Source organism: Erpetoichthys calabaricus, chromosome 12 (assembly GCF_900747795.2).
Source record: "Erpetoichthys calabaricus chromosome 12, fErpCal1.3, whole genome shotgun sequence".
In the NCBI taxonomy this organism is placed as follows: domain Eukaryota; kingdom Metazoa; phylum Chordata; class Cladistia; order Polypteriformes; family Polypteridae; genus Erpetoichthys; species Erpetoichthys calabaricus.
Window position 1 is genome coordinate 140,359,502 of NC_041405.2, and position 112,569 is coordinate 140,472,070.

A 112,569-nucleotide genomic window follows, 5' to 3' on the forward strand; every position below is an offset into this window, starting at 1 on the left:
TTAAGGATAGAGCTGCCAGGGAAGAGGAAAAGAGGAAGGCCTAAGAGAAGGTTTATGGATGTGGTGAGTGAGGACATGCAGGTAATAGGTGTCACAGAGCAAGATGGAGAGGACAAGAAGAGATGGAAAAAGATGATCCGCTGTGGCAACCCCTAATGGGAGCAGCCAAAAGAAGAAGAAGAAGTGGACTCTACTCTGTCCATTTCCAGACAGTGTTCAGAAGTCATTAAGAAGGCTTCAGGTTATATAGCGCCTTGATGTGTGGAGTAGAAGTCCTAGGACGTTCTTCTCAAGCTTTATAACACACTGGTGAGGCCTCATCTGGAGTCCTGTGTGCAGTTTTGGTCTCCAGGCTCCAGAGAAAAGCAACAGGGCTGATTCCAGGGTTACAGGGGATGAGTTATGAGGAAAGATTACAAGAGCTGAGCCTTTACAGTTTAAGCAAAAGAAGATTAAGAGGTGACCTGACTGAAGTGTTTAAAATTAGGAAGGGAATTAGTACAGTGAATTGAGACGGTGACTTTAAAATGAGTTTATCAAGAACACGGGGACATAGTTGGAAACTTGTGAAGGGTAAATTTCACACCAAAATTTGGAAGTTTTTCTTTTCACACTGTTACGTACGGCTAGGGACCCGGGCCTGCCAGGACGCTAGCTGGATAGAAAGACCAATATAGAGAGCATGCTAGCCCCCTGAAGCACTCCCAGGTGCAGCTAAAAAGGAGCCAGAGTCTGGACAGAGAGAGATGAAGCTTACTGGAGGAGGAATGGAGGAAGAGAGAGAGAGAAAGAGAGAGAAACAAAGAAGAAGGTGAAGAAAGTGTTGTGACTTGTACTTATTGCAGCTGTGTTTGTTGTACTGTGCAGCTCTGGGGAGTGGAGGAGAAGTGCTTCCCCACTTAACAAACATGTGATGTGTGCTGGATGTGTGCCTGGTGTCTGTCTGGGTTGGGTTTTGGCAGCTGGTGTGCCCCCTGCAGGCCACAACAGAGAACGATAGACACTCAGAATAAGCGACCAAATAGTGTGGTGGACAGTAGGACTTTAGGGACTTTTAAAACTTGACTTGATGTTATTTTAGAAGAATATAGTGGACCGGACTGTTGAGCTTTGTTGGGTTGAATGTTCTGTTCTCGTCTCCATTGTTCTAATCTTCTAATGCTCTAAAATGTCAGAGTACAGGGGATAACCATTTATAAGATGTTATGATGACTTTCCTGCACAGTTTCTCATTTCCAAAGTTTTGTGAGTTTACTCCTTTTCTGACAGCCAATAACGTGCATGGTGCTGTGTGAATGCTTTCCATAATCTCGTCCATTTTTTTAGATGCATTCACATATAAAACACCTGTTGAGGTAGACATGTCAGTATGTCCAGCTGTGTCAGGTGGCCCATTATTGTTTGTCTCAGCACTACATCAGTTAACATGACATGAGCAATGATTTTCAGTTATGTGAATTGACACGGCAGGGCAAAGAGATCAGCAACAGCGTCAGCAAACCTGACGTACCCCATGACTAGAAAAGCAGTGAAGCTTTAGCAGCTTTACCAGTAAAATGTATGACTTAGGGTTATGGACTGAAGAGCCGGTTTTCCTTCTGTGTATCTTCAAACTGGATCTAAACTCTTTAAGACTGTGTCACCTTTATACAATAAATCAGTTCTTTTTCAAGTTCATAGTTATTTATATAGTTTTAATAAATGACTGTATTATAACTAATGTGAATAGCTAGATGGGGAACTTCCTTCAGGTGTTTTTCTTCTTTCATAGAGTAATATTGATTATTTATTATTCATTTTCTTTTTATAGTTACTTTTTATTATGGTAATTTCACTTTATTGTTGATTAGTTGTGCCCCGCGGCTTCACCCATGTAAGTAGTGAAACAAGACAGCGAGGAGAGCCTTGCCTGGCTCCCCACTCCTGACGTCATGCTTCCCCCTCCCCTCGGCCCGCTGCACATCTCTCAGATTCACGCAAATAAATTGGTACCGCAAGCGAACTATGATACTTAACGAGATGAGAGAAGTTGCAAAATCAACCAGAATGTTCAAGTAAATTATAGAAAAAAACCAGAGTAGTTCTCTCGTGAAAAGCAGACAGACATACAGACAGACAATAAGACAGACAGACGTTGGATTTTAGATATACAGAGATATAGTATGAGTTAGAATTTATTTTTTTAACTCAATGGTGTTGTATTATTACTAAGGTTGGGAAACAGGGGATTGCATTGGCTAAAATAAATACTTGTTTGTTGGTTATTAAGGTTTTTGTCATTTTGGGGTCCCTCTTTAAAAAAAAACAATACAGTTAGTTGCAGACCTTCCACAACACATCAACTGATGCCATTTTAGAAATATGAAAAGCTACAGAGCCACCTTAAGTCGATTTGTGTTCCATTTTTAACTACCAGAGATTGTAAAGTACTGTAAAAAAGCATTATTTAATGTAGTCTACTAATGCTTGTAACTGTTATCAATGTTATTTTTTTAACAAATCTAAAGTAAAATGCTCCAACTTTAATATCTCTTACGCAAGTCCCTGAATGCAACTGTAGAGTCCTTAAAGTGTCAGGCAAAAAAAAATTCCATTCATAATCTGTTTGAGCGAATTAGTAACTCATTCTAATGAATTATGTAATTTGTACAAACAGATTATTTTTAATTTTTTTTTCTGGTATGCAGTTTAGTGAACCAGAACCGGAAGAGTCTAGCCAGCCAGTAGTTTCTGTCTGTTCTGCGCTGTTCAGTGTCAATATTGACTGGATTTTAAACTCACCCTTCCTTCTATTAACGCTTCCACCACTGAGTCCGGAACATCACGTTCTCTGAGAAAATTCCATAAATACATTCTTGTAACTTCTCCTACATTTGAAACTCATTCCAGGACGCCTCAAAAGAACTGCTTAAACTGCGGTGGTCTTCTAACACACACACACCTTCAGTTCACTTACGGCTCACTGATGTGTATACCAAGAAAACTGTACAGGGCTGCGTAATAAAAACTGGACTGCAAGGTGGAAAAATATTAATAATCTGTTTGAATTAATTAATACAGAACACGGCTCTATATTACTGAGATAATGTTTTGCCATGTGTATATTTTCTAACTTGTTTTTTTTTTTCATTCTGTCTTGGTATGAAAAACATGAATCTCTCTTCTTCTTGAAATGTGCAAATCACACACTTCCCCTCTTTCCTTGATTGTCAGCCACCTCTCGTACACACACAGCCCACGTCAATGGTTTGATTTTGTTAGAGTGATTCACAGACAGGCCTGACCGAGTTGCTGGGGAAGTCAAACTACACGGCCGGCATTCACAGGAGTGCGATGAGACTGCCTCTGATTCGTTAAAATTATGTAATGAAGTCTACAACTGATAAGCACTGGAAAACTCATGTCATGTGACAGGGCCTTTAGGTTCACTGGCACTCCTAAATTGGCTCTCTGCAGGCGTGTGCACCAGTGGGCCAATGATGGGCTGGATTGACACAACCCAAGTCATGGAACAGTGTTCTGTTTTTGCAACTTTATCAGGCCCATACACTCCCTGGCACAGCAGCTGGGACTGGTTCCTACCTTGTGCCCATTACTGCTGGCCAGGGTTCACAAACCAGATTCTTTCAGTGTAGAGTTTGTCTGCGTGGGTTTCCTCCACGTGCTCCAGTTTTCCCCTACAGTTCAAAACACACAGGATAAGTGGATCGGTGACGCTACATTAGCCCTAGAGTGTGCGTGCATGTTAATAATAATAATAATTTATTACATTTATAAAGTGTTTTTTAAAGTACTCAAAGTGCTTTCACAGTGAGTGGGGAGCCACTTCAAGCACCAGTAATGTGCAGCATCCACCTGGATGTTGTGACGGCACCCATTTTGTGCCAGTACACTCATCACACATTAGCTGTTAGGGGTTGAAGGGGTGATAGAGATAGTTAGCCAATCAGAGACAGGGGATGATTAGGGGGCCAGAATGACCAGGCGATGGTGAGCAATTTAGCCAGGGATACACCCTGCTCTTTACAAAGTATGCCCAGGGATCTTTAATGACCACAGAGAGTCAGGACCTCGGTTTTATGTCTCATCTGAAGGGTGGTGCCATTTTTACAGCACTGTGTCCCTGTCACTGCACTGGGGCATTGGGATCCTCATTCAGACCACAGGTAAAGTGCCCCCTGCTGGCCTCACCAATACCTCTTTCAGCAGCAACCCAACATTTTTCCTGGTTGGTCTCCCATCCAAATACTGGATGGCCTGTTCTGAAGTGCATGCAGTATGGCTGCATCAGGGATTGTTCCTGCCTTGTACCCTGTGCCAGCTGGGATTGGCACCATTTCCCCACAACCCTGGTCTGTATTAAGAAGGCTTAGAAAATGGTATTGTTTCCATGGAGAACTTATGCCTGTACCCCAGGAGTCTAACTAAGCCCAGTGCAGCTGCACCATCAGAACACTGTTACCATTATGCAACAATAATTAATAACATTATCAGAAATCCTTTTGGGGTTCAGAGACCAACTCACCACAAACCCCACACAAGCACTCCGTGAACATCAGTAAAGAAATGAAAAAGTGAATTTACACATTTACAGACAAGACAAATACTTTTAAGACAACTACCCAATAACAAATACATTACTGGCACCAAGTGGGAATTTAACAAATCAGGGTGTGAGATGCAATTGCTATAGATAACCCGCTTCCCACAAATACCACAGTCTGGATTTACTGTCCTTAAAGGACGATGAAACAGCAAAAGCAAAGCCAGACGATGCCAATAATAGTAATGTTCTCTCTTACTAGTCAATAAGAACAGAACAAATACAAAAAAAGTTTGCATCTCATTTGTAACCCTGAAGAATAAAAAATCCATCTTCCAGCAGGTGACTCAAGACCATTTTAACAGCATTATAGGCCCCGGGCAAAGCAGTGCACTGGGGCCCCTACCTACCTACACAACCACTCAGCAAGTCACAACATCCATAGATTAGCCTGGGGCCCCTGGGGAACTGTCCAGCGTACCCATTAAGATGTCCCTGAGGTGGCTCCCTGCGTTAGCACTCTGTTGCTCTTCGCTTCCCCCTCTATTTCTCTCTTTCCAGATTAAGTCCCCTTTAGGCCAACAGTCCTGTCCATGCCGTGTGTCCTTCTTAAAGGCGCAGATACCCATTATGGGGCAAACCCACAGCAACCCATTTTCTCTGGTATACATTAAGGAGAGGCAAACGAACAAAAGGCCAATAGTACATGTGGCACCTGCAACAAACTGATGCCAAGATTAAGGATGGCATTTTTTTTTTTTTTTTTTTTTTTTTTTTTTTTTTTTAACTCCACAAATCAGACATGTCATCAATGACAAATGCTTCAAAGATCTGCTAGTGGGGCTGGAGGACATTACACGGGAAGCATTCAAGGACGATGTTGAGAATTTTCACGGCCACTGCATGGCACCAAGCTGGTTGAAAACAAGCATCAAGTATACAAAACCATAAAGTGCAACATGTCGCTCGAGATTAATTTTCCACATTTACACTTGGACTTTTTCCTTGCTAGTCCTGGTACTGTCAGTAATGGGCAAGTAAGAGGTTGCATGAGGACACTGAAATGATGGAAGAGCGGTATCAGGACAAGTGGATTCCGTCAATGCTGGATACTGAATTGAGAAGCGTCAGATGCGGAGTACAGACAAAAATCAGCAGCACAACATTTTTAGCTCCATTGAACTAACGCATCGCAAGGTGATGTCACACACGTGCGATTGGGAGACAGCTGAAGGGCCTAAATAATAGCAATTCCACGCCAGACCAGGGGCCGGCGGGGTGTGCTGATTGTCTCTCTCAATCTCTTGAAGACCATACACAGGAAATCCCGCAGGGTACCAGCGCCACTGATAACATCACTTTTCCAGTCCCGATGACGTAATTTCCGTTTCTGGCGTGGATGATGACGTCACTCCCAGTCCCGCTGATGATGCCACTTCCGGTTTCGCCCCAGATGACATAATTTCCTTGACTGGCCTTTAAAGCCGCCATCTTGTCTCACTAACTTGAGCTCTGTTTTGGACTCGAATCTGTGAACATCTCTGATCAATTTAACCTCATTTTGCAGCCTTTGAACAATATATGGGTGGTTGCCCCAAACCTTCATGATGTCTAAGACTCATTCTTGTGACAGTGATTAAAGACACTAAATTCAGTAACAGTTAATGTCATGCTTCTCGTAGTACTAGGGTGTTGTACTGTGTTAGTCATTATGGATGTAGTGAGAAGTCAAGCAAAATTACACCTTTTATTGGCTAACTGAACAGATTACAATATGCAGGCTTTTGAGGAAACTCAGGCCCCTCCTTCAGGCAAGATGTAATTAGGCCCGAGGTGCCTCAAAAGCTTGCATATTGTAATCTTTTGTGTTAGCCAATAAAAGACGTCATTTTTGCTTGACCTCTCATGTCGTGCTTCTCCAAATTCTTAAATGATTTAGTCATCTGAAAGCACAACTCTGTTCAGCATGAAGCTGTCTATCACAATCATTACATTTTTCAGGAAACACCATTTTGTTATCCAGCGCTGTGAGCTGCAAACTGAGCCTGAATGCACGAGCACCACCACCATGTGTGTGACTGCACCCTCTGGTGGACTAATGTGATATCACGACTTGATTTACGTTATGCACATCAATTGTGCTGAGGACTGAAAAAGTGAATGCAGCCGGCACAGCTCATGTCTTCAAAGCAGTGACAACAGCAGGGTTTGTTAATAATACCCAACATATCACAAAACCTCCACTTGCTCACTTCCATTATCTTGGATTTTATTATTGTTTGCGTTTGTCATTGTTATCTTTTTGTGGTGTGCTCTTTGAAAATGAGCCATAGATGATTGAAAGAGTAAGCATAGTGCTCGGTGCTATTTCCTCAAGGCTACATGGAGCTCAAATCTCACCCAGCTTGTTGTTATTGTGGCCAGTGTCCATTTTGAAGTTCTAGCACTGGGTTTTCTCCAGGTGCTCCCATTATCTCCCGTATCCCAAAGAATTTCAATTTATATTGATTGGTAGCCCCAAACTGGAACTCTGTGATGGACTGGCATGCTGCACAGAATTTGCTCTTGCCTGGCGCCCAATGTGGTGTGTTTATGTCCAGGCACTCGGTTATTCTGTAGTGAAATAACTTGGGTTTGCAAACTAGATGGATGCTACAAAGTAGTTTTGCTTCGGGTCTTTCTGTACTAGGACAGAAAAACAATATTTCTGGAATCCTCACAGGTGGCGCAGTGGTAGTGCTGCTGCTTTGCAGTAAGGAGACTGTGGAAGATTGTGGGTTCGCTTCCCGGTTCCTCCCTGTGTGGATAGTGCTTTGAGTACTGAGAAAAGCACTATATAAATGTAATTTATTATTATTATTAATTTTCAAAAAACTGACCTGCCATCTAGTGCTGATTCCAGTGTTAAAATTCTGTGCTCCAGAACTGGATTAATCTATGGATTATGTAAACCACTAAGAAGGATGCTGAAGGCCTTGGCAAGAAAAACCTCCAAAACTCTTCGGTGGCAGAGCTCGGGGTCGAGGCCAGTAAATCACATTGTACTTAGTGGCGCACATTCTGACATTTATGGGCCATTTGCAGTTTCATTGCCTGGTTGTTCATCTCAGGAGAGCAATATTTATAGATCACCTTTTGGAAAGCAGAGCCCAACAGCTTCTAAAGTAATCCTCATGTCATCTGGGTCAGTGTCTCTCAACCACTTTTGGGTTGTGAGATGCCACCAGTGAGTTGTCAGTTACAATCTTATATATAAATGTCTATGCATGAAAGTGTGTGTGTCTGTCTGTCTGGCCTGGAAGTGCAAGGCTACAGTATGAAGCTCAAAGAAAGCGACTCTGTCGCCAAAGTGAAACCACTGAGAAAGAGAAACTTGCTTAGCCGCTAATACACAAGCGAGACGAGCACATCGGCAAAACGAAACCTCAGAGGAGAGAGACACTTGCTTAGCCGCTGATAGACAGCAGAGGTGACCACGTTGTCAAAACGAAACCTACGAGGAGCGAGAACCTCACTTAAATCGAAACCTCTGAGGAGAGAGAAACTCGCTTAGCCGCTGATAGACAAGGGGGCCGACCATGTTGGCAAAACGATACTGCAGAGGAAAGAGAACCTTAATGCACAACTGATGTGATTGATTGATTGAAGTGCCAGAATCCATGGTTTCTAGGAGCCTGGGCATTTTACAGCACAGGTTTACACAGCTAGTTGTTTATAATGGCGGTGGGTCACAGTGGGTCCTGGCATGTTCATTTCATTGTGCTATCCAATTGTCGATTCACCAAAGCAGAGATCTGACAATCATGCTCCATTAATCAATCCCACCCCAGTTCTCACCAAGGGGAACCCCACTCCTCATATTGGGCCAAGGCTTTCGATAGCTCAAATGAAAAATACCTGGCCAAAACACAAAGTAAAATGTATTGTAAAGCAAGCATGGTGGCACAGTGGTTAGTGCTGCTGCCTCCCTGCAAGAGCAGATGTTTAGTATTGTGGGCTCCAAACCCCTTTCCTTGGGTGTTCTCCCTGTGCCTGTACGGCTGCCTCCTCCTGGGTTTCCAGTTTTCTGCTAATATGAATTACAGTTTACACATGTGACATGATTTTATTACCTGTTCAGAGCTCATTTGTGCTTTGCAGTTGATGTGATGCAGCCAAAATACGCCACAGTCCTTAGCACCATATTGGATTAAGTGGACTCAGGATGGATGGACTGAAACACTGCATTTTCTTTGAGATTTATTGAATTTATCCTTGGAATCATGTTTTTCAAGCTTAAACAATTCTTTATTTAGGTGGTGTGGAAACTGAATCTTTTAGACAAGCGTATTAAATGTAAATGCAGAAAATCTGAAGCATCACTAAAACCAGACGTTTAAGTCCTGTTGGAATGCAGTTTAAGAATCTTTCCAGTAGGTGTCACTCACAGATGGCTCATACATCTGATTTTCCTCGTTTTTTTTTCTTTACATCATGGAGCCTTCATGTATGAGTTACATAACAATACAGAGAAAACCAATGAAAATATTCAGAATACTGGAATATGCACCAGCAAGCTGAGATCTGCATTTTAAGCATTTAAGAAATTATATGATAGTTCAGTCAACTAAAATTAAAAACAAACATGGCTAAAATTCATAAAGTACAACTAAAACACAAAACATAAGTCTGAAAAATCATGCAGACTGTGTGTGTTTATATATATATATATATATATATATATATATATATATATATATATATATATATATATATATATATATATAGTAGGAGGAAATGGGCATCCCTGCCAGAGAGGAGCATGGATAATTACCTGCCTGAGAGGAACAATGGACTGATTGGCTGGTTGCGCATAAAGGTAACTCTGTGATATAAAATAAAGGATGGACCAGCAGAAGCCGGAACTTGGAATTGGCTCCATCCCCCATGCACTAGGTGGTATGAGAACCCAGTCTGGACACCTGCAGGGGTGCTAGGGAAATGAAGTCTGGAAGTGCAGCCCTGACTGTTGTTTGGGGTTTTCTGGCACCCTCTTTTGCTCACTCTCTTTCTCTCTCTTTTATATATATATATATATATATATATATATATATATATATATATATATATATATATATATATATATATATATATAATGAAAGTGACATTAGGTGCACTGGAGAGGCAATGGCAAGACAACCCCCAAAAAAGGCCACAGACAGTTGCTCTCTCCTTATCCTTTCTGACTGATTCTTATCTAATTTTGCTCTTTGTTAGTGTCCTTGTCACTACTGGTAGCATGAGGTGGCACCTGCAGTCGATTCAAGTTGCACAGGTAGTCCAGCTCCTCTTGGATGACACATCCATACATTTAATTTGCTTTGGTGATGCGATCGAAAGAGGAAGTGTGAGTGAGTGAGACACACAAGGAGGAATAAAGGCATAGCAGGTCACGCAGAGAGTTACCTTCAAAGGCAGAAAATATAAATTTGGACAAACAAGGCAAGCAAGGCACCTTGAACATATTGACAGAATCTGAGAAACCGGCTTTACGGGAACACACTCGACAATGGGGAGGAGGAGGAGATTAGGAGCACGCTCTGATACAGCGCATTGCCACACCCGCCACACGATAAACCAACTCAGGATCCCCAAATTAGGACCCGAGTGCAGCCATGCAACGGGTGACACCTCAGCACCACACTAGTTCAGATGGATACCAAGGAAAAGCGCTGGAGGTATACGTGGGGTAAAGATGTCAAATATTTTAACAGTTATTATATCAATTGCCTTGGACAAGTAATGCGGCTAGTATTTGTAATGTGTTAAGGTAATAAAGCTAATAATATTGTAAATGCTGACCCCCTTTTTCACTGCTGGCTGTTTCATTCCACCATCTCCACTACCTTTTTATCATTTTCTCTGCTCTCATCTGTCAAGTAATTTTTTTGTGTTTGACTGGATTCCATAATTGCCATAACTCCTTGCTGATTTGGAACCATGAATGCTACTTCTTTGTATTTCCTGATTTAGTGTGGTTTCACAAATAAATCTTTAATCACACATTAATGAAAATATCAACAGTAGGGGGTGACAAGGGTATTGGTGTTCACAGACATCACTGCAGGTCTCTGTATCACTTGTATTATAGGAGACATTACCAGTGGTGGTACTTAATAATGTTATAAAGATCATTCAACATTGATTTAAAATTGCTACAAATCACGACCTAAAATTATAAGTGCCTCATCATGAAATGAACTTGAATAAATATCAAATAACTAAAATTTACCATTTTGGTAAATTTGGTCTCCATCCATCCATTTTCCAACCTGCTGAAGCCAAACACATGGTCATGGGGGTCTGCTGAAGCTGATCCCAGCCAACACAGGGTGCAAGGCAGGAACCAATCCCAGGCAGGGTGGCAACCCACCGCAGGAAAGACACACACACACCAGGAAACCCACGCAGACATGGGGAGAACATGCAAACTCCATGCAGGGAGGACCCGGGAAGCAAACCCAGGTCTCCTTACTGCAAGGCAGCAGCGCTACCACTGCGCCACCGTGCTGCCCCTTATTTGGTCTCTTTCTAACATATTCCAGCACTAAAAAATTGCATTTCATTCTGTTCCAAAAAGCCTTATTGGTTGGCTTGATAAAAAATGATCAGTTTCATATCTATCTATCTATCTATCTATCTATCTATCTATCTATCTATCTATCTATCTATCTATCTATCTATCTATCTATCTATCTATCATTTTTGCAAAATATTTTTCATTAGTCCATGTTTTATATGAAGAGGAGGCAAAAATGTCTTTGTTGGGTCCGCAAGTGGATTATGTGCCCCATTTTTCTGCTTACGGGGTGGCCAGTTCTTTTGAATGTGATGAGACTCTTTAGCATGGCTGTCCCATTCGCAGTACTTGGTGTATTTAAACAGCAGGGCAATAACATTTAGATCATCACAGATGTTCCAATTGTAGTTTTTGTACTGGATACGTAGACTAACAATAGGAAAGGAAAACGCAAAAGTAGGTGATTGCAATAAAACGGTATATGATAGGCACATTTAAAGGTGGTATTTGTGATCAGCAGACCAAATTCCATAAGATACACCCAAATGTGTTTAGGATGTGTCTCACAGGTGAGTGTCTGGGAGACAACCTCGGAGCTCATTTAATAACTACTGTATGACACTCTGAGGCAGAGGGTGGTGCTGTTGTCTAATGCCTTTTCTCTTTCCACCTCTGCAGAAAGGATGACTGATAGCTCCGTCTCTGAGTCACTTCTGGGTACTGCCCTCCTGAACCCACCCCTTCTGGCTTGCAGATGTTGCAACTGTCATTAATGCCATCGTGGGGCAGTCTGAAAAAGGCTCGAGTCTGAACAAGACAACTTTTGAGTATCAAATCTTATTTCTGTTTTTGGCCATTACAATATGCAGAAATTACTACGAAGACCCAACCCTTTTTGATGCTTCTTGTGTGTTTTTACAGAGGTAAATCTTTCTATGCATAGTGATCAGTATAATGCAGAAGCAAAACTGTGAAATGCAGGCACAGGAAAAACATATAAACTTCACACCAAAGAAGTCCAACTAGAATTTAACTTGTCTTGAAGTTCTGTACCACCACAAAACACATCCATCAGTCAAAATGTATTTTTACAAAGAAATTATCACTAGAAATTAAAATGCCTTAGATAGATAGATAGATAGATAGATAGATAGATAGATAGATAGATAGATAGATAGATAGATAGATAGATAGATAGATAGATAGATAGATAGATAGATAGATAGATAGATAGATAGATAGATAGTTTATCTATCTATCTATCTCAGAGGCTTCTTGGCACATCAGAAGTCCACCACCAGATCTTTTGTCTTGCAGATGTTGAATTGCAGGTTGTTGTCCCTTCACCACAAGTCAAAGTCCTCCACAACTTTCCTGTACTCCAACTCATATCCATTATTAATGCAGCCTATGATGGAGGAGTCATCTGAATATTTCTGTAGATGGCAAGTGCTGGTATTGGGCAGGAAGTCTGCCGTGTAGAGCAGGGGTCACCAACTCCAGTCCTGGAGGACCACCGTGGTTACAGGTTTTCGTTCTAGCCCTTTCTTTAATGAGTGCCCTATTTGTGCTGCTAATTAACTTTCAATTTCAATTTAATTGCTTTTTTAAGATTTGTTCTCCTGAATTTCTTCATTGTTCCACTGAATTGCTTCATTTTTTTCCTTAAATGGCACCCAAACAGAAATTAAATGTGAAATGAATGAACCAACTAAGTCAGGGCCTCAAACTCCAACCAATTTCACTCCAACCAGCTGCTTAATGAGGTGCCAATTCTTGTTGTTAATTAAACTCGTTCTTTAATTCTGTGGCTTGTTGCTGTTCTCGTGGTGCATTAACAGACATTTCAACATTCCTGAGATCTTCATCTTCCTTTATTTTCAGATATTTTATTATATATAACCAGTTGTTTTGGCTCATTTTGTATCTCATTATTGTTTAGCTGTTAATTAAGGAAAAAGAAACAAAGGGTTTGAGTCTTCTAGAGCAAGTCAATTCAAATTAATTCGAAAGAATTTAATTAGCAGCAAAAACAGGTCTCTCATTATGAAAAGGGTTAGAATGAAAACCTGCAGCCACGGTGGTCCTCCAGGACCGGAGTTGGTGACCCCTGGTGTAGAGTGTGAACAGGAAGGGGAACAGGACAATTCCATGTGGTGCGCCAGTGTTACACACCACCATTTCTGACGCACAGTACATTCAGCCTCACAAACTGCTGTCTGTTGGTCATGTACTCCATGATCCAGGGGATTGTGGGAGCATCAAGATTCAAAGCCTTGAGCTTTTCCACAGTTGAGGAGGCATCATAATGTTAAAAGCCCTGGAAAAGTCAAAGAACATGATCCAGACTGTGGTGTCAGCTTTGTTCAAGTGGGAGTAGACTCTGTGGAGCATATACAGTAGTTGAGAGCACACCTCCACACCTATATGTGCCTGATAAGCAAACTGCAGATGATCCAGATGTTCAAAAACTAGGGGTCACAGCTGTTTTAGGACCAGCCACTCTAAGGTCTTCATTATGTATGAAGTAAGAGCAAATGGTCTGAAGTCCTTGGGAATACTGGAATGCTCTTTCTTTGGCACTGGGTCCACACAGGATGTTTTCCATAGCTGGGGAACCTTCTGCAAATTCAGGGAAAGGGAGAACAGACATTGTAGGACCCTGCAGAGCTGGCTGGCACATGTTTTCAGCACCATGGGGCTGATTCCCTCTGGCCCTGAAGCCTTATTTATGCAGAGTTTCCCCAGCTCTCTCCTTACTTGCTCAGCAGAGACACACAATCCAAGGAGTTGAGGTGTGCTGAAGGCCACAGGTGTGATGTCATAGCAGGTTGTGCAGGGTGTGGATAGCAGTTGCGATCCCAGAACTTCCTCAGTTTGCACACAGAGGCTAGCAATGTTGAAGGAGGGCTGGACTGACAAGAATGAGATTACCCTGTTGAAGAACTGATTCAGTTCATTAGCTGTGTTCTAGTGCCCTTGCTCTGCATGTTTCACAGCCTGCTTGTAGCCATTGATGGTCCTCATCCCATTGCACACTTCCTTCATGTTGTTTTGTTGTAACGTGTGCTCAAGTTTGTCTCTGTAGTGGGCATTTCCCTCAAAGAGCAGATTCTTCAGTTCTGACTGCACCCCTAGATCCCTCCTTATCTCCTGACCTGAAGCTTGTCGTCTTCATTTTCAGTAAGGCTTTTGTGATCCATGGCTTGTTGTTGGGAAAGCAATATATTCTGTTTGTGGGGACTGTGTTATCCACACAAAACTTGATGTAGTCTGTGATACAGTGGCTGAGACCCTCAGTGTCTTGGCCGTGTGACTCACAAAGCATATCCCAGTCAGTGTTCTCAAAGGCATCCTTCAGAGCCTCCTTCGTCTTCATTGTCCATTTCTGCACGGTCCTGTTGATGGCTGGCAACCACTAGACAATTAGATATACAATATATAAACGAAAGATCAGTGTGGGTGTGTGTGTGTGGGTGTATGTGTGTGGAGCAGTCCACTCTGCTCACACTCAACCACAGCCATTAGGTGGCTCATGGATGCACTTTTAAATTTTTTCAGCGCTTCCATGCACCTCACTATGAAAGACTTATGTGCAACAAACACTGCCATGCAGCAATGACGTTGTGCTAATAACAACGATGAAGAGACACAACATTAAAATGAAGCAAACGCTGTGGCTCAACAGCGTGCAGTGAAACACTCCAGCAACAGAGGGCAAGGCTTGAAGTTTTCACTGAAAACATTGTCTATCTGGAGGGATTTTCTTGAGACAAAGATTAACAAGACACATATGCCAGCGATACAGCTAAGATATAGTGTCGCCATTGTCTTCTTACAAAAGCCAGTTGGGCAGCAAGTACAGGTGGGTCCACATGCTCTGCACTGGTTGATTCTTAAGAGTTAGCTGACGCCTCTCCAAATTTATGAATATAGTAAATCTGCCAGGGGGTCTTTGGGTTGTTTTTTATCCCGAAGACCACACACAGCTAGTGGGTTTATATGAACGAATGAGATGTACCAAATTATGGTCTGATTGGTCTACAGGTGGCAAAGCAACAGAGTTAGCATAATTAGCAAATAATAAGTCCAGCAGCTTGTTTTCTCTTGTTGTGTCAGAATTGGTGGGGATGGAGGAAAGTGAAACATGGTTAAAGTCCCCAGAAATTGTGATGAAAGCACTGGGATGGTCAGTAGACTTTGCTTATTACAGAGTACAGTATATTGTGTCTGTTGTGATTGCTGTGTCTCCCATTCGGGTATGTAAACTGCCAGCACACTGAAAACTCTTTTGGCATAAGAAGGTTATATGCCATGATGATTCATAAAACAGCAATAACCCCTGTAAGAGTCTAGCTGCAGTCCTCCACAGCTCCACTCCATTGAGGAGGATGTCACATTGTATTTATGCATCTGTAATATTATGTGATAGACCCAGTTGCACTATGGTTACAATTAGAGAGAGATGTGTGAGGAGTTATCTAACTCAGGTCAACTAAACCACATGACATAAACATGCAATCCAACTGACTGTCCAGCAGAGCTCCTGAATTGCAGGGGTCTGTGAACCCTCGATGGTCTTCTCCACATCAGTCCTCTGATTACAAGTTCCATGCACAGTGTGTGATCTGCATATAGGAAGGGACAGCTCTGATAATAGTTCATATCCCCATGCCATTATGTGCATTGACATGCCAAATATATTATACTAACTGTATAAGCCCGTGCTGTAAAAAGCCCGGGCTCCTAGAAACCATGGATTCTGGTACTTCAATCAATCAATCAATCGCATTGTTTGTGTATTAGCGGCTCCTCGTCGGTTTCGTTTTGCCGACGTGCTCACCTCCGTTACTATCAGCAGCTAAGCTAGTTTTTCTCTCCTCTGAAGTTTCGTTTTGCTGATGTGCTCGCCTTGCTTGTGTATCAGTGGCGGTGGTTTCACTTTGGCAACAGAGTCACTTTCTTTGCGCTTCATGCTGTAGCCTCGCACTTCCAGGCTGAACAGACAGACACACACACTTCCACGCGTAGACATTTATATAAAAGATGAATACTTTTAGGAGGGCTGATACTGTATACTTGCACTGAAGCACTTATTTCAGTTTTCCTTAGTTTATATCTCCTACCTCTGGTCACTTCTCCAGATCAGAAACCAGTGCAATTTCTTGTTGTCAATAATGACATTAAGTGAAAACATAGCTGTTATTCACTCCTGACATACAGAAAACTCTACACAGCCTTTTCACAGCCTAATGGTGTGACATAACATGGCTTTTTTGTACTTGCTTGGTGACTATACAAAGAGAACAAGCTTTTAGGGGCAAGCAGAATTTTGTCGCCCAAGATGACGACTGGATTATCAGGTGATTTAGGCTCCTAAGATCCATTCTCTTGGAACAATGGGCTCAGTTGGGCCCAGAAATAGAAAGACAGAAAGTCCAAAGTCAGACTCTACCTGTTCATATGAAGATTTTAACTATGGCTGGCCTTCTGGCAACAAGCAGAGTTTACTGTGAATTTGTGTTTTAAGAGGAAGAACGATGGAGAGCATTGGTAAATAGAGAGGCAGAGAGTCATACTCGACTGAACGGATAAATGACGATGATAACAGACTACTTCTGAAGGCTGTTGTAAATCCACACATTCTGAGTTTGTGGCTCTCCACTGTCACAGTGCTAATCTGTGAACTAAGATGACTTAAGGCGTGATGAGTCCATGGCAGTACCCTTGGCATAATGGGCAGCCTTTGCATTGTGGTGTGTGGAGGCAGTGGAGCTACACAATAAGAAGGGGGCTGAGGGAGAGAGCTCAGCTGATGTCACCACACCATTCTCTGCTTACACTGTTCAGAAGTAGTATCTTTTCAGCCAAGGCCAGGTGGCCCCTTTAACTCTGTCAGGGCGGTTTCGACTTTTGTCGAAATTCAGGGGTAGAGAACAATAATCAGATATAAGTTGCAACATTTAGTTTGATTATCTTTGCTAGAAGGAAAGTTAGCTTCGTTGATGTAACATTGATTCCCATTGCGTGCATAAGTAGTGAAGAGTAAAGAACCTCTAAAATGGCATCAACATCTGGTGAGAGACCAAAGCGAAAATGCAATGCAAAATACTCCATGGATGACGTTATGCATATTTGCTGGGCTCTGATTTTGATGGAAATGATCTGGAGATGGAGATCGAAAACAAAAGTGAGGTACCAGCATTAGCTGACCGGCCCCCAGCTGATCGCAGTACTGAACACATTCGTGCAGCTGACGTGCCTACAGCAATGTTCACCTGGTAGGACTGCCACTTATAATGACAAGAGACACAAAACAGATGGCGTTGCACTGTGACTGCCACGCAAAGACAACCAAGCAGTTGGCCCACCACGTATTCCTGCTGGTCATCAAGCCACCCCCATTAGGAGACGCTGCTGCCAGAGATGTCGAACAGGCACTGACAGCAGCCACAGCACACAAAAACAGACATTTATGTTGATTTATGTGTGAAACCATTGCTTTGTGTGCTTTTCAGAAAACAGAGTTTCTTGGAAAAAATATTCAGCCTTCAAAGAGTTAAGATCAGGCCGATAAGAAACCGTTTATGATAACTGTTGTAATCGAGACATCTCAGGCTCACCACAGTACAAATCTGTGAACCAAGATGGCCCATGTGGTGAGTCCATGGCAATACAGGTGTTTTTTCAGCAAAAGAATGAGAATGATTTTCAGCTCCTGGTGGCACCAGAATGGTCAACACTCATAAGCCCACCCCCAGCCTGTAGACGAAGGAACTTGAAGAAGAGTCTGTCCTGCAGAACATTGTAGAGCAAATAAAGAGTTATGGGACCCTCCACACTCCTTTGAACTTGTCTCCAGAATCCCATTTTCTGCCATCCTTACCAACTCCCTCCCAGGCATTGATTTTCAGAGGCTTCTACTAGCTTCTATTTCGGATACTTAGGCCCTGTCCTCTATGCATATGTCCTCACATTGTCTTCTCATCTCTGAAGCTTGTTTGATTCTCCACTTGGACAGTCAACCTCTTTCCTTGCACATTAGTTTTGCACTTTTTCCAAAGGCTTTGGGTAAATACTCACTGTAATACCTGACATCCAGCATTACTTGTGTGTAAGGCTTACAAGCTAATTTAAAATATAAAGGACTAACACAAACGTTTTGATCCTGTGCTCCGATTACCTGCAGCACTTATCCTTACATGGGCGTCCATGGCTGGACTTATGTCAGCCTCCATTCCTTCCTCATCACTAATCAAATGAATTAAGGGATGAAAGGCAAAAGACCATTTTTATAAGACTCTTGAGCTAGTTAAAAGATAGCAAATGAAAGGATACACAGCAACCAAACCCCCTGATTTCAAAGAGCAGTCATCCCAGCATGCCATGCTCTCTGCACAGAGACACTTCAGACAAGATAGCAAAGCTGCACCATTATTTATGCGCAGTCTACACCCACGTTTGTGTGGGTTGTTTACTCCCCTGGCAGCAGAAATTTTCCCTCGCTCTGCTATGTGAACACAGACCACAGCTTCCAGTGACTGCAGGGCTTGTGAGATTTTTTTTTTCCTTTTCTCAAATACACCAGATAAGGGGCCAGGCCTGGTTCATAATTAATCCTCGTCGGTCTCTGCAGATTCATAAAGCACCTAAAACCAGATGTTCTGCCTTGACTACAGTTACTTGGATCTATGATATTCCAACAGGAAAACACGCTTCACTTTAGACAATTTTGAAAGAAAAGGGGGGTTGGATTGTCAACCAGTAAGTAAGCACAGCTAATGTATCCCTCTGTGTATCCCACTTAACAAGACTGCCAGAAAACGCTCCCCCCAGACAGAGAGAAAAAGCTCTAGTGTGGATTTTTTTTAAAAAACTTTGCTGTGCCAGCCTCTGCACAGATTAGTGTTAGGAGAAAATTCTCAGCTTGGAGTGTCAAGGAAATCAATGTGAAGAGATATCATTGAGGAGCAACAAGGAGATGAAATGTCGCTGAGGGGGAGACAGGAGGAGAGGCTTTGCTGGCACTCACATTACAACAGCAAAGAAACTCCTTTCAGGAGGTCTCGCCTTGCAGAAACAAGGAGTGTTATGACTCGAGGTTTTAGAACATGCAGAATTGTAACTAACCATTTTTTTTTTGCATTTATAATAAGTGTTTCTAGCCCTTGTTAATTATATATATATAATTTTATAATATTCTCATTTTATAAATAGTTGTTACAGTAGGTGCCATTTTGGCTGCGGCTGCATGGCTTCAAGTGCTATCATCTCGGCCATAGTAGGCCAAAATCTAAGATACTTATTTCTGTCAAAAACAGCTCTACCTAATCACTTTTTGTGCATTGTTTGGTTAAACTTTAAAGGCTCACGTATTTCAGTCTTTCTTCACAATTCATGTTTTGCAGGACTAGAGTCAATCTAGGTCAGTGGTTCTCAGTTCTCGGTCCTGGAGACCCCCTATGGCTGCAGGTTTTTGTTTCAATCAACTTCTGTTTTTAATTGGCCTGCTAGCCTCATGAAGTGATCTGCTATTACCCAGTGTCTGTGTTTTGGAGTTAATGTGAAAATGACAAAACTAAGTTTGGTAAATTTTTATCAAAATGTACCAAGCAGTTATACAGTATGTAGTTTTTACATTTTTAACAATATTTTCACCCTGATTTCCATTGTTCTTTTCCAGGTTTTCTGGTTATTTAATCCATTATTTACTAATTAACGGGTCTGATGCTAAAGTAGTTGCAGCCTTTCATCATTCAGTGTTGTTTACCCAGATATCGACTCTGCTTCTTTATAATTGTCATTATTAGGATACAACAAAAGAAGCAAACTACCCAAAAAAGATCAAAATAGCAGAAAAAATGAGTTATGCATTTAAAGATATTGAAAAAATAGAAATACTTCTAAATATTTTATAAATGTAAAAATGATACTATAGTGCTTTTCTGAATGTAGAATAAGAGAAGAGAAAAAAGACCAGCTAATTAAATGAGATCAGTTATTATCACTGATTTGTGAATCTGGTTGGAACAAAAGCCTGCAGCCACAGAAGGCCCCCAAGATTGATTATGCGAACCCCTGATTCTAGTCATTTGTCTCTGTATTTTCTCCAGCACTGATATCTCTTTTGTAATCTTAAGACCAAATCTGCGCATGATAGTTCAGACAAGGCCACACAAATGAGTTGTAAGGCTTACTCATAACCTCTTGACTGCACATTTTGTTCTTTTCCAACATCCTATTGGCCTTCTTAACTGCACATCCTCTGATTAAGGATGTTCACTTGGCTTGGATTTCGCTCCGACCTTAGCAAGTATACACAGTATGATTCTGTCTCACCCCCTTAGTTTTTAATTCCATCTGCTACATCTGTATTTTAAAAATTTAGCTCTTAATAATAACACTATGAATACAAACAAGAGGAGTCCTGGGTGTTCATATGCCAAATTCACATGCTATTGGACAGGCGGTAAATATGAGTTTCCAAGTTGGAAATGCCATGTGAACGCCGAATGATCTTGAAGCAAGTCAGACGATTCAGAGAAAATAAAGCTCCCCAAAAATTTTACAAGGTTTGATATAACAATGTGCTTTCACCCTAGTTGATTGTATAAAATAAAAGACATAATCTGTTCAGCCAGAAATGTCTTTTTTATTGTTGAATTGCAGTTGAAGCAAAGTGATACACATTTGATATGTTCACTTTATTGTCATAGAACGTAGTTCATCTTCAATTGCTTTTTTTTTGCAGACCAAGTAACAAATCAACAGCCTTTATCTGAATCATCTGACTAAAAAGTCACCTGAAGTGGGAAGGTGAAACATCACAATTCGAAGCTACGGGTAGTCCGATAGCACATGAACACAGTAATAGTAGTAAGAGTCCATTTTGATGTCTAAATCCTTTTCCTAAGATTTACTTTCAGGTTTCAGGTTCCCAATTATACAAGGGACGTTCGAAAAGTTTCCACACTTTTATATTTTAGTTGGAAACGGTGAAGACGGGAGGAGTAGTAATTGGTCGTGTCTGAGAGGGTCATGTAACTGGGAAAACCATCGCAAATGAAGGTGACCATGTAGAAAAGTGATGTCATTTGTTTTTGAAATCCTTAAACAGAGTTAAAAAAATGTGTGGAAACTTTTTGAACATCCCTCGTATTTTCATAAAGAACAGTTTTAGACCATTAGAATGTCAAACAAATTGATGAAAACAGGTCATTCTGTCCAACAAAGGCTGTCAATCCTATTCACCTAATTTCTCCACAATCCTACTCTCCACTACACTAAACATAGTAATCAGTTATTTAGTCCATGTATGTGTTGTTCTTTGTGTGTAGAAAAACTTTCCAACATTTGTGTGGAATTTAACATTTAACAAGTTTATCAACTGTGGGTTGTTGAACTCATTTTAAAGTACCAGCCTGGCTCAACTGTACTAATGCCTGTCTTGATTTTAAACACTGCAGTTGTGTTACATCTTAACCTCTATTTGCCTACACTGAACAGTTTCCACTCTTATAATCTCTCCTCATAGCTCATACCTCTCAGTCCCAATCAGCCTAGCTGCTCTTCTGTGGACTTTCCCTAGCACTGCTGCGTCCATTTTGTAACATGGAGACCGAGACTGTACCCAGCACTCCAGGTGACGCCTCACTAGTGCATTATATAATTTAAACATATCCTCTTACACATTTAATTCAATTGAATTTAGTTTGTTTTGGTGTAGCACTCTTCACTGAGGGCAAACATAGAGCTCTGTGACATGTTATCAGGTAAAATTCAAGTACAAATTTTACAAATTACTAATTATATAACAAGACACAGATTTGTTTAAACAGATGGGGAAACAAAGTAGTTTCCAACTGATTAACATACTGCACTATAAATGGAATCCAGCAGTTTCTGCCCAGTAATTACTTATTGAACTATAGCCAACTGACAATGGACAAAAAGAAAACCAAATCTCCAGTCAGCAACATCCCTGGAGAAAATAAACATCTCCACACCTCCGCTCTTCTCTCGCAAGCTCTGTCCTCTGCCTCCTGACTCTGGCTCCCTGAATGGAGTGAGGCGGTCCCTTTTATGTTGCACACAGATGTGCTTCAGGTACACCCTGACAAAAGTAGCAGAAGTACTGCAGTCCAGGGTTTAATAAATGTCCAGGCGTCCCCTGGCGGTGGCTACGGGCTCCCACAGGGTAGAACTTCTCAAGCTCTGTTCCTGTGGCTCTGACGCCAACCAGCCGTCCCTCTCATGTCCCAGAGGAGATATTGTTTCTCTCCCAGTCCTTCCCTTCTCCAGGCGTCCAGGCTAGGTAAGGGTCCCAGCCATCCGCCACGAGCATTACAACTCTGGAATATAAAAGAACACAGTGACATCTACCATCTTACACAGGATAACTATTGTAAATGCAGGATACAAATGCCCCTCCAAATCTAACAAGATGATTTCATTTAGACTTTAGACAGCACAGACCATATGACAAAGCCATTAGGATCATCTGCCTTCTACCTATTTTAAAGACAAATCCAGAAATTCCTAAATTTGCTTTTTAAAAAAAAAAAAAAAAAATTAGGCAAATATTAAAATTCACAGCAGAATAAACTGATCCATACATGGCCATGTACTTTCAGAGGTGATGGGTACATAATTCCCACTCTAGTGATGATGTGTGGTTTACATTTATTATCCAGTTCTGAATTTCCCCATGGTATTAAAAACATTTATCTAATCTGAAGTGAAAGATGAAATAGCTGGGAAATATGTAGATGGTTACCAGTACCAATCCATGCTCTGGCACTGTTTAAGCGCGTTCCTTAAGTACATCAAGTGAGATTTCCTAGTCATAAATTCAGTGAGAAGTCAAGCAAAATGACACCTTTTATTGGCTAACTAGAAAGATTACAATCAATCAATCGAGGCAACTCAGGATCCTCCCTCAGGCATTTTGAAGAAGGGGCCCGAGTTGCCGAAAGCTTGCATATTGTAATCTTTCTAGTTAGTCAATAAAAGGTGTCATTTTGCTTGACTTCTCTCTACATTCATAATGGCTAACATGGTACAACACCCTAGTACTATAGTCATAAATTCCAAATTAAACATTCACAAATGTAAATATAGATCTAAGCTGTCTTCTTCCCTCCAGCATCAGAGGCAAACATTGCATGTTTTCACTCAGGCTTCCCTTCCATGGCAACCAGAATATTTGTGGGGCTTCCTTCCCCATAACAGCCTGTGCTCTCCTTTACTGACATGTTCGACAGCTATCTTTTTTTTCAGTCTCATAAAGAAAAGTACAGAACATTCCATCATAAACAGAACATCTGTGTGAAACAAACGACTCCTTATTTATTAGCAAAATATTAGACTGATATGTAACAACAAGCAGTACAGTTTTTGGTTATTTTGTAAGAAATTGTTTATGAGAAACAAGTGAGGATTAGTGCAACATGTATTAAGTACTATAATATAGTCAACAGCTTGGAGAATGGTTTGCTGTTCTGCAAGAATTTAAACCTGTTGAATTTATTTTTCTGCAAGAATTTAAACCTGCCAAAGGCACTTCCATTGGGATTTAAAGATTATAAAAAGGAGATTGACCAATAGAAAGGGTTAGAGAACAGGACTGTTCTGGTGGATGGTTCCTAAAAATAACACAAGTCAAGCGTTTAATAAGTCTAAGACCAAGTGGAAAAAAGGAAAACAAAAATGTAAACTATTATTTTGTGTTGACAAACTTCTGGGGTGGCCTTCTCATTTTCAACATGTGAAAACAGAGTTATGCATTTTGCTGTTCTTTTGAAAACCATAAGAAAAAAACTGAAATTAGTTGATTCCAACTAATTTTTCACCGTACTGAGAGAATTGGTAAAGAGTGAAAATTGATGAATAGTTTGACACAACTCGAGACACAGCAGAGGAGAGCAGAAGAACCCAGAAGACGGAACTGAATGGATACACTATTTCCATTTGAAGGGGTGAATACTTGACTTATGCTGAAGGTGTATTATATTTCTATTATGTGACTGAATCCTTTATCCAAGGCAACTTATTGCATTTTGGTTTTCCAATTGTAGCACAGGTGGGTGAAGTGACTTACTCAAGGTCGCACAGTGTCAGCAATGGGATTTGAACACACAACCTTAGAGTTTGAGGTCAAAAGCTTTAAATGCTATTTATTTCTGGGTTGAAATTATACAGTAAGTACATTGCATATTTTTATCGCGTTTATTACTAATCTGAAACTTGATAAGTGATCAGTAGGTGATAAATAGATCAGTGTTTTCTAAAGTCAGATTACTATAATATTGAGATCCACCAAACAATCCTAATATGGTAAATTCCACTTATTTCCTCTTTTAGTTGTATGACCTTCATAACATACACTACCAGTCAAAAGTTTTAGGACACCTTTGTTTTTCCAGTTTTTCTTCAAATGTAATCAGTTGAAATGTAATGAATGACCTGAAAATAATGAAAAGGTAAGCAGTAAACTCAGAGGTTTAAATTTAAAGCAAAAACTGAAACTAATCAGTCATAAGCTACAGACGTTCTGCAGCAATTACATTAAATTAAGCCTTGCAAGTTGAAGCAATGAATGAAAATGAAAATGCATAGATTTGTTAAAGTGAAATTTCTAACCTGCCTAACTATGGAAAGAAAATGACACATCATATAAAAGCTGATTAAAGTATGTAGGATAATGGTTATAATTGGAGATGTTTTCAAATTGTAAGAGTTTTCTTTTTTTTTAAATCATTTAAGGAATCTATGCATTTTAATTGAATTAAATTAATTCTTTAATGGGCACCCCATGATTTTATTTTTAGTCATATATGACCAACAAAATCTTAGTATAAGAAAAAAAACTTTTTTACTTTATAGTGTATTTTTGAATAAAATCATGTCACTTAAAAATCTTTTTTTATGCATTTTCTAAGTAATCAACAGAAGCTGGGACACCTGTGCAAATTGTGTCACTTAAAAATCTTTTTTTTTTATATACTTTTTAGCCACCCTAATGCCACACAGTCTTTGGCACCTTACCAAATCCTTGACCTGGGTGGGAAGGTGATTTGACAGAAATGACATTTGCAACATTAGCGAGTGGAATCAAACCTTAAAGTGAAACGTAACATTCATTTGTGTTCGTTTCCCATTTCAGAAAATCCTAACCACAGTGAAACCTTACACTTGAGAAGTACTGGAAATGTGTTTGTCTACTGGAGAATCGAACCTTCATTTTTTTTTAGAAAAACCCAATACTTTATCCACTGAGTCAATATCGTCAAATCACTGAAAAGAGTATTTTGCCAAATTTATATATGAATGATGAAAAATTGGTAAAATCAAAAAAAAATTAAGTTTGTGTACAATAGTCTCAACCTCTGATCATTTGTTCGAACGTCCAACACGCTATCCACTTGACCAATGCTGCTTAACTGTCATATTGAAATAATTTCACAAAAGTTCAATATCATTTAATCAAAATGTTTTGTTTTTTTTAATTTATTTGTCTACATTGGTCTTGAACCTTCGACTGTTTGATCCAGAAGTCCAACATGCTAACCATTTGCCCAGTACTGCTAATTCATATATATCCATCCATCCATTATCCAACCCGCTATATCCTAACACAGGGGTCTGCTGGAGCCAATCCCAGCCAACACAGGAAACAAACCCCGGGCAGGGCGCCAGCCCACCGCAGTAATTCATACAGTATATATGTGTGTTGGCTAAGTAAAAGTGATAAAAAATTGATTGAAAAATTTGACCCAGACAAACAGAAAGGGCAGGTTTAATATACATATTTTTTTTTAAAATCCTGTAATAATAATAATAAAAAACCATCTGTTTTTCTTATAGCAGAGTTGAAAAAACGACTGTGTTACTGCACCCTCTGAAATACTACTTGTACAACATTCCAGTGATAATGGCAAGAAAACGGTAATTAACAAATGAAATGAGACAGTGCATTATTACCCTTAGAAGTATAAGCTTTTCATTTAGAGAAATAACACAATCCAAAGGCAACTGGAAGAAACTCTGAAGGGAAGAGATCTGGCAGAGCCAAAATCACAAGCGAATCAGAAGACGAGTTTCTGAGGGTTACCAGCTGGCGTGATGGGCGCCTCACAGCACAAGAGCTTCAAGCAGAGCTTAACATTGCAGTTCAATTAAAGCAAGTCTCAGTTTCTACTGTAATGAGGAGACATTGCGCTACAAGTTTGATAGGGTGAGTGGCAGTAAGAAAACCATTCCATAAGGACAAAATAGGGCCTTGGCATACTGGCTGTGGACTACTGCAGACTGGAATAAACTCTTATGGACTGATGAATCAAAATTTGAAATCTTTGGTTCATCACGCAGGATGTCTGTATGCTGTCAAGTTGGTGAAAGGAAGGATCCTCGGTGTGTGACACCGGCTGTCAAACATGGAGGAGGAAGTGTGATGGTCTGGGGTTCTTTTGCTGGAGGAAGAGCTGTTGACTTGCACATGGTGGCTTACTTTGATGAATCAAAAATCAGAATAAAATTTTGTACACTTAATGATTCCTTGACTCAAATTTTTTTTTATTTGCCATTGTTTATTTGTTCTATGCCTTGCTTTCATGAAACAATAAGACATTAAACTCTGTGCATTTCCATAAAAACTGGAAAAACAGAGGTGTTCTAAAACTTGACTTGACCAGTAGTGTAACACTCTCAAAACCACCCATTCCAGGTGTCACGCATGCACGTTGGAGGGCCTCCTCACAAGCTCAGTCAACGTAATAACCCATTGAGACGAGAGGGGCATAGCCGCTAACGTTGTCATCTCTTTCTTTTCCCACAGTGCCAAAAAGCTGCCCAGTGAATGGATTTAACTCTGCCCCTTCTTGTCCAGCCACCATAAAATCCCAGGCGTCCCGGAAGTAGGCGTCACTACCGGCCAGAGCAGCCTGCTGGATGAAATGACTGCAACCTTTGTCTTTATTTTAAGATTCCCACTGAAGGGGCACACACTAACGAGTGTTGTTTTCATTTAATTTGCTATCTCCGGGCAATAAAAGGGATGACCCAGATGGTGCCCCACCCCAAAATTTCCTTGTTGCAGCCTGTGCTGTCATTCCCACACCCAGCCACACATGTTAAGGTGTCCTTTGAAAGGGGCTTATCTAGGATGCAAGGAAAGAACCAACCATGGGCAGGACACCGGTCCATTGCAGAATACACTGATACACACACATGGGGAACTAATTTAGAACTGCCAATCAAGTTATCTTGCATGTTTTGAATATGTGGGTAAAAAAACTGAAGTAGCCAGAGGAAAACCCATGAACAGAACATGCAAACTCCATGTAGATGACCAAGTTCAGAATTCCAGTCTAGGATTCGGGATCTGTGTGGAAGCTGCACTAACCACAGAATCCCTGTGCTATCCATTTGGCCAGTTTAAAAGATGCCAGTTAAACGTAACTGTTAATAAATCAGAGTACCATAAATAAAAAATAAACACATGGACATGGGAAGAATATGCAAACTCTATCCAGACAGACAGAATTTTAGCCATTTTTTTCTTGAGTTGCAACAGTGCAGGGCTCACCAATGTACTGTGCTGCCATCACTTCCTAACAAGAGTTATTAAAAATGAGTTTTACAAGGGAGATTTCATTAAAATATCAGAGTTCCAATGAATACATTACAGTTTGGGATTCAGCTAAATCACATGGAAGGACAAATGAATTAATATCAGGATATTAAGATGAAAATCACAGAAAATCTTCCAGAAGAGAGAAGGAAATTAGTGCCCCTTTCACAATGCCACCTCAGCTCAGTGAACACCACATTGCAGGAATGTCATGGAAAGCCCCCCTTTTTTGAAACTGAAGTATGAATGTGTTGATCCAAATTGCTTAGCATTTTCTTGCTACTCAGGTGAGACAGACCCTTGAAAGAGGCAGCAGAATGAAAAAGCCATATACAGTTTAATTTAACTTACAAACTGACCTACATTAAGTCAGAACTTAAAAGACAGAGAGACCAGCATCAGAAAATGTCAGCACGATGTGGCAAGTAGGTCAGTGCTGTCTTCATTAAGCACCCGCTAGATCATAAACAAATAAACAAATTGATACCAAATGATGGGAACTAAGAACGACAAGGAGAAGAGATATATCTGTCAAGGAGATCAGGATGTGGAAACTACAGCTTAGGAGGTCAATGACAGGTGATCTCAATTCATGTGACATAAAAGCTGGGACTAAAAGAGGTAGCACTGTTTCATGAGCTCAGCCCAGGATGCTTTTTTAGAGAATCAGACAATATTTAGGGGTTTCCCCGTTAAATCTCAAAAAAACAAACAGCAGAAAGAAAACCATAATAGACACCTCCCGGGAAAACGTTTGACCAGCCTAGTGACAGAAACACAATTACAGCTTTCTCCCCACCAGCTAGTGTAGTAAATTAGATTAAAAAGACAGCTCATCAGCAGCTACAATTTCAGAATAATCAGTGGGTAGAATATACACTCACCGGCCACTTTATTAGGTACTCCTGTTCAAATGCTTGTTAACGCAAATATCAAATCAGCCAATCACATGGCAGCAACTCAATGCATTTGGGCATGCAGGCATTGTCAGGATGACATGCTGAAGTTCAAACCAGTGATTTAAGTGACTTTGAATGTTGCATGGTTATTGGTGCCAGACATGTTGGTTTGAATAATTTAAGAAACTGCTGAACTATTGGGATTTTCACACACAACCATCTTTAGGGTATACAGAGAATGGTCCAAAAAAGGGGAAATATCCAATGAGTGGAAGTTCTGTGGGTGAAAATGTCTTGTTGATGCCAGAAGTCAGAGGAGAATGCCTAGACTGGTTCAAGCTAGTAGAAAGGTAACAGTAACTCAAATAATCACTCATTACAACTGAGGTGGGCAGAAGAGTATCTACGAATGCACAGCATGTTGATCCTTCAAGCACACCACACTGGGTGCCACTCCTGTCAGCTAAAAACAGGCAATAGAGGCTACAGTTTGCACAGGCGCACTAAAATTGGGCAACAGAAGACTGGAAAAATGTTGCCTGGTCTGATGAATCTCTATTTCTGCTCCGACTTTCAGATAGTAGGTTAGAATTTGGCATCAACATCATGAAAGCATGGATCCATCCTGCCTTGAATCAACAGCTCAGGCTGGTGGTGGTGGGGTAATGGTGTGGGGGATATTTTCTTGGCACACTTTGGGCCTCTTAATACCAACTAAGCATCATTTAAATAACACAGCCTACCTAAGTATTGTTGCTGACCATGTCCATCCCTTTATGACCGCAGTGTACTCATCTTCTGATGGCTCCTTCCAGCAAGATAACATGCCATGTCACAAAGCTCAAATCATCTCAAACTGGTTTCTTGAACATGACAATGAGTTCACTGGACTCAAATGGCCTCCACAGTCACCAGGTCTCAATCCAATAGACCACCTTTGGTATGTGGTGGAACAGGAGATTCACATGATGGATGTGCAGCTGACAAATTTCCAGCAACTTTTTGTCAATATGGACCAAAATCCCTGAGGAATATTTCCAGCACCTTGTTGAATCAATGCCAAGAATAATTATGGCCGTTCTGAAAGCATAAGGGGGAGTCCAACCCGGTACCTGCAAGATGTACCTAATAAGTTGGCTGTTAAGTGTAATAATCACATTCCCCAACCCCACAACCTGCCCAGCTTCATTTCAACCAACAAACCACCAAATCCCTCTCTACAGCCACCAAACTGCACAGTCCATTTCCTGACCCCTTACTGCAATGGTACCAAACTCATCGAGATGACAGAGGCCATGAACCCTTATACTGTTCCCATATGGTAGTATAGATCAAACTGTGCACATTATGACCTTTGAGGAAGTCTCTATAATAGATAGGTAAGGAGTTGTGGAAGTAAGTCTTTACAGAATTGTTTGAGTGACAAACACTAGTTGCAAAGTAAGATGTCTCAGAGCTTCTCAATGCTAGAAACATCAGCAATAGCAATTGTGTCCAGCCTAGGAGGAGATTCTAAACAGAGGGATCTAAAAATATGCTAAATAAGATATTACAAACGATTGGTTTAAAGTCTTCAAGTACATTGTACAAATTTTGGGTTTTGTGATTTGAAGAACTCTAATTCAAAATGTGAGAAAATGGTTCATTGAAAGCTGACATGGTGCTCAATTCAGCATACATAGCAAATTAAGCATTGAGTAGTCCTAAGTCCTAAGAGTCACCCATTTGGAAAACTCCAAACAGGTGCCTACCATATGAGAGTCCATCATCAGGACAGCAAAATATCAATCCTCTTTGATCGATGTTGTAAGGAACACAAACATCTCAATCTGAAGACTACATGCACTCTTGAGGCTTTTGATACAGGCTTTGTCACAATTTAGTTCATCCAGTGTAGCCAGCAGAGGGCGCACCAACTCCTCAAACCCAACACACACAGACAGAAGGCATAAGTCCAGCACAAAAACAGGCTGTTACTCAGAGGGGGAAAAAATTCTTAAATTGTCTAGGATATTGTAGGATAGCACAAAACGTTCATGCAGTCCAACTGTTCCTGGTGTTTCAGTGACGTTTGAGCTTTGGGTGCAATAAGGTTTTTGATACAGGCTTTAGGACTCTTTTTTTGACACAAGGCATTTCATTAATGTCAAAGCATGTTAACCTATAAAAACTTTCTGAATGACACCCTAGAACAGGGGTGTTCAACTACGATCCTAGAAGGCCGCAGTGGCTGCAAGTTTTCATTCTAATCGTTTTCTTAATTAGTAGCCAGTTTTTGCTGTGAATCAACTTCTTTTGACTTAATTTAAACTGACTTACTATCTAAGATTCAGACACCTTAATTGTTCCTTTTTTCCTTAATTAGCAGTGAAACAATAAGATATAAACTGAGCCAACACATGACAACCAATCTGTGTCCATTATACAATAACTGCAAATAAAGAAAAGTGACGCTTTCAGTAATATTGATCTGCTCAGGTCCACAAAACATTTTGACAGTGCTGGTAGAAAAAATAAAATTCAGCTGTTTTTGAACTGTCTGTGTGGTAGAATGAGAGCACCAAAAAGCCACAGAATTAAATAACAGGTTTAATTAACAACAAGAATCAGCTTCTAATCAAGAGATCAGTTAAAGTGAAATTGGTTGAACTTTGAGTCCCCGACTTAGCTGGTCATCTGTTGGCTTGCTTCACATCTCATTTCTGTTTGGCTGCCATTTAAGGAAAAAAAGAAGCTATTCAGAGGACTGAGTCTTAAAAAACAAGGCAAATAAAATGAAGGTAAAAGAAGTCAATCTGCAGCAGACATTTGTCACTGAATACGAAGGTATCAGGAAGGAAAACCGGCAGCCACTGTGGCCCTCTAGGATAGATGCTGGACACTCCTGCCCTAGAAAAACTTCAATATGAACAAACCAAAAACACTCTGGACTGCGGAATTTTAGTTTCTCCTTATGTAAATTTGAAATTTACAGCCAGACTAACACCAAGGGTCATTTAAAAAAAAACATTAAAAACCCACTTTTCTAATTTGGTGTTTTCAAAATTACTTTTTAGTTCCCTTAAAAACATAGATATGCATAGAATTATATATGGAATTATACATTTGTAATCACTATTAATTGCTACTTTCCTCTGTTTCTGCTTCTTCTGTGGTGGCATTCTGCGCCACCACCACCTGATCAAAGCATTGTGCTTTGAATGAAAACAGATACTGCAACGTCATACAAGACCCACTATGTTGAATCATCTATGACAAAGCCTAAAATAAAAACAATAAGAAAAGAATGAAGAACATTTATATTACGTAGAATGCCAGAGGGATGGGTGGTGTTTGGCCTTTGAACCCATGCGCATGTTTTTTTTTCTCTAGCTTAGCTGTAGTTTTTTTTCTGTTTTTCTTTTCCTGTCCTCCTAGCCATGTGACCTTATCATTGGAGTCTTAGTTTCAGAGGCTCAAAAACCAATTCCATATATAAGGACTGTACTTCTCTATTAATTACATATATTAATATATACTAGCTGTCCCCTGCGTCTCTGGCTGCAAAGTAGTGAACAGGACAAACTTTAAAAATTAACAAACAGACAGGTATCACTAGCTAAGCGGAAGCAAGGTATGCTGCAAAGTGTGGCGAGAGATACATTGACTCAAACAGGAGGCTGGCGTGTGTGTGAGGAGGGCTCTGCCCAGCATCCCACTCCTGACATCATGCTTCCCCCTCTCCTCGGCTCACAGCCTCTGTCTTGGATTAGTGTGAATGAATCGCTCCTGCACGTGATGATACTTAGAGCAATGAGAGAAGTTGCAAAATCAACCGAAATGTTCAAGCAAATTATAGAAAAAGACCCGATCTAAATTCATTAAGTAGTTCTCTCGTGAAAAGCAGACAAACATACAGACAGACAGACAAACAGACTTTGGATTTTATATATACAGTCGACCCTTGATATACGACCGGCCTGACATGCGAACAACTTGCTTTACGACCAAAATTTTTGTTTTGAATTATGACCAACATCTTGCGTTACGACCCAAATGCGGTCACGTGTATCCGCTTGTGCGATCGTAAACAAACAGCCGAGGGCGTTTGTAAGCGTCAGTCGGAGCCCAGATACATGTGCTTGTGGACGTAATTTCGGTCAGTGCAGTGATTTATCTAATTTATTTCGATAATTGCTAAGGAAGGAAGCGAAGGTAACGAAGGTAAAGAAAGCGATCACAATCAAAACGAAGAAGGAAATTGTGTGGAAATATGAGAGTGGCGTTAGTGTGACCGATCTCGCTAATATGTACAGCATGTCGAAATCCACCATCTCGACAATTTTACAAAGAAAAGATTTGTATAAGGAAACTCCTTCCAAACAATAACCACCTTCAATTTCAATCTCCTCCTCCTTCCTTCCTGCAAGCCAAAGATGTCAACTTAAATGGTGAGTACAGTATGAAATTGTTGTTTCTGGTAGGTTAGGCACTTTTTATAACTTTTTGGTTAGTACATTAGAAAAATTATTGGTGTTTTTGGTAAATTATGCACATTATACAACCCTTTTCTATTAAAAAAAGTTAAGTAAGTGTTGCTGTTGGCGGTTCGGAACACATTAAGGGCATTTCCATTATTTTTTATGGGAAAAATAGTCTTGACTTACAACCAACTTGAGTTACAACCATCCCTCTCGAACGAATGGAGTTTGTCAGTCAAGGGTCCACTGTATATTATATACAATCCTACACCCTTTGACTGATTTGGATCAAATTTTGCATAGTTGCTCTCTAGGACCATAAGAAGAAGATACTACTTTGGAACTCAAAATTTTGACCCTGGGGGTTGCAGTGTTTTTTTATTTTTGTTTTTCCTGTGTGCTACAGTTTGCACACCAGTGCCACCTGTTGGCTCAGAGCAAGTGAAACATCCAAACAGCAGAAGCCAGACTAGCAGATTAAATAACCAGAGTTTACCCAGGGGGCGCCACGTGCTGCTTTTATCTACTTTAATATAAAAAGGAGTACAGTAATCCCTCGCTATATCGCGCTTCGCCTTTCGCAGCTTCACTCTATTGCGGATTTTATATGTAAGCATATTTAAATATACATCGCAGATTTTTTGCTGGTTCGCAGATTTCTGCGGACAATGGGTCTTTTAATTTCTGGTACATACTTCCTCAGTTGGTTTGCCCAGTTGATTTCATACAAGGGACGCTATTGGCAGATGGCTGAGAAGCTACCCAACTTACTTTTCTCTCTCTCTTTCTTGCGCTGACTTTCTCTGATCCTGACGGAGGGGGTGTAAGCAGGGGGGCTGTTCGCACACCTAGACGATACGGACGCTCTTCGAAAAATGCTGAAAGATTATCTTCACGTTGCTACCTTCTGTGCAGCTGCTTCGTGAAGCGACATGCCGCACGGTGCTTCGCATACTTAAAAGCTCGAAGGGCACGTATTGATTTTTGATTGTTTGTTTTTCTCTGTCTCTCTCTATCTCTGCTCCTGACGGAGGGGGTGTGAGCTTCCGCCTTCAACAGCTTTGTGCCGCGGTGCTTCGCATACTTAAAAGCCAAACAGCCCTATTGAAGAGGAAGATATATTTGCACTCTTTTAATTGTGAGACGGAACTGTCATCTCTGTCTTGTCATGGAGCACAATTTAAACTTTTGAAAAAGAGACAAATGTTTGTTTGCAGTGTTTGAATAACGTTCCTGTCTCTCTACAACCTCCTGTGTTTCTGCGCAAATCTGTGACCCAAGCATGACAATATAAAAATAACCATATAAACATATGGTTTCTACTTCGCGGATTTTCTTATTTCGCGGGTGGCTCTGGAACGCAACCCCCGCGATGGAGGAGGGATTACTGTATTGTGCGCTTTTTGTGGAGTGGTGTTGGGTGAGGCCTGATTGAAAGTGGAAGTGCAACACAACACAGAGGAGAATCTAAGGGTTGCTGTTTAACTTGTGCTTTGTCAGTTTTGCTTCATAATTTAAGCACTACGAACTGTCCACCTTAAAGTAAAAGGATGGAGTCAGACATGACTTGAGTCTTCCAGCACAACAACCTTTCATCTCCCGGAGGATGGTTTCCTCTCGAAAGATCAAAACACAGTAAACTTTTCATACCACATGTTTGGTTTTATTTTGATTTACTTACATATTTTCACAAAAGTGAGTAAAAAACATCTTTTCCTAGAGTAAATAGTACCTGTAATACGCAATAAAAATTACTTACACATCCTTTTTGTTATCACAAACATGCATCAAAAACAAGGAAGACGAGAATCAAAACTTGACACCTGTCATTCCTTGAAAAATGGATGTACCATATTTGGCACGTTTTTAAGCTATTCCTCCGTGCTCCATGCCCTTCATTGTTAAGTGCCGGCGCGGGCAAGATATTCTTGTACATTTATAGAAAGAGCTTAGCTTTAAAAAACACAATACCATATACCATGTTTGTGAAGAAATTACTTTGACTTGAAAAATAGCAAACTTATCCTTTAAGTGATACATTTGACAAGTTTTGTTGGGCTGAATGGCCTGTTGTGGTCAAAAGTTTTCTAATGTTCTAATTATTATGTGTTTGTTATACGAAAATTATTCAGAAATGTTAGCAACAAGTTATAGAGGGAGCAAGAGCAAACCTAGGTTAAAATTAATTAAACTTGACTATCCACTGATTAAGATAGATAGATAGATAGATAGATAGATAGATAGATAGATAGATAGATAGATAGATAGATAGATAGATAGATAGATAGATGTCCAATAAGAAGACAAAAATGACGACAACCTTTGTTGTAATCCTGTTCCGTGCAAGTTTACAGTCACAGTGATTTATCTAATTTCTATGTTTGCCACAAACTGTTCCAAAATATGAGTTTGCAGTAGTCAGCACTGTTTTTATTTAGTTCACAAAACAGTTGGCAACATGATTAGCAAAAAATATATGCCTTACCAGTACCATTAAACGTTTCATTACGCACAACACAAAATACGCAAAACTCTCTTACTAGACGGCCTGGAAACGCTTTTCTAACGCTTACCCCCTAGACATTTCTGATCCAAATGGCACTCCATAACACTTCCGGATGCAACGTCTCAAAAGGTACAGTTAAGTGAAATACAATAAAGTGCGGAGATAAATGCCCTAGCTAAGCGCGCTTCAGTGCGACGGCGCAACAGCGAACAACCAAGAATTAGCAGGCACCGCCTCATGTGCGCTCTTATTGGCTATCCCGGAAGCTCCGTTCCTAAATTCTGGCTGCTGGGTGGTCAGAGCCGGCCATCAATCATAGATAACAGCCACTCCCCGTTTCGCTTTTCAGTTATTTATTTATTTTTTCACTCGGCTCCACCGGCGCGTCTCGGCTGAACGTGGAGGCGGCGACTGAGTGGCAGGAAAAACACAGCTACCCTCCCGAATCAGGGCGGGGGTTCCCCTTCACATCCAAAGCAGCGCATTGACTTGCCCCACGGACCATGTTTGCAAGCCGTGCCTGTCCTCGGGCGTTTCAGTAGGGATTTGTTTTCATTTTCTTTTTCGGCCCTGCGGATGTCGCGGCGCCCAGCTCTGCCCTGCTCGCCGAGTGAAAGGCGCAGCTAGACGGGGGAGGGGCGGGGACTTGTGTGAGAGAGATCCGAGGCTGTGCTGGGTCTCTAGGAGCCATCCTCCGAGGACCCAGCCCTCCTGCTTTCCCGGAGCACTTACGGCGCGCTGGGGCGTGAAGGCGTCCATCCCTCGGCAACACAGGACTACGCGAGCCCGAGGCCCCCTGCCTGTGGAGCGGGGCTCGGCCAAGAGCCGGGGGGATGACTCTGGAATCTATGATGGCCTGCTGCCTGAGCGAGGAGGCGAAGGAGTCCAAGCGGATCAACGCCGAAATCGACAAGCAGCTGCGCCGGGACAAGCGGGACGCCAGAAGGGAACTGAAGCTGCTTTTGCTCGGTACGAGGTATATGTAGATTGAAGGCCTGGTTGAAAATAAAGAAGGGGTGTCGGGTACTCTGGGTGGGCGTGGGTTTTTGCGAGAGGTGTCGGGAAAATGGGCCTCACGGCGCTGTGTGGATGTGGGAATGTGACATCTTTGTGACTATTGGGTGTGTCGGTATAGGTTAATCGATTTTGGGGTGCTTGATTAATCTTTGTTCCACCCAGGAAGTCTGCATTAGATTTAGAGAGAAAATACCCCGTGGGTTGTGCGCGTGCTTGCTTACAACTGAATATACGGGGCAGTTGCACCAATCCGTAAAGATTGACGGAATTGCTTCCAGAAAGACTTTAAGGGTCCTAACATGCGGTTGATTGTGGAATCTGGCTGAAAAGGCCTATTGCATTATTATTTTCGGGCACTGTGGCTGCTCGGTACCCACTAGAAAATTGGTTTGTGTTTTATTTCAAGCCTTGGTAAAGTCTTGTGACTGGAGGGAGGGGGAGACAGAGGAGGGGGCTAAGGTAGCACAGCGTGACACTGATTTCTCCTGACCGGCCTGAAGCTCGTCTCTAATAAAAGGGTGCGCCAGTGGAGACCAACCAGATGAATGGGTTTCCAGTTTAAAGGAGAAAGCTTCCTGACGTTATTCAAACGGCCTTCATCAAATTCAGACAGCAATTTAATGTGCGTTTTTTGGCAGCTCAATTTATTTTCTGTATCCAAAGCATTAATGTAATTGCACTAATGATGATGGGTTCATAGGTTCAGAAGTGGAAAAGCAAAGCAGTGAGGGAGGACGAAAGAGAATACAGTAGATATTGCAAGTTTAAAAAAAAAAAAGTCCTGCCTGGTAACAGTTATCCCTGGAGATTTTATGGCATTCTACTTTGGTGTAAGGAGTATCTTCACTGCTGTCATTCTCTGGTAGGATTACCCCCTACTATACTGTCAACCGTTTCAATGTTAATCTGGAGAATTTTTAAACAGAATTTGTGTTTATCACTAAATGTTCCCCAATTTTTTTGGACTTTGGGAAGGATGTTAGAAAATGTGTGCCTGCCTCTTCCTGCGCACAGATGATTTAGAACCACATTGCTGACTAGCAGGGGCATGAAAATGAAAAAAAAATCTGCAAATGTGACTGAATTATCATAGCTTCCTTCACTGAGGTTATTCTTCTTCCATTGTTCCATCCATTCATTATCCAATTACATATTTATAGTCTTTTAGAGTCCAGACCCCATTAAGGCAGCACTGTGTTTAAATCTTGTATCTACCCTCAATACAGAAATAGGGGTATTCAGATAAAGAACAGCAAAAACAATGCCATTCATCAGTTATCTACTGGTTCCTTTCACCAGTTCTTGCATAGGCAGGCAGTGTGTCTTGGTAGTTAAGACTTTGGACTTCAAACCCTGAGACCGTGGCTTAAAATCCCACTCCTGACACTGTGCGAGTCACTTTACCTGCCTGTGCCCTGATTAGAAAAACAAAGGAAATGTAACCAGCTGTATCATAAATGTCTCCTTGGGTAAAGGTGTTGGCTAAATAAGTAAATAATACATAATTAAGAAAGCAATTGGGGGGGGGGTGGCTACATAGTTACTTATCAGTTGTCTAGTAATGGCAGAAGTTCATATTAATCGGGTGTCTTTAATCATGTTGCATCATTTGGCACAGTTGCAAACACAAATGGGGCAGCACGATGGCGCAGTGGTAGTGCTGCTGCCTCGCAATAAGGAGGCGTGAAGTTTGCATGTTCTTGCCATGTCTGCGTGGGTTTCCTCCCACAGTCCAAAGACATGCAGGTTAGGTGCACTGGTGATTCTAAATTGTCCCGGGTGTGTGCTTGGTGTGTGAGTGTGTGCCCTGCGGTGGGCTGGCGCCCTGCCTGGGATTTGTTCCTGCCTTGCACCCTGCGCTGGCTGGGATTGGCTCCAGCGGACCCCCATGACCCTGTGTTAGGCTATAGCGGGTTGGACAATGACTGACAAACTCAAACAAAACTAAAGAGGACTGTTTCAACATTTAGAAACAGCAGGACACGAATGAAGTGTTGCTTCTACACAGTGATTTAATGCTTTATGTGAGTCGGCTGTGTAGGTTGTTAACTTCACTGGCTGTAATGGTGATCTTTTTTTTTTTTTTTTTAATATATATATTTGAAAAATATCTTCTCACCCACTTTAGCATCCATGTTTGGATTTTTATTGACCCTGAGCAGATTTTGAGATAGAAAGTGAAAGGTAATGCAAGTGAACAAAATATATAGTCTATAAATTTGATCTCTTGTAGAGCAAGCTAATCAAAATGTTCACTTTGTGAAAGTGTGACATATATTTCTCATCTCCAGAGGGGAGAAATGATGAATCAAACAGTTATAAAATCTTTTCCTTAGCAGATGCTTTATTTAAGCTTTTATTTGCATAGGTTGAATATTGGCCTGCAAAATGTAGTAAAATACTTGTCGCACAAATCTAAATCTTTCAGTATCATACAAAATTAAAATTTTATTTTTTTGTGTTTGTGTGTGTGTGTATATATACCATATTTCTTATCTAATACTTTTAAGGCCTGTGCTAAAATTCCATCTCCATCTTTTTTCATTATTGCGTGTTTTACTCTTCTCCCAGTTTACTGCAATTTTGTTTAATACCTTTTAAGCCCTCTCCCCTTTTTTTGTCAGGACCTGATGTTTTCTGGTTAGCAGGAATATCTGACACTTTTTACCTGCTGTGTAGACCACAAAGCAAACAATCAAGTCTTTGGATTGTAATTTTTAGATGTACTTTTTATATGGTTACTATCTGCAATAAAATTAAAATTCTTGAAGTATGACTTGTTCAGATGGCATTTTAAAACATATTCTTTTAATGCTCAATATCTGAGCGTTGCCATCAAGTGGAATGTTTATTTTCAAGTGGCCAGAAACTAACTAAATTTGAGTGCAGCCATGTTCAGTTTTTGTTTGGCAGATGTGTATGTCCAAACGGAACTAGGTAGATGTAGAAAGGAGTATTTTACTAAATGTCTGTTGTTAAGGCTTAAAATTGTTGTAATCAACCACATGCACAGTTTATGCAGACAGACTGAAAATCTGAAGTACATAAATGAAGCATTGTTGAATACACAGTTCACCAGGTCGTTTTACATGTGCTTATACCAAAGCTTTACTTGTGTATGTGCTGCTATATTATACAAAGTTGGGGGCACATAAGCATGAACAGTTTGAAAAGTTTGGCTTTAAAATTATATAGTTTTTAATTTTTCAGACTTAGCCCTGTGGTAAAAAAAAACAGCATAACAGTGTAGTCTTGAAACTGTCTGGCAGTGTTTTGAGTGCAAATATCTAGATACAGAAGTTTATTTGTATGGCACTGTTCGCTCATTCTGAGCAGAAAAGTTCTTTATAAGCAGATTGGTACCAAACGAAGGGCTGGGACCACTGGGTGTTTTTGTGTCCTGGGTGGAGTTAGTGACCTTTAATGGGAGACCGTTGCCATCCTAGTTCAACAAAGAGGCAGACTTCTATTTTATTTAAAAATTAATTTAAAATGTGTATGAAAATTTTCAATTCAAATTTGTGAAGCCATCTTCCACCTCCTAGAAATGTTATGTTACCACATATGCTTGTTGGAGTTAATGTAAAGTATACTGGGTACTCAAAGTTGTGGACACATTTGAAGTGTTCACTTTGGGAGCTGTGTGAATAACATGAAGACAACGTTGTCTATGATGGCTGTTAGGTGGTTTGGATTGTAGTATACATTGTGGTAAATTGAGACCAGTGTATGTTTTGCCTTGGTAAGTAGTTTAACTGTCCTGTTAGATGATTAAAAGAGAATTGGTTGTCTGAATTGCCCACTTAAAGAAAATGTGTTTGTGGGGAAAATGAAAAGTGGCATGCTTGGCCTATTTCAGGATGAATGTTTGGCAATGAAATACCTCTCTATGCAATAAATTATTTTGATACATATATATAGCTTTGATTATTAAAGACTAACATGTAGGTCATCACTGTTCTCTGCAGTAAGAACTTGTCCTTTCTCTCTTTCTGGCATGATTTGCTATCTTTTTGTTGGTAGTAGAGCCACTTTGAGATTTGACATAGTCTCTGTCCTTTCCCTCAGCTTTTTTGAGTGGTATGCTGTCAGTCCACTTTTAGTTTCTCCCTTTTGAACTATTTATCCTCAGATTCACCTTTCTAATGACATCTTTCTTGGGGTCTTGTGTAATGTTGTTTGTGTGTTTTTTTTTTTTTCCCCCTCAATTCTTATTTGGCTACTTATGATATACTGTATTTCTCAGGTCATGGAAGTCTGTCTTTGGTAATTCTCTGATGTTCTGTTGACTAGCTTTGACATATTTCCATTGGTTCATTTTGTTGCTGCCCTAGGCTACCAGGCTTTACAGATGAGTACTACCATGCCACATTGATTTTGACAGTGAAAGGAGTCATTCCTATTGGGTACATTTGATCCAAGTTAGGCCTGTAATCAAAATGGTTATAATTCAGATCAGAATGTTCCTTTGTGAAGTAGTATGGATTCACTACTTGAAATATCAGGCCCAGATGGCAAAATGCACACTACAGACTACAGACAAAATGTTCCATTAGGTGTTCTGGGTGACAGCTTGGGGTGTGTGTGTGTGTGTGTGTGTGTGTGTGTGGTGGTGGTGGTGGTGGTGGTGGTGGTGTGGGTTTTTTTTTTTTTTTGGTAGGTGTGGCTTCGCTCTTCTTGCTTGCTTCAGGAAGCTAGGACAACCTACTTGCAGTTGCTACAAATATTAAGAGAATGGCATGAGCTGTGCTAAATATAATTCTAAATATATTTTACTAGTCAAGTGTTTAGATATACCCATGTCTAGAAATGTTTTGTTTTTACTGTTTTCCCTGTGTTTCAGTAATAGTGAAGACCTGAAAACATTGAAATAACAAATATGGAATTATGCACTGACCAGAAATTGTAGAATGAAAACAATATTTTAGTTTCTTGAATGAGAGTATGCCAAGAGTGTCCAAAGCCACTCTATCAGCTTTATGATGTAGCCACTTTGGATGTTTTTCTTAATCTCTTGAAGCCGTTCCCATATATGCTGAGCACTTGTAGCTTACTTTTCCTTCACTGTCCAGTTTCTCACAACATACCATCTTTGTTGGGTTTAAGGTCTGTGACAATGGAGGCCAAGTCATTTGCTGCTGCACAACATTACCCTCATTTTTTTGCTGCATAGCTATAGCTATATCTTTGAGGTGTGTTTTTGGTTCATGTCTTGTTTAAAAACAAGTTATGGCCAAAATGGCCATTAACCAGGTGGGACAGCATGTCACTGCTAAATGCTGCTTTTGTGGCTGCACTTAAAGAACCTTCCAAAGTGACCGAAAGTTTCCAGATTGATGGACCTTTTCTTAAGAAGTGATGGGCTGTCTGTCTTTGTTTTCCTTGTGAAGTGTGTGTTTGTTCTTGCTATATCATACACTACTACAGGTAGAAATAATGGCAAAGTACAAAACTGAGTTTGTCGCTTCCTAATTAAAATAGTGTAATTATTCAGTAGTTTGAGTCCAAGCCGCAAAATAATACACCTGATATACAAAAATTGTGCAAATGTAAAAATAAGTTGACCAGTAGTTTTGTGATTTGTAATGAGATGTACATGGATCAGGTAGATCAGTGATTACTAACTAAATAACCAAACTAACCAATGCAACTGAAAACGTGAAATGTGTTAGGGAGGAGCAAACACACAATTGAAAGAATACAAGTCATTTACTCATTGTGAATATCTAGCATCATGCCTTGAACTATGGATATACCAGCAAAAACTGGATTGCAGGGAATATTGTGATGTGGTTATGGAAATCATTCAGCTGGTTACTTTTTTAATATGATGAATATGTCGTCATCTTAGCCGTATCCAAAGTTTCAGCTGGTACTGAGTTAGAGCCACACTTTCAAATTGCTGTATTACCAGTTTAGCTAAGAGTCCTAATAATGGAGCTCCAATTGCATGCCTACTTTTTCTCTGTAGTATTTCTCACTAAAATGAAAGTGAGTTTTCTGTAAAAGTGAAACTAGATACATTACATTGTTTGTGGCCAGCTTTGTTCATGTTGTTATGATGGGGTGGTTGTTTGGCTTTGTTTGTAGAGTTCCTATAGCCAGATGAATTGGAGTCATGGTGTACATTGACACGATGTCAAACAAGACCAAGATCTTCTCCTCAGCGATGGATATGTTTTTCAGACCCTGCAATGCCATCTCAGTGCAACTGAATACTTGGAATAATATGTGAAATATTTCTTTTAGATAAGTTAAGTTCTAAGTTGGATCACCTTTTAGGCTGACAACAGGTCTGATTTTTGGGAGGGCAGTTTGCATCGTTGGATTTCATTCTAGAGTAATGCTGTGAGTTTAGATGGTTGTTATTTCGGAGCTGCCTCAGATTAGTGTTGACTCTGTTAAAGGTGGTTTTAGTTTGTTTGTTGCTGGTTAGTTGTTTATAAGTGGTGGTGTTGGAGCATTTCTTCTATTGCTGTGACATAATGTTCTTTGTCTAATACAACTGTCGCACCTCCTTTGTCAGCCGGTGTAATAACATAGAGCCCTATGGAATCAGTATTGTTTTTTCACAAATTAAGTTGTATTTATTTATTTATTTATTTTATTTTCGGTTTCCACCATTTTGTTTTTTCTGGATTCAGATTTTATATTTTTTGGTAACTGTAAGAAAGTAGCAACATCTACAACAAAATGAACAATAATGAAATTACACTTTACATTCCTTTTAATACTAGGGTGTTGTATCGTGTTAGCCATTATGAATGTAGAGAAAAGCCAAGCAAAATGACATCTTTTATTGGCTAACTAAAAAGATTACAATATGCAAGCTTTCGAGGCAACTCAAGCCCCAGAAGAAGTCACTAGGATATTGTGCCCGCAGTTTTGCAGTTAAGCTAGTGTTTTTGTTTTTTTGTTGTAGTTAGGGTATCTGATACTGCTTGCTTCAACATTTCTGTCTTCAGTCGTCACCCCTTCAGTCTCTAAATTCCTCACATTTCCATTTTTAAATCTAAAATCCGTTTTATTGTGTTAATTCTGTGTTTTCCGCATCATGGAAATCTTAGGGCCCTAATAACTGTGCTGTTATTTTGTAGCACTCTTAAAGCCTTCTGTTCTTTTAAAGAAATGTGCTGTCTGATGTTTGCTGGCCATGACACACCTTATTTCTTGTGCATTGTCTACCGGTATCTTTTCGGTTAGTATGATGTGTTCTAAGGAGCCTAGAAGTTCATGTCGGATGCATCTTTGTGATTTGAACTTTAGACCTTTGTTGAGAACATTTTTGTTTTGTGGTGGACAGCTGTCTTCAGGAGAAGTTGTATACTCCGGATTGTGGTTCATTAGTATGCATATTCCTGGTGAGTTTATTCCATTTTTTTTATTTTTATTTTTTATTTTTTTGTTAGCATGTCTGCAACAAATGATATTTTTCCAGTCAGCCCGATAGCTTTTATTTTGCATGTTAAAGGAAAGAAATGAGCCCAGAGGAACAATGAATGTGGCACCCATTCCAAAGACATCTTAGTTGGGACTGCAACCACATTCAATACATTGTGAAGCCACAATCCTAATTTCTGTCTCATGTCACTGAAAAATGTCGTGGTTTTTTTTTTTTTTTTTTTTTTTAAATACAGTATATAAAGTGGGTGTGCATACTGTCAAAATATTCATTCACAATAATGCTTACTTTCATGTGTAGACTCTGTACAACAGGGGAATCTTTTCTAATAAGTTTGGTATGCTACAAATGTGCCACAGTAAGCAGTCGTTAACATTGTTGTCTGTTTAATCTTAAATCTTGCACCTGGGCACTGCCAGTATTGAGCTTACCCCTTCTACCCTTGTGTTTTTTCTCAGAGTACTTTGTTTTTACTTTATATCCCAGAGATGCTGTAGTTTAACAGGGTACTTATTTTTTTGAGTTGGTCTAATTGCTTTAGATATAAGCTTGAGTGGGTCCAGTGAAGAATTTCCAGGATGCCCAAGGCTGGTTCCCGCCTATCACCTGATGCGACCAGGGTATAGGCTCTTCTCCTGAATTGGACTAAGTAAGACCGAATATGTCATGCATGTTTACGATACACACAAGAAGTAATAAATCTGCCCCATTATCTTCTTTTGTTGGACATGCAGAGTTAGTTTGACATGTGGCAGTGTCTTGTGCTTCGACTGTAAAATGTAAATTACATGTCCCTGAATGTTCAAAGAAGAGAAGCTTTCAGTCTCGGCTGTTGGATTGCAATTTAAACATTTTGTACTGCTTAAACAGCTTGCAGAGATGAGGGATTCATTTGACATGTGACGTAGTCCCCATTTTCTTTCCAAATTGACGAATTAATAGGTTAAGTGGCTCTTTTTGCATTTCATTTGGAGTTAGTGTTGTGGATAGAATCTGAAGCTTTGTGGTTTAGTTTCTCACAATCGGCTCTACTGTACATCCTCCATTGGCTTTCAGCTTGAATATTGTAGTTTGGAAATTATTTTTTTTTATTTTTTGCTTGTTTTTCATATTTTGGACTCTTGCTGCACTGTGATGGGAGATTACAATATTTTTTTTTACAGTTGTTTAAGCACAATTTCGAAAACAGAGCTCAAGTCAAAAGTCTATACACAATTCAAACAACCACACACTAGTACCAGAACACCCGAGATCATTTGTAAAATGAAACCTTTCATTCAAAACCATATAGTAATTCATAAAACAATTTTGTCATCATATGGCACCCACAGTTTATAAAAACTCACCTTGTTTGAACCAGTTACACACTAGACAAGTAGGTGCTTTTAGATTGATCTTTGTAATCAGTGGGTTCACGAGTGTGATATTTTGGAAGGTTGTGCCTTGAACAAATGTAAGAGGAAAGGAATTTTGTAAGCACTGCTGAGTAAACAAATATGTATTCAGTTTTTTATGGTATGTTACATTAAAAACCACTTCACCGCTGCTTTATCTGCATCTTATAATGATTTCAGTATTACTGCAAGACTATATCAAAAAATCTCCAGACCTGCTTGGTCATTGTTCAAAGCAGCGAGCAATTTACCTTGAGACTTCAACAAATGTAACTCTTTTTTTTTTTTTTTTTTTTGAAAGCTATTGAACAACCACAAACCTGTAAGGGCTTCATTATTTAACTACATGGTATTGTAAGGTAATGCTAAAAATGTTTTTAATGTACTCCACTAGGACATGTAATTGTATCTGTCATATATTTTTGAATATGATTCAGTGTTTCAAAATATTAAAAAATAATATGGAAAGTAACTTTTTGAAGTAGGTAAAAATATTTCAGCTTTCAAAACTGGTAAACTAAGCCCCAAATACATTCTCCTACTTTTTTTCATACTCCCCACCCCTTGCTGTATCTGAAAATTCTTCAGGAGTTAGTCGTCCTCAATGTGTGGTGGTGGAGTTGTGTAAGTACAAGTCAAGGTAAGAATTATAGGCATTCTGTCTTTTTTAAGTCTGGGAGGCTTCATTTGGTTAGGCTGGTTTAATTTGGCTTGTAATGATGTGCTTCTGTATGTGCGAATATTGACAGCTAATGAATGTTCAGCTGGAAGTACAATGCATACAATATGTCTATAAAGAAAGATGAAAGTAGAATGTTTGTGCAAACATTCTCTAATGCATATAGGAAACAGATGACACTCCTATAAAATGTTTCTTTTGCCACTGGCACTTCCAGGTAGCATGTTAATTGTGTTAAAACAAGGCTAGCTCCAAAACGTAGGAAATGTGAAACTGTGCTGATAAGTTGTGAGGAAACTGTGTTAAGTATGTCATCCCCTGACATTGCAAGTTGTGTAATCTGACATTCTCAAGGTAATGAAATCCAGCAATTGCAGAATTGTTTTAACAAGGTTGTAACCATGATGATATGAGCACTGATTGCAGAGCTTGAGTTTCAGTATGAGTTTGTGAGGTGTTTATTAAATATAGTACAGTTTAAGTTAAAGTGGGGAATATCCCACTGCTCTGTCAAGGCAAAAACTAAAATTGAATATTAATAGTGCAGATTTTATAAAACCAAAGCACACTAAGAAATAACTTGTAAAAGCAAACTTTTTTAGCCTGTTGTGGTTAGCAGAGATTATAAAATGAGGATGAATGAATTTGAAATCAGATGGCTAATAAAGATATTCTACATAACCCAGATAAATGCAAAGAGCCCATCTTCTGAATGTAATGGGGTGTAGTGGTGGTTGTGTGGATTTTTTTATTTTTTTATTTATTATAATAAGTAAAATCCGGACCAGTTTCAATTTCCACCCGTAACTCTTCTGCACTAGAGAATAAATGACCATTTTTATTCCAAAATATTTACAAATTGGGTTTCTGAACTTTTGTTGGTCAAAAACTTGGACGATTCACATGATGCTACATGTGCAATTAGTTAGGATTTTCCATCTGACTGAAACAAAATGCAGTGTATAGTCATGACTTTAAGAAGCCTACCACGTATTTGATTTTTCAGCCTATATACATATATGGGTGAATTTTATTTAAAAGACCATCTTAAATCTCAATTTAAAGCAGTGCTTTTATTCACTTGTGCTCTTTTGATAAATGAAAGAAGCTTTTGTTTACTTTTATGACATATGATTACAACTCGACGATAGTAAATAAATGGTGGCCTCTTGGTAATTACAGTGCACTAACACAGAAGAGTAAATGAAGCAGATGTCTGAGTGGGATTGACCTTTTTTTTTTCTTTTCTGTAGTAACCTGGATGTGTAAGTGACCTGGATTACGTGTGGAAAGCTTTATATGCTGAAAATTGACGTTTATTCAAGTTTTTGTTTTAATAGGTTTTCTGTGTGGACAATAATGTAACATCATCTAGTGTGATGGTTTTTAGACATTTTTTCCAGACTGTTGACTTCTCTGTAGACAGATGAGCTTTAGTATCTAATATGAAGAGTTAGGTTATTCATTCTAGTGAGTTTGGTGCATAAAACAAAGAAAAAAAGCTCTTGCTCATTAGCCAAAGGATAAATCGGGAAAGCAATACCACAAACATGCAGTGGGTGAAAGCTGGTCCATAACATTGGCTAGATGCATTGGAATCGTAAACCATTTGAAGCATGCTGGTCACCTGAAGAACTGATTGGTAAATTCACATTTGAGGGCATATGTGAGCAAAACCAGAGGGATGATCCATAGCAAAATGGATTTGACAGTTGCCGAGGTTATGAACCAGTATAATTCGCAAGAAACCTATGCATACTTCAAAAATATGTAGGGCTCTATGGAGGCCAGAACTGGCATTTATTATAATGTGTCATTGCTATAACTCTTTAACAGTAAACTTTTTTTTTTTTTGTTTTTTTTGTTTTTGTTTTTTAAATGTTTTAACAATATAGTCATGTGCCAATTTTATGGCTAACCGAGGTGAGGTGATTGGTGCTCATGGCCAAAGGCCATTGGAAAGCAATGTGGTAAGAAATTGCCAAAACCAGCCATAGTAATAGTTTATTATTTCATAGGGTCTCATGTTCTGACTTTTGTAATGCCCTTTAAGGTTTATTTTCCTCTGCACTGCTCCACATGGCTAAATCATATGTATTCGGTTGGCACTGCCTTCCGTACACCTGTGTTGCTCAACCTTTTATGGTCCTGCAACCAAGTTTTGCCTTTTTAAATTCATTGACAACCCACTAGCAGCTATTACAAACTGCCCTCATGTAGCAAACTAATTTTATACTGTGACAGAGGAGCTTCAGAAAGCATTTGATAAGGTGCCACATGAGAGGTTGGGCATCAAATTAAAAGTGGGAGTGTGATGTTGTTTTTTAGATGGGTGCAGAATTCGCTCAGACACAGGAAGCAGAGGGTGATGGTGCGAGGAACCTCTTCAGAATTAGCCGATGTTAAGAGTGGTGTTCCACAGGGGTCAATGCTAGGGCCGTTGCTATTTTTTTATATATAAATGATTTAGATAGGAATATAAGTAACAAGTTGGTTAAGTTTGCTGATGATACCAAGATAGGTGTATTGGCAGATAATTTGGAATCCGTTATCATTACAGAAGGACTTGGACAGCATACAGGCTTGGGCAGATTTGTGACCGATGAAATTTTAATGTCAGTAAAGGTAAAGAATTACACATAGGAAGTAAAAATGTTAGGTTAGTTGGAGGATGCTTCCTCTTACTAAGAGGAAGCTATTGCACGGGTTCACATGCTTATGGATATAAAAATTAATTTGTGTATCTTAATTGATAATAAAGATTCTCTAAACCCTACCCTTTATAATTTTCACTACCCTACTTTTTATCAATTATTTATCAGGCCTTTAAGAACCCATAACATTTATCTTCCAGATTAGGTATATTTATCCCATTAGAATAATCGATTTGTATTAGGGTAATTTAAAATCTAAAATATGAAATTAAGACTATTTAACCTCAGAGACAACAAAATATAAAGATTTAAGATTAGGAATATAGGTTTGAATACACAATGGGCGGTCAGAAAATCGAGAGTACACCTTATGAGAAGGATTTAGGAGTCCTAGTGGACTCTAAGCTATCGACTTCCCGACAGTGTTCAGAAGCCATTAAGAAGGCTAACAGAATGTTAGATATAACACGATGTGTGGAGTACAAGTCCAAGGAGGTTATGCTCAACCTTTATAACACACTGGTGAGGCCTCATATTGAGTACTGTGTGTAGTTTTGGTCTCCAGGCTACAAAAAGGACATAGCAGCACTAGAAAAGGTCGAGAAGAGCGACTAGGCTGATTCCAGGGCTACAGGGGTTGAATTATGAGGAAAGATTAAAAGAGCTGAGCCTTTACAGTTTAAGCAAAAGAAGATTAAGAGGTGACATGATTGAAGTGTTTAAAATTATGAAGGGAATCAGTACAGTGGATCGAGACTGTTGTTCATCAAGAACACGGGGACACAGTTGGAAAGTTGTTTAGGGTAAATTTCACACAAACATTAGGAAGTTTTTCTTTACACAAAGAACAATAGACACTTGGAATAAGCTTCCAAGTAGTGTGGTAGACAGTAAGACGTTAGGGAGTTTCAAAACTCAACTGGTGTGTGTGTTTTTTTTTTTTGTTTTTTTGTTTTTGGGAAGAAATAAGTTGATAGTACTGGCAAGCTTTGTTGGGCTGAATGGCATGTTCTCATCTAGAGTGTTCTAATAGCCTTTGGAATTGTCTGGTAGAAGGGTCTTTTCATCATATTGGCCGGCCCACCACACTGGCTCAGCTGTGGAATGGCCAGTAGTGGGGAGGCAGCTTGATGGCTAGGGTCTCCAGGACTCTGAACAAATCTGAATTGTATTATGCCATATCCTTGGCAAAAGTAACAGATGAATCTGTTACTCCAATGAGAGCCTCGTTACTGACAAGCAGTGTCTCTTTATACGATTGATTGCCCATCCACTCATACGCTTTGATCCTTTGGATTCATGGCTGTTATGAGGATACTGATCAGCCATTGACCCTCAAAGCAAACAATGAATTAGAAAGACTGCATTTGATGAAAACATGCAAAAAGTATGGAATTTTCTTTAAAGCTCAATATAATTCAGCACTGATTGCTTTGTATTCTTTTTTTGTAGAATGTAGAACTCATTACTGTCCTATGGTTAATATTCAAGTTTGGAAATGTTTGTGCTTGATAGTTTAAAATTCCAATATTTTGAAGTACAATATGCCTGCACAGGCAGTGTAATCGTAGCATTGCTGTCTTGCAGTAAGGAGATGCTGGGCTTGCATCCCAGGTTCTCTGTGTGAAGTTTGCAAAGCTTTTTGAGTAGTGAGTAAAGAGCTATATAAATACAAAGAATTATTATACTTTATGGTTTGTCTATTTGGTGAAACAACATAACATGTAGCACTCTCGGCCTCTATACAGTATATCTTCATAGCACCTGAAACTTGATCCAAATGCAACATATGCATACCGTCACCTTTTTCTTTACAAAAAGGCACTGCTAATTTTGCACGTGGTAATTTAAAACAAACCAAAGTTCCCTCAGTGTGTAGTACCTTATTCATGTGTGTTAGTCACTGTTATCACTTGTTAGGGTTTTTGCACTGATGGCTTTAATAGTTAGTTTGTTGTTTCAGTCTGTTAAATGCACTTTGTGATGTGCATGGGTCATCTATGACTAAAATATTCTATTATAAAAAAAAAAAAATTCCTGGGAGAGAGAGAGAGAGACTAGGGAGACGAGACGTGACCTTCACGGGAAGACACTTAAAAGACCCGCGAGACGAAAGAGATTGTCCACGGAGCGTTTCGCGAGGACCTTAAACATGAGACTTTGTGCCAAGAGATTGACTCGGGACTGTCTTCCGGGGACGTAGAACATGAGATTCTTGCAAGACATGTCCTACTTACAACCAATATCAAAATAAGACCACGGGCAGCAAAACACTCAGTCGTGTAAAGGATTTGAGCACACACAGATTGAGGGCCCTCAGTGCATATAAAGCACATAAGGACAATACGTTTATAAATGAAACATCGACGACTAAGCGAAGAAAGAGCAGCGTGGAGAAAAGGGACTTCAAAGCGCTGGAGAGAGAAAAATGCAAAAAAGAATCATCTAGGTGCATATTCAGAAAATAAGGAAAGTAATAATCAGCCCGGAACAAGTGGAATTGGGGGGGGGGGACACATCCAGTCGGGCTCAGAATTAAAAGACAGAATAAAAGACAAAGTAGAACTTCATAAAGATGTTCAAAAACATTGGCGCTATACACATGCAGAGCAGGTTAGAGATTATGAAAGCAGTGGAATTCGAAAGGCTCAAAAAAAAATGGCGCAATACAAATGCAGAGAAAGTTAAAGAATATGAAAGCAGGAAAATTAGAAAGTATCAACAAAACAAAAAAAAGAAAGTAAAGACCGCAGTAGCACAAACAAACGGAAATTATTACTCGAAAAAAGGGAAAATAATCACCATGGACCTGGGGCCTCATGTATAACGGCGTGCGTGGAACTCGCACTATAACATGGCGTAAGCACAAAAGCGGGAATGTGCATATGCACAGAGAAATCCAGATGCAAGAATTTGTGCAAACGCAAACTTTCACGTTCTTCCACTACATAAATCCTGATCAGCGTGAAAAGTAACGCACGTGCATGCGCCTTCTGTCCTGTCCCAACTCCTCCCAGAATTATACCTCTTTAAATATGCAAATCGATATAAATAGCCTTCTGTGAAAAGACAATAGGAAAAGCATGGGGGAAAATATAAGAATTTCAGCGAATACCAAGTGGAGGCAAAGGAAAAACGTACTATTTGTTGGTTTAAACGGTGGTATAATCAACAAAAGAAAGTTGATCGAGTGACATAGTGTCGGAGAAACTCGAAAGCTCAAGTTCACAAAGTCGCACAGTGCCGAAATAAAAAAAGTTGTCACATATCAAAGTCGGCATGAAAAGGCGACTTGTAGTGGACCGTCTGTATCATATGAAAGCTTATTAGTGTACAGAGAAAAACAAATGGACACACAGTGGGGAAAAAAGCACGGAATGTCAAATTTAATCTCAATTTCCATTTTAATCACGTAGTTTATTTTGTCATTAAAGTAGAACATCATAAACTTCATCTTAAAATTGTTTATTTTACTACTTTATCAAATCCCATCGTAACTAAAGTAGCACGTTAAATGCTTTGTTCTGTGTTTGATCTTCTATGTGTGTGAATCACTACGTGCTTCCGTTCTTTCTCCTTCTCAGACAGGACACAGAATCCATTACATTCGTGATATTACAGCTCTCTGAATAATTAAAATACTGAGGTGTATATGTGATATCTCTTTCATGATGATAGGAGTGAAAGCATGTTATTAAACATGGGAACACGGTGGCACAGTGATTGTTCATATCTCACGCAAGAGGCTTGCTGCGCCATGCGCGTCCTTCGATGAAGTACTGTCTCTTTCAAACGTACTAACCTCCAATTCTCCAAATACCCAATCGCCACACAATCAGCTCTGTAATAGACATTAAACCATCTGTAAGCTTAGAACGCCGATTCTTCAAAACTTTTAAGGAAATATCTTCGTAGTACATGTTTAATTATTCTATCCATCTATCTTTCCAGTGTTGCGTCAGCACCAGCAATAATACAGCGCAAGGCAGGAGCTGTCCATGAACTAGCTTGCGCTGCGGCACCGTGTCCTCACATGTTTAATTATTAACAATACTGATTTAAATGAAGTTAAAGTTTTATCTGTATACTATAAGCAACATATTTTGCTGCATTTCATCTTAAAAATGATATCGTCATCATACGCGCTTTATAAAGTGGCGCAGGTTGTGCAATATAACTGTAGTGCAAGTTTACAGTGGGGTAATTGTACTTATAAGTACAAACGGTTCTATAAGGAGCACTTAATTGAGTGCGTTTATAGTTCTTGGGATGAAACTGTTTCTGAAACGCGAGGTCCATACAGGAAAGACTTTGACGCGTTTTGCCGTGGCCAAGGTAGTGTGTGCTTGAAACTGTATACCGATAATTCTCTTTCTGATCAGCTGCTGCTGTGATTCCCCACTCAGATACAGTGATATAAATACTCTGAGTGGTGCAGTGAGAGTAATATGGAAAAAGATGATCTGCTGTGGCAACCCTTAACGGGAGCAGCTGAAAGAACAAGATACAGTGAGAGTAACAACGCTAAAGCAGTTATGGTATTTGTAATACTATGGCTATTCCCTGGACCATTATATTGCTACAGGTTAATTACAATCAGATGCATTACACCAATAAACAATATACAGTTAATTTCAGTGTATTTATAAAGCCACGTCAGGAATGTGGGTCTAAGATAGAAAGGGTTACCACACAGGAACAGTAGCACTGCTGTGACACTGGGTGCCACCAGTCTGCAAAACCGAGCGGAGAAATTGCGTACGCCAGGGTATGAGGTACCGTGGAAATGTGCGTGGCTTTACGCCAAGTTTAGGTTTTATACATCGCGATTTGAACGTGCAAATGTTCGTACACAACATTTCACCTTTTAAACATGAGGCCCCAGGTGTCCTTGGGGGGGGATTGGGGTGGAAGCAGGACAAAGCGAGTAATGGAGATCAAATATATGGACACAGGTGATATGTCAGAAGTATGTTAATATTGTAAGGCTTTGAAGTTTAAGTCAGAGTATTTTAAAAATGGGGTTTACCTCGCATGCATTTATTGGTTACTTTGCAAAAAAAAATTATTAACTGCTGATGATGTAGATAGGTTTCTCTGTTTGGAATTTCAGCACAGACAAAACAATCTTGAATTATGGTACAAAGTCATTAAACACATGTCTCAAGGACCTCATTTAAAGATTCAGCATGTTGGGACTTGAAAGATTCTAAATATTGTTTTTAACGAAGTTCTGAAATAAAATTGAAACTAATGAAATAGCAGCAATTCAAAGAAAGAAAAATCTTAAGTGTGTATTCGGAAACCAAACACGGGGGTTGGTGAGCGAAGCGAGCAGGGGCCGAAGCCCCCTAGTACTTCAAAAGGTAAATGTTATTGCTAGTACTGTGTACTTTATGCATTTTGTGATAAACTCTTCAGCACTAGGGCTCCGTTGCTCCCTCAGTTTTTAAACCCTTGCTGCAAAGAGTCCTGTTTTCTTTTAATTTATTACATGCACTTCTAAAAATGAAATTTTCTCACATTTACTATAAAATGCAAGGCCCTTGAATTTTTCAGTGCTCAATTGCATAAACAGTGGAGCTACTCCTTCTTGTGCTCTTATGTGCAACTATAAACCTGTTTACTTTGTTTACTCTTTTTACAATTTCTGTAAAAGTAGCATGCTTGAGGTATTTGCATTTAATTACCAAACTTTTTTTTCTTTGTTTTTTAACAATATAAAGATTTTAGTGCATATAGAGCTGCCATTTTAATTTTTTTTTTGAGTTACATTATATACTGTTGGCTATTGAAAATGGTACCAAATTTCAATTTAATATCCGAGTTTGAAGTTTTGGTTTTGTTACGGTCCAAGCACCTACCTTTATTTTATTTGCATCTTTAAGAGTTAGTACGTCTTCGGAATCAGCAATATTAAACTGTTAGCTTCATTAAAGTCTGTAGGAAGTGCCTTTATCATTACATAACTCTCATTTAGCATGAAAGTGTATATACACAGATTTTTTTCTGAAAATTCTCCAAAATGAACACTCGCAGCCATTTTCTTTCCAAGCTAATAATTAATCTTTACATTTATATAGCATTTTTCTCACTACTTAAAGCACTTTCATAATGAGCAGGGAGTCCCTTCAACTACCACCAATGTGTAGCATCCACCTGGATGATGTGATGGCACACATTTTTTTACCAGTGTGCTCACCACACATGAACTATTAGGTGGTGAAGTGACGAGAGAACCAATTAGAGATGGGATGATTAGGGGCCCAGAATATCTAGGACATGAAGGGTACTTTAGCCTGGACATTGGGGTACACCCTGCTGTTTATGAAGGAAGCCCAGGGGTCTTTAATGAGTACAGAGTCAGAACCTCAGTTTTAACGTCTCGTCCGGAGGACAGTGCCATGTTTATAGCACAGTGCCACCATTGCTGCAATGGGGGTTTCGGATTCATGTTCAGACCACAGGGTAAGCACCCCCTGCTGGCCCTGCCAGCATCTCTTCCAGCAGCAACCCAAGCTTTTCCCTGGTTGATCTCCTACCCAAATATTGGCTGGGCACAAACACACTTAGCTTCAGGAGGATGACCTGTTCTGAAGTGCATGTGGTATAGCTGCTGCCTACAGTCTGTGTAGGTAATTTTTTTTGACATTGTCTAACTGTTGAATTAAGTGATCATGCATATATTGTCCCACTTGGTCAGAGGCAGTGGTGCTGTAAGAATTATGTTTCTGGACTTCTCTAGCACCTTCAACACCATCCAACCTCTGCTCCTTAGGGACAAGCTGATAGAGATGGGAATAGATTCATACCTGGTAGCATGGATTGTGGACTATCTTACAAACAGACCTCAGTATGTGCATTTCGGGAACTGCAGGTCTGACATTGTGGTCAGCAACACAGGAGCGCTGCAGGGGACTGTACTTTCTCCGGTCTTGTTCAGCCTATATACATCGGACTTCCAGTACAACTCGGGAGTCCTGCTACGTGCAAAAGTTCGCTGACGACACTGCTAACGTGGGCTTCTTCAGGAGTGGGCAGGAGGAGGAGGGGTATAGGAACCTAATCAAGGACTTTGTTAAATGGTGCGACTCAAACCACCTACACCTGAACACCAGCAAAACCAAGGAGCTGGTGGTGGATTTTAGGAGGATCAGACCCCTCATGGACCCCGTGATCATCAGAGGTGACTGTGTGCAGAGGGTGCAGACCTATAAATACCTGGGAGTGCAGCTGGATGATAAATTGGACTGGACTGCCAATACCGATGCTCTGTGTAAGAAAGGACAGAGCCGACTATACTTCCTTAGAAGGCTGGTGTCCTTCAACATCTGCAATAAGATGCTACAGATGTTCTATCAGACGGTTGTGGCGAGCGCCCTCTTCTACGCGGTGGTGTGCTGGGGAGGCAGCATAAAGAAGAGGGATTCCTCACACCTGGACAAACTGGTGAGGAAAGCAGGCTCTATTGTAGGCATGGAGCTGGACAGTTTGACATCTGTGGCAGAGCGACGGGCACTGAGCAGGCTCCTGTCAATAATGGAGAATCCACTGCATCCACTAAACAGTATCATCTCCAGACAGAGGAGCAGCTTCAGCGACAGACTGCTGTCACTGTCCTGCTCAACTGACAGACTGAGGAGATCGTTACTCCCCCATACTATGCGGCTCTTCAATACGTTAACATTATTCAAAGTTATTGTCTGTATACCTGCATTGTTATCACTCTTTAATATTTTCTTTATTAGTATGCTGCTGCTGGAGTATGTGAATTTCCCCTTGGGATTAATTCTCTATCTAAAAATTGGTTAATGATTTTAGCTGGGGAGGGGTTAACTACTGCAAAATGGAATTAACAGACAGTGGCCGAAATCTACTTTTAAGTGACTGCTATTGACCTATAGCTTAGTGGCCAGGGCTAAAAAAGCTCCCAAGTTGGCTGCGAAGTTTGCTGTGTGTTTTAATTTGTTTTATATTTATGAACTAATTTTCAAGAATTAAGGAATTTAGCTGAACTTAAATTTTTGGTATCTTTCATGTTGGTTATTTCTTAAAAATCCTATTTGTCTCACAAAATTTGGTTCTAAAGTAAATCTGCAGCAGCTTACAATGGGGCTGGTGGGTATATGAGTCCATCGAAAGAAAAAAGGCTTATGATCAAATGTGTCCATTTTTCAAGCCAAAAATGTTATCGAGTAATGATCTGCATCTTGAGATTACGTAAATATTGCAAACCAGTGCATCCATGATGTTTTATGAAGGCAAAACATTGTGATAGTCAACCATTTTAAAAGAGACTGACTGTCCACTTGCTTTACTTGATACTTACCTGCAGCAACCTTTACTTTCTGCGGTGAATCCACTACCCTCTGAATTAATCTCCAAGTGCTGCTTTTGACATTGAATGTTGAAATCCTGACATGAATTGCAGTATTTGTTCTGTAGATGGTTGGGCAATAATAACTGAAAAAGGCACACATTACAATTTTGTATTCTTTTTTTAAATTTGCAAATATGCTGCCTCTGGATTGGAAATGGATGTATGTACATCTATAGCCAGGTTTCCATCCAAGGAGTTTTTGCGAAAAAATATTTAGCGCTTCAAATTTTTTTACCGATTTATAGCTGATGGAAATGCTAATTATCGATAAAATGTTGTACATGTCGACATAATATTTTTCCGTTTAACTTTAGCGCATAAATTCCATATCGATACTTCAGATGTCGCAAAAACTACATTGGAAACACTTTTTGTCGGAAAAAAGGGCTTTAGCGCAAATAAATGTGTCACATTTTCATCACGTGCAATCAAAACGAGAATGGCGGAGCGGTTTGCATGGTCTGATGAAGAGTTTTTTTTTTTTTTGATTAAACGTCGTTATTTTGTATTAATTCAAATTTCAGTTTTAATTAAAAACCTTAAGGGAAGCAGGTTACAGTACTAATTCAGTTGTTATCGCACTGAGAAGGGATGTTGAAAGGTAGGCTCACCTGTACAGATGTGATGCTGCAAACACAGCTGCATCATGGGCACTTCCAGGAGTGCCAACGCAAATGTCTCGTATCATGCACCTGTCATCAACAAGGGCCTGGAGAACAATAGATGGCCACCCTTTGCGATTAATGTAATCGCGGTAGCCTTCCGTCGGGGGAAGAATAGGCACATGCGTGCCATCCAGCGTACCGTAAATCTGTGGCACAAGATGCACCAAGGAATTGCGGTATGCAATTTCATTGGCCTCCGCTACAGTCGGAAGTCTGATATAACGGCGCATTAATTTTTCTTTAATAGCGGTGCACACAGCATATACACATCGATGGACGGTAGTTTTACTAACCCCGAAAGTTTCTCCAACTACTCTATACAGTACTCGGCGCAGGTTGCCAGCTTGTAAAGGGCGATGGCAATCCGTTTTTGGGTTAGAACCGGTGGTCGGTGGCAACCTGTGATGGGCGCAACATCAGGATTGATGAATCCACACAACATCTCAAACGTCGGCCGTGTCATTATAAAATGTTGCAGCCAGAGATTTTCTGTGAAGTGTCCCTCCACCACCTCCTCCCAGAAGGTCTTATTCCGTCGTCTCTCCCATACCCGTGGGTTTCGTCGCACTGGGGTACTTTCTTCAAGCTCTAGGGCTATCAGACAAGCAACTGCTTCATTCTGCTGTCGTCTTCGGATATTATGTACAATTCCAATTATTTGTGAAACTGAAATAACAGTAAGCTGGCAAATTTCAAAAAACTGTCTGAATAATCTCTCCATTTCTTTGTTTAGTGGAGGGGGTGTAACGTGGAAAACAAAAGGTAGATAATTTGCGACATACACAAAATTATGTATGGAAACGGCTCAAGGGCAGATTTTTTTCGCGATACAACAAAACTTATGCGACACTTCGTTTTGGGGGGGGGGGGGGGGTGACGTCATCACGCCACACCATTTTATCGATAAAAAGCCAGTTTGATGGAAACAGGCTGGAGACAGCAAATTTCGCACATTTTTTTACGTATATTCCGTTTGTCGATAACAAAACGTCGCAAAAAACTGGATGGAAACTTAGCTATTGACAGAGAATACTACACAGGCTCGTAGCATGCAAGAAGAACTGAACTGACTTTATAGGCAGTGCTCAAAGTAAAACCAAATTACAGGTGGAAGACTGCATCTTGGTTGTCTTCTCAGTGCATTAATTTTTCATGACCTCTTGCTCAAAGATGTTCTTAAGAGGTTGTAGCGTATTTACGTCAGTATTTAATATCAAAAATTGAAACCTGCTTCTCCCTCCCCTTCCCGAGAGTGGAGTGTGTCAGAGCACAAGGTGGTGGCATGCGCTACCCAAATCAAGCCTGGGCATATGTCAAATCATAAGGACAGAATTGCAGAGCAGACGTAAGACTGGAGCGATCCCCATCGCGGGGTTAACGCACAGACCTTGGAAGAGGGCTGAACGCTGTTTCATGTTTAATCCAGTTGAAGTTTAGTTTAGTTTACTACCGATGTTTTAACTTTGGCACAATGATGGTTCAGAGTTATCATTCATATCTCACAGTTCCAGGGTCTGCATGAGTTTAAATTTTCCCCCCATGTATTTAAAGATTGATTGGTATAAGTGAGTGTCTGTGAGTTTACTCATTTAAACATGTTGCCCTCAATTCTTTTAATACCATATCCTTGGCAACAGCAACTCATCTTGCATTTATATATAAAAAAAAAAGGTTGATTAGTGTGTGGTGCTTTTAATCTGCTCTATTTCTTGCTCTGACAAAGGCAGAGAAAATGTGGTTTGGCACTTTCAATGTCTAAAGCTTTTACTAAAACTACTATGCAGAGTAATCAGTTTAGGTTAGGTTTATTGTTATGCGTACAAAGTACAACAAAACTCCTGTTCTCTTTCACTGTGCTGCCACGTGGCGTGAATCTCGCTCTGTAGACCACTTGTAAGTAAGCACCATTTAGGACAACTAGAAAAGTAATCCCGTTTTGTGTGCGTCTGCCTTTTTGCAAGCCATGGCAGAACATAACTGTTGAAAAATATAATTGCAGAAGCAAAAGTAGGACCAATGGGTCATGACAGCAGCTGTTAGAACACATGCGAGCAGGTAATAGGACCATGAAGCTGTAATAAATTTATGGTTGCCTTCCTTTATCACAAGGATGCGGTATAAACATGAACAGCATGTTCTCTTACTATGACTTTTTTTTTTTTTTTTTTTTTTTTTTTTTGCAGCTTCAAAGAGAACATATATATATTAGTAAGGCCTTTTGATTTCCCCTATGAGCTTGTTTAACCCCAGCCCCCCCCCCCCCCCCCCCCCCCAAAGCCCCACTGCTGCAAGAACAAAGTATTTTTAAATTTTCACTTTACAACACACTGGCAAATTAATGATAATTAAGAAATAACTGAGTCTAGATTGAGGAAAAAAATGTGGGACCAAGACTGAATGAATGCCCAAAGTGAAAGCAGAAGACTACCTGTTATTCTTGGTTTGTGATGATAGATTCAATTATTTTGAGAGCCAATATTGATTTTAAGTACAATACTCCTTCCTCAACTGTGGATTTTCCCAACTATGGGATCATTTACTTGCAGTTTTGAAAGAAAAAGAAAAAATAAATCCAAAAATTCATAAAATTGAATTAACCGCACAAGCCATTTAGCTAAACAGTGTTGAATGCATCCAGCATGAATGATTCCGTTGACTATTTTTCCAGTCATTCACACCGGCAAGCCTCCCTGTCACTGTTTAGTCGTGCTATAGCGTCCACAATGTAAACATAATCCATTCTCGCAGTATGCTCTATAAATATAACTTTCAATAACATTTTTGAATAAGCTTCTATATTGGGGGAAAAGGATACTCTTGCTTCCTTGTTGCTTCAAAGATTTGCTTTTTTGGCTGGCTCTCCTCTTTCTTTTTGGGTAGAGGTTGAATTTTTGGTTTTGTTAAGTTTGAATTGATTGTATGAATTATTTGCTTTTAATTAAAATTAAAACTTTTCACTTTTCTTATGGCCTCAAAGTTCAACAGTAGTGATGCAAACAATTCTGCTAAGCCTAAGTGAAGGTGACCTTCATTTAAGTGATGAAATCCAAATTCTATATTTAGTATTGAAAGATAAAGGTGTACATTGAGGTTGCCAAAATATACAAGAAGAACAAATTATCAATTTGTGAAATGAAAAAAAAGATGAAATTTGTGCTAGCGTTTTCTTGTGCTCCTTGTCCGTAGTGTGTGATTTAAAACAGTAAATGGGTATTAATCATGGATTGCACCCATCTAACCGGGAGCTGGACCATGGAACATATCCTCTGCTGGTGGGAGGGGGTTTGGGGATACTGTACTTATTGAGCACAGTAGGCTGTTACCAAGTACTGAGTGAGTACTTTTATTAGAAAAGACATGGTACATTTTCAAAAACTAATATACATCTACTAAAATAATATTGAATGAACAAGTTTTGTAAATGTTAAATTTAAAAAAAAAAAACAAAACAAAACTGTAGCCTAATTGTAGTTTTTGGTAACTTAAGTAAGTAGACTTTCTAGCTTAACTAAGCTTTTAACTGTTAGAAGTAGGTTATTTTATTAAAAATATAAGGCTACAAATTTTGTTATCTATAACTAGTTCCCTGTCTGAGCTGATGCATAGTTGTGATGGAAGTTTTTGTGTGGAAGTGGCCAAGGAAGCAAGTCAGACTGCATTGCTTGCCCTAGAGTGTAGAGAGCAAGGTCTGGTCTCAGGATTTTCAATTTCAAATTAGTCTGATTTCCATGTACTATGTAATGTGTTCTAATTTCTAGATTTATCAGTTTTTGGATAGCACACTGCACAGGAACAAATTGGATTCTGTATGGTGTTTTTAATTCCCCCCCCCCCCCCCCCCCCCCCCCCACCCACACTCTTCTGTTGGAGGTATATAATCAATAAAATGTCTGCCAAATAGACAATCTGGATTGATCTGTAATGTGCCGAGTTGACTGTGTCTCTCTAGCGGTAGTGTGGATGTGGGGCCATGCTATATTGTACAAGCTGGCATGTAAAGTTTGCATGAGAGATACATTCCAAATGCACTATGTCTTATACAAAGAAACAGCTGGCGAAACTGTTCCACAGGACGACAATTTATTTTTGTAATATTTCTTTTGCTTCCCCCTCTTAGCGGGGATAGAAAGTCAATTCTTGATCCACCGATCTACGCTAACCATCATGCTGTTGTAGTTGACCACAGCACAAGGCTTCATAACCTGCTTTTTGCCTTTTGCTTGTACAGTGACTGTAGCTGCATTATGTGCAATGCTAAGAAGACAAACTTCTGTCTTGTCTTTCTATTTCAGTGCAAGCACTTTAGCTCTGCCAAAGTCTTAAGGCATGCCACAACAGAAAGGCTAAATAAATCTAAGGGGATACCAAATGGAAAAAGTTGTGACCAAAGATTGGCATGCAGGGCAATTAAAAACCGTGAATGAAAAATCATGTAACCTACAAAGTAAGAATTTAGATTAAAACAATTGTGAATTTTTTTTTTTTTTAACTTGTCAATCATATTCACTTAGTTTCTACAAAATATCATCAGCTCATCAGTTTTTTTAAAGTACTACTATCCTACTACATGACTTGGTAAATTGAGCCTATAATCCTCTATGTGGGGCAGGGGGTCAGGGGATGAGGTTTTTCTAATGTTTTTGTGAAAGCTAACCTTAAAATACATCTGCAAGAACAAAAATTTTGCTAAAGTATCCTACTAATTCCCTTCATAATTTTGAAGCGTTCAATCATGTCACCTATTAATACCTATTTGCTTAGCCTCATCCCCTGACACACCTTAAGCTGTAAGCAGTACCTCCCTTCAACTCGGTGGTCACAGCTTCACAACTGTTGTTGTTACATCACCAGTTGCTGCTTTTGTTCCCCTCCCCCAATTCCAGTTCTGCTCTCCCTTCTTTTCTTTCCTCTTCAATCTGGTGGAGCTCTTCATCAGAATAATGTGGCTTGTGCAAATACAGTTCAGTGATTATGCTAAGTGTATCTTCATCATAGTCAGAAATAATGCAGAATTAAAATAACTTTTCTTTCAGGATTCAGAATTCAGATAAATAAGCTAATGATGGGAGTGTTGGTGGCATTTACAAAACGGACTAGAGGATACCATGCCCCTTGGGGGTGAAAAGTTGCTGTGGAGGGGAGAGAAGTGGCAAGCTGAGGAGCAGAGATGGTTATCTTTTAAAATGGAAGAATCTCTTAAAGTAGTTTGCATTCTACCCCCGCCCCCTTTCTAAAGCAATGTGGATACACTGTTTTACACTGTTTATTTGTACAATCTCAACATGCGGATTTACATCCAATAACCTCTTGCCTTAAGAAATAGATGTATGTGGAAAGTTTAAGTCTGTTTTTAATGTTCAGTTCTGTGTACCCTTCGGCCCAATGTAAGCTGCAAAAACAAGGTATTTTTCAAATTTATAAAAATGCTTCACTTTGGAGTGCAATGTAGTGGGGTAAATTTAATATACAGTTAGGTCCATAAATATTTGGACAGAGACAACTTTTTTTTCTAATTTTGGTTCTGTACATTACCACAATGAATTTAAAATGAGACATCTCAGATGCAGTTGAAGTGCAGACTTTCAGCTTTAATTCAGTGGGGTGAACAAAACGATTGCATAAAAATGTGAGGCAACTAAAGCATTTTTTAACACAATCCCTTCATTTCAGGGGCTCAAAAGTAATTGGACAATTGACTCAAAGGCTATTTCATGGGCAGGTGTGGGCAAGTCCGTCGTTATGTCATTATCAATTAAGCAGATAAAAGGCCTGGAGTTGATTTGAGGTGTGGTGCTTGCATGTGGAAGATTTTGCTGTGAACAGACAACATGCGGCCAAAGGAGCTCTCCATGCAGGTGAAAGAAGCCATCCTTAACCTGCAAAAACAGAAAAAACCCATCAGAGAAATTGCTGCAATGTTACGGGTGGCAAAATCTACAGTTTGGTACATCCTGAGAAAGAAAGCAAGCACTGGTGAACTCAGCAATGCAAAAAGACCTGGACATCCATAGAACACAACAGTAGTGGATGATCACAGAATCATTTCCATGATGAAGAGAAACCCCTTCACAACAGCCAACCAAGTGAACAACACTCTCCAGGGTGTAGGCGTATCGATATCCAAGTCTACCATAAAGAGAAGACTGCATGAAGGTAAATACATAGGGTGCACTGCAAGGTGCAAGCCACTCATAAGCCTCAAGAATAGAAAGGCTAGATTGGACTTTGCTAAAGAACATCTTAAAAAGCCAGCACAGTTCTGGAAAAACATTCTTTGAACAGATGAAACCAAGATCAACCTCTACCAGAATGATGGCAAGAAAAAAGTATGGAGAAGGTGTGGAACTGCTCATTATCCAAAACATACCACATCATCTGTAAAACAGGGTGGAGGCAGTGTGATGGCTTGGGCGTGCATGGCTGCCAGTGGCACTGGGACACTAGTGTTTATTGATGATGTGACACAGGACAGAAGCAGCCGAATGAATTCTGAGGTGTTCAGAGAGGTACTGTCTGCTCAGATCCAGCTAAATGCAGTCAAATTGATTGGGCGGCGTTTCATGATACAGATGGACGATGACCCAAAACATACAGCCAAAGCAACCCAGGAGTTTATTAAAGCAAAGAAGTGGAAAATTCTTGAATGGGCAAGTCAGTCACATGATCTTAACCCAATCGAGCATGTATTTCACTTGTTGAAGACTAAACTTCGGACAGAAAGGCCCACAAACGGCAACTGAAAGCCTCTGCAGTAAAGGCCTGGCAGAGCATTAAAAAGGAGGAAACCCAGCATCTGGTGATGTCCATGAGTTCAATACTTCAGGCTGTCATTGTCAGCAAAGGGTTTTCAACCATGTATTAGAAATGAACATTTTATTTCCAGTTTAATTTCTCCAATTACTTTTGAGCCCCTGAAATGAAGGGATTGTGTTAAAAAATGCTTTAGTTGCCTCACATTTTTATGCAATCGTTTTGTTCACCCCACTGAATTAAAGCTGAAAGTCTGCACTTCAACTGCATCTGAGTCGTTTCATTTAAAATTGTGGTAATGTACAGAACCCAAATTAGAAAAAAGTTGTCTCAGTCCATATATTTATGGACCTAACTGTATACTGTGATTGTGATGAAATATGTTCAACTTGAAAAATGCTGCTTGTCCTGTAACAGATATCTTAGAGTAAAAAGATTAAAGATTAAAAAGATTTTTGTATCAGTATGCTGCTGCTGGAGAATGTGAATTTCCCATTGGGATTAATAAAGTATCTCTCTCTCTCTCTCTCTCGACCTGATTTTGTGTAGGTACAACATTTGGCAAATGACGTTAAATATTAAAGTTTAACAAATTTTGGGCTTGAAGCTTTAAAATATACCTGCTTTTTATTTATTCTTTGCAAAAGTAAATTACTGTCCAACAATTTTTGTTGAAGCTATCAGAATGGCCAGCAGGCTTCAGAGCTCTATATTGAGCTGTGTAATCAGTTTGTTAGGCTTTATCTCAAAAGCTATGTACCACTTAGCATACATACACAGGGTAAGGAGGCCTTCACGGTCCTAGAGAAAGTACAGTGAGGATCCACTGACCTAATATTTATTTTTTTTTTTGCGAAGAGTACAATTTTTTTTTTTTTTTTTTTTTTTCTAGTTGGCCCAGATGGAGGTAAAAATGACAATTTTAAATGCAAGATGTTGCTGTAAAAAAATAAAAAAATAAAAAATTTGAACATAAGGGCACAGATGGAAGCTGGCGGCAGTAAATTTCAAAAATGTTTAATATAGGAAACCATTTACATAGGAAAATGTTCAGGTTTTGATGAGGTGGGTTTCTTGGCACCTAGTTTGAATGGATTGATAATTCTCAAGATTTTACATGTGCATTTATGCAGAACCCCCATTAATACATTAGCTTAACTGCTTTTAAAAAAAGAGAAAAAATATTGTCGTGCTCTTGCATCTTGTAAAAGGACATCAATCAGTCTTGTATATTAGGATAATGCATGGGTATCAATATATGGATTTGTACATCTGTGAGATATTCTCAACCTAACTTAATTTTTTTTACTCTGTCGTAACATGGTTACTTTTCATAACTTTGAGGTCTTGCTCTTAAAGCTTGAGGATATTTTCAAATTAACTGCACCTGTGTTTAATAAAGGTGCTTATGAAAATAAATCTTAAAGTTAAATGGATCAAATTTTGGAAAAATGCCTTTTAATAAATGAGGTGTGACATAGTGAGGGTCTAGTTAATGTACTCTACAGAAATAAAAACTGTAAGCTGAATGTAATTGTTCAAATTTTCTACAACTTAAACAATCTAACAATTGTATGGTTAAATTTGCACTGGGACATTCAATTGCCTTGCTGTATTGCAACATCTGATGTAGACTTCAACTTTGAGACGTGTTAATTACAAATAGATACTTGAGTAGTATTTAAGGTAAATGTCTGGCCCTTGCGCCACTGACAGCAGAACAGACACATTCAGAGAAAATAAAGCTTGCTAAACATAATTGAGTAGGAGCATTCTGAGGGGGGGGGGGGGGGGGGGGGGTTGGAGAATGGTGAACTTCTGCACTGAAATGCAAAAGCAGTGCATCTGCAATACAGTACTCCATACAAAAAACTTTAGCAACCAACCATATTGGCAGCACAAGCTAGAAATAGAAATTAATGACTGGCAGTCAGTGGAAATTGCACAGTGGGTGTAAACAGTAATACAACATAGTAGTTTACCAATAAATGTGGATAACCGTAAAGGCTTCTTTCACCAAAGGCACAAAATTCCAACTAGTAATTCCAACTTTATTGCAAACTATCACTTTATGGAGCCATGCAAACCTGTATTAATACTTGTGTGCACATTAAAATGTTTGTTTTTTTTGTACAGTGTACAATTCTCATGACAGTGGAATAGGTTATTCTTAACCAGTCTACTGCAGTAATTGCAGTGGAAAATGTGGTTAACATCCACTCATGTATGGGGGGGGGGGGGGGGGAGAGAATAATACCGTTGAATACCATGAAACCGGTATAATTTTGAAAAATACCGTGATATAGAATTGTGATCATACCGCCCAGCACTAAGCGTGCATAACACAAATTGGTTATTCAGACTTCCCTAATTTTAAACCAGGTCTTTCATAAAGGTGTGGATTCAGACAGGCATTAGCCACTTATAAGTCATTTGCCTTTTAAATTCAGGGGTGGTGGGTAGACAGGAAGGCAGATAGTGATCTATCCATTTTAAATCTGACATTATGAGCAGAGTGATTGCCCAAAACCATTTTCACTGCTTAAGCAGAGTCATTTAAGCCAAAGTGGCTCATCAAAACAGTATGAGCTGGGTTAAGAATTGGTACCATAAAAGAACATCGGTGTTCCAAACCTGTACAGTTTGAGTGTTATGTGAATTATAGATTTAGAATGACTTCCAATATATAAGTTTTAATGTTTATATTCCATACATCACCTCAAAGATTTTGTGTCCCAGGCTATTTGAGGCTGAAAACAATTTGCACGTGATAGCACATGCTGTGGCTAACCTATAAGGATGTTCTTGGGACTTTGCCTATAAACCGCACATCTTTCAGCTTCCTCTTCTGTGGTTGCTTTTAAAGTCTGTGGTGTGTTTTTTAAAAGTTCACCACACATTGTCAGCTTTAGCAATTTTATGTTTCAAATTGGAAGTGCCAAGTTTGAGATTAACAGTGTTGGCAATAAAGTAATGGGTAATATGCAATTATTTAATTTATACTAAATGTTGAGCAAGGCCCTTAACCTGTAATTGCTCCAGGGGCGCTGTACAATGGCTGACCCTGCGCTCTGACCCCAAGGGGTATGCGAAAACTACCAAATTCCTAATACAAGAAATTGTATAAGGCGAAATAAAGAAAAAAAAAAAAACTTCCTAACTGGTGCCCTCAAGATTTTTGTTTTAAGATGTGGGTTCATTCAGCAGAAACATCTTCAGCCATATCACACAATAAACAGAAATATACAGTATTGAGGAAACTTTCATTATGCATACACCTTCATGACTATGATTTAATTTAAAAAATTTTTTTTTTATTTATTTATTTTTTTTAAAACCTTGTGTTGTTCAATTCCATAAAGAACAGTAGAGCTTCATACTGCTCTTAAAACGAACGTAGAAACCCCCTGGTGAACTAAGTTTATGATCTTAACCAATTTGAGTTAAATGATTTAGAGAAGATAATCTCCACTGTTGAGAAATGTGAATAAAGTGGGAGGGAGGGAGGGAGCATGTTTTACTGTTGATGTACATGACAGAATATGCAAGCATTCTGACAGCAGTTCACCTCAAATTTTGTATAAAGCCTGTTTAATAGTTCTTCATGGTTGTATCTGTTTTAGGAACAGGAGAGAGCGGAAAGAGCACCTTTATCAAACAGATGAGGATCATCCATGGAGCAGGCTACTCTGATGAGGACAAGAGAGGTTTCACTAAGCTGGTCTACCAGAATATCTTCACTGCCATGCAGTCCATGATCCGTGCAATGGAGACTTTGAATGTCTCATATAAATATGAGCAGAACAAGGTAAGTAGTCTAACTTGGGCTAGGATGGAGTGTGAAGTGCTGAACACTATTTTAAAACTTTCTATTCTGAACTTTGGAAGGTGTGTGACCTGTCCCCTTATGCCTGTACCATCTTGTGCCTTGTTTCATTTGATTGGGATGGTTGGGTGAGCAGGCAAATGGAATTCTACTTTACTGTTTGCTTTAATTTGCAGTCTAATGCACTGTTGGTTCGAGAGGTTGATGTGGAAAAAGTCTCAACGTTTGAGCTCCCCTATGTAAATGCCATTAAAATGTTATGGAATGACCCCGGAATTCAAGAGTGCTATGACCGGAGGCGAGAATATCAGTTGTCTGATTCTACTAAATAGTAAGTGTGCTATTAGATGTTACTTTGCTAATCTATTAAGGATATTGAAGTGTCTGATATTTAATACGTAGGAAGGGAATCTTTCAGTGTGCTGTAGTGACTATGACTCTGGACCTTTAAAACTGCAAGATGACCATGGAATTCCTGCTTCTGACTTGCCGTTTTACTTAAATAGTAGTACTTGTATGCTAATATTTCATATCACTTAGATAAATGCTGCTGCTGAAGAATGTGAATTTCCCATCGGGATTAATAAAGTATCTCTATCTATCTATCATCTATCTATCTATCATCTATCTATCTATCATCTACAGTGGTGTGAAAAACTATTTGCCCCCTTCCTGATTTCTTATTCTTCTGCATGTTTGTCACACAAAATGTTTCTGATCATCAAACACATTTAACCATTAGTCAAATATAACACAAGTAAACACAAAATGCAGTTTGTAAATGGTGGTTTTTATTATTTAGGGAGAAGAAAAAATCCAAACCTACATGGCCCTGTGTGAAAAAGTAATTGCCCCCTGAACCTAATAACTGGTTGGGCCACCCTTAGCAGCAATAACTGCAATCAAGCGTTTGCGATAACTTGCAATGAGTCTTTTACAGTGCTCTGGAGGAATTTTGGCCCACTCATCTTTGCAAAATTGTTGTAATTCAGCTTTATTTGAGGGTTTTCTAGCATGAACCGCCTTTTTAAGGTCATGCCATAGCATCTCAATTGGATTCAGATCAGGACTTTGACTAGGCCACTCCAAAGTCTTCATTTTGTTTTTCTTCAGCCATTCAGAGGTGGATTTGCTGGTGTGTTTTGGGTCATTGTCCTGTTGCAGCACCCAAGATCGCTTCAGCTTGAGTTGACGAACAGATGGCCGGACATTCTCCTTCAGGATTTTTTGGTAGACAGTAGAATTCATGGTTCCATCTATCACAGCAAGCCTTCCAGGTCCTGAAGCAGGAAAACAACCCCAGACCATCACACTACCACCACCATATTTTACTGTTGGTATGATGTTCTTTTTCTGAAATGCTGTGTTCCTTTTACGCCAGATGTAACAGGACATTTGCCTTCCAAAAAGTTCAACTTTTGTCTCATCAGTCCACAAGGTATTTTCCCAAAAGTCTTGGCAATCATTGAGATGTTTCTTAGCAAAATTGAGACGAGCCCTAATGTTCTTTTTGCTTAACAGTGGTTTGCGTCTTGGAAATCTGCCATGCAGGCCGTTTTTGCCCAGTCTCTTTCTTATGGTGGAGTCGTGAACACTGACCTTAATTGAGGCAAGTGAGGCCTGCAGTTCTTTAGACGTTGTCCTGGGGTCTTTTGTGACCTCTCGGATGAGTCGTCTCTGCGCTCTTGGGGTAATTTTGGTCGGCCGGCCACTCCTGGGAAGGTTCACCACTGTTCCATGTTTTTGCCATTTGTGGATAATGGCTCTCACTGTGGTTCGCTGGAGTCCCAAAGCTTTAGAAATGGCTTTATAACCTTTACCAGACTTATAGATCTCAATTACTTCTGTTCTCATTTGTTCCTGAATTTCTTTGGATCTTGGCATGATGTCTAGCTTTTGAGGTGCTTTTGGTCTACTTCTCTGTGTCAGGCAGCTCCTATTTAAGTGATTTCTTGATTGAAACAGGTGTGGCAGTAATCAGGCCTGGGGGTGGCTACGGAAATTGAACTCAGGTGTGATACACCACAGTTAGGTTATTTTTTAACAAGGGGGCAATTACTTTTTCACACAGGGCCATGTAGGTTTGGATTTTTTTTTCTCCCTAAATAATAAAAACCATCATTTTAAAAACTGCATTTTGTGTTTACTTGTGTTATATTTGACTAATGGTTAAATGTGTTTGATGATCAGAAACATTTTGTGTGACAAACATGCAAAAGAATAAGAAATCAGGAAGGGGGCAAATAGTTTTTCACACCACTGTATCTATCTATCTAAAACCATTAGCCAAATATGTAATATTAATATTGGTCTTCATTCCCTGCAAGGTCAACTTAAAAGTGATGCTGTAGTTGTGTCCTTGATTTAATGAGTTCTTGTCCACCCCTCTCTTCTGTAGCTATTTAAGTGATCTAGACCGAATTGCAGAGCCCTCCTACCTTCCCACCCAGCAAGATGTATTAAGAGTTCGAATTCCTACAACTGGGATTATTGAATATCCCTTTGACTTGCAAAGCATCATTTTCAGGTAGTGTTGCAAAATCAATTGTAAGAGTGTTTATTTATTTAAATAAATGTATTTGTGTGTGTGTGCGTATATACAGTGCATCTGGAAAGTATTCCAAGTGCATCACTTTTTCCACATTTTGTTATGTTACAGCCTTATTCCAAAATGGATTAAATTCATTTTTTTCCTCAGAATTTTCCTACACACAACACCCCATAATGACAATGTGAAAAAAGTTTACTTGAGATTTTTTTGCAAATTTCTTAAAAATAAAAAAACTGAGAAATCACATGTACATAAGTATTCACAGCCTTTGCTCAATACTTTGTCGATGCACCTTTGGCAGCAATTACAGCCTCAAGTCTTTTTGAATATGATGCCACAAGCTTGGCACACCTATCCTTGGCCAGTTTCGCCCATTCCTCTTTGCAGCACCTCTTAAGCTCCATCAGGTTGGATGGGAAGCGTCGGTGCACAGCCATTTTAAGATCTCTCCGGAGATGTTCAATCGGATTCAAGTCTGGGCTCTGGCTGGGCCACTCAAGGACATTCACAGAGTTGTCCTGAAGCCACTCCTTTGATATCTTGGCTGTGTGCTTAGGGTCGTTGTCCTGCTGAAAGATGAACCGTCGCCCCAGTCTGAGGTCAAGAGCGCTCTGGAGCAGGTTTTCATCCAGGATGTCTCTGTACATTGCTGCAGTCATCTTTCCCTTTATCCTGACTAGTCTCCCAGTCCCTGCCGCTGAAAAATATCCCCACAGCATGATGCTGCCACCACCATGCTTCACTGTAGGGATGGTATTGGCCTGGTGATGAGCAGTGTCTGGTTTTCTCCAAACGTGACGCCTGACATTTACACCAAAGAGTTCAATCTTTGTCTCATCAGACCAGAGAATTTTCTTTCTCCTGGTCCGAGAGTCCTTCAGGTGCCTTTTGGCAAACTCCAGGCGGGCTGCCATGTGCCTTTTACTAAGGAGTGGCTTCCATCTGGCCACTCTACCATACAGGCCTGATTGGTGGATTGCTACTGAGATGGTTGTCCTTCTGGAAGGTTCTCCTCTCTCCACAGAGGACCTCTGGAGCTCTGACAGAGTGACCATCGGGTTCTTGGTCACCTCCCAGACTAAGGCCCTTCTCCCCCGATCGCTCAGTTTAGATGGCCGGCCAGCTCTAGGAAGAGTCCTGGTGGTTTCGAACTTCTTCCACTTATGGATCATGGAGGCCACTATGCTCATTGGGACCTTCAAAGCAGCAGAAATTTTTCTGTAACCTTCCCCAGATTTGTGCCTCGAGACAATCCTGTCTCGGAGGTCTACAGACTATTCCTTTGACTTCATTCTTGGTTTGTGCTCTGACATGAACTGTCAACTGTGGGACTATAGACAGGTGTGTGCCTTTCCAAATCATGTCCAATCAACTGAATTTACCACAGGTGGACTCCAATTAAGCTGCAGAAACATCTCAAGGATGATCAAGGGAAACAGGATGCACCTAAGCTCAATTTTGAGCTTCATGGCAAAGGCTGTGAATACTTATGCACATGTGCTTTCTCAATTTTTTTATTTTTAATAAATTTGCAAAAATCTCAAACTTTTTTCACGTTGTCATTTTGGGGTGTTGTGTGTAGAATTCGGAGGAAAAAAAATGAATTTAATCCATTTTGGAATAAGGCTGTAACATAACAATGTGGAAAAAGTGATGTGCTGTGAATACTTTCCGGATGCACTGTATATGCATATAATGTAGCTATATTTGTGCTTATCGGGCAGTTTCTCATGGATAAATAATAAATTGAGACCTCATGTTCTAGCTTTTATTTGATTGAATTATTTTGATACACTTGTCTTTTTAATCCTAGTTACTCATTTAAACTGGTTAATACTACTCTAACGTTTTGTTTTGGTATTGCCTTTACATTGGTTAAAACATCAGGAGTATATGAATTCAGGTTGGTTTTTGTTTTCCTTTCTGTATTCCATTTCTTTGTAAAGAAGTTTAATGCTGTTTTCTTACTATTAAAATACTGAAAGAACATCTTTAGGATATCTCTTCATTAAGCAATGATCTTCCCTATACACAGTTCAGATCTTCAAATTTCCCTTTTCCTTAGAAGTACCTGTTGTCACAGAAATCAGAGTACTTGACAGAATTATATGTTCTAGGCATTCCTGAACTTGATTAATTTTCTTTTTACTTGCAATTTTTTTCTTTAATGCCTTTTATATAGCGTTTTGAGCTACTTATTTTGTGTTTTAAAAAAAAAAAAAAAAAAAAAAAGTGCTATAGATATAAATGTTGCTGTGATTGATTGATTCGGATGTGCTATTAGTGTGTTTGTAGCATAAAGAAATCAGATTGATCACTAGAGCCATATTGATTTCTGTCTGAAAAATCTGTTTATGTCCATCTTGCTGAATAAGATTTCCCCCTTTTTTTGGGGGGGGGGCGGGCGCGCGAAGGGGAAACTCAAACCTTCAAATATCCTTCCAGGCATCGTTTCCGGTTTTCAACAGCTTCTGATGTGCTCATATTTTAAGCTCATTGCAGAGATGGGTTTTTGCATATGTGGCCCTCCTATTTAAATTATTGGAAAAACCTTCAAATTTAGAGTTTGGAAATGGTGTTTTATAATTTTTCTGGAACATTTAAAAATTCACAATCTTTTTTTGAATAATGGAAACCATTTTCCTAGCATAGGCAAAAATGGCATGTCCAGTTTTCATTACTGCATTCATCTTCAGCCTTCTGTACTTTGGGCACAATTATCTCATGCTGACTCTTGTCAGATGAGCACTGATATTGGATTTCCAGATATAAATGCTTGACCATAGATGCTGTACCAATGACAGTTTTAAGACATGAGAAAAGCTGAATGATGACCCCACCCATGCCATATTTTAACTGCTGTGTGCCTGTTGTAACTGCAGGAATCTTTTTATTAGCATTATTTTTTTTATTTTGTTATAAATTCCACGTGTCCGATACCCATTTGTATTCACACAACATGCTAAATGTGTGCATTTGTTTTATGAAAGCATTGTTGTTTCCTGGAAAGGTAGCGTTACTAGTAAACAGGAAAGTTGTCATTTCCACAATGCTGTCATTTGACTTAAAGGTCCACATCTATCCCTCATTCAGAGTACTGTCTTTATTTTTATTTATTTATTTTTTTAATTTTTATTGATTTTTATTGTCATCATTCCATACAAATAGATACATTTTTTACAAAAAAAATAGTACTGTCTTTAATTCACATTCATAACACTGTGGGAATGACCTCTTTCTTGTTTACTACTAATAAAATTATTTCCATTATAAATGACAAACTTTCGAATAGGCAGATCCTCAAATAGTAAACCCGCAAATCACAAGGGCCAACTGTATTGTCATAATTTAAGAACATTTAAGGTTAAGACGTGGACAGCTGACAATGGAGGAGTGTTTAACAAACTCCAATTGATGCAATTCCAGGAGAAAATAAACCTTTGTAATCTTCAGTAGGTTATAATAGACAAAGTCAGAGTTCTGAAGACTTGGGTCAACGGACTACCCAGTCATTACCTTCTGAGCATTCCATGGTATCATAGGTATAGGCTGACCTATGAAAAAGACTATAAAATCCGTTCATCTCAAATACTGGGCTTTATTTTCTACCAGCCATATTGATCTTTGATTTCATCTCAGGCACAAACAATTTATAGACAGAATTTTGCCACCTGCAGGCCTGAAAAGATAGATATATAATATAGAAAATATATATATAGAAAATAGATTCTACTGTGGACGGCACAGGTCCTCCCTGCGTGGAGTTTGCATGTTCTCCCCGTGTCTGCGTGGGTTTCCTCCCACATGCAGGTTAGGTGGATTGGCGATTCTAAATTGGTGTGTGTGTGTCCTGTGGTGGGTTGGCACCCTGCCCAGGATTGGTTACTGCCTTGTGCTCTGTGTTGGCTGGGATTGGCTCCAGCAGACCCCCCGTGACCCTGTGTTCGGATTCAACGGGTTGGAAAATGGATGGATGGATTCTACTGTGTTCTGACAGGTGTGACCATGAAAATCCCAGGGGGCTAAGGAGGAACCTGGCTCTTCTGCTGGAATCAGTGTGCAGACCCCACCTAGCTGTATTGAGGGGAAACAATAAAAAACAAGCATGTAGTGTGAAGGTTAGGGGCAGTGAGACTTGAATAGCCCACCATAAGAACAGTAAACCCTTAATGAGCAGAGCAAGAGCAGGTAATAAGAGTATGGACAGGCACAAAACAACAGAGACAGCATCTGAAATCAAGAACAGTATATACGACATTATCTAAACCTGTTTAACGGGGCAGGATCCAGGAGGAAACCTGGAGCCTACCCAAGCAGGTTTGGATGCAAGGCAGGAAAAATCCCTGGTATACAATATGTTTGAAATGGCTGATGTTAAGAACAAACAGAATGATATTTGAACTATCTATTTTGAGAGAGAAGAAATGAAAAAATGGGGACAGATATTAAAAACATAGTTTTGTTACTGGATTATTTTCACAATGTCAGGTATTTTCAGCTGTGAATATTAACTAAAAAAGAGAAATTAATAATTATAGCATAAGTACAAAAACACATTAGTATGTTTAGCTTTTCATCTCTTTGCCTACCTACCTGTAGTTCAGTAGAGACATTGCCAACTCAGGAATTTTATAAGGTTTGTATCACTTTGTTGTTAAACAACGTTTTTAAAGCAAAAGTGATTGGTCAGCAACAATATGCTGATCTTGTATGATGATCAGTGCCGTTTTAAAAAATCGGGAGTGGTCTCCCCTAGACTTTCCCATGTACTCGGATATGGGGATGGATATTTGAGGAGTAAACCACAAGACAATGATTATATTATTCACATTAAAGAACCATCAAATTAATAATATTGAACAATTATTATAAAAGTAACATTGAATAAATCGGACTCTGCAGCTGCATGAATAAAAGAAAATAGAGTATGTGTTCAGGTAAAGTACCACTTCCGGTTGATGGATTTGGCTCAAAAGTTAATACAGATCTTCAATTTAGGTGTAACAAACACATGCTGGGCAGCACAGTGACACAGGAGACCTGAGTTCGCTTCCCGGGACCTCCCGTGGTGTTTGCATGTTCTACCCCGTATCTGCGTGGGTTTCCTCCCACAGTCCAAAAACATGCAGGTTAGGTGATTCTGCTTGGGAGGTATGTGTGTGTGCCCTGCGGTGGGCTGGTGCCCTGCCAGGTATTTGTTCCTGCCTTGCACCCTGTGCTGGCTGGGATTGGCTCCAGCAGACCCCCTTAACCCTGTGTTAGGATATAGCGGGTTGGGAAATGCCTGATTGACAAACACATGCTAAGTTTCACCCATCTATCTGCTTGCATTTTTGAGTTATCATGTTTGTTTATACAGTGTGCGTGAGATATATATAATTTAAAATACACACACATAATCCCAAAAAAACAAAACATATTTTCGGACTCTGGGAGGTCTTAAACGTTAAGATTCATCAAAATCTCGAGGTTGAATTTCTTTCATGAGTACTTTTATACTTCGTGTGCGAAGTGGCAGGTGAATTTCTGTCAACATAAAGCAGGTACCTGAGAAATAAACTGAAACATTACTCACTCGTGATTTTTCTGTCCATGTGGTAAAGCTTTTGTTGACCAGCACATTTCGATTTCAGGCATTTGAATTACATCTTGTTATAAAAGTGCAAAGAAAGGTGGCACATAAGTCGCTTTCTATTCCTCACGCTTTACACGCATATTCAGCTCTCTGTCACTGCAAATGCTGTGTGAACACCCGCCCACCATCACTAGCCACCGTTCAATGGATGAATATGTGTGGGTGGCTTGTGAGGGATGACTTTCAGGTTTAGAGTCAAGTTATAAGGGTTAACAACTAACGGCAAGAACATTCAAAAACAAAAACTAAAATTATTTTAGTAAATTATTATTTTATTTCAGTTAGTCTTTCCTGCTACTTTAATAGTTTTCGTTAATTTTATTTCAGTTAACGAAAATGTTTTTTTAATAATAGTTTCAGTTTTGATTTTAGTTTTCTTTAACTATAAATAACCTTGGTTTGCTCTGAAGGTGTTGGAGAAGTACAGAAGGAACTGCATTGTGTCTTTGTGGACTTCGAGAAAGCATATGACAGAGTGCCTAGAGGAATTGTGGTATTGTATGAGGAGGTAGGGAGTGGCAGAGAAGTATTTAACAGTGGTAGAGGATATGTACAAGGGAAGTGTGACGTTGATGAGGTCTGCGGAAGGAGTGAAAAATGCATTCAAGGTAGAGGTGGAATTATATCTGAAATCAGCTCTGAGCCCTTTATTTGCAATGGTGATGGGCAGGTTGACAGACAAGATTAGATGAGCGTCCCTGGGATTGTTGTTTCTGGATGGCATTGTGATCTGTATCGAGAGTACGGAGCAGGTTGAGAAGACCCTGGAGAGGTGGAGATATGCTGTAGAGAGGTGAGGAGTGAAGGTTGGTAGGAACGAGACAGAATATGTGTGTGAATGAGAAGAAGGTCAGAAGAATGATGAGGATACAGGGAATAGAGCTGGCAAAGGTGGAGGAGTTTTTAAATACCTGGCATTGATAGTAGAGAGCAGTGGGAAGTGTAGAAGAGAGACCAAGAGTGCAGGCAGAGTGGAATGGGTGGAGAAGAGTATCGGGAGTGATTTATGACAGACGGGTACCAGCAAGAGTGAAGCCTGTCTCAATATGGCTGCTGAGCTGTGTTTCTCAGTGTTTTTCTTTTCAGCCCATGGTGCATGAGATGCTCTTTTATCATGATGATGATGTGAGGGAGGGGTAAAGCAAGAAAATGTATATATTCTCTATTTAAATTCTACAGCCAATAGGACATTGGGTTTGAATCAGAAGCCACTCTGTATCGCAAACAGCCATACTTCAGACCAGTGGGGTCACCTAATACCTTTCACACCTACCCCAAAACCATTTGATAAGCTGATGCTTGCTGTCTAGGTAGTTTGGCTTTTCTGTGGGGGTTGATTGAGAGAGTCATGCAGACTTTCCAAACTGGTTTTAGGCACTCCCCCCCCCCCCCCCCCCCCCCCACCATGTTATAAAATTCACTGTCCTGACTCAGTCCAGTTTTTTTTTTTTTGGTTAGTTAAATATCAAACCATTGCTTTTCTTATCAATGATATACTTCTGGTAACCGAAAAATCCCAAAATGGTGGTAAGTTTTCAAATTTTGGGTTTTTCAGTTCTTTTCCGTGCCATGAAATCTGTGTGTGTGTGTCTCAGCGTCTTGTCTGCCTATTCTTTCTCAGTCACTTACTCGCCCCGTGTTATGTTCTTGATGTTTAGCTGACTGCACCACTGTTTTTCTTCCTATTATGGTGTTTGGTGTATGTAAGCAGCTTTTGTCATTCGCTCGATGCTCTGCAAATGTTACTTGTAGTTTTTTTTTTTTTTTTTTTCTTTCTTCCATGTCACTTCATTTGCTGATCACTTTTGGCATAATAAACACATGAGTGCAAGTCAGTTTGCCAAGGTTATTACCACCTGTATTTTTTTTTTTTTTTAATAAAATTTTCCAGAATGTATGAAGTCATAAGTTTTCGATCAAGATCAGTGTTCTAGGCCCAGTAGTTAAAACGCAGATTCTCCTTCGCATGCATTTCTCTGATCTTTCTCAGTCTTGTATTGTGTATCCCACAGTTAATGCTCAGCAAATGGCGATGCTGTTGTTCCTATTATGGTGTTCTCTGCCATATCAGCAGTATTTGATTTGCTTGATGATTGGCAGATGTCACTGGCCTTTTTTGTTTCTGCCATGTTACTTTGCTTGCCCATCACTTTCCTGTAAGAAACCCATGAACACAGGTCATTTTGCCATGACTGCTGCTACCTTCAATTTGTTGAATTCTAAGCACATATCGGGTCATAACCTTTCAATCAAGACCAATATCAAGGTTCTAGCCCAAGTAGTTCGTGAGTAATCACATGACAGATGGACAGACCTTGGCATTTCTTTGCATGTAAAATATACGAGTATAAACTGACGCAGGATTTGGAGGGTGTTGGTAATTAGTTTTATTTATTAGGTGCATGTTCTTTTCATGCCTGCATATTCTGTGTTCATGTCCAATGTCTGTCAATAGTAATTTCATTGGATAGCCATGATTCAGCCAGTTCTCTGGCACTTTTAGTATTAGCCTTGAAGTTTACATGGCATGGAGTCCGATATAAATGTGTGCCCAGTTAAACTTATATGTGCGTTAAATCAGATATGTGTGCACGCACAAACGTGTATTATGTATATAATGAACACACACCATACAGTAAATATAGACAAATGTTTTGATACATGTCCACAAAAAGGAACCCCCCCCCCCCAACAAATAACTTGAAACTTCCAAAAGTTATTTGCACCCATTATCGTTTATTCTGTGTTTAACAAAAATCAGACTGACTTTTAGAGTTTTGATTCAACCGAATATTTGAAATAACACAAATGCAAATGGTATGGACAAAAATGATGGGACTCTTAACCTAATATTTTGTTGCACAAATGTAGAGGCAAACAAGTGATTTCTGAACACAGGTCATTTGGCCCACTTGTCCTGAGCAAACTGCTCCTGCTGTGTCAGGTTTGAAAGGGGGCCTTCTCCATACTGCCTGTTTCAGTTCCTTCCATAGATGCTCGATAGGACTCAAATCAAGGCCCATAGAAGGCCACTTCAGAATAGTTCAAATGTTTTGTTCTTAGCCATTCTTGGGTGCTTTATCTATGTGTTTTTGGTCATTTATACTGTTGGAGGAGCCATGACCACAGACGGAGCTTTCTGACACTGGGAAATATGTTTCAGTTTTGACAGTCTTTATCTCATTGTTCCTTGCACAGACTTAAGGCACCTCATGCCAGACTTGGCAAGGCAGCCCCAAAGCCTAACTGAGCCTCTTTCAATGTTTCACAGTAGGCATGGTGTTCTGATCTCACTATGAGGATGTAATGGGTATTCATGCAGCTAAACTCCTGTCATTATCAATACACCGACTTGGAGACCAGCTTGACACAAGGTGTTCAAATTCCCAGTTTACTAACAAAGAGCTGGTGTGAAAATACAAATTAAAGAAACCTAGTGTCAAGCATACAAATAAAAATATAGTTTGGCAACAGCTTTTAAACTATATAAGTAACAATACTGAGTGGTAAAACTTTTACATGTATAAACTTGCAGGCTATGCTACCAAAGGCTTAAACAAGAAGGATGAACTTTGCTGCATGTGTTTGTAGCAAACAAACCACTTGTGTTGGGAATGCCCACTGTTAGGTGGCTCAGGAAGAACAAATATCAAAGGACATATTTTGAACATGAGAACTGTTTACAACATGGAATGTAATTAATACTTCATTTTGCCCATCTTTATGAACATGACACTATTTGAATTTTTTTTTCATCTGTAGGCATAAAGCTGATGTGACTTGCCAAAAAGCTTGAGTTTTGTCTCTGCTATCCAAAGGATGGTCTCTCAGAAGCACTTGTTTCCTCACCGTATGCATTTTAGAAAATTCCACTCTGACTTTTTGTGTTTTCTTTTCAACAGTGGTCGTCTTCCTTAGAGCCCACTGTCACTCAGAGTGGTGGTTGTTTTGATCAGACCATGATGGACCTTGATCTTGGAGTTCAGCTTGTTGTCCTTGGCTTTTTGTTTTCCATTCTCACTATCTTTCTGCCCATTCTGGGGCCAATTTTACCTCTTTCAGCTGCGGTTAGCTACAGTCCCATGGACCTTAAACTTAATATTTGCAACTGTTGTCACAGGAGCATGAAGCTGTATGGAGATGGCCTTCTAGCATTAACATGCTTGTCTATAATTTTCTTTCTGATCTTCTCAGATCTCTCTCTCTCTCTCTCTCCCCCCAACCCCCCCCCCCCCCTCCCTTGCTTTCTCCAGTCCATGTTCAGTGTGGGACACACAATCACACCGAACAGCAGAGTGATTACGTTTCTCCGTTTTAAATAGGCTAAATGATATACTGATTGCATGACTGGAGACATGTGATACAAATTAAACTGCTAGTTTGAAAAATCATTCCAATCCAGTTAATTATGATCTTTTCTAGGAGTGCCAACTAATGAATAAGCGATGCTTGATATATATTTTTTTTTTTAAATACACATTTGCTCTGTTTTACTGGATGACATATCAAAGGCATGCAGCTAAACAGCTTTTCATTTAATCTCTTTTCTGGAGACATACAGCACATCTTCAATGAGCTGTAAGGGGTTTAACATTTTGTGTATGCATGCATGTTCCATAATGTGTGGTTTGGAGCTAGAATGTACACCTCATAAAAGTGATTTTTACTGCTGCCCAACCAGGCAGCATTTAGAAAACATTAATAAGATTATATAGCACATTGAGTACAGGTCAAAGTTTTTAATATTGTATTTTTAAGTCAACATCAATTATGTACCTGCACTGCTTCATTTTGAAACCTGCTCAACTTAAAAGAATTATTTTTGTCTAAACGTGCGTCCTTTCCATCCTCTGGTCTGCTAATGTGAAATGTGCTAGGTAGAGAGCTGCAGGGGTGTGTGTGTGTGTGGTGTTTTGGTAGGGTGTTGCCATATTTCCCTCCCTTTGCACAACATGATGATGTAATGGTTGCCATAAAAGGCACTTTAAAGAACTGATTATTAAATTACAAGAACAAAAAATAATAGCCTTATAAACAGTTAATATACAGTAATAGGAAACAGTTTCAAATTAGGTTGCGTCTTGCCTTTAAGTGGGTCAGTTCATCACAGCAAACCAGGCTGCTCTTAAGGAGTGTTATTTTGGACTGCTTTTTAAGGGTCCTATTAATCAAAGCAGTATACTGTTTTAGCTATCTCTGACAATGGGAAACAAACTGCCATCCAAAAAAATCATAATATTTAATCCAGTACAAGAAGGGGATTAGAAACTCGCAACTTGGGAGAGATTTAGGAAAAAGTGTCACACCTAGGCGCCAAGGTGCACAGAATTCATTTGGCCCTTGGTGGTTCCCTCACCTGACTGCAGTACCCTGCCTCTGTCTAAACAATCTGCTAAAGCCTTTAAACTCATTTGCAAAGGCAGGTTGTTCACATGATCAAGGCTTCTCATAATTTAGATTATTTAATTTACTGCTTTCATTGTTTACTTTATTCAGTATGCATGGCCACAGGTGCTGTCACAAAGATGGAAGAAGTGATATTTAGTTATTTTTTTTATGTTCGGCTCATTCACATCATAGGCATCTGTTCAGTGCAGATGACATCAAGAATACCAGATGATTTAGACAGTCCTATCTTTTGCCAGAGGTCACTTGGACCTTGTATGTCAGTGTTCTAATTTGTTGTTGCTAAATAACTTGTGTGTGTATATAATGTAAATGATTGGTAATTCTATTGACTGTGTTCTTTCCTGTTTTTCTGCTGTGCAATGCTAAAATAAGTGCTTATGTATTTATTTACTTTTTAGTAATTCCTTAACATTATGCAAACAGTAACCATCATCTCTTAATTTCTATAGAATGGTTGATGTTGGTGGACAAAGATCAGAACGCAGGAAGTGGATTCACTGTTTTGAAAATGTAACATCCATCATGTTTCTTGTAGCTCTTAGTGAGTACGACCAAGTTCTAGTAGAGTCTGACAATGAGGTAGGGTCAAATGTAATTTCTGAATTTAACTCTTTAACACTTTTTAAAGTTAGTTTTTTGGTATTTAATTGCCCACTATATTTTTTCTATCCATCTTTATCAGAACCGTATGGAAGAGAGCAAAGCATTATTCAGAACGATCATCACATATCCCTGGTTTCAGAATTCCTCTGTTATCCTTTTCTTGAATAAGAAAGACCTCCTAGAAGAGAAGATAATGTACTCTCATTTAGTGGACTACTTCCCAGAGTTTGATGGTAAGGATTAATTTGTTTGTATGTGTACTGCTTTGTAAATTTGCTTATCTGGTTTTCTGTCAGTAGGCAAAAAGGGATCATGTACTCGTGTCCTTGAATTCTTTTGTGTGTAGTTTCACCAATCCCCGAAGTTCACAGAAGACTACAATAGATTTCAATGAACTGATATTTCACAATTCTCTATAGTTGCAAGTCGGTTTTATTTAAATTTTTCTGGAGGAGCCAAGAATCCCATTGACCTCCTACCACCCCAGTAATCCTAAACAAAAAAAACTGCCCCAGATCCAATATACTTGTAAGATACCTTTTTATGAGTCAGTTATAAACTTGTCTTCGCTGATTGCGTCATCCATAAAGTAAATCTTATGGGGCATAAGTCATTAAGATCTTAACTCTCATTTAAGATTACACTGCTTGCTTTTACTCTCCATTCTGGCAGACTATAGAAAAAAAAACTGGCTTTGCTACTATGATTAAGATCGGGCAGACTGAGGGGACTGTGAGTGAGTCTAACAGGGTTTTGGAGTTATCCATTATTTGCTTTTGAACTGCTTTGATACCAGTACTAAGGTCTGAAAGATAGTATTGATACAGAAGTCAAATGTTTAGTGGCAATACTCCACTACTCTTCACCACACTTCTTTGTAATTTATTCAGTGTGTTTTGTCTTTTTGTATGAAGAAAAACTTTCTAACCTTAACCTCCCTTGACTTGAACTCCACATATTATGGATAGGTTGCAGATTTAATTTTAAATTGATAAATGTGCCATTTTTACCCATCAATCTATACTGACTAAACCATAATGACAAAGTGAAAACATGTTTATAGGAGTGTTCGTACATTAAATTGTGGTCAGGCACATCCTTGATATGTCCAAGGGTCTGAATCCTGTGTGTGTGTGTGTGTGTGTTATATTCAAAAGACAGATCCGTGAGGAACCCTGCCTAATCCAGAAAATGTCCCCCCCCCCCCCCCCCCCCATAATCCTTTGCTTCCTGTGTTTGAGGCACTTTTGTACCCACCTAAATGCCTTGCCTTGAATTCAGACTACTTTTTAGTTTGATCAATAACCTTTAAATTCAATTCAATTTCATTATTGTCATGTGCACAAGTACCATGTACAATGAAATGCGTGCTTGCATGAATGTGCCCTCGCAGACAGTGAACATAGACAAAAAAAAAAAAAAAACACAATAAATAAAAAAAACAGAATCCTACGAATAAATGGAGACAGTGGCAGAAGTATATGTGCAAGTAGCGGTGGAGATGACACAAGGTTACTGATTGTTCATGAGTCTGATTGCAGTTGGGTAGAAACTGTTCCTAAACCTGGAGGTGCATATCTGAGTGGACTTAAGTCGCTTCCCAGATGGGAGGAGGGTGAAAAGTGACAGTGCTGGGTGGCTGGGGTCCCGCCTGATATGGTTCACTTTCCTGAGACAGCATGTAGTGTGGATGTCATGGATCACAGGGAGCTGTGTGCCTGTGATCTGCTGTGCTGTAATCACCACACGCTACAGAGCTCTGCAGTCCTGAATTGAGCAGTTGCTGTACCAGGATGTGGTGCATCCTGTCAGGAGGAATTCCACAGTACACCTGTAGAATCCGCACAGGGTTGTGGGGGACATCCGGGCCTTATTCAGGTACTTTATTAAAAAAAATAATAATAATAAAAAAATAAAAAAAATGCATCTCTCTTATTGTAGGCTTTTGTTGTGTCCTGATAGAATTCCAACATATTAATGAAACACAACCTCCTTATACAAACAAGTGCTGACTTTTTACTAATAGAGAAGTAGATAAATAGCACTTTATCTATTTATGCGCTGTTCAACCTTTTCATTAATAATTCCTTCCAATAATTTAGCCATGAAGCATATTAAGTTTACTTGCCTATAGTTACTTGAATAAGGCTCATCACTCTTTTTATACAATGGAATATTATTTGCAGGCCTCTAATTTTTAGGAGTTTCCCCAATTTTCCTCCAAATTTTCAAAAATGTGTGCCAAGGGATTAGATCTCTACTTGCTATTTTGCTTAATCACTTGAGTATAAAAGTTATCTTGGTCTCATTGACTTGTTCAGTTTCAGCCTATTTAATCCAAACAGTACTACTTTCTCTTCATTTTGTAAATATTCAAGCACCTCTCATGTAGTCCCCTTTGCTTTGAAAGGTAATCAAATTCACATTATGCATAAACTTAAGTAAAATGCAAGTTCAAAGCATTTGCTATTTCACTACCTGTATGTTCTAGCACACATTTACTGTTCCTAATACTCCTCAACTCCACCTTAATGGTTTGATCTACTACTAATATATTGAAAGAATCTTTGCCTCATCCTTTGCCTTTTCTGCAACATTTCTCACCAGTGCCTTCTATGTTTGTAAATATCCTTTTTAATCATTGCTGTCCTATGCCTTACTGTTAGCAATGGAGTTATATACCTTTTTATACAGCTGTTTTATCACGTACAAGGGGGCTCTGCCCCCTGCTCGCTTTGCTCACCTACCCCCGGCGTTGGGTATCCTGAAATACATTTTTTTTTTTTTTTCTTTGGAATTGTTTCAATTTCATCATTTGCACTTTTACTTTAAAGCTTCATTAAAAACAATTTTTTTTGGAGACACATTGTGACAATGCCCGTAAGTGAATATTGTTTCTGTTTCTCTAATAAATAATCTGACCTTTTGTAATGTTTGTCCCAGTGATTTATCGATTGTCACAGCAAATGCTATTCTGACGGTAAACTGTAAACATTTTAATATGAATGGCATGTCACGATCTCCTTTGGTGTGTAATGTTATTTGCGGAATATATACATTACCTTTCTTTTTTGCCTGTTAACTTTTGCATCCCTTCTCCGTGATCATCAATATACACCTGACCGAATTGTGTATTGTTTGAAATTTAACTTGTTGTTGCTTTAACTGTTCCGGGACCACAGATTCTCATAGCGTATGGTCCATTATTGTGTAAATGCATGTTTTGTGCATTGAATAATGCAAATGTGAAAAGACTTTGTTGTTTACTCTTTGCCTTTTATTTCTGACCTCGATTTGTCCTGCTATTTTTTTTTCAATTACTCCTGGCTCTGATGATTAATCACCTTTTGTTTGCGGTAATGCAATCTTTTCTATCTTTTCTTTGATACTGTAGCAACTGACATGATAAAATGTCACAAGTTTTACTTGAACAATCGCAGACTTCCTAACCCCAAACACAACTTTCTAGCACCCTATCCAACACTGCCCCCCCCTTACCGCATCAATCAACACCCCGCTATCAGTCTTCCGTGCTGAACTCCGCCCTCCCTCAATCGGACCTAACAGTCGCTTAAAACCAAAAAGTCCTCAACCTGGCTGGGACGCCACAATACTTTTGGATTTTACTGCTTTCATATTCTGTACCTTTCTCTGCATGTGTATCACGCCATCGTTTGTTGGAGCCTTTCGAATTCCACTGCTTTCATAATATCTTATCCGCCTTTTTTCTCTACAACGCCTTTGGGTCTCTATTCTCTGTATTGTCCTTATACGCTTTATATGTGCTGAGAGCACATGATCTGTGTGTACTACATGACTGAGTGTTTTTTGATGGGTGAGCTCTTATATGATGAGCTCATTTGTCTTGGAGCCGTGCCCGCTTTGCTTCCGGCATTTCATACGCACGTTGTAGGCGCCTGCGTTCATTGATTTTATCCAGGCGGGCTCGCATTTGTATATCTGTCAGTCGAGCGCGTTCGTTTTGAACCTGTGCCTGCTTTGCTTCCGCAGTTTCAGACGCGCGGTGTAGGCGTCTGCGTTCATTGATCTTATCCAGGTGGGCTCGTGTTTGTATCGTTGAGCTATATTGTGTTTGAATTCGGTGTAAAGCGTTCAGCGGTTTGTTCTATCCCAAGCAGCACATTATTCCTAACTTCACTCCGCAGTAGTGCCACACACAATATGGCGGTGACGCCTGCGCCCTCCATAGTAGTGCCACTCACAATATGGCGGTGATGCCTGCGCCTTTCGTACTAACTTTGTGGACCTGTGGGGCCGCTGTAGCCTCTTCCGTTTGAATCCGGGCTGCAGCACAGAATCCTCTTTTTGGCGTGGCTGTGTCGGTAGTCGTTAGCTATGGGCGCCTTGTTGCTTCATTTCTCATTCACGTCAGTTGAGCTGTGTCGTTTTTGGGCCGTGAGTCCTTCGTTCGCGGTGGATACGACTTAGATTGCGGTTTATGAGATGTGCGCTGTACGCACCTGCACAGTACATCTCATGGTCCCATCGCCGTGTACCTGCGTCCATGCCATCCGGTTTAGTTAGTAAACCTGCGTCCATGCCATCCGGTTTACCATTCTCGGTTAGTAATATGGGTAACTTCTTTTTTAGCTCCTCATTTATCCATCACATAGTTCTTGAATTTACAAGGTGACTTACAACATTTATGATACAATTGGTTACATTTCTTTTAGTTTCCAATTGGAGCACAGGCAGGTCAAGTAACTTGCTCATGGTCACAGTGTCAATAGCGGGATTTGAACCAACAGCCTTAAGTTTTGAAGTCCACAGCCTTAATGACTACACCAGTTTCTTACTGCTTCTAAATTCTGAGATAAACATGCTGCGCATAACATGTAAAACACTTTCAGTTGTCTCCACACTTGTAGCATAGCCTAAGATACTGTAGATAAATTGGGATATGCTTTTCATCTGTTCAAAATACACCATCGTAAAATTTAAATGTTTTACAAGTGTGTGCATTCAAAAACATTGTAAAATGTATTATATTATGGCCACAAGATCCTAATAGTTTAACCACAGCTATCTCATGAATTGTATCTGGAATATTGTAGAATACTAAATCTAGACTGCTCTCCCCGTTTGTTGCTGCTTTAATCTGCTTGTAATACATAACTGTTTTACACAGTAAAAGCTCCTGTTCTTGTGCCCTGCTAGTGGATTAGGTTAGTACAGTTAACATCTGGGTAATTAAACAAACCCAGTCCCCTGACTACAATATCACCCTCTAAACCCGTCCTTTTTAAAAATCTTGTGTCCCATCCACACTTATCACCACTCCTGGTGGAGAGGAGTAAAAAAAGGGTTCTAAAAAAAGTCACCTTTTGGTAAATTACTTCCAATTAAGGACTGAATTTTTTCCTGTCACACTATAGTATGCAAATGAAGTGACAGAGATGAAGTTCCCTCATTCATTCATCAACATGGAAGAGATAAGAGAACACACAATTCAAATGAGAGAAAAGTATGTTGCTTTTCATAAGCCTGGGTGTGGCTAAAAAAATAGGTACTCCCCTACAAAAGCCAGTATTTATAGTTCAGGTAATTTAAAAAATTCAGATTGACTAGAACTGTTAACCAACTTAAAAAAAAAAAAAAAAAATGAAAGAAGTAGTATCTTGAGGTCACCAAGTCTCCAAAACTACCCTCAGACACCCCCCTCTGTGCCAACAGATTTTTTGGAAGACATGTCAGAAAAAAGCCGTTCCTGTCATTAAATTACAAACATAATTGCCTAGAGTTTTCTAAATGCCACTAGAGCTTTGATTGGAACTGTCTTATGGTCAGACTAAATGAAAATTGAGAATTTTGGAAAGAAGAACCTGATATTCCTCCCCAAACCCACTGTCAAGTTTGGTGGACATTCCATGATAATGGGGGTTTTCTTCCAAAGGCCCTGGGAACCTTGTTAAAGGTACATAGCATCATGGAGTCCTTGAAATGCCAGATTTTAAATTTAAATCTGTCTGCTTCTGTCAAGAAGCTAAAACTAGCTCAACTAATTTTACAGCAGAACAATGATTCAAAACATTCAAGTAAACACAAAAATGGTTGAAAGAACACACAATCAAGCTTCATTCGTGGCTGCCTCAGTACCCGGACTTAAACCTCACGGATAAAGCTGGATAATTTGATGAGGGTCTGTAAAGAGGAATGGTCTCTGATTCCCTGCTTAATATTCTCAAAACCTTATAAGATGTATAAGTTATAGCTCATGCTGAACCATTTAAAGTTTAAACATTAAAATATACATTTGCCTTTACAGATTTTGAGGTGGGGGGACCCCTTTCATTTACACTTGCATGTGATTCTGCTTACTTTGATCGGGGATTTCCATAAATCCTTCCATTACTCTCAAATTCCTTACATGTATAGTTGTATCTGCGGACTTTAAATACTTAGAGGGTTCCTGTTTAGAGAAGCCTCCAAAACATGATACCAGCCATTTTCTTTTACTTCAATTACTAGAGAACAACCGCCAAATAAAAACATTGAATTCATTACATGGACTGCCTAAATGTGCAGGCTGCAAATGTTATTGTTTTCTGTAATAAGGTAAACCCCTTTGCATTATGTTCTCCCCAGAAAATAAAAACCAAAAACATTAAATTGCTTTCAAGAAGGAAAAAAGTTGCGTTAAACATGTAAATACCAAAACGTCAACACAAATACAGTAAGAAAGGTATGTCTAATGTCCACTGCTATACTAATGCAGATTTAGAGCAGGGGTTCTTAACATCAGCCCTGGGGACTCTGTAGCTGCAGGTTTTTGTTCAAACCAGCTTCTATTTTTAATTGGAATCCTGAGCTAATTAAGTGAACTGTTATTGCCCAGATTCTGTGTTTTGGGAACAATATAGAAATTAGAAAACTAAGTTTGAATAAAAAACAATAAATAAATTAAAAATATTCCCATATAACTATAACTAAGTACATAATGTGTATTTATTTTTAAATAAATCTTAACAATATTTTCATCTTGATGTTCATTCTATTTTTCTGGGTATTCTAAATTGTTTAATGAATCCATTGTTTTCTAATTAGTGGGTCTGATGCTAAAACATTTGCAGTCTTTCACAGTTCAGTGTTTGTGTTGCTCTGTTCGTTTTTAATTGTCATTATTAAGATCCAATGAAGGGAGCAAACTACACAGAGAGAGGGTAAAATGAAAGCAACAAAAGCGAGTTAAGCATTTAAATCTATAGCAAAAGCAGAAATATTTCTAAATGTCTTATAAATGTAAAAATCATGCCTCTGTGCTTTAATGTAGAATAAGAAAAGAGAATACCAACTAATTAAATGAGATCACTGTTATCAGTTGTCACGGAGTATGAATCTGGTTGAAGCAAAAACCTGAAGCCACAGTGGGCCCCCAGGACCGACTTTGAGAACCTCTGATTTAGAGCACGTCCATCATATGATATGTTTTGAAACAGTCACCAATGTACAGCCCGACATTCTAATAGTGTTGAAACATTTTTCAATAATTACTCTGTTGCTTGTACTTGAGAGGGTAGAATGTCTGTTCCCGACTCATGATTGATTGCCGCCCATTTTGTTATTGTAGGCTATCGCAGCGCAAGGCTTAATGACTTCATTTCCCCTGATACGAACATTGACAGTTGCTATATTGTGAACAGTGCTTCAGGGTCTGACCTTTTGCCATGTAGATACTGCTCCCTGCTTCAGTGTTATGCAACTTGAGTTCACCTGTCACATGACAGTGGTTTGGTTATACAGTGCAGTATTCATCAGTTTCTCTATCAAATGCACCCAAACACCCCACACCCACAAAAAACTGGCTTTATAATTTCTCGTTTATATGCCATTGTGTTCTGATTGAAGGCTTGGCCATACTCATGAATGTTTTTATACATGGTCCCAAACATTATTGTGCCAGGAAATGGGGAACTATGTATAAACAGTGTTGTAATTTCTATATGGTGTGACCGAAATGTATTTAGATCAAATCTAAGTTGTTTGATTTGTAATTTTAAACTGTGAAGCAAAGGGGGAAATCAAAGAAAAATGTCTTTGTCCCAAACATAATGGAGAGCACTACATAATTGCACCTCATTTATTTTTATTCCCATCATTTAATGAAAGCAATTTTAAACGTATTTTTATAATTCACTTTTGATTTTTAATAGTGTACGAAAATTTTTCAAATTATGTCTTGTATGCTTGTATGTATACTACTGCCTGTCCATTTTTTATGTAAGGTTCTAAACCTGGTCAGTCACACACTTCCTGCGCTCTCATTCCTACATTTAAAAAATCCTCAACTAGCTCGTATGCCACCTTACTACACTGTTGCCCGTTCTTTTAAAATGTAACCTGTTAATGACAGAACAGGTCCCATCTGTTCCAGAAAGAATTCCTATGCATTCCATGATCCTACACAAGATTTGAGTCACACATTAACTTTCTAAACTTTTCAATCTTACCTGGACTGGCGCTAGGCACGGGCTTGGCATTCTGAAAGTAGATAGTCAAATGGCTATCGCTAAAGGAGTAGTGTGTTTTTTGTGGTGTAGACGAGCTGCAGTCTGAGTGTGCCCTGGAGTTTTAGAAGGTTATCTAAGTAAGATATGCACAAGGTAACAGAAGGAGATTAGCAACTAATTTCTAATAAAGCTAACAAATTTTTGAAAAATTTGTTTTGCATAGGTGACGAAACTGATATTTTTTTATAAATATTATTGGTCATTTTACACCCGGCTGGCTGACTAAGCTTAAAGAAATCATGATTTAGAATAATGTACCAAATTGGCGGCATCTTGGTCAGCTGTCCAGCATGCATTCATAGAAAAATAATGTGCAAACAATTTATTTAGCTTTTTTTAATGTTGCATATACTGTACATCCATATTGTACTGTATATACTGTATTTTTAAGTCAAATGTAAGGATTTTCCTTAAATCCAATAAACAGTTTTTACCTACTGAGTTTTAAATGTATTGAAGTTTATTGCCCATGCTTCTTGTCTTTAAATCAGTGAAAAAAGAACATACAGAAACTTTGATTGTGTGTGTGTTTGTTTCACTGCACCCCCAGTCTTGTCTTTAATACACAGAACCACTGTAGTGGGTTATGTTGATGCAAAAGAGACAATTTTAGTATTTACACACAGAGCAACACTTAATTGGGTCATTACTGCCATATGTAAAGAGTACAGTGACATTCTAACTTGTGTGTGTTCCTTAGATGTGATGTGTTAGTGTGTTTAGGGGTTTTGCTTATTTAAAAGCTTAATGCCAAAAAGACTGACAGTTAATTACACAATACAATATAATTTTTACTTGTACTTTTTACATCTACTCAGAAGACATGACAAAAAAAAGAAATATAAATTAATGGATGGATAGTACAAATTGCATGCCAATCACACTGGGGCAAAAAAATGTGCCAAAATCATTTAAGTTTTTTGCCACACCAAGCAAAACTCAATAACCCAAAATTAAAATTCAGACCCTTTGCTATGACACTTGAAATTTGCCAGGGGAATGACTACCAAGAATAAGATGCACTACCCTGTCTTTTGAATTGTTCAAAAAAAAAAAAAAGTTAATTAAATCAATCTGGCTGGTATATGTTTTCATCTGTTCACTTTTTCCCCTGCAGTGTTGAGAACAAGCTTCCTTTTCTTCACTCTTCTGTTCTGTTCTAGATCAATCACTCAGTCTCTGTTTTACTGGCTTACAGCCAGTCATATGATGGGTTATGAGAGTATGATTTGAGAGTCCACTAATTGTCTTAACTTCAGAGTGACTGTTGTTGCAATTTTACCAAGCTTTTAATGCACATTGATGAATCGTTTATTAGTGAGAAAGTGCCACACTGATATGGCTGGTATCAACTGTGCTGCTCTAGTTCAACTTGAAATTGTTGATAGGCAGCTTGACTCATTTTCAAGTGCTATCCTTTGTTTTCAGAACCATGTGACCTTTTGTTTATCCTCTCGTGACAGACTGCAAGACTATATATATATATATATATATATATATATATATATATATATATATATATATATATATATAATTTTTATATATATATATATTTATTATATATATATATATTTATTATATATATATATATATATATATATATATATAAAAATTATATATATATAATGTGCATTTCAATGAGAAAACACTTAATGAAGCACTTTACGAAGTAAATAAAATATCAGTAAGGGAAATACTGAACTTTATGGGGAGCATTCACTGGTACAACATGTTGCTACACCCACCACATGACGAAACTGCTTGGAATCTTGGTTGGCAACCCCCTAGGCAGACACACAATCCAGTCCCACTATATGGAAACGGCGATCTATCTGACTCCACCAGGAGTTACGTGGGTGTCCCCTTGGCCTGGTTCAGCTGCTTGGGTCCTAAACAATGAGGATACTGCGAGCCAAATCACCCTTGGGGGGTGGGGGGGTAACTGTACCACATGGCTGTAGTGCCATAACTGATGCCGCCTCACAATGCTGGTAATGTGCCTCATTCGGGACTCAATGAGCAACTGCTCATTCAACACAAAGTCAAGCCAGCGGTATCCAATAATTCTTCAAAGAGACACAGTACCAAGGAGTCCAGTCATCGTCTTGGGTCACTGAATAGCGTTCATGTCTCACTACCATAAAGCAAAATAGGAAGTACCATGATTCAAAAGACTTGGCCCTTCATCCAAAGATATCTGGAGTGCCACACACCCCTTTCCAGTGACCTCATGGCCCCCAATACCCCCACTGAAAACTCGGTTTGCTCAGTTTCTCAAGAGCCCTGATCAGAGCCTCCATTGACTCCGCAAAGATCACAGCATCCTTGGCAAAGTCGCAATTTGTGAATCTTTTATCACCAACAGCTGCTGGACTCTATGATCCGGCCCAACACCCAGTCCATGCAAGCACTGAACTGAATAGGAGCAAAAATACACCCCTGATGAACTCCAGAATCAACAGGGAAAAATGGAGGTTATGCCTCCACTCCACTCTACACTGCACTGCACTCGCAGTACAAGTGTGCAGACCGGACATAATATGCAACAGCTTAGGCTGGCGGCGGGGGGGGGGACCTGCAAAGACTCAGGATATCCCACAGGGCATCTCAATCAACTGAGTTGAACGCTTTACGAAAAATCAACAGAAACTCTGCTGATATTCATATTTGTGCTCCATGATGACCCTCATTGCCAGGATGCAGTCGATAGTACACTACTTGAGCATACAACCAGACTGCTCCAGATTGCTGATGGGTAAGCAAGTGATCATGGATCCTGTTGAGGATGGCCCAAGTAAAGACCTTACCTGGCAGTAAGAGCAGTGTTATCCCCCTGTAGCTGCTGCAATCTGGGCAATCACCCTTCCATTTCCAGATAGGGACGACAAGTCCCATTTTCCAGTCAGTTGGAATGACATCCGTCTTCCAAATTGAAGCAAAGATTGCTTGCAATGCAAGGAGGACAGCCTTACCACCAGACCGTAAATAAAGGACAAGTACAGTATTGTTTTTACAAACTTTTTAAAGTAAAAGTGAAAATAATGCATATGTAACAATTCCCATGAAAATAACAATCTCTTTAAATTGTATATCCGGTAAACCAAACCCGGGGGTGGGTGAGCAAAGCAAGCAGGGGGCAGAGCCCCCTAGTTGAATTAAAAAAAAAAAAAAAAAAAAAAAATCTTGAGGCAAGCATCAGAGAATCATGTAAAGTGGGTAAAGGCAGGTTTGTTTATTCTCTATGAAAATTCAAAACAGTAAGAAAAGCTATCATTCTTAACAATCCCAGGAATCATCATTTGCAAAGCTGTCAATTTTCTGAGTGGAAGTCCAATATGACTTAAAACAAACTGCCTTTCATCCGCTCAGTGTACATTAGGCTGAGAGCTGCAGCATGCTGTGAACCATTATTTGAGATACAAGTTTCTGTCTGCTTAACTTATGAGGTAGCAGACCACAATCAATATGTTACGGTACTTTTCTAGAAATTAAGCCCATATGTAAAATGAATAGCGTGATCAAAGGTGACTTTTCTCTGTAAAATAGGTTTGTCCAATACAAGCTACATCATGGACTGAGTGACCCCCACATTTTTGTGTTGGACAGTACTGATAAAAGGAATGTCACGCTGTTCTCTTGTCTATGCAAATCATGGTGTGCTTTTTAAAATCAGTTTGGAATATTGTGTTTTATTTGAATATGATGTTGTGAATATTGTTACTTTTCAATATGCATGAATGGTACAGTGGTTAGCTCTGTTGCCTCACAGGTCATGCAGAATTGTCTGAGTGGAGTTTGCATGTTCACCAGTATCTATCTGGGCTTTTCACTTGGTACCCTGCACATCAGCCCAACCCCCCCAGCCACCGCTTAGTGCCTAACTAGAGCAAAAAAAAAAATAATATAAATCACATTAATCATTTTAATTAAGAGCCAGATATTCTTAAATGTTTCTTTATGTGACGTTAACATATTTGAACAGGCAACCATTAGATCTTCATACAAACAGTGCCTACAGATAAAGGTGGTATACCTGAACAAATGACATTAAATTGACATGGTGTATTCATTCTTCTCTGCCTTTTTGTTAATTTAGATTGTTACATGGAAAAGTAAGTACACCCACTTAAGCATTTAAAGTCTTTACAAATCTTTAAAATTAGAATCAGTGGTTCCAGATTAAGTGAAGGCCAAGATCAAAAGTGCTCTTGACGGCCCTAGGAAAGAAGGTTGTGGGCGCCTTCGAGTCTGGCAAGGGATTTTAAAAAGATCACCAGAATATTTTAAATTAATCATTCCATTGCAAAGACAATAGTCTAAAAGTGGTGCAGATTCAAATTGACTGCTAATTTGTCCAGGACTGGCCAGCCCAGCAAATTCAACCCGAGAGCTAACCATTTGATACTGAAAGAAGTCTTTAAGAACCCCAGAATTGTACGTGTATATCCAGATAGAGACTGCACGCATTTGTTCTGCATATAAGGTGTGCCAGGAAAAAACCTTTGCTGTTCAAAAAGACCATGGGCCTCATGTATAAACGGTGCTTACGCACAGAAATGTTGCGTAAGAACGTTCCTTCATTCAAATCGCAATGTATAAAACCTACACTTGGCGTAAACCCACGCACTTTTCTATGGTACCTCATACCCTGTTGTACGCAAGTTCTCCGTTAGGTTTTGCAGACTGGCGGCACCCAGTGTCAAAGCAGTGCTACTGTTCCTGTGTGGTTACCCTTTCTTAGATACACATCCACGACGGCGGCTCAAGTGCTCCTTGTAGAACTGTTTGTACTTGCAAGTTACCGTGAGGTAATTGTACTTACCATAGTTATATTATTACACTACCTGAGCCACTTTATAAAGCGCGTATTTACGTATGATGACGATATCATTTTTAAGATGAAATGCAGCAAAATATGTTGATTATATTATACAGATTTAACTTTAACTACACAGTGCCGCAGCGCTAGCGAGCTTGAGCTTCGTTCACGGTTTGTTCCTGCCTTGTGCTGTTTTCATGCTGTGGCTGGCGCGACACTGGAAGGATAGATGGATAGAATAATTAAACATTACGAAGATATTTCAATGTTCCTTAAACGTTATGAAGAATCAGCGTTCTAAGCTTACAGATGGCATAATGTCTATTACAGAGCTGATTGTGTGGCGACTGGGTATTTGGAGAAAGAAAAGTAAGGACAGGAATTGGGGGTTAGTACGTTTGAAAAAGGTTTTGCGTGGCACAGCAAGCATCTTGTGTAAGACATGAACAATCAAAGCGCCACCATGTTCCCATGTTTAATAACATGCTGTAACTCATATCATCATGAAAATGATATCACGTATACTTCTCAGTATTTTAATTACTCAGAGAGCTGTAATATTACGAACGTAATGGATTCTGTGTCCTGTCGGAGGAAGAGCACGTAGTGATTCAGGCACACAGAGCACATATAAGATCAAATACAAAACAAAGCATTTAACGTGCTACTTTAGTTACGATGGGATTTGAGAAACTATTAAATTAAATGATTTTAAGATGAAGTTTATGATGTTCTACTTTAATAACAAAATAAACTACATGATTAAAGTGGAAATTTCGAGATTAAAGTTGACATTTCGTGCTTTTTTTCCACAGTGTGCCTTTTTTCACTGTCCCCTAATAAGCTTTCATATGACACTCAGACGGTGGGCTACGAGTCGCCTTTTCACGCCAACTTTGATATGTGACAACTTTATTTCGGGCACTGTGCGACTTTGTGAACTTGAGCTTTCGAGTTTCTCCAACACGCTATGTCACTCGATCAACTTCCTTTTGTTGCTTATACCACTGTTTAAACCAACAAATAGTACGTTTTTCTTTGCCTCCATTTGGTATTGGCTGAAATTCTTGGTTTTCCTCTTTCTTTTGCCATTGCCTTTTCACAGAACGCTGGGCTTAAGGGCTATTTATATTGATTTGCATATTCAGAGTTGTAATTCTGGGAGGAGTTGGGGCGGGACAGCAAGCACGTGCGTTTATTTCCACGCTGAGCGGGATTTATGTAGCTGAAGAACACGGAAGTTGGCGAACGCACAGATTCCTGCATCTGGATTTTTCTGTGCGTAAGCACATTTCGGCTTTTGTGCTTACGTCATGTTATAGTGCGAATTCTATGCACGGCATCATGCATGAGGCCCCATAAGAGCAAGACTACAGTTTACCAATGAATATCTAGGCAAAGACCAGATGTTCTTAGAATAATGTGCTCTGGATAGATGAATCAAAATGTTGTTTGGCACAAACTGAAGATAGCATTTTTGGAGAAAAACCTGATGCCAACTGTGAAACATGGTTGAAAATGTTATGGTTTGAGAATGCTTTGCTGCCTCAGGACTCTGTCAGCTTGCAGTCAGTGAAATATGAATTCTGAATCCGTGTGTTTGAGAAGAGTGTGAGGCTATCTGTCTGAAAGTTGAAGTCGAGCTGTAAATGGACCACATGAAATTGGTCAGAAGCACACTAGCAAATCCACCAAGGATTGACACAAAAAGAACAAATGGAGGGTTATGGATGAGCCAAATCAAAGCCCTAATTTGAGTCCTATTGAATTGTTTTTTGGGGGGTGGGAGGATTTGAAACAGGAAGTATATGCAAGAAATCCCACAAACATCTTGCATCTGAAGGCTTTTTTTAATGGAAGATTGGTTTAAAAAATTTCACTTACTCAAACTGGTGAGCAGTTATGCCCAATAGTTATTTTCATGGGGTGTACATACTTTTTCACATAACTGTGTTTGAAGCCATTAACTGAAGAAAATAAATAATTTAGTATCATATAACAAATAACTAAAATGGGAATATGAACATGAGTTTGTTGGCCTAAGCCTCCATGATTTGTTTAGCAGCTAACACAACACTGTAGATACTAAATTACTAAATATTGCGTGTTGCCCGTATTTGAAATCTTTCCTGTAAAAGCTGCAGGAGGTTGTAGACCCCTGTGCTTAATCACATGTTGCTTGGAAAGAGAACAGTTTATTACCTCACAGAATATATAAGAATGCCTAAAGATATGTGTGGTGGTCAGGTTAAGAGGTACAAGTGTAAAATATAACTATTTTTCATAATATTTAAGACTAGCCGACGCCTGCCATAGCATACGGCGGTGTAAGAATAGGAACGGAAACCGGTGAGAAAGGAATTCAGAAATCAAGAAGAAATACTTCTTGAAAGACGCAGTTCTGAATAGGTGTTTTGGTGGAGACCGATAATCAGCGTTTGCTTACAGTGCATCTGATAGTCCTTTGTATTGTTCCACGCGCAGATCTTGTTGATGTAATCTGAGATAGTTGAAATGCACACCCTCTGTTTTAACATACGCATCTACGATGTACTGTTGGAATAGTTTGCCGCTGGAGTGCAAAATACTAAATGTATTCCTCATTGCTAATCTGTACGCGTAAAATCGGCATTGAGTAAGCCTTATTCGCTTGGCGGTTCTTTTATCGGGAACATGTTGTAAATCTTTGTGCCAGCCAATGTCTCCGTAAGGGAATAAAAGTGGGTAAACCATAGGATCTCAATTCATATTGAGCGTGGAAATCTGTTTACAGGAGTTGCCTATGGGCTAGATGCAAATGTCCCTTTCAGCAGGTGGTTCGCCATCTTCTCCGACGAAAATCACTGCAACATCGGTGTGGCATGTTGGCAGGATTTACGATGATACAATGCTCCTAGGGTTTTCCTTGAAAATCCTTCGTACAGATGCTGTTGGCTTGGACTGAGCGATTTCATGCATGTGTTTGTATGATGTAGCGAAGGGGTTGATGGTTCTGAGCATGGAATCTAGTTGAAGTAAATTTTCGCTGCATGCAGAGTTTGCTTTATTTTGTAAGCATACTTCAGTAGCTTGCGCTGTGTCAAAAACATACAACTGTCCATATCCTGGAGAGGTAGAAGTGTTAGCTTATAGTGGAGAGATTTGGTGATAAATTTGCCCGTGTGTTTTTAAACCGTATGGTCCGTGGCCAGGAGGTTGAGTTATCTCTAGCATTTGCTTCCAGTGTGCACAGAAGAGTTGTATTCTCGAATGTGTTCACGATAATTTTTAGCTTTTGATGTTCGCGGTGTAAGAAGCTGTTGTAAAGACACAGGTGGCTCCCGCAAAGGTGGTAAAGCTACTTTACCGTTGTGGCAGCACCTCGAGTACTTGTTGGATGTATTATGCTCAGCAGGCCAGTATAGTGCATGATAGTGTTTGCACTGCTGGTCTGGAGTCCCACTGTTGTACTCTTAGACAGGAATTAGGTGAAGTACCACCTGTGGTAACGGGAAGACGATTGTGTGTATGTCTGCTGAGACTGCGTTGGTTTGGAAACATTGCTTTGCAGATGTCGCATTGCAAGAGTTGTGAATGAGTGTTGTGTTTAGTCAGACAATCCTGTGTAGTGAATTTTTTAATTGCATTTCTGGCACTCATATAGTTGTTGGGAAGAATGCCTTTTCTTGTGTTTAGCAAGTGAGGTTTGCGTTTGAAAAGTTTTGTTGCAGGAGGAATTGGAATTGAGAAAAGCGGCGTGGAGGTGTATGGGAGGCCTAAGGCAGTGTGGAGAAGGGTTTGGAAGAGGACAAATAGCAATCGAGAAATGCCGTGTCGGCTGCGTGTGGGCAGGACCGGTTTTGAACAGGAAGCAGGACGAACCAGAAGAGAAATATATATAAGATAAAATGCTCAGATAAATGCAGTTATGGGCAATGAATTACTTTTTATCACAGGTACAATAAATATTTGGGGTGGGGGGTCCGAGTGAAGAAATAATAATTTCATACTTTTTTCTTAAAGTTATGAAATGCATCACATGCAAAAGTATTGCTACCTTGGGCTTGGAAACTCGTTCTGTTGCCTTTAGCGGCCATAACCATCAAGTGACACTTCTTGGAATTTTTGATTTTGAACTGTCAGCCCCCTAGGCGTATTTTGACCTGCTTCTCTTTGCAGAACTGCTATAACTTCGTGACAGTTGTGTGTATTTATTTGAGCATTAACTGTCCTGTCCTGCCATCAATATGTGAAAGTGAGTTACTTCTTCGTGTTGATTGTATATTTTCAAAACTTTGTTTTTATTCTATTCTGACATTGACTAATTTTGTGTTACTTCTTATTGTCCAGGAAAGTTGAGATGAGTGCCGATAACTTGTTTTAGTGAGTACTGGAAGATAACAGTGGTACAATAGTTTGTGAGTTGCCTCACTGGGATGGATTTGTGGTAGAAGCCTGGCTATTATCCCTGACTTTTTCCATTTGAACAATACAAATATGACTGGTTTAGTGGAGCTCCCTAGGAATAGCTTTATAAAACCTCCGAGATTGAAGCATGAACGGCAGTCCCCCCCACCCCACTATAAGTTCTTGTGATTTTTGCCATATTTATTATCTAGATCATGTTTATGCCAGTTTGACCCTAATAGAAAGAGCCAGATTTTGCCACATTTATTTTGGGAAGTTTTTCAACAGATAACCCCAATTATTACTGCAATCCTGTTCAATCAACTAAATACTTAAGCCTTTAAAACTTAAGACTGCATTTTTGAGTACTTTGCACAGAGAGATGAAAGTTGATAACTGTGTCAATGTGTGTGCGTTTTCTCTCCTAATAATTGCTGAATACAATAGTCCATGAAATAAATTCTTTGTGAAAATTATATTAGGACAAACTTTTCACAGCACTTTACTGCACTTCAGTTATTAACACTGGCCGCTGCACGCTGTTGGAATAGTTCAGTATTTTGTTGCTAATCTGAAAACCTAGCCAACATTTGACCCAACCTTGATTTAAAAAAAAAAAAAAAAAAAAATTACACCTCTAACCTTGTAGCACAAGTGTAAATGCATCTAAACAATATAAGCTTTATTTAAAAAAAAAAAAAAAACTATTTATGCATAAACTTTAGTCTCCTGACACTTATTGGTGAATGTTACCAGGTTAGATTGCTGTATTTAAGAAACTCCATTGTTTAATTCATAATTCTGTACCACATGCATTACCTTATTTTTTTGTGACCGTATTGACTCTGTGACCTAAAGACCAAGCTCCAATAAATACATAGTAGTAAAGATTAAAAAGATAATGTGCAACTCAGAATATTACTAACAGTAATAATTGTTGGTAAAATATTTACATTTGCAATTTAATGATGAGAGCTTATTTTGGAAGGGAAGAGCAAATACAGATCCTTCTGGATAAAAATCACATGCTGTCCACTTAGATACAGTTTCAAAAGAATGTGCATTACTTATGTCTGTGCTCATTTTACTTCATTTCAGTTTTCATGCAATTCTTCAGTGGTCTGAGGGGAAGCGGTAACTACATTTTTAGGCTGTAATTTTTTGTATTTTAGAGGAACTGTGAAGCACTGTTTCTCTCCAAGCTAAACTGCCCGATTTATTTACTGTTTTTTAGTTACCAAAAGCAGTATAAGGCATGAATTGAGGGCCGGGGCTGACTAAGTGAAAGTACATGAAGTTTTTTAAGGAGAATGCATCAATGGTAGATGAGTTGACCACTGCTTGCACAACTAGATAGATAGATAGATAGATAGATAGATAGATAGATAGATAGATAGATACTTTATTAATCCCAACTATCACCTGGTGTAACCGTTAGTGGGAGAATGAAAGCTGCATTCATACTTACAGGTTAACATTTACATCTGAGAAATAAACTAGCTTGGCGGAGGAATATTTTACTGTGCATAACACTTTTTTAAGCTAATACTATTGATGTCCTAGAAATTTGATTCTGTTCATCTGGACAAAGTTTTTAAGTGGGAGAAATATTTCGAGACTTATCCAAGTCTCTTCCTCAGTCTCAATTGACTGCAGGTTTCCCCAACCTTATAAACAGTACCTTTGCTTAATCACAGAGACTAGCACCATTGACAAAGGGCCAGTTGATCAGTGATATGCAAATTGTCCACTGATTAGTAGACGTGTGAACCATTCATAGAGGGTTGGGGAATGGCTGCAATCACAGCATTGTAAGATGGCGACAGATGTACCCTTAGGCCCCCTCCTCTGTTCAGAGATGGTCGTTCCTTTTTCACATAAATGGCCTCCTTGATTCCTCTCTCAAACCAGCGCTCCTCCCTGTCCAGGATGTGCACCTCTTCATCTTTAAAGGAGTGACCACTATCCTGTAGATGTAAATAGACTGCGGAGTCCTGGCCTGACGAGGAAGCTCTTCTGTGTTGTGACATGCGCTTAGCCAGTGGCTGCTTGGTTTCCCCGATGTACAATTCACGGCACTCCTCCTGGCACTTAACTGCGTAAACTATGTTACTCTGTTTGTGCCGTGGGACCCGATCCTTGGGATGGACCAATCTTTGGCGTAGCGTGTTTTGGGGTTTGAAAGCCACTGAGACCCGGCGTTTCGAGAAAATGCGCCTCAGCTGTTCCGATACCCCTGACACATACGGGATCACTAAGGGTTTTCGCTTAGGCAGTGGATGTCCTTCCTCTCTTATGAATCGCTTGGAGCGTTCTTTAGGTGTCCTCCCTGCTTTGACAAAGGACCAGCTGGGATATCCACATTTACTCAGGGCCTTTTTGACGTGGTGTTCTTCTGCTTCCCTGGCCTCTGAGTCTGTGGGAATGGTGTTAGCTCTGTGTTGTAGAGTCCTAATGACACCTAGTTTGTGCTCTAGTGGATGGTGAGAGTCAAACCTTAGATACTGGTCCGTATGTGTGGGTTTACGGTACACATCCACTTTCAAATGTCCCCCGTTGACGATGGAAATTTCACAGTCTAAGAAGGCTAGCTTGTTATTTTCCATATCCTCTCTGGTGAACTTGATGTGTTTGTCCACCCCGTTGATGTGGTCTGTGAACTGTGGTACCTCCTGAGATCTGATTTTCACCCAGGTGTCATCCACATATCTGAACCAATGGCTCGGTGGTGTTCCAGGATAGGATGATAGAGCCCTCTTTTCCACTTCTTCCATATATAGATTGGCTACTATAGGTGAAACAGGGGAACCCATGGCACACCCGTGCTTCTGCCTGTAGTACTGGCTTTTGTATATGAAATATGTGGATTGAAGACACAGTTCCAAAAGCGGGCACACTTGGTCTGCGTTGAGAGAGGTTCTTTTACTGAGAGTGGGGTCATTCTGTAATCTCTTACGTACTACCTCCACTGCTTCAGTCACTGGGACACAAGTGCATAGAGATGTAACATCAAATGAGACCAAGGTTTCTTCTGCCTCCATAATGACCTCTCTCACTTTCTCCACGAAATCCAATGTGTTCTGAATGTGGTGTTTTGAGCTGCCTACCACCGGGTTAAGAACAGCGGCCAGGAACTTGGAGATGTTATACGTGACTGAATTGATCATGCAGACAATGGGTCTTAAAGGAGAGCACCCTGTTTGTGTATTTTTGGTAAACCATACAGACTTGGTGTAGATTCCCCTGGGTATAATCTGTGGTATGTGGTCCGGTCAATAGCATTGTCCTGAACTAACTGCTTAAGACAATCTATCACCTTTTTCTTGTAACCACTACCTGGATCTCGCTTTAAGGGCTCATAAGTATTTCTGTCACTGAGCAGAGACAAAATTTTCTCATGGTAGTCTGTCTGGTTTAGCACAACTGTGCATCTCCCCTTGTCCGCTGAAAGGATGATGATGTTGTTGTCCTTGCTGAGTGCCGTGAGGGCCTTCCTCTCCTCAATGCTGATATTGGATGCAGGGGGTTTTGCATTGCTGAGACATGCCGAAACTTTTATCCGCAGTTGTTCTGCTTCCAAATCAGCAATGTTGTTGTTTCTGATAGCAGATTCTGTGGCTGTAATCAGTTCCACTAGCGGGATTTGTTTCGGTGTGACCGCAAAATTTAACCCTTTAGAAAGAACGTTTTTCTCTGCTTGGGTGAGTTGTTTGTCAGACAAGTTCTTCACCCATTTGTCCATATCTTTAGTTTCTGTCTGGCATCCTTCTCTCTGCTGATTGTGGAGGACACTCCCCATAGTGTGCTGGTGTTTGTGGTGCACAGCAAGTAGATCAAACTTCCTCTTTTGCCTGGTTTTAGACTTTTCATGCTGTGCTAGACGAGACTTCTCGGTGAACTCAAGCACCTGTTGAAGTGTTTTCTCATCTAGAAGTGAAGAAAGTCTTTGGTGGATCTGCTCCTCTTTGGATTTTAAAACATCAATAGTGAAGTTAGTTTGTCTCACCCGTTCATTTAGCAGCTGACTCTGTGCCTTCTGGAGGATTTTGTTAGCTCGCAGGCCTTTTACTGACTATTTCATCTGTAGACTTTTAGGAGTGATCCCGCTCTGTCTACATCTGAGGCTGAATCTCAGATGGTTCCTGTAGTCTGCCATCTTGCGTGCTGTTTGCTCATACTCATGTACAAGCTTTAAGCCGTCCTTGCCAAAGTGGCTCTTGATGTCTCGATGCATGCTCAATAATCCAGGTAAGGAAATCCTAGAAATTTGATTCTGTTCATCTGGACAAAGTTTTTAAGTGGGAGAAATATTTCGAGACTTATCTATAAGGTTGGGGAAACCTGCAGTCAATTGAGACAGAGGAAGAGACTTGGATAAGTCTCAAAATATTTCTCCCACTTAAAAACTTTGTCCAGATAAACAGAATCAAATTTCTAGGATTTCCTTACCTGGATTATTGAGCATGCATCGAGACAATACTATTGATGGTTTACTTTTTTTTTTTTTTTTTTTTGCACATTGGAGTGGTAAGAATTTAAAATCTATGCTTTGATAAAACAATGCAGTTGCCTAACAATTAGTTATTTGCATTGGGATATGGATCCATGCAGCTGTAATGTATTGCCAAAAAGGGACTTCATTTTTCAAAAAATGTCTTGAAGTACAGCAGATTTGCGGAAGACCGACCAATAAGCTAACTTTTTCTTTCTCTACCTTCATAGTAACACTATACAAATCCTGTCTAAAAGACCTGCTCAGTCACCATTGGAATTGCATTTTTCTGTTTATCTTGATATATTGTTCAGAAGACGGTTTGGTTATCAAAATGCAACTGTTCTTTGAAGCAGACTGTGGTTCTTGGTTTAAGTAGTTGCAGCTGTCATGCTTCTTGAATGCCACTTTTACATCAGTATTATATGTCCTCACAACATCCATATCTTCTTTAATATAAACTGGCAGCAAAATGGCTTTGACCTTCCTGAAGTCTACGATACTCTCCTTTTGCCTTACTGATAATGAGGTGCAGGTGGTTCAGTTTACTCCATTCAACAAAGTCTGTCACAAGTTTCCTACCTGTATATTCATTCTCCTGCCTGCCATTGATACGTCCAACACTGGCTGTGTCCTCAAAATATTTCTGTAGTTGACATGATTAAGGTATTTTACCTAAAGTTTAAGTATACAGAGTAAAGAGGCAGGGAGTCAGTGCTACTCCTGACCAGGTCAGATGCACAGCCTCACAAACCATGGTTGGAAAATTATGCTGTCATTTTTTTTTTTAAAACATTTATACTAATTTTATTTTTTTCTGTGTGTGTTCTAGGTCCTCAGAGGGATGCTCAGGCTGCCCGGGAGTTCATCTTGAAAATGTTTGTTGACCTGAACCCTGACAGTGACAAGATCATCTACTCTCATTTCACCTGTGCTACAGACACCGAAAACATCCGGTTTGTTTTTGCTGCTGTTAAAGACACCATACTGCAGCTGAACCTAAAGGAGTACAACTTGGTGTAACTCCCATTTTTTCCACCCAACCCCATTCCTAAACTCCCCCTCCTTCCCCAGTACTAGTACTTACCTGCACGCACACGGGCGCAGAAGAAACTAAAAAAAAATTAAGTAAAACAAAAGGAATTAACTAAATTTCACTAAGAGAATGATTTCTGAAGTCAGATACCTTATTCTTGATTCTCTCCAAAAGGAAGACCTTTTAATATTTTTTGTTTTTAAATTATGGAGTTTGTCAGGATTATTAAGGAAGGTTTAAAATTTGTATTACTTTCCATATTTGTCTTTTAAATTGCTCTACATTTTAATGCAGTTTGTACTTTAAGTCTTCATCACTACAATTTCCCAGTTGTATTAGGCTTGATTACCTACCACTGGACACTCTAACACCCAGTTCCCACTGGAAAAAGGTGGATCTCAGTATTAAGGGGGTAGGAGAATGATGGGACTTGTTTTTTTAAAAAAAAAAAAAACAAAAAAAAAGACAAAATCACAAAAGGCATCTCTGCATATAGATGAGCCCTTGACTCTGTATTCTGGTGTAATATGTTCACCTCCTACTTTCCTTAGCAATGAAAGGTATTGATACTGTGATTTTTTTTTTTTTTTTTAATTATTGAAAATTATAACCTAATTTGTAGCTCACTGTACTTTTAAAATGAACCGCTGAGAATTAGTTGATGAAGCAATAGCTGGATACAAAAAGAGGTCTTTCTCAAAAGACTGAATCTTTAGTTTTAAGTTAAAAAGGTGTTTATAAATGTACAGAAAACTTTTAAATTAGACATTTTTAGGCACAAATTTAGGATAAGTAAGCTCCTTTTTATTTAATGTAGGACATATTTTTCCTCCGCTTTCCATGATTTTACTTTCTTGGCAGCTGTCTTTCTTGGCTTCTAAGAAGTTTGTAGATGGACTTATTTTGAGAAAATAGAAATGTTTCCTTTATTTTGCCCCAAATAATTTGGTCTGTGAGTGAGCATTTTTATAAATGGGTGCTTTCAGACACACAAGGAGGATGGATTTAAAATTGGGTGTTTACAAATTCTAATGTTTGTAAGCTGCTTCTATTCTGAACTAAAGACTAATGATGAACAAACTTCACTATTTTCTTTAAATGCACTTCAGCACATTTCTCATTATAAGGGCTATTGAGGGCTTCTTTTGGCCCTGTCTTACACTACCAGAGAGTTGGGGGTGGGATGGACTGAAGGGCTTTGGATTGGGGAGGGTGCATATGAAGAAGGAACAAAAGTGTTGTTAGGTGGCCTTTTTTCTTTACACATCGAAACAGTGCCAATAAATGAGACTTAAAAGATGCAGTATCATTTCTAGAGAGTTAAGGAAAGTATGCCATTATGTTGCACAAACTTTTTTTTTGTTTTTAAACTGTGACCATGTGGAAATGCCAAACAGTCAAGTACATACTAGTTCAAAATGAACACAAGTTGCACTTCATGTTGGGCATGCCAATTACATTCATGTTCAGAACCGTGTCACATATCATGAATTTTTTTTTTAATATATTATACTTTAAATTGTAGTTTTGGTAAACGGAAATTGACAGTCCACCACCCCAGCCTAACAATCCCAGGCCTTTATGCAGCAGCGCACATGCATCTATGCAGATGTGCTGAATTATCATTGAGACAAAGAATCAGTGTTATCATATGGGGGAAGGTTATGCGGGAAAAAAAAAAAATCAGCCAAAAGTTTATTTTATAAAAGTTGTTCATACATTTTAAATAAAGGAGATTTATATATTTCAATGTAATTTTATGTTAAACTACAGACTGCTTGTTTTATTTTTTCCCTTTGCTTCTTCCTTTGACCCAGAAATTGCATCGTTTAGTTAGGAACACTACGATCAAAGCAGAAAATTTTTTCAATATTGAAATCTGTTCTCTACCTCTCTTTAAATGGGGGAGACTTGCACAACTATTCTCTGAAAATAACACTATTTCTCTTTTCAGTTCCATTTTTCTTAAAATTTTCATTGAGCACCAAAATGCATTCCCCTTTCTTTCAGTATTTCTACTTAGTGTTTGTTTCATTTTCTCCATTATGAACTTTTAACTTTGTATTATTAGTGTGTAGATGTAAAATGTGATGGCAGTGCCCAGGTCACTTTTTGAGTTCTGAATTTCAAAACGGGAATTTTTTTTTCGCATAAATATTACTTGCTAAATGTAAGATACAAAATTGCTTTTTTTTTTTTTTTTTTTTCTTTAAAATAAACTTTACAGTAAATTTTCCCAGTGGCCATTGTAATTGTTTAAGTGTACTTTGTGCAAAACACCCTGTTGTTAGTTTTCATTTTTATTGTTGACATCAAACTTAATAAAATGTCAATTTCTGCAGCTTTTTTTCATTAATTTACTGCTTCTACTTTTCATATGCTAGTTTTAAGAATATTAGGGTCTCAGCAGCCAAATACTTTCAAGTACATGTTTTAAACAGGGCTGGTTACTGAACTGTGCACTAAATGTGATTAAATATACTCACCAAGGTTTACAACCATTTGGCTCTTTTGGTTATGCTTAAGTATAAAATTAATTTTCAACTTGTTGCTTTTCAGTATCTTATAAATTAATAAAAGTATTGCAATGCATCACAACTGACTACTCAAACTGACAATATTTTGAGTAGCCTAAAGCACAGAGGCTATCACTTGTCTCGTCACGCAGGACAAAATGTATCCTGTTCGATAAACTTAAACAGTTCTGCAGAAGCAGGGAAAAAATTCAGAATTAAGATGTCAAGCTTGTTTGTAAAGGTTGAAAAAATATGCTAGTATTCATTGAAAAGTGTATACATACCCTTTTAAAATTACAGTGGAGGGAATTGTGCATAAAGATTTCATTAACGGCTGACATTGGTACAACAATCAATTCATTTTTATGTTAACAATGGAAGTTTGATTTTTTTTTTTATTTGTTTATTAAATGTATAACAAGTACAGCAACTGATTAAACTGAAATTATATCAAAGTATGAGATTGCACAGATTAATTCAAAAAGTTGATTTTTTTTTTTATCATTCTGGATTTCCTGATAGTATTTCACTAAGTAATTTTGAACAAAATTTCCATGTTTATATTAGTAAATATTGTTTCTACAAAAATGTGTGTAATAAAATTGAACAATTGAATTCAATAAATACTGCTGTGAGAATTGACACAAGCAGTTTTATGTAACTTTTTCATATTATAAGCAATGGCAAAACTGGTTTCTCATTTAAAATATTTTGCTTCTGCATTAGACAGCATAAAGTATCCAAAACTTATTCCCACTAGTTTTGTCAACTATATATGAGAAGAATTAAATTGCACTTTTCCTCTGGAGATCCTTGGCCATAACATTATTCCTGAATAAAATTTAAAAGCTATTGTGGCATTGACCATTTAATCTTGTTCCCATGACTAAGTGCAACATCTCAGGATCTTCATTTTGTAAGAATAAAATACTAAATTAATAACAATCTAATGCAAGTTAGGTACCTTTTTGTATTGGTTTGATATACAAAAGTGATGTAAATATAATGTAGTAGTGTGTGGTATGTATACTGTATATAGAGTAATATTGACCTATCAAGATAGATAAAAAACGTGTATATATAATGTATGCATACATGTGTCCATCCTTCCATCCACTATAAACTCGGTTATACGTTTTCATTAAAAGATTATGCAAGTAAATTGCATTTTTCTTGTTAGTGATGTAATTTTGTTTTCAAAAATATATATAACATACCCGTTATACAGAATTTTAAATATGTCAGTAAAATTGAGGGCCACAACTATGAATTTTTCATCATTTTTTGTGCAGTTGCATTTTTCCCTTTTTAATACCAGAAATTTAATTTCTCTCTGCCACTTGAGCATCATGTAAATGGAATTTTTTAATTGAACATTAAATGATTTAATATGCAATTTTTTGCCAGGGTCAAGTAGACAACAGTATTAAAGTTTGTTAACATTCTAATTTATTTCCCAGGCTTTCAGCACTTTGTAAAACAGACCCAAGTATCTTTAGTGAAACAAATAAATTTAGAAAGTTGCAAAAGAAGTATACATATTGGTACAACATTTAAAAAAAAAAAAAAAAAAAAAAAGCAATTGTATCAAACGCAGCTGCTCATTTGAAACAGTGTTGAGATTGTCGCTTTGGTGTGATGAGTGTGTATTTGGCGTAATCAGTTTTGTTTATAAGATAAAGCATCATAAGCATTTTTTTTTTTTTTTTAAAGTGTCTGAAGACATGGATCTGTGGAATGCAGACTTAATGCTTTCTCTCTAGAAGTGATTTGACTGTTGACCCAGTAGGTGGCACTATAACACAGCAGCACTAATTACGTCAGCATCAAATACAATTGGCACAAATTCTTCCAGCAACCTAACAAGTAAGACCATCCTGTTCAGTGCCCATGGGTGTTTCTTACATCAGTCCTGACAATTCTGCCAGTACATTTTATTTACTGGATAAAGTGCTTGTGTGAGTGTGTATGTGGTGGTGTGGGGTCTGGGGGTGTATTGGATTAACTGAATATTTGTTTTCCACATTACGCCTGCTACTTTTTTTTTTTTTTTTTTTTTTTTTGTGTATTGCCAAGATTTTCAAAGTTTTGTCAGTTACGGAGTGATCACTGGTTTCTGGAAGTTCTTTTAATCTAGGCAAAGCGAACTGGTGCATTTCAAGAGATGATTCTGAAAAAGGGGAAGGTGCCAGCACATTAAAGCTACAGCCTCTTTATGGCTGCATAAACAACCCATTTTACACCCAAGTGATAAATGAGAAAAATAGAAAAGCATTACATTTCTAATGTTGTCCTTTCCATTAAGGTTGCAGAATATTTAATCCCAGAAAGGATTTTTGATAGATGTACATTTAGAGGAGGTCACAGTTTTCATTAAAAGGTCATTGAATTTGGTTGGACTTGTATAAAGATTTTGGTCTAGAGAAATAGAAAAATGTTTGGTGACTCTGCCGAGAATGAACGCAATCCATTTGGCATACACAGACCAATCCTGTGTTGCTAGCTTTATTGTTCTCCTTTCTTTTATGACATGTCCATAACAGATAAATAAGATTCATAAAACAGGAGTCTCTAGAACAGGATTTTGAATTTCATTTTTGATTTAGTGAAGACAATTTAAAAAAAACTTGAAACAGCATTGGGCAGCCTTTTCATTTAATTTGAAACATCACAGAAAATATTTTAAACTGAAGGTAATTTTTAAAATAGGATTTCATTATTTTATGTGGTAATATTAATATTGGGCAGAGATTCACTTGAATTATTTATGCCCTGCACCCCTAACCTTTTCTTAAGTTAAAAGAAAATTATACACTGGCATTCTAATCTGTTGATTAACAATAAGCCATGGTGCAGTACCTAATAACTACTTATGAGTGCTCTTTTCTTTAGTCTGACGCAAGTCTGTGTACCTATGGAAACGTGGGCCACATGATGCTCTTTCAGATGCTGGCTTTTTTTTTTTTTAAATGCTAGCATGTCTGCTGCCAAGATGGTGCTTATAATACTAAAGTTGAAAGCCCTTAATTAGTCCGCAATAGCAAATCTTTTCTCTCTACTCCTCAAGGATTTTCGGCAGGAGACCTACACCTCATTAATTCGTGGCTAAAATGAATCGTGTGGCAGTGTTTCACAGTAACTCTGTGCCACCTCTGATATTTCATGTATGCATACACTATCATGTATTCTCTTGATGCGTCAACACATTTCCTTTCCAACAAAAATTTTACTGGTGTAACAGAATGGCACTGCTCGCCTAAAAAGGTAATTTCCTGTTTAGAAAAATTGATTTTATCTTACACCATATAAAATCAATTTGCGCTTTTAAAAATGTTTTCTCCCATCTTTGAGTTGCTTCATGAATTCAATTACCTGCTAATTCTGCCTCCACCCTCAACAATTGTATAGCTTACTGTGCCTTACAGCAACTTAAGTTACTTTGGGGGTTTTGTTCAAAATGTTTCTTTGAAACCCAGCATCCTGCTTATTAATGCGAGGAACATGCTCCTCTAGTCCCTTAGTTGGTAACACAGAAAGTGAAGGTGTACCTTTGGGGAGAATAAACATTTGCCAATCCAAGTCCAGTAACTGTTTAGTACTCGAGTTAAATTATACTGGTGCAGTACCAGATAAAATGAAGTTTTATATAATAAAAATATATACCACTATCTTAATTTTTTTTAATGTCTGAAGACTGTTTCTTATTGGATTACATGCATGCTTTCTCAAACACTGGACCCTTTACATAAATCCTATTTATACTTTTTTTTTTTTTTTTTTGCAGTTCAGTCATGTACATGATTATTTGTTTTTTTTTTTTTTTTTTAAACTATCAAATGTAAATTATGTACAATAATTGTGCCAATTCCTTTCTTTGTGGTGCCAGAGTCTATTCAAAGTGCCATTGTTGTGAAAATTATTTTAGACAGACCTGTCTAGGGTCTGATTTTTAAAAAAAAAAAAGAAAAGAAAAGAAAAAGAAAATACTAATTCAGTATTTAGGTTAAACCGAAATTCTAACAATAAAACTGCTGTTTGTCTCTGTTTTTATTATTTTTAAAGAAATGTTGTTAAAATTGCATGTATTTGTTTAGGGTGGGTCTTAAAAGCTTAAGTTATTTTACCCACTTAAAGGGGACAAGTGATTAAGGAATTATAATTCCAACCCTGATTTTTTTTTTTTTTTTTTTTTTCTTTTTATAATTATGATCTGTTTAAATTTCAACCACT

The 112,569-nt window shown here is 39.1% G+C and overlaps 1 protein-coding gene across 1 annotated transcript; it reads left to right on the forward strand.

Moving 5' to 3' along the window:
- Positions 1 to 35,954: 35,954 nt before the first annotated feature.
- On the forward strand, positions 35,955 to 109,542 carry gna11b (guanine nucleotide binding protein (G protein), alpha 11b (Gq class)). Its single transcript, XM_028816401.2, has 7 exons — positions 35,955 to 36,566; positions 68,162 to 68,346; positions 68,541 to 68,695; positions 70,763 to 70,891; positions 82,409 to 82,538; positions 82,642 to 82,795; positions 105,620 to 109,542. Exons 1-7 carry the CDS (start codon positions 36,431 to 36,433, stop codon positions 105,808 to 105,810), a joined length of 1,080 nt encoding a protein of 359 aa, XP_028672234.1. The 5' UTR covers positions 35,955 to 36,430; the 3' UTR covers positions 105,811 to 109,542.
- Positions 109,543 to 112,569: the final 3,027 nt, after the last annotated feature.

Coding starts and splice junctions, on each gene's coding strand:
- gna11b (XM_028816401.2), top strand. CDS start 36,431: ATGACTCTGGAATCTATGATGGCCTGCTGCCTGAGCGAGGAGGCGAAG. Junction 36,567..68,161: donor ACTGAAGCTGCTTTTGCTCG/GTACGAGGTATA, acceptor TATCTGTTTTAG/GAACAGGAGAGAGCGGAAAG. Junction 68,347..68,540: donor ATAAATATGAGCAGAACAAG/GTAAGTAGTCTA, acceptor TTTAATTTGCAG/TCTAATGCACTGTTGGTTCG.